The sequence below is a fragment of the Pituophis catenifer genome, unplaced genomic scaffold (assembly GCF_029215685.1).
Source record: "Pituophis catenifer annectens isolate HBS135680 unplaced genomic scaffold, rPitCat1.0.hap2 SCAF_4, whole genome shotgun sequence".
Lineage (NCBI taxonomy): Eukaryota > Metazoa > Chordata > Lepidosauria > Squamata > Colubridae > Pituophis > Pituophis catenifer.
In genome coordinates, this window is record NW_027256884.1 from 131661235 (window position 1) to 131798150 (window position 136916).

A 136916-nucleotide genomic window follows, 5' to 3' on the forward strand; every position below is an offset into this window, starting at 1 on the left:
TCTTGCAGGTGTTTCATGACATCATCAGTACTGACGTCATCCTCACTCGCACTGATGATGTTACCTAGTTTGGGTCATGAAAGTTTGTCTGCAAGGAAATAAGGCACCTGGGACAATCTCACAGCAGCCACACCAGAAGGTTAGCTTCACGTCCATCCCATTGAGACTCTATGGTGCTATATTATGATGATTTCATTATGGTTTTATCTTAATTTGATATTTTATTTTATCTTATATATTGTATTAACTAAATAAACAAATAATTCAGAATCTGACTCCTGGGCTGGGTCATGACAGAAGGCTCACAAGTTGGCAATTTCCACAACCTGGCAAGGTTGCCATCATCTTGTTCTGTCTGAAGAGTTTGTCCCGCATGCCAGCCTACATGCAGTGGCCACTTTGCCTTCTGGACTTCATGGCCATAAGCCTTTCCTCCCATTTTCAGCTGGTCTCCTTCCTTGGTCTGCTGGTTTTAATCAACTAGGAGTGGGGAGAACTAGTTCTAGTCCACTCCTAGGTACAGGAGCCAGCTTCATGATCTCCACCCTAATCAGAGTTGGAAGGACCTTGGAGGCCTTCTATTCCAACCCCCTGCTCAAGCAGGAGACCCTAAATGGTTGTCCAAGCAGTGCCAGGATTGCAACAAGCGGGCTGAGAAAAACCCTCATCATGATCTAAATCAGGAGTCTCCAAACTTGGCAACTTTAAGACTTGTGGACTTGTGGCCATGCTGGCTGGGGAATTCTGGGAATTGAAGTCCACAAGCCTTAATGTTGCCAAGAAACCCCTGGCTTAAATCTCTTTTGTGAGAACTGAACAGGGCCAGGACGGAAGCAAACAGATCCTGCAATGAAGCAGAACACAATGTGAACATGGGGGAAATACCCAAACGAGGGGGCACTTTCTTTGTTACCCTCCGGGATCCTCTTCTCTGTCACTTCCCCAAATGAGCCTCAGGAGCGTCTGGGGTGGTTGTCCTTCAAGGCCCTGAGGGCAGAGGGTGCTTTGAAAGGCCATCTGGGAGACCCCAGGCACCGCTGTCATTTCAGGACTGTGATGTCACGGCCATGATGCCACAGTGGATTTGGGGGAGCAGGGTGAACATTCCTGGGGGAAAGAAGAGAGCTGTGGACTGGGTTGGGAGCGAGGCCAGGGGAAGGCATGCCTGCTGAAGGGGCTCGGGGCTCTCGGAAGGCAGGGCAAAGCATCTGGGAGCCTCCCCAGGACCCCCTGGCCTTGCCTGCCCTTTTGCTAGGAATGGACCGGTGGTGGCACCCCAGCCATGAGCAATGACCCCAGTGCCAGCCCTGTGGAGAGCACCAGTGAACCCAAACTCATAAGGGTGACTTTGAAAAGCTCAGGGGAAACACAGGACTGCCTGGTAGATGAGAAGAGAACCATTGCGGAGCTCAAGAATGAAGCCGGACGCCATTTCTTGGTCAGCAAGGAGCAGATGCTTCTGATATTTGCGGGGAAAATATTGAAAGACCAGGAAACTTTTCTTCAGCATGGCATCCAAAATGGGGACACAGTGCATGTGGTGGTGAAAAGGCCAGAACTCAGACCCAACCATGCCCTGCAAACAGACTCCGTAGCCCCAAGCTGTAGTGCTCCTGACCCAGCTGCTGGTGCCTCCGAGTCTTCTGGAGGGATTAACTTGCGACCATTGCTGAGAAGCCTCAGGAGAGACCTGCTGACCCTGCTAGACATTTTTAGTGAGCTGCCTCAGCACTTCCAGCATCATCCAGAACTCATGTTCCAGGTGGTGCAAAGCGCCACCGTTCAGAGTCTGCTCTCCAAGGAGTGCAACCCTCTAACAGCCGCCTTCGTCCTGGGAGTCTCCAGCCTGGTCAGTCTGAGAGTGATGCAATCAAGAGACGAGAAAGAGGAGGAGTTTAGTGACAGGGTGGTCGCTGAGGTTCTGGAGAAACCTTTTGTTCAGAACATCCTCGCCAACACAAAGGAGATGGCCCAGTTCTTGTCAGAGAACCCAGATCTGAAAACATTTGCTCAAGAGACTCCACAGTTTGGCAGACTGTTGAGCCTCAGTGGCTTAACTAAGATGATGGTCACCTATAAGAAGCTTCCACGACTGGCGGGCACCATCACCCTAGACATCAGCCTTGATGCGGACATGCTGGATGATCTGCAGTCCTTCCACCAGTTGTTTGTGGACATCCGCCAGGTCCTCTCCAGTCCGGAGGTCCAGGATGAACTCGAGGAAAGAATGCTGAGGCACACTATCGAAACTAGCCCTTCCTTAATCCAACTTGCTAAAGAAAATGCCAGCATTGGCCAGCTGCTGAGCAATCCAAAGATCGTGGGAGAAATAATCAGGTACATCCGGAAGCCAGAAGTCAAGCAGGAAATGGACAGACATTGTGACCGGATCCTGAGGAACATTGAAAGTTTCCCAGGAGGCTATAACATCTTGCAACGCATGTATAAGGAGATTGAGGAGCCCATCTGGAGTGCAATAGAAGAACAGCATGAAAATCCTTTTGCCACACAGGGTCCAACTTCAAATCAGGCCGTTCTTCCCCCCAGAATAGAGAACAGAACGCCTCTGCCGGACCCCTGGGTCCCTCGGCAGCTGCAGACCAGGCCTCAGGAGATGGGCAAGGTCAACCGCCAGGGAGGTGCTGTGGAAGAGGGAAACGTTCTCCGTCTAGAGAAGGTATCAAAGGGGACCCAAGTGGATTTTAGTTTAGAAAGCAGCCAGACTGAGGGCTTACCTGAAGCGCCAAATGCCAGCCCAGAGAGGCCCATCTCTTTCTTGCAAGATGAAGAACCCCCAGAGTCTCCAGTTTCACAGGCGCCAATAGCTCACCCTCAGGATCTGCAGGTGCTACCTGGCCAGCCTAATGCAAACCTAAAGGAAGGACTGAGTTCTCAGGAGCTGGTGGAGACAGAAGACAACCTTGAAACATCCACGGAGACTCCACCTGGCTCCCCTAGTCTTCCCTAGTTCCACCCTCTTTCTGAGATTTCTACTCAGCTCAGGTAAAGACAGAAGCCTTTCAGGCCACCAAGTCATTGCCTACCTCTTTTCAAGACTGGGGACAATAAAGAATGCTCTTTGTGGACCAGTGAAATGCAGTGGGCCTAGTATACTTGGATTTCAGTAAGGCATTGATAAAGTAGACCACAACTTACTTCTTGGTAAGCTAGAAAAATTTGGGATAGACAGCATCACCACCAGATGGATTTGTTTTGTTTTGTTTTTTGAATCATGTTTTATTGAATTTTTCCCCCACATTCACCCGCATCTTTTTTTTGAACAGAGTATTGGCCATATCTTATCTTATATAATTTTTCAATTTCAAATACATTTTACTCAATTACAATTTTGCCAAAATCTTCCCTTTTTCCCCTATTTTTTCTTTAATTCATATCTCAATATTTCTATGCTTATTTGTATAAACAACATCTTCATTCGCTCTCAAATTTTAATTTTCCTACTTGTCCACATTTATTCTCTTTTATTTATTAACAATTCCTTCTTTAGGGGTTCCAGGGGTTGCCTGGACACCATAGTGGAAAATATTAAATTGAAAATGTATACAGCAATAGAGAAAGATGAAAGAAGAAGTAGAGAGATGGAAGAGAAGGGGAAGGAGAGAGAGGGATAGAAGAGAGGGGAGGAAGGAAGAGAGGGGAAATTAGAGTAGGAGAGAGGATTAGTTAGGGAGGAAGAAAGGAAGAGGAGGAAAAAGGAAGGGGAAGTAGTAAGGAGTAGGAGAGGAGGGAGAAAGTAAGAAGGAAGGAAGAGAGGGAGATGGAAGAGACGGAGAAGAAAGATGCTGTATAATAAAAAAGAGGAAATGGAAGAAAGGCAACCACGAACATACATATAAATATTAAGACCACCAGATGGATTTGTAACTGGCTGACAAAACATACTCTATGAGTAGTCCTTAACGGTACTATGCCTACATGGAGGGAAGTAAGCAGTGGGGCACCCCAAGGCTCTGTCTTAGGCCTAGTACTCTTCAATATCTTCATAAACGACTTAGATGAGGGAATAGAAGGGGAATGCATCAAATTTTCAGATGATACTAAGCTGGCAGGAATAACCAACAGCCCAGAAGACAAGTTCAGGATCCAAAAAGATCTTGACAGACTTGAGCAATGGTTCCTATCCAATGAAATGAAATTCAATGTGGAGAAAAGCAAGATTTTACATTTAGGCAGAAGAAAATCAAGGTACAAATAGAGATTAGGCAAAAACCTGTCTCAAAAACAGTGTTGTGGCCTGCCAGCGGCCTGTGCAGCTGGCGCTTGAGTCGGACAGTGAGGAGGCTGGAGAAGATGTGGTGCCAGAGGCGGGGATTCAGCCAGGGCCTTCAGAACCTCCAGAAGCTCCTTTAAGTGAAGAGGACAAAGAAGAGGAGCCTCTTTTTGATGCACGGGTGTGCAGAGCTTCCAAAAGGCAGGAGTGGCTCCTCAGGAGGAGGTCTCCTCGAGAGTAAGGCTTGGGGCTAATTGGCCACTCCCCTAGCCTATTTAAGGAATGACAACAACTGAGGCAATTTGCAGGAAACAACTTCGTTCATATTCCTTCACGTATTGACTCCAGAAATGTCTGATTGGCTCTTGCTTCTCTCTTGTCATTTTTCCTGCAAATTGCTTCTGGGCATTCTGCCAACCACAGTAACCTTACAGTTATCTGAAAGACTGTGCCTCAGAATTGAGTTATTATTCCTTGGACTCTTGTCGGCTGTTAATGAAGTTAAATTAACAGCCTTTGTTCAGAAAAGATTGATTTAAACTGTACTTGTGTTTGAACAACTACTAAGAAAGCTCATTAGTAGTCCTTAATTAGTAAACTAAGGTTTGCACAGACTTTGTGTGTGCTGCGTTCTTCGTGGTCTGTAGCTGGGGCAGAACAAACAGTAACTGTGAGAGGGACCTTGGAGTCCTAGTGGATGATCACTTAAACATGAGCTAGTAGTTTGCAACTAAATGACTAGAACAGATAGAAGGTTATGGAAAAGGATCTGGTTTGAAAATAAACAAAGATGAAACAAAAATTTTGGTGAAGAATACAACAGAAAAACGAAATAGAGAGATAAAAGAAAATCTAGACATACAAGCGGTGAAAAAAGTGAAATACTTGAGAGTATACTTAACTTCAAAATGTGCAACAATAAAAGAAGAAAACTACTACAAGTTAAAGCAACAAATTGAAAAAGACTTGGAAAAATGGAAGAATCTTCAACTATCACTTATGGGTCGGATCGCATTGATAAAGATGAATATATTACCAAGACTATTATTCTTATTCCAAACTGTGCCAATAAATATTGAAAAGACTTACTTTCAATATCTTAATAAGGTCATGAGGAAATTTATATGGCAAAGGAAAAAAGTAAGAATAAGTTTAAGAATGTTGCAAGACACGAGATTACGAGGGGGATTTGGTTTACCAAATAGGGAATTATATTACCAAGCAGAAACATTGACATGGTTGAAAGAATGGATTGAATTAAGAAACACAAGGTTGTTAACACTGGAAGGGCCTAATTTACAACTGGGATGGCATGCCTTTTGATGGCATGGTAGAAGTAAGATACACACATACTTTCATAGTCATTATATAAGAAATGCATTGTTATTGGTCTGGGAGAAGGTTAGAGATAAATTTTATGTGAAAATACCAACATGGTTATCAATAACAGAAGCTTTGATATACCCAAATGTCTTTAATTCTGGAAATATTGTCAGATATAATGAGTTATTAACAGATAAGGGGGAACTGAAAGACAAACGAGAATTGGAACAACAGGGAATTGAGATAGATTGGTACATGTATATGCAAATAAGAGCAAGATATGAAAAAGATGCTAAACTATATGGTTTTTATATGGAGAAGACTGAACTGGATAAGATACTCATGGGAACAGAGGAAAACTTAATAAAAATTTTTAATAATTTTTTGTTGTATATTGAATTGGAGGAGGAGCAAGTAAACGAAACGATAATTGCCTGGGGTAGAAATTTTGGTTATTCAATTGAATTTGAAAAATGGCAACAACTATGGAAAAGGAACTATAAATTAACAATGTCCACAGCATATAAGGAAAATCAATATAAGATGTTTTATAGATGGCATATGCCACGGGAGAAATTAGCAAAAATGTTTAAAGATAAATCAGCTAAATGCTGGAAATGTCATCAAACACCAGGATCTTACTACCATATGTGATGGACTTGTCCCAAAGCAAAAAATTACTGGTACAAGATTAAAATCTGGCTGGAAGAAATGATACAACAATGTATTGAATTTAAACCAGAGTTGTTCCTACTGGGTATCTTTCCAGAAAAAAATAGTAAGGGAAATGTATATTTGATTATACATGTAATAACAGCTGCAAGAATTGTGTATGCTCAAAATTGGAAATCAGAGAAAATATCTTTGGAAGAAGAAGTAATAAAAAAATTTTTAGACTGTGCAGAAATGAATAGATCAACTTTGATGGAATTATTTTTATAGTTGGTTGGAAAAGAGATATAAATGATTGATACTATAATTATGTACAAATGATGGTTATAATATTGATTTAGAAATGAAATGTTAGAATGGTTTGGATGAATATGAAGATAGAAGAAACTTACCGAAGATGGAAAAGAAGCCTAGAAGATAACACTGAGGCATCACAAGGAAGGGAGGATTGATGTATTAAATGTTTGTCTGTCTTAAAAAATAAAAATATAAATTATTTTAAAAAAATATTTTACAAACAGATAATTGTAGCAGAAGGGCTGGCAGAACCTGGGGCAGAATCGTAAGAGGCATTAGCCCAGAATCCCTATGTAGCCACAAGCAAACTAAGCCCAACCTCCCTTGAGTTTCGTTGACCCCTTTCTAACTCCAAACAGGTCTCTGACCTGAGTTGAGAAGATTCCTGTGCATAGGCGTTTTAGCAATAAGCCAGTTTAATTGGACCTTCACATGTGGACCTGGTCTTTTATACAAGTCAATAATATAGGATCATAAATAGCTCTTTTGCAAAAGATGTTGCTTAATGCCATCAACCCAGGAAGATTGTCACATGAGCTCTTTTATGTCCTGATTTCTTTCACATCCTTCTTTCTCCCTTGCCCAGCTCTTTGGTGTCTTCCTATTTCCAATTCTCCTCCCACTGCCCCACCCTACCCATAAGCCCCCAGTTCTTTGACTCGGGGCTTCCTTACCTAATCCTGACCCTGCCTGGCCTGTGAGGAAGAGTCCACATAATTTACATTCTGCAGAATTGCCTTTGATCCCTTTTGCCTCGGAGTTCCAGAGTTCAGGAGGCCAACTTGACTAATTGTCCCTTCTGGACCACCGCAGGCCTCTCTTCAAGCTCACCTTCTGTCCTGGCATTCAAGGAGAGAGAGAGAGGCTACAACACAGCAGCCAGACCACGCTGAGTCTCCTCCCTGCTCCTCCCTCTTAGGTGGTCTTTGGTGAAAAGAGTTTGCCCAAAGCCTTGAGTATTTCTTTTGTTTTGATGCTGTAGATGATGGGGTTGAGTAGCGGAGGAACCAGGAGGTAGATGTGGGCCAGGAGGGAGCGCACCAGAGGGGACGCGTGGCGGCCAAATCTATACACCATGGAGAGACCAATCATTGGGGTGTAGTAAACCACCACTGCAGAGATGTGGGAGACGCAGGTGTTGAGGGCCTTCAGGCGACCTTCTCTCGAGCTGATGCGCAGGACCGTCTTAAGGATCAGGGCATAGGACAAGACGATAAAGAGGGAATCCAGGCCAAAACTGCACAGCAAGACAAAAAGACCATAAAGGCTGTTGAGGGTTGTGTCCACACACGGGAGCCGAATCAGGTTGGGGTGCAGGCAGTAGGGGTGAGCCAGCACGTTGGCTCCACAGAAGGGCAGCTTCCTCATGAGAAGAGGCAGTGGGACAAGCAAGACGATGCTTTTCACTGCAATGCCCGAGCCTATCAGGGCGATACGGTTGGCGGTCAGGAGGGTGGCATACTGCAGCGGGTTGTAGATGGCGATGAAGCGGTCAAGGGCCATGGCCCAGAGCACCCCCGAGTCCATGATGGAGAAGCAGTGGATGAAGAACATCTGGCTGAGGCAAGCGTCAAGGCCAATCTCCTGGACACTGAAGAGGAAGACGCCCAGCATGGTGGGGAGGGTGGAGAGGGACACCCCCAGCTCGCTCACCGCCAGCATGGAGAGGAAGAGGTACATGGGTTTGTGTAAGTTGTGGTTCTTCACAATCGCAAGGAGAACAGCACTGTTTCCCAAGAGGGCAATGGCATAGAGGAAGCAGAAAGGGAGGGAGATCCAGGGGCTTGTGGCCTCCAGTCCTCGGATGCCGACCAGGAAGAAGGTAGGAGAGGTGGCACTCTGGTTTCTGAGGGGGGCCATGAGTGTCTTTCTTCCCCCTCCAGCACCTGCGGGTACTTGAAAATTAACAATTAACATGGAGAGACCAGAAGCGTTGCGGCGATTCTGGCTGGGAAATAGCGAAGCTCCGATGAGCTACGTGAAAACCCAGCCAGACAAACCGCTGTCAGGGAGTCTTCGGACCGGAACCGTCTTGGAGGGACGGGGGAGAGAGAGAGGCATCTTGAGAGACCAAAGAGGAGCAGGCAAGTTCCTTGGAAGGTTGGAGACAGCTCTTTGACCCGGGGGTGGGGGGGGGGGGAAGGTGGCCATTATGACCGTTATAAACTGGGGCAACCGGATTAAGATATGAGCAGGAGTGGAGATTGAACAGAGTATTGTTACCGGGTTAGTAATTGGCCAACTCACAAGTAAGAAGAAAAAACTTTTAAAAGCTTAAAAGAAGTCCCAACGGCTAATTAGCAGGTAATTGGCACTCAGAAATTTAAGTGGAGGAAGAAAAAAAAAATGAGGAACTTTAAAACTAAAGCCCTGAAAGGAACCTTCCACCTGGGCTTAAAACTGGATTCGGAAGAAATTAAAACAAGACAAGAAAAAAGGAGACAGAGAACTATTCTTTAAACAACAAAAAGGATTTAATTTGGAGAAGAGGAAATAATCATTTTTGTGGATTTACAAATGGATACTTTGTGGCTGGAGGATTTGTGAATTGGAGAGAGACATCTGCTGGTGAAAAGAAAGTATCGTACTAAACTTATTTAAATCACCGTGAGAAAGTACTGTAGGAGTGTTTTGTTTAAACAACTGGAATGAGATTGCAAGAGGAGTGGAAAGAACAAAGACTGAAATTGGAATGGCTCAAGTGAACATCTGAATTGGGCACTATCTGGAAAGAAAAAAAGAAAGAAAAAAGAAAAAAGAGACACTACATGGACTTTGAATTTGAATTATGTGCAATTATATGCAAAGAAAAATAATAAATTTAAAAATCCTTGCTTTTTAAATAGATAACATGGAGAATTGGGAGGATGAGTATGAGATATTAAAGGGAGATGTTTCAAAAGATAAGAGAAGTCTTTAAGGAAGTCTTTAAGTGTTAAAGAAGTCTTTAAGTGTTAAAGAGCCTTGGTAGTACAGGGGTATAAGGCACCCTGTTATTAAGCTGGTTATTAAGACCAGCTGCCTGCAATTACTGCAGGGTTCGAGTCTCGCCAAGGCTCAAGGTTGACTCAGCCTTCCATCCTTTCTAAGGTAGGTAAATTGAGGACCCAGTTTGTGGGGGCAATAAGCTGACTTTGTATAAATATACAAAAGGATGAAGGCTATTGCTGAGCACATTGTAAGCCGCCCTGAGTCTTCGGAGAAGGGTGGCATATAAATCAAATTTAAAAAAAAAAGGGAAATAAAGAAGCAGAGGATTGGTTAGAATGCAAAAACAGGAAAGAGGAAATATGAATAAGAAGCAAGAGAAATAAGGAGACAATATTGAAACGGAAATAAATGAAAATGAAGATACAGATGATTACACTGGGATTAACAGTGACAGAATAAAAATGGATAAGGGGGAATACATCTCAAAAAGGAAGAGAAGAGAAATAAATGGGGAAATATTGAGAGGGAAAATTAAAAGAGTTAAAATTAAAGAAAAGAGGCAGAAAGGCAAATATAAGAAAAAGAAGAAGAAGGCAAGGGAATGGGAGAAAGGGAGGAAAGTGTCAAGAAATGGAATTGTGGAGAGATTAAAAGAAGCAATTTAGAAGGAAGATATAGATTATTGTAAAAGGGATATAAGTAAGGATAAAATGAAATGTGAGTAAGTAAAAAAGAAGAAATATGCTATTTAATGAAAAATAGATCAGTAGATGCAATGTGAAAGACAGAATGGATTATATGTTTTGTTGTCGGAGAATGTACAGATTCGAGAGAAATAATAGTAACAAAAGAATTAATTGAAATTAAGGTGGAAAATTGAAAGATAACATTGAATAAAATTGAAATGTTAGTAAATGATGTAAGTAAGAATAAAGCAATATACGCAAGAAGTAAAATAGAAGAAAGATATCATTAAAAGTAAAACAGATTAAGGGTTGGAAGGCTGTCCTAGCAAAGGATTAAGATAAAAATGGAATAAGTTGAAATACATTGTTAATAATTAAAAAGGGAAATTTTGAGAAATATATTTTTAAAAAAAGTCGGGGTTGCCTGGACACCATAGTGGAAAATAGTAAACTGAAAATGAATACAGCAATAGAGAGAGATGAAAGAGGAGTAGAGGGAGGGAAGGGAGGGAAAAGAAGAGAGAGGAATGGGAAGAAAGGAAAGAGGGGAGGAAGGAAGGGAGGGGAAATAAGAGTAGGAGAGAGGGTTAGATAGGGAGAAAGAGAGGAGGAGAGGGAGAAAGGAAGGGGAAGGAGGGAAGGAGGAGTAGAGGAGGGAAGAAGAAAGTAGGAAGGAAAGAAGGGAGGGAGATGGAAGAGATTGAGAAGAAAGATTGCTGTACAATAAAAAAGATGAAATGGAAGAAAGGCAACCCCGAACATGTGTAAATGCACTAGGATAAAGAATGAATTATTAAAAAATAAAAGAGAACAAATATGAGTAAAAACAGAGAAATTAGAATTTGAGGGCGAATAAAGATGTTGTTTATACAAATAAGCATAGAAATTTTAAGATATGATCAAAAAATGGAAAAAGAAGATTATGGCAAAAATTGTAACTGAGTAAAATGTATTTTAATAAGATAGATTGTATAAGTTTATAAGCGGGTGAATGTGGAGGGGGGGAATTAATAAAACTTGATTCAAAAAAAAATATATTAACAATTAACATGGAGTCTGTGTTGCTGGTGGTTTGGTCCTGCCTGCGAGGCAAGGCAAGATGACCTGCTACAATTATTGTTGATGGACCATCGCTTGAGCATCAGATGCAGGGTCCAATCTGAGTCAGTCACCGGAACCAAAAGTTTATTCTTCCAAGCTTTCGGGCTCATGCTGGAGTCCATCATCAGGGAACTTTGGTCTCTCCAGAATATGTGCAGTGGGCTATTCCAAGCATTATATTATATTTATACTCATTGGTAGCCTCCTATTGCAATGAACAAGGACATGCATTCAATTTTGCAGTTGCTAAGATTGTTGGCTGAGCAAGGACAAAAATAGCCAGGGAAATGATTGAAGCCTGGGAAATGGGCCCCTGTCAATCAACAGGAGTGCTGATGTACCAGCAGCCTATCCAGTACTTAGGAGTCGAGGGCACAATGGCACAAGGAAACAACAATCAACAATAGCCAGTCACCCAAACCCTAATTAAACACCTAAAAGGTACCCATAACCAGGAACCAATAAATGAAACACGTGGAACAGCTCAGGGCACCTATCCTGCAGAGACAGAACCTCCCTGAGGATGGGCTCCAGCATGAGCCCAAAAACTTGGAGGGGTAAACCTTTGGCCCCAGAGACCGACTCAGATTGGATCCTGAAACACTAACCTGGGACACATGTCTAGTTTTGACTAAACTTGTGAGTCCTTGAGAGGAAGGAGGGGCTAACATTCAACCTTCAGCCCTCCCCCCCACTAAACAAATGGTTCATTGGCAGCAGAAATCTTGGGCTCAATTAAGGCTGTAAGTCGAGGACTTCCTGTACCTCACTTTCATAAAATGCTTTTCTTGTATAGAATAAACAGCCTCCCTACCCCTTCTGGGGAGGTACAAAGGAAACCCCCAGCCCAGAGTCCAAGCCTTTGTGTCTCTCTTGAGTCTAGATCGGTCAAATCAGGTGGGCTTTAAAAGGAATCAGGGGCACCTGGCCAAGGGGCAGCCAATTCCTGGGGCATTCCTAAGCAGAGCAATCTCTGTAGGGTCCCACTTGCCTCTCCCCACCCCCGGCCACAAACAGAAGCTGGACTTCCCTGGGCTTGGAGGGAACCTCACGGTGCCTAGTTCAGCCCAGCTGGTGCAGCAGCAATATGGCAGCTCCTCCTCATTCCAGGCTCAACACCCCCCCCCCCTCCACAACCCCTAGAAATTCATGGTGTTGTTGCTGCATGAGACAGAGTGAAAAACAGCCCTGTTTTCCCATCAGGGGAAATTGAAACCAGCCCAAAGGAGAGGGGGAGAGATTTGCTCCAGGTTGAAACAAAAATTAAAAAAATGGCTCAGAATTTCTGCCACCACAGCACAGCAGTCACCGTTATTAACCAGCAGTCAGAAGACACAACAAAAATGCCTTAATTGCACGACATCCTAGTCCAAGCCAAGTCCAAAAGGGCTGGAGAATTCCTGCAGACCTGCCACTCAGACATACCAGCCATCAACAGACACATAGAGATAAATGCCATCTACGTACCAAAATCAAAAAGCCAAAAAGGAAACAAAAAGATCAAAGTGCCACTTAGCTAGCAATCAATACCCAGATAAGCAGAGATGAACACCAAGCGGCAAATTATACCCCATTTATAGAACTACCAATTGTAAATGACAGCCTAATCAAGGAACCACCAAGGAGAAAACAACATTCCCACCAATATTGACAGCACAAATCACTTGTATATAAACAGTCACACACACACACGCGCACACACACACACACACACACACACACCACTTCCCTACCACGATGGAGTTTTGAGGCTGTTTCTTCAGTGACCAACTCATCCCCATGCAAACTGGTTAGGAGAAGCCCTCAATCTCCTTCTTGGCCTTCCTGTCACAGGTATTTGAGACCGGCCAGGCTGACTGAGCCATGAATTCGGAGCCAGCCGAAGAAAAAGGAAGAACAGCTCCCTGAGTCCTGTGAAGAGAGTGACTCCTACGAGACCCATCTTCCATGCAACCTCACACTCATTCTTACCTCTCACATGTATTCTGCAGAGCTACTTCTGGCTGTCATCACCACTCCTCGTTCCCAGAAGGCTTCCCCCACCCAAACAGCCTTGCTCAGAGGCATAGCAGCCTGGATCCCTTTAGAGGACACAAACCTCCTCAGGGGAGGCCTCCCCCAGGCCAGGACCTGCCCCTGAGTTGCCCAGAGCCAACAGCTGGGACTGCTCGGTGCATCCTGACCTTTGGGAGCTGATGGCAGGAGATCACAAACTGTTTAATTGTTTAATTAATCAAAAACTCTTTAATTGTAGAAAATGTAGTTCCTAGTCCTTATTTCTAAATGAATGTTAATTCTGTACTTGCTTCTCTTTTTCTTCCTATTTGTTCTACAGTCTTCCTGTTACTAATAAGTTTACACCTATTTCAATCTTATAGAATAGAATAGAATAGAATAGAATTCTTTATTGGCCAAGTGTGATTGGATACACAAGGAATTTGTCTTGGTGCATACGCTCTCGGTGCACATAAAAGAAAAGATATATTCGTCAAGAATCATAAGGTACAACACTTAATGATAGTCATAGGGAAACAGTCAATATAAATATTAAGGATACCAGCAACAAGGTTACAGTCATACAGTCATAAGTGGGAGGAGATGGGTGGTGGGAACGATGAGAAGATTAATAGTAGTGCAGACTTAGTAACTAGTTTGACAGTGTTGAGGGAATTATTTGTTTAGCAGAGTGCTGGCGTTCGGGGAAAAACTGTCCTTGTGTCTAGTTGTTCTGGTGTGCAGTGCTCCATAGCATCGTTTTGAGGGTAGGAGTTGAAGCAGTTTATGTCCAGGATTTAAGATTAATTTTAAAAGAATTAAACAAGTTTTGGCCCAATATAAAATTTAAAACACCCCAACTAAAATCAATTACTGCAGGGTTCGAATCTCGCCAAGGCTCAAGGTTGACTCAGCCTTCCATCCTTTCTAAGGTAGGTGAAATGAGGACCCAGTTTGTGGGGGCAATAAGCTGACTTTGTATAAATATACAAAAGGATGAAGGCTATTGCTTAACGCACTGTAAGCCGCCCTGAGTCTTCGGAGAAGGGCGGCATATAAATCAAATTAAAAAAAAAAATTAATAATTAAAAGTATCTAAGGGGGGGGGGGTCAAGCCAGCCCAGCTTGATGAAATAAAAAAGTTTTAAGGGCACGGCGAAAAGCACGGAGATCTGGGATCCTACGTATCTCCGGGGCAGGTTGTTCCAAAGGACAGGTGCTGCCACAGATAAGGCCCTCCCGCTGGGGGTCACCAGCTGACATTGCCTGGCCGAGGGCACCCTGTGGAGTCCCTCTCTGTGGGAGAGGGACTCCTCTCTTTTTGTCCCTGATGGAATAGAAAATCTGCAAGGATGTTTTGTCTCCCTGTTCTGTGCGGGATAACGAACTTGTTGGGTTGTAATGATAGGCACCACCAGAGAATTTGAGGATCCTTGTCTGTCGTCCGCATTGTCCAGACCGATGCCTGATGATCTATCTAACTGGGAATTCCCAGCCACAGCCATATACTGTGAGGGCATCGAGGGCCCATTTCAAGGCTTCCTATTCAGAGTTGCTTGGCTTCTGCTGGTCGTGGCTCCTTGGCTAAATACCCCACTGGATGGTCTCCCTTCTCCTAACTCTGGATTAAATCAAGCGCTTCCTTCTTTGCTTTGGGAGCCTTGACTTTTTCCAGAGCCAATATTTTCTTTCTACCAAATTTCACCTCTCCGTTCCCTATCAGAATACCTAAACATTTCATTTCTTTATAGCTCTCAGCCCTTCCAGGCAAGCCAGAAAGGAACCACGGCTGGATGAGTTAAAATCTACATCCTTCTAAGGCTACATGAACAGAATCTTGCACGTTGTTGCTATTGCTGCATTGTTGTTTGGGAGCCCCCTCCCCCAGGGTTGAGTTGCATCTAATAAATAAACAAAAGGCTTCTGAAATGCAAGACTGCTGTACCTGGGTCCAGCCATGGGGAGACCTCTGGACACCCCCCCCCCCATGAGGGCTTGAGAAGGGAGTTGGTGGGCTTTGAGCAGTGCCCCTGTCTGGAACGGCAACCTGCCTGCTCCGTTCCTCGCTGGACTTGGGGCAGGGCAGGTTGGCTAACAAGCATGATCTCCCCCCCGCCCCTCCCCCCAGCCTCTCCATTAGCTCTCGTGCCAGCATATTCAGAGCTTTTCCTGAAGGTCACCCAGCACGCATGAGCTACATTTGGTGAATATTGGGAGGTGGGGGGGGGGAAATGAGAATTTAGCAAGTTGTGTCAATGTATTGTGCGCTCCCCCCCCCCCTTTGCAAAAGTTAATTCAGGGACCCAGTTAGGTTTCTGTGTGAAAGCTGATTGGCTTCTGAATAAGGCTTCCCCAACACCCCCCCCCCCCGTTTCTGGGCTGAAGAGAAGTCCTATTTCCTTACCAACAAAGCCTGAGATGGAAGAGGGTGGGGGCTCTAGAGACAGCCCCCCACCCCCAGCAAAGGAAGGATGGCTCCCTCAGCAACAGCAGAATGGTGAGAGACCCAAGAAACTTGGCCAATGGCAGGACTTGTTTTTCTGCAGCCCCGACTTCACCCCAAACAAATCCTATTCCTTTCCCTCCGTCCCTCTACTGTGCTTCATTGGGGTGACCCAAACCCCTCATTCTCCCTTCCAGGACCACAAAAACGTGCCACTCTGCTTGTTCTGAAGAGGACTTTTATTGCATCATCGGTGGGTGAGGAGGGGCTCCAGATGTGGCAAGGGGGCGCAGGCAGCTGCTATGCCCACTGGGAGGCCTAGTGGTACCGGCGGCTCAAGGCATGGGCCACCACATTGGTCAGCTTCTGAAAGGCAGCGTGGCAGCAGGGGGTGAACTCTTTCCCATGGTGGCCGGCCAGGACAATAATGAGGATGTTGCCCAGAAGCTAGAAGAGAAAAAAAAAGGGGGGGGGATACTGAAGGCTGCTGCAAGAGGAGCCTTTTCTGACATCTCTGCCCACCCCCGCCCCCCCGCCCCCCCGCCCTGACACCACCACCCCCATCCCCAAGTGGAGCAGACTGGAAAGGAGTTTCCCCACCAAGCACAGAAAGAAGAAAGGAGACGCTGAGATGTTCCCTCTTTCCCTCCTGGGCTGCCCCAAAAGGCCAGGGAGGAGGGTCAATTGTCCTGTGTCTGGACACCTGTCCCTCTCCTAGGAAGCAAGGAGACTTTTGCTGATTCCTGCTCAAAAACAGGACTCATTGCCATCATTTCAGAGCTCTCAGGCAGGACCCGGCTGGAAAAGGCTGCCCAGCCAGTCTTGAGGTGCCCAGCAGGGGCCCTTGCCCAGCCAGGGAGGGAGGGAGGGAGGGGGGGGGTCCACCTCACCCTGAAGTTCTCGGGGTCCACGTGCAGCTTGTCGCAGTGCAGCTCGCTCAGCTTGGCGAAGGTCTCCTTGACGTTGTCCAGGTGCTTGATGGCCTCTCCGAAGGAGGTCAGCACCTTCTTCCCGTGGGCCTTGACCTGGGGGTTGGCGCAGATGGCGCTGGGGCCAGAGAGGTTCCCGAAGTGGGCGAAGAACCGCTGGGTCCAGGGGTACACCACCAGCAGTCTGCCAGGAGAGAGGGAGAGGAAGGGAAGAAGGAGGAGGAGGAGGAGGAGATGGGGACGGGGTCCCCGCCCCAGCCCCCCCCCGGCCCTGCCAGTCTTGAGGAGCTCTTACTTCCCGAGGGTGGCACCGCCGACTTCGGGCACGTCCACCTTGGCCCAAAGGGAGGTGATCAGCTGCTTCTCTTCGGCCGACCAGTGCACCATGCTGGCTGCTGGAGGAGGGAGCGCTCGAGAGGCTGTTCGCGAGAAGGACGGAGGGAGCTGAGCCTCGACCGCGGGCACGACTTTTATAGCCTGCGCCCGGCAGCCCCGCCTACCCGGATCGGGCCTCGCCCGGGCCCGCCGCCTCTCCTGCCCGCAGCTCCTTATCTCCCTCCGGCTCGCTCTGCTGGGGAGGGGGCGCTCCCATACCCTGGACGGGCACCTCGCACCGCGGGCGCAGTTCAGCGGGTTGGCTTGTGTCCGATGCTGCTGCGCTTTTCCCGGGCCGGCTCCGAGTCCGGCTCTAAGCCCAGTTGCCGGCAGGCCCGCCGCCCCGACCCGTTCAACTGGCTGAGGCACGAGCTGCCGCTTCGCCCGCCCGCCGGCCGCCCAGCTCCGCTCCTGGGAGAGCGTCCGGGGAGGCTGCTGGCCTGGCGGGAGGGGTGGGGGGGGCACCCCGGCCGAGGCCGCAGCCTGGAACAGCCCCGCCGCCAGAGAGAGGCCGGCGCTTTCCGGACCGGGACCGGGAGGTTGGGGGGCGATGTCCTTCCCTCAGCCGGGGCTACAAAGGGCGATGAGTTGAAGTCCGCAGCCCTCCAAGGTGCCAAGTTTGAAGACCCTCCCGCCACTTTTAGCGGGGAGGGCCTGAAGCCCAAACTTCACTTCTGTCCCATCATAATCGGGGGGGGGGGGGCTGGGGGGACACAGGGAGCCTTCTTAGCTGCCCCACCAAACGTTTCTATAGCGGGTTGTTCAACATTTGCCAGAGCTGGGGAAGGGGGAGAGGGGGGGCGAAGAAGCCCGAGGAGTTTAGCGTCAGGCATCGATGGAACTCTCCGCCACTATAGGACACTGACTTGCCTGCCATTTAGGGGGCTGACTGGGAGGGCATCTAGGATGAGTGAGACCCGAGGGGCAAATTCCCCCCCCCCACACCGCTTGGGTTCGTCAAGGAGCTTCGGTGACCCCTTTTCGGGCTGCGCAGCCTCCCCCCCCCCCCCCGCTTCTCGGGAGTTCTTTGGGCCCTGCGGGGAAGCGGCGGCGCCTCTGGCTTCCTTCTGACACGCGGGGAGCCCGCAGCTACCCTTGGGGGAGGTTGGGGGGGCAGGCAGCCGCGAGCAGGTACCTCCCCACCCCGGTCAGCAGCAGAGAAACCCTTCCCCAATTCCCCTTTTGAGAAATGGGAGAGGGTGAAGCTGGAGAAGGGTTTGCAGAGATGGGCAGCAAACAGTTTCGTCTGAACGGATCTACAGGTAGTCCTCGAATTACAACAGGTTGCTTAGTGAGCTCTTACGCCACTGAAAAAGTGACACAATCGTTTTTCACACTTACGACCATTGCAGCATCCCCAGGGTCATGCTTGGCAACTGACACATATTTATGACGGTCGCAGTGTGTCCCAGAGTCATGTGATGCGCTTTTGCGACCTTCCGACACGCAAAGTCCATGGGGAAGCCAGATTCACTTAACAACTGTGGCAAGAAAAGTCGTAAAATGGGGCAAAACTGACTTAACAATTGTCTTGCTTAGCGACATATTCGTTGGGCTCAATTGTGGTTGTAAGTGGGTGACCACCTGTCAATATTTGTGAGGAATATTATGATGAGGCCGGGGCTTCTGCCCTCCCCAGACAGAGGAGTCCAAATGTCAGAGCCATCAGCTCAAGGGAGCAGCAAAGCCAGTCTGGGGCAGTCCCTGCAGCTCCCCCAGAGGGAGGGCAAGGGACTAGCCTACTCCACAGGTTGGTGGTTGTGGGTAGGATGTGCATTGCGCATCCTGTTGAACTCTTGGAGGAAGAGGAGATGGGGAGCAGGGAGTGTGGGAGGCCATCATCTCACAGCCCTGCGTTAGTTTGGAGCCTCCAGAAAGGGCCTTGAGGGGCTTCCCCGCCTATTCTGTGGGTCCTAGTCAGAACTCAGGCCTTAGAAGAGGGATTCCTGTCTCTAAGCAGTGAGGAATTTGGGGCAGGGGCAGGAGGACCCTCTGAGGGATTGATTCCACCAAGGATTTCAGAGTTTACCTCACTGGCTGACTGCAAGCCAGCCCCCACCCCTAATTCTGCCTCTGCTCCCCACCCCTGAATCTGGGTTCAATCTGCCTCAGGTCCCTTCCCTGTCCTGCTAGCCATCAACCTCTCCTCGGCTTCGGAGGTGGGGCAGAGCTATCTCTCCCACCAGCAGGCCTTGGGTGTGCCGGGGGGGGGGGGAGGGGGGGCGGGGCAGCCTGAGCACTGCTGTGTTTGGCCTGGTCTATCTCTCCGGACCAGCTCTGCTTCAGCCAGCCGGGCCTGGACATAGTCAGCCAGTCCCCTGATAGCTCCCCCCACCCTCGCTGGGGAAGGTGATAAGAGCAGCTCCTATTGAGGAGAGGGGCCTCTGAAGTCAGGCTGAAGGAACCAGAATCAGAACAGAGCTGGAAGGGACCTTCTAGTCCAACCCCCCTGCTCGAGCAGGAGACCCTACCCCATTTCAGACAGGTGGCTGTCCAGTCTTAAAAACCTCCAGTGATGAAGCATCCACAACTTCTGGAGGGAAACTGTTCCACTGTTTATTGTCAGGAAGTTTCTCCTAATTCCAAGTTGCTTCTCTCCTTGATTAGTTTCCACCCGTGATTTCTTGTCCTGCCTTCTGGTGCTTTGGAAAATAGGTGGACCTCCACTCTTCTTTGGGGCAGCCCCTCAAATACTGGAATACTGCTATCACATCAGTCCTGGTCCTACTTTTCTCGAGAGTAGCCATACCCAAATCCTGCAACTGTTCTTCATATGTTTTAGTCTCCAGGCCTTTAATCGTCTTAGTTGCCCTCCTCTGCCTTTTTCCAAAGTCTCAACATGTTTTTGTAATGTGGTGACCAAAACTGCATGCAGGATTCCAGGTGTGGCCTTACGAAGGCTTTATAAAGCAGCATTAATACGTCACGTGATTCTGATTCTATGTAGGGGCCCATTTTGAAAATAGGCATTTTGAATCAGCAGGGGTCCCCAGGGGCTCCAAGGAGGCAGCCAGGCCAGGCCAGGCCCCCCTCTCCCAGTCTGTTTCCACTCTCTGAGCCCTCCAAGCTGGGGGCACCAAGGCCCCTTGGCAAAGGGGTGCAAGGCATCTTCCAAGGCCCTTCTCTTCCTTGGGCATCAACTCATTGGCATGCGCCTGTCCAGAGGGCACCTGGAGAGGCACTGCCTTGCTGTGTCTGCTCGAAATTGAAGAGAATTTGGTGTGGTACTGGAAGAAAACTCCTGCCCTGTGTCAATGGGGAAGATGGAAAGATTCCCCTTGTTGCGATTGTGATGCTGATATGCCAACTATTAAACACATTGTGCAAGGTTGCCCACAGTTTGCGTTCCCTGGTTTCCTGGAAGATCTGCACGAAGCAATGCCAGAGGCCTGGAGAGCTGAATTGAACATCGAAGAAGGAGGCCACTGCCCTACACCCAGAGCAGTTTCTTATGTAATTACGTGGATTGTATGTATATCTTTATTTCCCTTCTGTTATGTGCTCGCCATACGCTAAACAAACAATAATTAATAATGGCCCCAGGAGAATCCAGGACAATTTGCAAAAGCATGGGTCACCTCTGGGGTTGCCTGGGCTCTGCAGGGCCCCGAGGATGGGTTGGGTGGAGGCAGGTAGGTAGGTGCCTCCTGGGAAGCTGAGAAGCAGAACCACGCTGGTCCTCCAGCAACTGGCTGGGATTCCTTTTGTTTTTTTTTTAATTTTTTAAATTTTCTTTTAATACAAACATTCCATCTTACGTTAAACAGTGTGACGTCTGAGTATAAAATTCTTTGTGTCTTAACAACCAAACTTACCACCATATTCATTTCTTACATTCATTCTTATAAATAATAATAATACTGATAAAATAACATAAACCTAACATTTCTTTACTTACCTATTTTTACAATACATTATAAAATTTTTCATAATTATTCTCTAACCATTGATAAAATAACTCCCATATAACCTGATTCTTCCTTTTCTTGAATTGCAAGTGTTTATCTGTTCATTTCTGCACATTCTAATATTTTCTTGATCACTTTTTCATCTATAGGGATTTCTTCGCTTTTCCAATTTTGTACAAATACAATTCTAGGTGTGGTTATTACATGAATAATCAAATATACAGTTTCTTTACTATAAATTCCCGGTAAAATCCCCAACAGGAACAATTCCAGTTTTAAATCAATGTTGAGTCATCTTCTCCAGCCACATACAAATTTTTGCCCAGTATCTTTTTGCTTCCACACATGTGAAGAAACTGGCTGGGATTCCATGGGGAACAAACTCCATCACGATAAAGAGGCCTGGGAGCCAGGGGTTCTCCAGCCCCTTTTGAAAATAAAGCCCCATGGACCTTTGGGGTAGTGGTATGACAGTGGCCAGCTTCTTCTGGGAAGTCTTGCCCAACCCACAGCCTGGAATCTCCAAGGTGTCTCTTTTCCATCACTAACCAGGCCTGGACTCCCTTAGCTTTCCAGCAACCGCCAGAGTTAGTCACCCCTTCAAGGAGGCTGGCCTCTCTCCCTTTGGAGCCTTGGGGCTGGTGGCCCTCGGGGTTTTCACAGTTGGTGTCCTACAGAGGAGGAAGCCCTCAGGATTGTCGACTGGGGAGTCATATAAAAGGTGAGGAATTGCTCAATTAAAATTTTCTCCTGGAAATGTCTCCCTCTGAACTTCCAAGGTTAGACTCAGTTCCAGATGAACGAGATGGCCCTTTTCATACCAGGGAACCCTTCTCCCCACCCAAACCCCTCTGGTAGTGACTTCCAGAGAAGGTCAGTTGGAGCCACCTCGCCACGTCTGCTTTGAAAAGCCTCTCCACCGTGGGGGGAGTTTGCTGCTCTGTCCAGTCCTCCTGGGGACCAGCCCCTCCAGGCCCAGGGCCACAAGAGAGGGCTCAAAGCATAAGCAGGCTTCTTGGAGAGGGCTCCTTCTGATGAACCCTGCCAAGCCCACCCAGAGGGACCTCCTGTAACAGTCTGGGGGAAAGACCTCAGATAAAAGGCAGCTAAGCCCACAGCAAGAATTTGGGATGGGCAAAGCAACTAAGAAGGGACCCTCCCTAGTTTCTTCCACTGTAAAGGGGTTGGGGAGAGTCTGGTCTACCTCACAAGGCTGGCACTTCCCCCCCCTTTCCCTCCTCTGGAATCTTCTTTGGGGTCTTATGCAAGCATCCTCTCCCCACTGGGGATCCTCTGGAAAGGCTGGACTAGCCATCAGCACCCCCATTTTCAGCCAGGGATCCTTCCCTGGGAACTCTGGCTAGGAGAGGGAGCAAAGGGGGTGGGGGGAGACCCTTGGCCAATGGTGCAAGGGTGGAGGAAGGGTGGCCCAACTTCGCCATCCTTTGGGGGACGAGCAGCAGCCAGCAGCTCTCCTCCTTGCTCCAACGGATGGGCAGGAGGAGTGACCGGCTCCCCAGTGTTCCCTGGGCAGAGGGCAGGCAGAGGGTTGCGTTTGTGTGTCTGGCGGATGGGCCCTTTGGGGAAGCCAAGGATTCACCTCCTCGCAAAGGCTGGTTCAGCTCAGAGCGGCAGGGAGGGGGGATGACTCAGCAGAAGTGCCCAGGCTCCTCTTCTGCTGAGTCACAGCTGAGTCAGGCCTGCTGCCTCCGATAGGCCTGGGCAGAAGAGCTCCTTGGTGGCGATAAAGGGGGCAGCTGGCAGGCTGGGCAGAGAGGCTGCCAATGACAGACCCTGTTGCCAAGGGCCCACGCAGTCAAGCATCCCTTTCCCATGGGGCAGTGAGGGAGGGGAAGGGGGGGCGAGACTGGCTATCCATGGAAAAGAGTGCATGGAGCTGATTTGTTGTTGGGATGGCACGCTTTTGTATGGTACAAGGGAACAAAAACACAGGGGTATTTTAGACGACATTTTATACATGAGGCTTTGCTACTAAACTGGGAGAAGATCAGAAGACAATATTATTTAAAAATTCCAGTCTGGTTATCAACTATTGAAGCATTCTCATATTCAATAACGTTTAGAAAGGAACAAATTGTTAGATATAGTGAATTATTGAGTGAAAAGGGTGAACTTAAATCTATGCAAGAATTAGAAGAACAAGATATAAAGATGAACTGGTTTTCCTATTTGCAAATACAGTCTAGATATGATAAAGACTAAGACAGAAGGTTTTTATAATAATTTGACTAATTTAGATAAAATTTTAACAGGTACTGATGAAAACATAATTAAAAAACTATATGGACATTTATTAGAGGTAAAGCTAGAATTATTATTTATTTATTTATCAAATTTCTATACCGCCCTACTCCCGGAGGACTCAGGGTGGTGAACAGCCAAGATAAAATACAGATAATACAAACATTAAAAGTCCATTAAAATTATTAAATATTTTGGCCGAAAACAAATTTAAAACACCCAATTTGTAAAACAGATTAAATGATTTAAAAATTTAAAAGGGAGAGTTAGGCCAGGCCAGAAGAAGAACAAGTTAAAGAAACAATGATTGCTTGGGGAAAAACTTTGGACATGGAATTGACATAGAGAAATGGCAAAAATTATGGTCGAAAAATTATAAAATGACAATGTCAACTATATACAAAGAAAATTTGTATAAAATGTTTTACAGGTGGCATCTACCCCTGACGAGGATAGCCAGAATGTTCAAGAATAAATCTGAAAAATGTTGGAAATGCCAGCAGATACCAGATTCATATTACCATATGTGGCGGACGTGTGTAGGAGCTAAAAGATACTGGACTAGAATCCACACATGGTTGGAAAAAATGACAAAAAAACACATAGATTTTAAACCAGAGATTTTTTTATTGGGGATTGTACCTGAAATATATAATAGATATTTGATTGTTAATGTATTAACAACGGCTAGAATTGTGTTTGCTAAAAATTGGAAAAATGAAAAAATACCAACGCAGGATGAAGATATTAAGAAAATAATGGAATGTGCTGAAATGAGTAAATTGACATTTGAAATTAGAGAACAAGAAGATAAACAATTCTATAAGATATGGGACCTATTTTATCAATGGTTAGATAAAAAAATATGGAAATGAAATATGGTAGAGATCTTCACAAGAATTGTAGAATTATGTGAAATAAAATATAAAGATGTATTAGTAGACAGATTTAGGAGGATGAAATGAATGTTATAATAAAAATTAACTCAAATTTAAGAATATTTTGAATAATAATGAGGGAAGAAATAGTCATAATCAAATACATGATTGAGGGTAATAATATATAGATATATATTAGGTCGATGATATGAGAATTTAGGGAAACTGTAAATTGTAAGCTATGAATTTGGTGAAGAGGCACAAAAGACTTGTAACCAACCGACACACTGTTTGCAATTGAAGATGGTTTTATTTATGTATGTTTGTATATACTGTAAAAAAAAAAAAAAAAGAATACATGGAGCTCAGGGTTGAACTGTGAGGTCCTTGAGGCTCTCTGACCTTGGCTGTTTTCTTACAGGCATTTCATGACCCAACTAGGGAACATCCTCCCTGCTAGAAGGGAACTGGGTTTGCAGGGGGGAGGGGGGAGGAGGAGTGTGGTGTCCTGGGTGCTCTCTGAGCTGGGTGGTTTTCTTGCAGATTTTTCATGACCCAATTAGGTCATCACTGGCTATGTTGGGTTCATGTTGGAGTGAAGTATCTTGGTTTGGTTTTATGGCTTACAATCTTGGGTGGATGTAGCCTGTTTGAGCTGAACCTGTTGATGTGTTGGCTGAGCCTAGGAAATGGGTCCATGCAGAGGCCCTGCCCCCCCCCCTTTCTGGGGGCCTCTGGCAGTGCAAGAAGGGATGAGGAGTGAGGGTTAGGGTTGGGGGGGAAACTTTATTCCATCTTTGGTTGTATTATCCTGAAAATGAAAGTCCTGCATTCTGCCCTTCTTTGCTGCTTCAAAAATGACATGGGGGTGTGTGTTTGCTTAAGAAGTCGTACAGCAGAATCTGAGGCACCACTTGTTTTCTGAATCCTGTTCACCAGCTGAAGCATATTCATGTTCCATATTCCACGTAAAATCGTGAACGTGGAATTAACCCTAGGGATTTTTTAGTCCAATCCTTCTTAGTGCAGAATCCACTGCATTGGGGCTTCCAAAACCTGAGTAACTTACCACACACAAACTCACAACCAATCAGAAGAGAGATATTTAAAGAACTTGGAGCATTTTATGTTTCTTGAGTAAAAAGGACTTTCTGATTAAAAAAAAAAACTTTTTAAAGAAACGTATAAGTTTCTGATGGAAACTTTTGAAGGAGAACACCAATTAGCATTAAGGAGAAATTTCCTGACAGAAGAATTAACCTGTGGAAGGGCTTCTCTCCAGAAGTTGCTAATGCTCCATCACTGGAGGTTTTTAGGAAGAGTTACTTATCTGGAATGGTCAAGGGCAGGGATGGCTAACCTTTTCCAGACCACGTGCCCAAAGTGTGCATGTGCGCGAATGAATGTGTGGACACCCAAACCCTCCCCCCGCATGCACGTGCACCCCCCACATGTACCCCCCTGCATGCACCCCACCCCAGCACATGCACGGCAGAGACCCGAAGACCAGGTAGCCGGTGGGAGGCACGAGCACATGCGCAGCAGAGCTGAACTGGGGTGAAGGCTCGCATGCCATCAGAGAGGGCACTGCGTGTCACCTCTGGCATGTGTGCCATAGGTTCGCCATCACGGATCTAGGGTCTCCTGCTTGAGCAGGGGGTTGGACTAGAAGACCTTCAAGGTTCCTTCAGACTCTGTGATTCTGTTATAAGTGATTTGGTCAATGAAGTTTGGGATGCCCCACACTAGAACATCTCACCGATGACCATGCAGGACCTGCTGGGAAACTCCCAACTCATCGCATTGTGCGGCTGCTCAGACCGCAGGCTGACAGCTTCTCCAGTCAGGAAGTTTCTTTTTATATCCCACCTTTATTATTTTTATAACTAAGTCTAGGCAGCAAATACACACAATACTCCTCCTTCCCTCCTATTTTCCCATAACAACAACCCTGTGAGGTGGGCTGGGCTGAGAGAGCAAGATTGGGCCAAAGTGACTCCTGATCCCCAGCCCAAATCTCCTTCCCTGCCTTTCTCGCCCACTGGTTCTGCCCCTGCCTTCTGGGCCCCCTCCGCCTTCTGTGGGGGTCTCCAAAGCCTTTTGAAGGCTGCTGTCCCCTCCCCCCACCTCCTCTGCCTTCCAAACAGGCCGGATCCCTTCAGCATCTTCCCGTGGATGGTTTCCAGGCTCTGCTCCATCTTCTGAACTCGCTCCCAGGGGCCGATCACTGTCTTGGATGATCAGGGTGGGTGGGGGGCAATTCCTCCACGTTTATACTCCCCCCCAGAACATAGGATCATGGGACGGTGGAGTGGAAATGACCACAAGGGTCATCTAGTCCAGCCCTCTGCAAACTGCAACCCAACCAACGAAATCTCCCAGTTTCCTCTCAAAAGCCTCCAGAGGAACCGGCCCATTGTGGTTCAGCTCTTCCCTTGGACCGGCTTTTCCCTAAATATCCAATCAAGTGCAACTGACCCCCAGCCGGCCTGTCCAGGAAGAGGAGCCCGAGCCCCCCACCCCGCAGCTGGGGGAAAGTGTCCCTGTTCAGATTCCCTTCCCGGAAACTCTCCCTTTCCAGCGGCCCCACTGAGCCCCTCTCGCTCAGAAGGGAAGCAGCCGGCAGCCTCGGGGTCGGGAAGGGCCCCCTCCCCAACTCAGCTCAGGCAGCGGGCCGGGCAGGGAGAGGCGCAGCCGCTGCACCGAGGGCGGGAGGGGGCCACGAGGGCAGGAAGAGAAGCCGGACGCTGCATCCGAGCGTCGCTGCGGCGGGTCTTCCCTGCTCCACCCTTCCCCGACGGCTTCGTGTGAGGCAGGGGCTCGGCAGCCTCAGTTACTTAGAAAGAGAGAAGGGGGTGGAATGAAACCTCTAGCGACCCCTCCTCCGGTCGCTTCCATTCCGAGGACGACCCGCTCCCACCGGCTTTTCCTTCTCAGGCCCTCCTCGCGCCGCCCCAGCAAACGGGAGATCCCGGCCGCTTCTCGCCCCCCCTACCGCCGCCCCTCGGCTATTGCGCCCACCCACCCCCGCCCCAAAGCCACGGACGGAGTCAGTTCAATCTGCAAACGGTGACTTTTATTGTCTGAGCAGGTCGGGGGTCTGGAGTGGCCCCGTCGGAGGGGACGAAGGGCGGGCGCAGCCGCTGCGGAGGAGGCCTAGTGGTACCGGTGGGCCAAGGCGTGGGCCACCACCGACACCAGCTTCTGGTAAGCGGCCTGGACGTGCGGGGTGAATTCCTTCCCGAAGTGGGTCGCCAGCACTGTGATCAGGATTTGGCCCAGCAGCTGCAAGAGAAAGAGGCGCCCATGTTATACCTGGGCTGGTTGGCGGGGGGGGGGGCTCTGGGCCCGGCCAGACGCAGTGCCCCCCCAGCAAAAAGAGCTCGAGGAAGGAATGAAGGGGGAGGTGGTGCGGAAGAAAGCCGCCTTTGCCCGCTGGGTATCCGAAGTCTCCTCCTGCGCCGAGGAGCCCCTTTCCTCGGCCGCGACCTCCGTCTTTGCATCCGGCCACGAATCCCCGGGGCCCCCTGGAAAGGCTGGGGAGGGGGCTTGGGGGCCTCTGAGCTGGGCGCTTTTCCTGCAGACGCTTCGTGCCCCAACTAGGGACCCTCGGCAGCGCTAGGAGGGAGCGGCCCTGTACCCCTCCCGCCCCCCGGGGAAGCCGTGCCGGGAGGGGCCGCCCCACCTTGAAGTTGATGGGGTCCACGTGCAGCTTGTCGCAGTGCAGCTCGCTCAGCTTGGCGAAGGTCTCCTTGACGCCCTCGGGGTTCTTGACGGCGTCCCCGAAGGCGGTGAAGACCTTCTTGCCGTGGGCCTTGACCTGCGCATTGCTCTGGATGGCCGCCGCGTTGCTTAAGTTGCCGAAGTTGGTGAAGAAGCGCTGGGTCCAGGGGTAGACGATCAGCAGCCTGGAGCGGGCGAGGGGACGGTCAGCGCCCGACAGGCAGAAGGGCAGCGCCCGCCGCCCTCCCGCCCCTTCCCTCGCCCGCTCCCCTCCGCGGGGCTCACCTGCTGAGGGACTCGGCGCCGATGACGGGCACGTCCACCTTGCTCCAGATGGAGGTGATGGCGCTCTTCTCCTCGGCGCTCCAGTGCACCATGACGGGCGGCTGTGGGTGCTGTTCTCGGGACAGAAGGAAGGGAAGCGCCCAACGCTGCGGAACCGGCTCCGGGGCGGCCTTTTATACCCTGCCTGCCGGGAAAGGAGCCCGGGGGGCGGGGGAGCCTGCCGGGTGTGGCCCTGCCGGGCCAGCCGGAGCCCAAGATAGCTGCCGGGGGCATGGCGGCGCGGGCCCTCCTCTTTTGGCCAGGCTCCGCGGGGACGTTGGGAGTCCCCAGCAGACCCGGGGGCGGTTTCCAGAAAACTCACCTGCAACTTGGCTGTTGGTGGGCTCTGCAGGGCTCGTGGGAAAGCCGCCCTCCCCTTCCCCACCGCAGAGAGGGTTCCTGCTCCTTCCTCCTGTGCTTCCCTGGCCCAAGAGGGGTGTTGGAGCCAGGGTGGGGTGAGGTGAAGGTTCAGGGTCCATGCCAGGGAGCCACTGGGGTGGGGAGGTCCTGTTCAGGGTGGCCCTTAGGGTGCCCCTCTCAACCCAGCCTTCTGCCTGAAAGGGGGTTTATGGTGGGTGAAATAGTATTTTAGGCCCAAATAGGAAAAACACCATTGAAGAAAAAGATTTTGCATCAGTAAGGGAAACTGAGGGAAGGGGAGCTCCTATCAGAGGCAGTATAGTAGCCAGCCAGTGAAAGGAGGGTCTTCATCTCCAGGGTCCTCCTGACCACCTCAGCCTTTGGCTCCACTGGCTTCAGATGTGCTTCAGCTGCCCAGCCCATTTCTGGGCATCATCGACCACTTGATGAGTCAGGAAGCAAAAGCCATGAAACCCACTTCTGGGGGGGGGGGGAGGGGGCAAGTAGGGAGGCATAACAGAATAACAAGGGGCCTCGGAGGTCTTCTAGTCCAACCCCCAGCTCACGCAGGAGACCTTAGACCATTTCTGACAAGTGCCTGTCCAGTCTCGTCTTGAAAACCTCCAGTGATGGAGCCCCCACAACTTCAGGAGGTTCCTCTGCTTGATTGTTCTCACTGTCAGGAAATTCCTCCTTAGTTCTCGTTTTCTTGCCCTTTAAGAATAGCTCAATCCCTTCTTCATTGCATCTTGGACAAGGTCTAGGATTGTCTAGGCAGCCGCTGCCACAAAGCACTAGACCTGAAGGGGGATGAGGGGGAGGCCTGAGTTTTGCTCAGTGCTGGGGATTCTTAGAGTGGAATAGCAAGGATGCCTGATGAGGGGGAGGGGCTGGAGGGCACAAAGACCCTCTTGCCATGCCCCACGAGGCATGATATTTTGCAAATGCTATGGGAGGGGATGTTCCAGCCTATCTTCATAATTTTGAAAGTCTTTTTTTTTAAAACAAATTGGTTGAAGTCCTTGAAATGCAGATCCTTCCATTGTCATACAAATATTCTCGTGTCGAGATATTGTGATAGCATCTTCACAAATAAAATGGGGGCAGAGACTCCATTTGTTTCAAGATCACATGAGCATTAGTGCTGTTTTATTCTGCAATGATGAGCCCAAACCTAGAATTCCCCATCCAACTTTTGGTGGCCACAATACAAAGACATTGACCTCTCGAAAAAGTGCAGAGAAGAGCCCTCTGGAGATGATAAAAGGCCTGGAGGCTAAATTTTCAGATGAATGGTAAGGGAACTAGTCTAATGAAGAGAAGGACCAGGGCGATAATGATAGCAGTCATCCAATATTTGAGGGGCTGCTACAAAGAGAGGGTCAATATGTCCTCCAAAGCCCCAAAGGCAGGACAAGAAACAACGGATGGAAACCAACCACGGAGAGAAGCAACCTGGAACTAAGGAGAGCCTTCCTGACAGTGAGAACAATAAATAAATGGAACGCCTTGTCCCCAAGAGTTGCGGGTGCTCCATCACTGCAGGTATTCAAGAAGAGATTAGACAACCATTTGTCTGATATGGTAGAGGGTCTCCTGACTGAGCAGGCTGGACTAGAAGACCTCCAAGGTCCCTTCTAACTCTGATTGTGTTATTCTGCTAAGAATTATGGACTATAATCTATAAAATTTACACGAAACCTAACAAAAGGGGTACAAAATACTCTATAGAGAGTATGCAATTCCATCAATAATAAATGAGATAAATTATAAAGTAATAAATGTTGGAAATGCCATGGAAGATTATTTTTATTGATTGGAAATCACCTTCTTTTGTCTTTTTTCACATTTCTATTTTCATCCTTAACTTAAATTCATTTTGTTTGTGGTAAATTTTGCCCAATGTTGAAAGACACAATTTAGAAAATATGTGACTGGGAAGTTAATTTGGAGAACATGCAGGAATGACAACAGAACTTTAACCAAATTTAAGCAAGAATGGTTGACTTCTAAGGGGTACAAATGTTTATAAAAACTGAATGAGTAAAAAACACAAAAAGGAAGTAAATCAGAAACTGCATAGGTTTTTTTTCTTTTTCCTCCTTTTTTCATCTATTGATACTTTAATTGCAGTCAAATTTGCTTTAACTTCTCTTTTCTTTTTCAATATGCTCTGGAGATTTTAATACCGGGTAATCAGTTTAAGACTGACAGCTTTATTGTGCTGTATAACAAATACTTTAGTGAAATCTGCAGCAGTTATTTAGTAGAGGTAGTCCTCGAGTTATGACCATAATTGAGCCCAAAATTTATGTTGTTAAGTGAGACATTTGTTATGTGAATTTTGCCCCATTTTATGACTTTTCTTGCCACCTTTGTTAAATGAACCATTGCGTTTTTTAAGTTAGTAACATGGTTGTTAAGTGAATCTGGATTCCCCATTGATTTTGCTTGTCAGGTCGCAAAAACAGATCACATGATCCCAGGACACAGCAACCATTATTAAGTAAGAATCAGGTGCCAAGCATCTCAATTTTGATCATGTGACTGTCATAAGTGTGAAGAATTGTCATAAGTCACTTCCTTCAGTGCCTTTCTAACTTCCAACAGTCACTAAATGAACTATTGAAAGTTGTATTGCATTCTATTTTGGCTGAAAAAACTAAATAATCCTACTTTTATTAACTAAGATGGATAATCCTTTTTTTGTATCCTGCATGGTTCAAACTATTAAGAGTGCTAACAGTCTTTCCTCAACACGTATGGATACCAATGGATCACAACAATATAATGTGTTATGTCCCTTTTACACCACTACAGTATAAAAAATGTTGCAATAATGATGATGATGGTAGTGGTGGTGACCCCGTGGATCATTTGCTAGCCCTGACGCCTACACTTTCCTTGAGCTGAGCCATCCGGAAGCCCCTTCGGACTTAACTAAGGAGCCACGGATTCTAGGTCACATTCTAGTGAATTGTGCAAAGCCGGAAAGAGCAGTTAATCGAGCGAGCGTCTTAAAAGGGCGAAGCCACTTGCTGGAGCAGCCTCCAGACGGTCTCGGTCATTATATCAATGTCATTATTCCCGTTTATGTCCCTTCGTCGTCGTTCACTTTGTTGTTCTAATATTCTACTTCTCTTCTGCTTACACAACTTTCCATTGTTCTTCCTTTTTACTAGTCCTTGACCACAAGGACCAATTACGACCATGATTGAGCCCAAAATTTCTCTTGCTATGTGAAACATAGCAAAGTGAGTAACACGGTTGTTAAGTGAATCTGGCTTCCTCCATTGACTTCGCTTGTCAGAAGGATGCACATTTCACACTTATGACCATTGCAATATCCCTATGGTCACATAGTCAAAATTCGGATGCTCGGCAAGCTTGGCATATTTATGATGGCCACAGTGGCCACGTGATCACTTTTTGCAACAACCTGGCCAGCAAACTCAATGTGGACTATTGGCTAACTTAACCACATACTGAGTCAGTGTGACAAGAAGTCATTCAATGGAGCAAAACTCATTTTAGAATCAGAATAGAGCTGGAAGGGACCTTGGAGGTCTTCTAGTCCAGCCCCCTGCTCAAGCAGGAGAGCCTATACCATTTCAGACAAATGCCTGTCCAGTCTCTTCTTAAAAACCTCCAGTGATGAAGAACCTACAACTTCTGGTGGCAAGCTGTTCCACTGGTTAATTGTCCTCACTTGTTAGGAAGTTTCTCTTCAATTCCAGGTTGCTTCTCTGCTTGGTTACAATTTTCACCCGTTGCCTCTTGTCCTGCCTTCAGGTGTGTTGGAGAATAATTTGACCCCCCCCCCCCTCTTCTTTGTGGCAGCTCTAGGGTCTCTAGACAAATGTTTCACTTAGCAATATAATGTTAGGGCTCAATTGTGGTGGTAACTTGAGGACCCCCTCTGTTCTGAGATGGTTATGGTTACTGGGCAAGGGGACTTAGAACGCCTCAAGGGATGCAAAGCTGTGTTGGACAAGATCGGAGGGGACGAGGAGGCAAGAGGCTGCCAGGCTCTGATAAGGGTAGCCGGTCCCTGGCATCGCCCACTTCAGCACCAGGCCCAGCTCTGCAAGCGCCTGACAAGCTCCAGAGAAGGCAAGGCCCCGGCGGGGTGGGTGGGGGGATGTCCAAGCCCAGGGAGCCCTTCCCTCCAGAGAGCCTTGCCCCAAGAGCGGCAGGGATGGGAAGCCGGGGGGCAGAGGGCCCACCCGGGGGTTCTGCCGCTCTGCCCAGACGGGGGGGGAGGGGGGGAAAGTGGGGCAGCCCTCCCTGCTCTGCCTGGAGCCAGCATGCCAGGCTGCCCTCTCGGGGGCTTGGGGGGGCAGGGGAGCCGATTCGCAGCTGTCCCAGCAGAGCGGCTTGAACTCGGGGGCCCCGGGCGGGACTAGAAGACCTCCAGGGTCCCTTCCGGCCCCCTCCCCTCCCCCCCCCAGCCCCGCCGCTCTGCTGGCTCCTTGGCGGCAAGCCCGGGGAAGAGCCGGGGCCGATGCAGCCCGCCAGAGCCCCGCTTGGCCGGAGGAGGAGGAGGAGGAGGGCGGGGGCGATCTCGGCGTGGCCGCCTTTCCTCGCCGGGGGCGCCTGAGCGCGAGCGCAGCCCAGGCAGAGACCCTGGAAGAAGCCCCGCCCCCAGCCCCCGTGGGGCGTGCAAAACACCGCTGGGCGGGGCGAGGGGCGGGGCCTTCGCGGCAGGAGGAGGAGGAGGCTCTCGGCCACGCCCCTCTCGCGCGCGGGGCTAGGCCGGGAGCGGCGGAGCGCGCCTCCTCCTGATTGGCCGGGCGGGGCGCGCGCCAAGTTTGAACCGCCGCCCTCACCTTCCCTCCCTCCCTCCGGCTCCGCTCCCGCCATGGCGCACGGCAAGAAGCGGCCGACGGCCCGGGGCGCCCCGAAGGCCTCGGCGCTGAACAAGCGGGTGGACGCCTTCCTGAAGGACTTCGACCGCGAGGGTGAGGCGGAGGTGGGGAGGGAGGCGAGGGGAGGGGAGGGAGGGGCGGGGAGGGGGTCCGGGGCCGGCCTTTGACCGGAGCGCCTCTTGCAGTGCGAGCGCGGCTGGCGCAGGTGCGGGCGGCGGGCGAGAGCCTGAAGAAGGACGTGGAGAACCTGAGCAACATGGAGGTGCTGCGGCTGCCGCTGGCGCTGCGCAAGATGAACTGGGTCGCCTTCCTGGGTAGGTCTCGACAACCCCCCCCCCGCCCGCCTCGCGCCCCCCCCACCCCCACCCCCCAGCTAATCCCCCCTCCTCTCCTCCCCCTTGCAGCCCTCGGAGGCAGCGACAAGGCCCTGGAGCAGGTGGCCTCGGTCAGTGAGTAGCCCGGGGGTCGAGGGGAGGGAGGAGGAGGAGGAGGAGGAGGAGGAGGGCTGGGCTGGGGGGGGCGAGTGGGGCCGCCTCCCCCCCTTCTGAGATCTGCCCGGCCTCCTTGCCTCCCCTGCAGAGCGAGGTGGACATCGCGGAGATCACCCTGCTGGCCTCCAGGGCCATCCGGACGCCCTTCCGGACCGCCAAGAAAGGTCAGAGGGGGGGCCGGGGAAGAGAGCCCGCCTGATGCTCTCACGGCGCCCAGCTGTGGAATCGAGCGCGGGACCCCGAAGCCAGGCTCACCTGCAATGTTGACTCAGTCGGAGGGGAGGGAGGGGCTCTCCCAGACCAAACATGCACTGACATCTATACATTTCAGGAGAGGGGGAGAGGTTGGTGCAGCCATGCCTCCTCCTCCTCCTCCTCATCATCCCAGCCACTGTCTGTCCACGGGAGGAGGAAGGCCCCTCCTGCATGGTCCTGGGCTTCCCTTGTCGTTGGGCCAGCAATACTTGCTGATGTCCATCTTGTTTTAGGCCTCTCTTATCAAGCGGGATCCATTCTATGACTGCCTTGGTCCACCTGCCCTCAGGTCTTCTGATGCGTATATGTATGTATGTATGTATGTATGTGCCTGTGTATACATACACATGCATGTCTTCTGATACAGTCATACATTTGCATAGGTAATAGGTGATATAAGCATCAATAGTCATAATTAACAAGCTTCAAGTTACTTCCCCATCCTTCAAGAAAAAGTTACAGGTAGTCCTCGACTTACGATCACAACAGCCCAAAATTTGTGTTGCCGAGACAGCTGTTAAGTGAACTTTGTCCCACTTTATGGCTTTTCTTGGCACAGTTGTTAAGGGAATCACTGCAGTTGTTCAATTGGCAGTATAGACCACCTTGGTTTCGATGGCCAGAAGGTTCCAAAAAGGGGATCACGTGGCCCCAGGACACTGACCGTCATAAATATGAACCGGTTGCCAATCACCCAAATTTGGATTATGTGACCGTAGGGATACTGCAACGGTCATAAGTGAGAAAAGCGGCCATAAGTCCCTTTTTTCAGTGCTGTCGAACTTCAAATGGTCACTAAATGAATGGCTGTAAGTCAAGGACTACTTGCATTGCCTTAATAAAGAGAAATGTTACGTCGCCAAGGCAGCTGTGATGCTGCTGCTGGGAACCGAGCATTTCAAGGTTGCCTCCCTGCATCTCTTGCTCCCCTTCCTTCCTCCAAGAATCCGTCTTCCTCCCACAGCCAAGCAGGCCATCGAGACCATCGATGAAGAGATGGAGACGTCTCTGCTGCCCGCAGGCAAGAAATCCAGGCAGGAGAACCAGGCGGCTGTGGATCCAGAGGTGGCACCCCAGAAGCCGGGGAAGGTAAGGCTCTCTGTCCTTCCGGGGACCTCCACCTTGGGCAAAAGGCCCTGTGGTGACTCCCCTCTAGATCCCTGCCGCTTGAGTGCTGTTTCTGCCTTAACAAAGCAGGCAGCTGGGGGGAGGGGGGGCTTGAAAGATTCTGCCTGAGAATGGATCTTTCTCTACTCAGTCCCCTGCACTCCCAGGAACGAACGTTAATAGGTATTAAAATTGTAAAATGAATGGCTGCAGATTTGGGTATGGCTAATCTAGAGAAAAGAAGGATTAGGGGTGGCATGATACCACCCTTCCAGTATTTGAGGGGATGCCACAAAGAAGAGGGAGTCAACCTATTCTCCAAAGCACCAGATGGCAGGACAAGAAAGTGGGAAACAAGCAGGAAATCAGTCAAGGAGAGAAAAAAACTGGAGTTAAGGGGGAAGTTCCTAACAATGAGGACAATTAACCAGTGGAACACCTTGCCACTAGAAGTTGTGGGTGCTCCAGCCCTGGAGGTTTTTAAGAAGAGACTGGACAACTATTTGTCTGAAATGGTATAGGGTCTCCGACTTGATCAGGGGGTTGGACTACAAGACCTCCAAGGTCCCTTCCAACTCTATTCTGAATGAAATGGATGGATGAGTGAGCTACGACCTTGAAAGAGGTTGGGGCCTACAAGCTCTTGGTGAATCCCCTGGTCACACAGCAAGGGGAAGGCAGAGTCATACCTCTCTCCTGTGTTCCAGGTTCAGACCTCAACCAAAAGGCCTCCAAATTCCAAGAGGACACGGCCCCCTTCATCCCGAGCCAAGAATTTCCGAAAAAGGTAATGGGCGGGAAGCCGTGAACAACCCAGCTCAGAGACCAGCAAGGACTCCACATTTCAACCCTGAGCTACAATTATTCTCTCCTATCAGTGACTGAAACGGAGTTGAACTAAGCCCTGGGAATGGAGGTGAAGGACGCCCAATGGGTTGTCCTTCAGAGAGACCTCTTGAGGCTCTCTTGAAGCCCCTTAAAAGATGCCAGGCAGAAGAAGGTGCTTGCCAGGAAGGTCTGGGGGTCTCGGAAGGCCACAGAGGCGCCCAAAAAGCCAGCGCACTCCCTGGGCTGCATGAGTGGGAGGAATGGGGTGAAGATGACGGGAAGGGCTAGCGCTGCTTTAGGTCAGACTCCCCACAATACGAAAAGGGCTGAGGAACTGGAGAGAGTACAGAGCAGAACAAGGAAGCTGGTGGTGGGTTTGGAGGCGAAACCCCTCGCAAAGGAATGTTTAGCTTAAAGAAGAGGAGGTTAAAGCAAAAAAAGGGGGGGAGGTCGATTCTCTCAGCCGGCAGAAAGAAGCTTTACAAGCTTGGCCACTTGAAGACCTGTGGACTTCAACTCCCAGAATTCCCCAGTCAGTTATGTGTCCTCTGCAGGCCTTCCAGTGGCCACGCTTGGACGCCCTGGCAGTCGAGCTTTCCAGCAAAAGATCCAAGCTGGAGTTAGAGAGGAATTTCTCGACTGGAGCTTTTGAGCAAGGCAAGAGCCAGTTGTGGCTCCTTCATCCCTGGAGGTTGGGCAGGAATTCCTCTGGGATGGGCAGAGCAGAATCGGGATAGAAGACCCCCGAGGTGCCTCCCAGCGCTAAGACGCTGTAATTTCTTCCAAAGGGCAGGACAAAATTTGCAACTTAAGTTATAGAAGCCCCCCATTAAATGAGACGGGTGATCTAGTGAAGGGGAGGGCTTGTCTTGTCTCTTGAGGGGCCATAATTGGAATAAGTGTGTTGAGCAAGGGGGTGGACTTGATGCCCTCAAGGTCCTTTCAAGCCAAGAATTCCAGTCTAGAGCTCTGGCAGCACTGACCCGGCTGCTGCTGCTGTGTTTTAGCAGGCTCAGCAAAGTGAACCCCATCACTCCGGCCAGCCAAGGGAACCCCACAAAAGCTGCCACTCCTCTGTTCACACCTGCTGGCAAGTTTGACTCCAGGTGAGCCCCTCTGCCAGGCAGGTCTCTAGGGCTGCCTCTGGTGCGGGGCTGGGTGCTAGAAGCTCTGGGGAGGGCTGGCCGCCTGATCTTGCCTGCCTCTGCCCCCAGCGTCTTCAGGACACCCGGCCTGCGGGCCCCTGCCGCCCACGAGCGGGTCTTCAGCATCTCGGTGAACGGCAGCCCCCTGGCAGACAGGAGCGAAGTCTTCCTCACGGTGCCCCTGGGCGGAGGAGAGGTGAGGGCCTTCGGGCGTGGGGGTGGGGAGTATGGAAGCCACCTTTGCCCAAAGGGGCAGCCTTCTCTCCTCCCCGGGGGGGGGGGGCGGCTTCTGTTTCTCAGCACAGGCGTGCCTGCTCCACCTTGGTGTGGGCCGGGGGTCTGTGTGGTTCCTGCATGAATTGGGGGAGATTGGTGGGGTTAGGAGGGCTTGTTCCACCTATCCAGAAAAGCTGCTCCAGGGTAAAGTCCTTTTGTTCTCTGCCCAGAACGTCCGGATCAGGGCCAGCGAGCTCTCGGAGAGGGACCTGACGGGCCTAAGCGCACAAGCCCTGGGCAGCGTGAAGAAGTTGTCGGTAGGCTTGGCTGTTTTTCCCCCTTAGTCCTGGGGGCCCAGCGGCCTCCCCCTTTCCGGGTTCCTTGGAGCCTTGTCCGGGGTTGACCAGCCTTCCCCAACGCCTGGGGTCTCCCTGGAGGGAGGGTTGGCCTCTTGATTCCCAGGGACCCCTTTATGGGGATTCACTCCCTGGCCTCAGACAGCCACCCCTCTTGCATAAGCTGCTCTGGGGGTGAACAGAGGCAAAAACACCAGTGAAGTCGTAAAATAACAGCAGGAATAAAACACAGAAGCCCAGGCCGCCAGCGCAGGCAGTCCCTTGAGCTCTCAGGAGGGCTGGGGGCACCGGAGAAGCTGGGAAGAAATCTGTTGCGGTGCAGAGGCTGGGCCTTGAGTGCCAGCAAAGGCGGTTGTGGCTCTGTGGACTCTGCAGGTTGGCAGATCGGGGGCAGCTTTGCTGGGTGGAGGAAGAATTTGGGGGGGGGATTGCTGATATGCCTCCTCCTGAGTGGGCCGAGGCGGCCTCCCCATTCCCCACCCTGTGCGGCTTTCCATCTTGAGCAGGATGGGCCCTTCTCCATCCCGGCTCCTTCCGGATGGAGGGTTGGGATGGCAACTTTCAGCCGGGCAGCTGGCCAGGGAAGGCCGCCTGGGGACCCATGCGGGGCATTTCCTGCAAGGAAGACCCTCTGACCCCCTGCCTCGGCTCCTCTCCTTCCAGAGTCAACTTGTGCACCTCTGTAACAGACTGGGCAGCCATAAGTAAAGAGGCTTCCGGTCAGCTGGTCGTCACTTCAGTCCTGGCCTGGGGAAGGGAAGACTTGGCTCAAAGACGTCCTCCAAAGGCTGCAGGTGGCAGGAGCCAGACCTCGGGGGGTCTCCGCCTACTCTGTGTGTCCTGCAGAAGCCCCCTCGTCTCGCTCTCTCTGGGGAGGCCCTCTGCTTAAAAGGGCTTCCGTTTTGTCTGAGGCAGGGAGGGCCCCAGGGCGCTTCCTGCTTCTCTCGGTGGCCCCTCTGTGCAGGGGGGAGAGGCTGGCAGGCGTCAGAGCAGGACCTGGGCCCTTCACAGCCCAGGGGTTGGTTGGGTGGGAGGGACAGAACACCCACCCATCCCGGATGAATGCCGGCTGCTTTCTCTCTTCCTTTCCAAGCCCTCGTGTGGCTTTCTATTTATCTTCCATGGGGTGCAAGGACACCGTTTCCTTATTATTTTTGCAATATTTTACAATAAAGTTCGTTGTCGTCTTCGAGGTCTGTGTGGCTTCTTGGGACCATTCTGAGCCTGTGGGAGCCCCTCCCACCCCTCCCCTGGTCCCACCCCCTGCTGCCGGTTGTCCTCTTCCAAAAATGGAGGTTTGGTTGGCTCCAGACAATGTTCAGAGACCCTCCACGTGGGAGTCCGGAAGAGGCCCCGGTGCTGCCTGAGAAGAGACGGCTGCAGGGAACCACAGTGGCTGGCTGGACAGAGGTCAGCTGCCCCCCTGGTAATAGCCCGCAGAGTGAGGCACCTGAAAGGAGGGAACTGCAGAGTTAGGACATCCTATTGGTGGACTTGGGGCTTCCTGATCAGGGCCTGATTCTGCTTTGCTCCGGCCCTTTCTGGCTCCTGGTGCTGGAAGGCAGACGTGGAGACCCCAGAGCAGGTTCAGTGAAGCTCTTCTCAGGATGGCAAGGCAGCTAGGGGCGCTCTCTGCAGAGACTGAGCAGGTGAGGGGGTTGCGATGGTTTTCTCACAAGTGCAAGAAGTCACACAAAAGAGCAAAGTATGTTCTCTGGTATTCAACGGTGGCTTGAAGCCAATTTTGCTGCTGATGCACTTGGGGCCAATCCCCAGGAGACGGGCAGGGAGTTCTATTTAGGCCTGGAAGCTGGCTGGGTGAGCGTCTCTCCTCCCAACCACCTCACAGGGTTGTGGGAAAAAGAGGAAGAAATATTAAATGTTTTACTGCCTCAAATAGTCTATAAAAAAATAAAAGTGGGCTATAAATTAAAATGTTAAGAAATGAATGTTACAAAGCACACATGACGAGCACAGAAACACAGGCTTCTGCAGTTGCATCGGAGGACATGAGTGCGGCTGCCTATTCGCACCCTTTGCACAGAAAGAGTCCCTGCATGTGTCTCGCGTGTATGGAGCCCTCATTGTCCAGAGTTGCTTTTAGTGAGATGGGCAACTATATACAATTTAATCACAAGTAAAGTGATCATCCAGACCAATTGTGCACAACAATCTTTGACGCTGGATTCCACTTCTTAGGCTCAGCAAAAGAGGACAATTGGCGTTCCGGGTCTGAGGCCACCTGATTGTTCAAGCCAAGCAAGCAGATTCCCTGGGGAGCTGAGTTTTCTTTTTTCTTTTGGCCCAGCCCAAGACGGACCCCTTCCATGGTTGCCTGTCCGATCCACAAGTGATTTAGAAGAAGTCTGGTGGCCACAGGCTGAGAAGTCTGGTTTGGCAGGTTGAGGCAAAGAGGCAGTCCCGGAACCAGCGAAATCTGGGGGCTGGGCAGGGGACAGAATGTATCTGCCCTCAGTGTGGAAGGGATTGATAGCCACTCTCCAACTGGCCTTTTTAGTCACACTAGATGCTGTTTTAGGACCTCTTTCCAGAGCACGATACCATTGTCTCTTGAGACTGAAGGATGCCAATGTTAATGGTGGCCACAGAGCATTTTCTCCCCGAGGTCACCCAGTTGAAACACCAAGTCCTCTCCCCAGCAGAGTCCGTCCTCAAGACACTCTTGAGGGGACGGAGGGGCAGCCAGTGTGTGTGTGTGTGTGTGTGGGGATATTTCCCCCATAGGAAGCAACTGCCCTCTTAGAACCCTTCCTATGGAGCCATTCAAGTATCAGAGGATACTGGCCACCGGGGACTCTTCTTTCCTTGGAAAAAACAACAGCAGATGTGAAGTTGAAAACAGCCACCTGGGAATTGAGGTGTGCTCAGTTTCTCCATCTGGGGCAGAGGGAGCTTGTCCTCTCACCAATTTCTGCCTGAAGATGAGAAAAGTGGGTCCTTGGAGTCCCCATGAAAGCTGGATAAATCATCTTCTTCCTTGCATGGTTGAGTCCTTTCTCCTCACCTGAAGAAGCTCCTCAACTCCATTCAAGAGCTGCCTCCATCTCCCTCTGCTGGTGAGTCCCTTCTAGCCAGCCTATTGCCCACTTCGGGCACCAGCCTAAGGACCGATTCTGTAAACCAGGAGTGTCCAACCTTGGCAACTTTAAGACTTGTGGATTTCCAAACTCCCAGAAATCCCCAACCAGCATAGCCTTTGCCAAGTTTGGAGATCCCTGCTGTAAACCAAAGGCTGATTTTCTTTGGGACTGCCAAACGCACAAAAAGAGGTGATAACATGGAAATGATTGTTTATCGGACATAGCAATAAAAGAATGTTTTGCAAGGATTGGGGCAATCAACCATGGCTGGAATTTGGGACATCACTTTTCTTTGAGGTATCATTTTCTACCTGGAATCTAGATAAGAGAATCTTACTGTGTGAAATAATCCGTAGGCATGTCTGATACGGGAAAATGTCTGTGTTTTTATGGCCTCACCAAGTTTAGTCATGGAAATAATCTTAATTATTTATTAAATAAAGTTATCATTATGCAAAATAAATTATATGCTATTATACTATACTTAACAGCATAATTTAGTCAAAGTAGACTATACTGAATTGATAATGGCAAAAAGTTGCTTTTCATAAAAAAATTGGAAGGCCTGTTAAGCATTATTTATTTATTAGTTTGTCAAACATGTACAAGATAGCAGATATGAATATGAACATGAACGAGGGAAATGAGTACAGATAAATGGGTACGGTAGGACAGGGAGGGTAGACATGCTGGTGCGCTTATGCACGCCCCCTTTACGGACCTCTTAGGAATGGGGTGAGGTCCACGGTAGACAGTTTAAGGTTGAAGCTGTGGGGGTTTGAGGCTGCAACAACAGAGTCGGGTAGAGCATCCCAGGTGTTGACCACTCTGTTGCTGAAGTCGTATTTTCTGCAATTGAGTTTGGAGTGGTTTACCTTGAGTTTGTATTGATTGTTTGCCCGTGTATTATTGAGGTTGAAGCTGAAGAAGTCATTGACAGGTAAGACGTTGTAGCAGACAATTTTGTGTACTATGCTTAGATCAGACCGCAGGCGGCACAGTTCCAGATTGTCCAAGCCCAAAATTTCAAGCCTGGTAGCATAAGGGATTCTATTGTGAATAGGGGAGTGGAATACTCTTCTCATGAAATACCTCTGGACTCACTCAATTGTATTAATGTCTGATATACAGTGTGGATTCCAGGCAGACGAGCTGTATTCGAGAATTGGTTTGGCAAAGATTTTGTATGCCCTAGTTAGCAATACAATGTTACCGGAGAAGAAGCTTTGCAAAATTAGGTTAACAACTCTTAATGCCTTTTTGGCAATGCTGTTACAGTGAGCTCTGGGGCTTAGATCGTTTGAGATGAGTCCTTGACAGAATACTAGGTCGTTTCCACCCAACTTGGTGTTCTGATTTTTATTGCCAATGTGTAAGACAAAGCATTTGTTAGTTGAGATTTGGAGTTGCCAAATGCGCGACCATTCTGACACATGGTCAAGGTCGCTTTGTAGGGCAGCAGCATTGTTAAGTAATTTTTAAGGGCAGCAACAGTGTTAAATAATTTTACGTCATCAGCGAAGAAGACACAGCTGCTTTTAATATGATCGCATAGGTCGTTGAGGTAAAGCAGAAAAGATGTGGGTCCTAGAACACTGCCTTGAGGGACACCGCTGTTAACTGGTGCCGGGTTTGATAGGGCCCTCCCTATTTTGACTACTTGTTGCCTGTTTGACAGGAACACGGCTATCCATTTGTGAAGGGATCCGGAAATGCTGTAAGAACTTAGTTTTAATAGTAGTTTGTCGTGCACCACTGATTCAACGGCTTTGCAGAAGTCTATGTAAATTGAGTCTATTGCTTTACCCTGGTCAAGATGTGTGGTCCAAATGTTTCTGCAGTGTAGGAGTTGCAGATTACAGGACAATTTTTTCCTCAAACCAAACTGGCTTGTTAGAAAGCAGGTTATTTGTCTCTAAGTGGAGAGTGATGCCAAGAGGTTGGTCATAATTGTATGACCTTGGTCATATGAACAAACTAACTGCACTACTAACGTGGGCAGCTTCCTGCCCTCATCCCCTTATCTTTCTTGGTGACCTCAATTTGCCTCTTATTAATTGGACCCTAAACAAACATACAACTGAACCTATACATGCAACTCTGTACAATGTTGTTACAACTCTGGGGCTGGAACAGTTGGTAACAAACAACACTAGGCTCAACCACTGCTTAGATCTCATCTTCTGCAATAGTCTAAACTGAATTTATGGCCTACAAGTTAAAAGAACCTTTTTCCAACAGTGATCACAGCATGATTGATTTTTGTTTCAATTTATCTCCTTGCAAAGAGGGTCATAATGATGGGACTCCAAATTATAACTTTAAAAAAGGCAACTATGATCTCATAGCTTTTCACAGGTTGTAATACTGCAGGAGACCACTATAACACTTTTTTGATCGAAATCAGTAGAGTCATTAACCTATACGTACCAATAATAACCCCTAAAGCCAAAACAAAAAACCAAATTCCCATAACAATAAGAAAGCTATAATCCAAGAAAAAAAATCTCTTTGGAGAGAAAACAAAACTGGCTATGTAGCTAACTTTAAAAACTGCTATAAAGCCTTATGCTGCCAGATAAAGGCAGAATGTACCAGTCACCATTGCAAACAGGAGGAAGAGCTGTTACACTCAAAACCCACCCGAGCCTTCTATAATTTCATAAATGCCAAACTTAAAGACTCGAAAACTATCCCACCCCTAGAAGGGCCTAACGGGGAAGACTGTAACAATGAAGCTGCTAAGGCCTACTATCTCTTCAATACATTCAGTAGATAATGTTGAAACAGCACTACGTAACCTAAAGCCATCTCTATCTCTTGGCCCTGATGGATTATGTGCTTGCTTCTTAAAAAAGCTCGCCACTGCCACAGCTGAGCCTCTGTGCACAATCCATGAGGCATCTTTCAGAACCAGCTCCTTGCCTGACCTATGGTCATTAGCCGCAGTCATACCTAGCTTTAAAAGGGGGAGGCCATGTAGTTTTCTAGTAGAAAGTTACAGACCAATCTCATTGTGTTGCATCACCTGTAAAGTCATGGAATCAATTATAATCCAATCCACCCAACCAAGAGGTTGGCTGTGTTTTCCTCCTGAACTCTCAGAATAACAGAATCTCAGGGTTGGAAGGGACCTTGGAGGTCTTCTAGTCCAACCCCCCAAGCTCAAGCAGGAGACTCAATACCATTCCAGAGAAATGATTGTCCAGCCTCTTCTTGAAAACCTCCAGTGATGGAGCACCCACAATTCCTGGAGGCAACTTCTGTTCCATTGGTTAATTGTCCTCACTGTTAGGAAGTTTCTCCTTAATTCCAGGTTGCTTCTCTCCTTGCTTAGTTTCCATCCGTGGCTTCTTGTCCTGCCTTTTTGTGCTTTAGAGGATACGTTGACTCCCTTTTCTCTGTGGCAGTTCTAGGTAGGGTTTTCCAAAGTCAGCTAGCAGGCAATTTCTCCTCTTTGGTCAGTATTTGCAAACAAGAGTTTCCAGGGGGAAGAAAAGAATCCAATAAACTGTATTGGATTTCTTTCTGGTCGAAATTCTTAGAATAGAGTACAGCTGGAAAGGTCCTTGGAGGTCTTCTAGTCCAACCCCCTGCTCAGTCAGGAGACCCTACAATTTGAGGCAAGGGGCTGTTGTTCCACTGGTTAATGGAACACTCACGGTCAGGAAGTTTCTCCTTAATTCTAGTTGCTTCTCTCCTAGATTAGTTTCCATCCATTGTTTCTTGTCCTCTTTCCTCATTAAGAATGTTTCATTAATGTTTCTTCATTAGCTTCTTTGAAGTACTTCTCAAACTATTGCCTCGTCACTCATTACAGCATCATATCTTAGAAATTCTAGCAACGTAATTTTTACTAATGAAGTGGCTGCTTCCCTCTGAATGAAAGCTATGGCCCCTGCGGGTGTAACCACACCAATTGTAACCTCTCCACCTTCTTTCTCCCTCCTTCGGTAGAGTCCTCCACCAGAGGATTGGACCCTGGGCTTGGGTGCGATGAGTCAACATGCTTCAGGAACCCCAACAGCCCAGCAACCAGAGCAACCTCCCTCCGGCTTCCTTCATCCTGGTCGGCATCCCTGGCCTGGAGGAATACCACAGCTGGATGGCGGTGGCCTTCTGCCTGATGTACCTCTTTGCGCTTCTGGGAAACCTCTCCCTGCTCTTCCTCATCTGGATGGAGCACAGCCTCCACGAGCCCATGTACCTCTTCTTGGCCATGCTGGCAGTGGCTGACATAACCTTGTCATCCTCCACCGTGCCCAAAACCTTGAGCGTGCTCTGGTCCTACTCCAAGGAAATCTCCTTTGACGGCTGCCTTGCCCAGATGTTCTTCACCCACATCAGCTTCATCGCAGAGTCCACCATCCTGCTGGCCATGGCTTTTGATCGCTATGTTGCCATCTGCTGGCCACTGCAATACACCTCCATCCTGTCTCCCTCCGTGGTGGCCAAGACCGGCTTGGTGGCTCTGGTCAGGAGTTTCTGCGTGATGTTCCCGACCATCTTCCTCCTCAAGAGGCTGCCTTATTGTGGGAAAAGGGTGATGCCCCACTCCTACTGCGAGCACATGGGCATTGCCCGCATGGCCTGTGCCAATATCGCTGTCAACATTTGGTATGGCTTTGTGACAACTCTTCTGTCTCCCGGCTTAGACATTTTCCTCATTGCTGCTTCTTACCTCCTGATCCTCAGGGCCGTCTTCAGGTTTCCTTCCAAAGACACCCGCCTGAAGGCCCTGGGGACCTGCGGCTCTCACTTCTGCGTCATCCTGATGTTTTACACCCCAGCCTTCTTCTCCTTCTTTGCCCACCGGTTTGGCCATGGCATCCCCCAGTCTGTCCTCATCCTCCTGGCCAACCTCTACCAGCTGCTGCCACCAATGCTCAACCCCGTGGTCTATGCTGTAAAAACCCAGCTGATCTGGAAGAGGCTCAAGGGGGCCTTCGGCAAGTGAGGCAGGGGTCCCCACTGCACCCACAAATGAGGTGGGGGTGGAAGAGCCAACTCCACCGACCCTCATTTCTGTTGCTGGGATGGACTTTTGCACTGTGAGAAAACAGTTGGACTCCACTCCATCCTATCAAAAGCATTTTTATTGTCCTCCTCCTAAAGTTTGTTTTGCTCTGAGTTAAGGGTTGATAAACTGTGCTACTTTTCTGCCGAACAGGTGACATTTTTTGCTTCCTCTTAAAATGAGGAGGTTTTTTTTTCCTTTACTTTCTTTTCAATATTCAGAGTACCATATTCCAAAATGTTTTCAATTTTCACTTTGAAAATGAAGCTTTGGAGGTATCTATAAATGCTCTTTTGAGGATTGATGCAGGCTTTCAGAGATTAAACTGCTTTTGCAATCATTGCTCAGGTCAAAAAGAATTGGTCACAAATATGCCCCACTCACCTCCCGAAGCCCATGTTGGAGAAGACAGAAAGCCCAGAAGCCAAAGGATGTCTCTCTTTTACCTCGGATTCAAGATTTGGTTCCCTTGTTCTAATCTACATTATCAGCCAGTATCAGCCCTACCAGGTAAACCAGACAGGAGACGCAACTAGATGAGCTAATTCTATTTTATGGCATAATGACACTAACAGACTCTTGCAAAGTGTGTTGTACCTTCAGAAAGGTACAGATTTCCCATCTCCATTTAACCATTCGATCAATTAGGGAAGGTTCTTTCTCCAACTATTAAGCCCCAGGGGCTTCCTTCCTCTCTGGTTTGATTATATCCTAGGCAGCCTCTCTTCCCATCCCTCAAGGTCATCCCCTCCATTCCCATCCCTTCTCCCTCTCTCCCCTCCACTATTTATTTATTTATTTATTTACTTATTTACTTATTTATTTATTTATTTATTTATTTATTTATTTATTTGTTCGGTTTATATATGCCGCCCTTCTCGGCTTACAATGCATTAAGCAATAGCCTTCATACTTTTGTATAGTACCTGCTTAGTAGGGCTTTTTGGCCTCCCCCAAGTGGTGTTCTATTTTATATAAAGTCAGCTTATTGCCCCCACAACCCGGGTCCTCATTTTACCTACCTCGAAAGGATGGAAGATTGAGTCAACCTTGAGCCTGGTGAGAATTGAACTCGCAGTAATTGCAGGCAGCTGGCAGCTAAGTACTACTTTAACAGCAGTAGTTTAGTCCACTAAGGCTCTTTCTCTCTCTCTCTCCTGGTGGAGATGCTAAAAAAAGTTAAGGCTCAGAATGAAATAGGACTCGCAACAAATGTTTGTTTGTTCAACATGTAAAAAAGAAGAAAAAAGTGAAGGAAACAATTGGTCCACTAATGGGAGGAAATGGCAAGAAGGTGACAAGCAGCAGGGAGAAAGCAGAACTGCTTAATTCATAATTTGCATTTGTCGTTACACAAAATGAAAAAAATAATTCAACTTATCAAAAGCGGTATCGTAAAAGATTAGGAATACAACTCAAACTAGGCAACAAATGGTAAGAGGACATCGTTCCACCCTAGATGAGTTCGAATCATCGGGACCTGACAGATGACATCCCAGAGTTCTGAAGGAGCTGGCAGAGGGGGTTTCAGACCCACTGACCCATATCTTTCAGAGATCCTGGAGACCTGGGGAACTATCTGAGGAGCGGAAAAGAGCTGATGTGGTTCCCATCTTCAAAAAAGGAGGGAAAAAAACAGATCTTGAAAACTACAGACCTATCAGCCTTACATCAATACTTGAGAAGATTCTGGAAAAGATAATCAAGCAACAGATCTGTGAAGCAAAGCTATTACTGGAAGCCAACATGGGTTTGTCAAAAATAAATCACGTCACACAAACATCATTGGATTCTTTGACAAAGTCACTAAATTAGTGGACTAGCTAAATGCAGTGGACATTGTATACTTGGATTTCAGTAAGCATTTGACAACAACCTACTTCTTGGTAGGTCAGAAAAATGTGGGTTAAACAGCATCACCCCCAAATGGATTCGTAGCTGGCTGACCAGCTGCCCCCAACCTATAGTCCTTAATGGAACTGCATCTACTTGGAAGGAAGCATGCAGTCAGTGGGGTAGCCTTGGGGTATCCCAAGGCTCTGTCTGAGGCCCAGGACTCTTTAATGTTTTCTTAAACTATTGAGATGAGGGGACAGAAGGGAAATTCATCACTTTTTCAGGTGACATTTACTGGGGGAAAGAGCCAACACCCCAGAAGATAGGCTCAAGATCCAGAAGGATCTTGACAGACTTGAACACTGACCCCTATTTAACAAAATACAATCCATTGGTGAGAAAAGGAAGGAATTACACTTAGCAAGAAAAATCAAATGCACAGGTATAAAATAGGTGGTACTCAGCTCAGCAGCACTAACTGTGAAAGGGATCTAGGCAACCAGTTATGGTTATGAGCCAGCCATGTGCGGCAGCTGCCAAAAAAGCCAATACTAGGCTTCATCAACAGAGGGAAGGAATCAAGATGACGTGAAGGGTTAATACCACTTTATACAGTACTTCACTAGTAAGATCAACTCTTGGAATAGGGCATCCAGTTTTGGTCACCACAATACAAAAAGAGGCTGAGATTCTGGAAAGAGTGCAGAGAAGAGCAACAAAGAGGATTAGGGGATTGGAGGCTAAAACATACAAAGAACGGTTGCTGGAATTGGGTATGGCTAGTTTAATTTATTTATTTATTTATTTATTTATTTAATTTGTATACCGCCCTTCTCCCAGAAGGGACTCAGGGCGGTGAACAGCCAAAATTAAAAAACATACAAATGCAAAAGTTAAGATAATTAAAAGAATTAAATCATTGGCTACCCAAATTTAAAACCCCAAATCCATAAAATTTAAAATCCCAATTAAAAAACCATTTAGGCTAGGCCGGCTTGATGAAATAAAAACGTCTTCAGGGCTTTACGGAAGGTCCGGAGGTCCAGGATCAATCGTATTCCAGGAGGCAGCTCATTCCACAGGGCGGGTGCCCCCACAGAGAAGGCTCGCCCCCTGGGGGCCGCCAGCCGACATTGCCTGACCGACGGCACCCCGAGGAGGCCCTCTCTGTGAGAGCGTATTGGCCGGTGGGAGGTTATCGGTAGCAGCAGGCGGTCTCGCAAATACCCTGGCCCTAAGCCATGGAGCGCTTTAAAGATGAGAACCAACACCTTAAAGCGCACCCGGAAGACCACCGGGAGCCAATGCAGCTCGCGCAGGAGAGGTGTTACGTGGGAGCGCCACGTCGCTCCCATAATCACCCGCGCGGCCACATTCTGCACCAGCTGGAGCCTCCGGGTGCTCCTCAGGGGGAGCCCCATGTAGAGAGCGTTACAGTAGTCCAGGCGTGACGTAACCAAGGCATGAGTGACTGTGCACAAGGAGTCCCGATCCAGAAAGGGGCGCAACTGGCGTATCAGGCGAACCTGATAAAAAGCCCCCCTGGCCACGGCCGTCATATGCTCTTCTAAAGACAGCTGTGTGTCCAGGAGGACGCCCAAGTTGCGAGCCCCCTCTGTGGGGGTCAATGACTCGCCCCCAATAGCCAGAGATGGCACCAGCTGGCTATACCGGGACGCCGGCATCCACAGCCACTCGGTCTTGGAAGGGTTAAGCCAAAGCCTGTTCCTCCCCATCCAGACCCGCACGGCCTCCAGACACTGGGACATCACTTCGAGGGCATCACTTGGGATGAAGAGAAAGAGTAGAGGTGACATGATATTTGAGGAGCCATCACAAATTGTGTTATTTTCCTTGGGTTCCTTTCTTTTTTCAATTTATATGCTAGCCATCTGCCTGGTTTATTAGCATCTTCAAAATATTTCTGTTTAGCATTCCTGATTTTTTGTGCTAGCTCTTCTTTCTCTAATAATCCCATTTTATGTTTAATCGTGTCCATTTTCATTTTAATGTCTTTTTTTTGTGGGAACTTGCACAGAAGCATTTTGATGACCTCGGGGTCAGTGGGCGGAGCCTCCCGCTGGTTTTACTACCAGTTCTATTGAATTGGTGCGAACCGGGGGCAACCCACCACTGGGACCTACCCAAGTAAGAGACATGCAGGGCTCACTGGCAGACCAGAAGGCCCAAACAGGCAGAAGAGTGCATCTTTGTTTGTTTGTTATTCATTTATTTAATAAAATTTATTGGCTGCCCATCTTACCAAAGGGTAACTCTTATATCTCCTTGTATTTCATGCCTCATTTCCATCCAAAAAACAGCAGAGGACTTGGCCGGGCCTTCTGAACAATTCCGAGAATAAAGCTCTCTTTTATAAATAATAACAATGCCAAGCACGTAAGCCATTTTTTTTATTTGAGGTTTAGAATCCTTCCTCAACACTGAAGGAGCTGGAAATCAGATTCATTTCTAGGGGGCTACTTGGAGGACCAGTACAGACCCTCTGAAAAGTATTCTTTTCTTAGGAGGAGGAACAGGGACCAACCTTTCTCTACTGTTCTGAAATGCCAGGCCAGGATTGCATAGACAAACCTATTTGGATTTCCAATGTTTGCTCTTTCTACTGCAGATCAGAGCCTTCGTTAAAAATAACCGCATTCTTTCTGACACAATAAAGGAGTTTCTGATACCCCTTAAACCTTAAAACAAACTGGCTGAGTCTGTTCTGGGAATTTTAAATTGGGGGTTTTAAACTGAGTTTTAATTGTTAATTTAAATCATATTTATTATTGTTGTTTTTATTGTGATTTTATTGCTGTGAGCCGCCCCGAGTCCCTCGGGAGAAGGGCAGCATATAAATTTTAATAAACTTAAACTTAAATGTGGAATTGCAACATTGCTCTGAATCACAGCAATGCGTGAAGAAAGTCCATGGCGGATATAAGATCGTAGATCACAACGTTTGCAGTCCAGACTCCCACCGAGTTCAGGCTCTCACTGTTCTCTCTCCCTCTGAAACTTCTTCAGGATCCGAATGCGGATTTGTTTGGTCTTCACACTGTACACAACAGGGTTGGTCATGGGGGGCAATAACAGAAAAGCGTTGGCGATGAGGATGAAGGCGATGGGGTGCACCTGCCTCCCAAACCGATGGATCATGCTGAGCCCAAGCATGGGGACATAGAAGCTGCAGACCGCACAGAGGTGGGAGACGCAGGTGCTGAGCGCCCGGAAGCCTTCCTCCTTGGAGGCAACTCCCAGGACGGTCTTGAGGATCCAGAAGTAGGAGAGGACTAGCAGGACTGAATCCACTCCTGTGGATGAGAGCATAACTATCAGGCCGTAGATGCTGCTGTTCCTCCTATCTGAATGAACTAACTTCAGGAGATCCGGGTGCAAACACACGGAGTAGGAAAGCACATTTATGCCTCCAAATTCCTGAAGACTCATAAGGATGGGGCCTGGCAGGACAAGGCAAACGGACCGGATGGCGCCAACCACCCCAATCTTAATCACCATCCCATTGGTCAAAACACTTGTGTATCTCAGAGGGTTCCGGATGGCCACCAAGCGATCAAAGGCCATGGCCAAGAGAATGCCAGATTCCATAATGGAGCAAGCATAGATGAAGGTCATCTGGACCAAGCAGGCCTCAAAGTGGATCTCGCGGTGGTTGAACCACAGCACGCTCAGCGTGGTGGGTAAAGTGGCAAAGGATAAACCCAGATCCGAGAGGGCCAGCATGGAAAGGAAATAGTACATGGGGGAGTGGAGAGTTTGGTCCGTCCTGATGACGAAGAGGATGACGCAGTTCCCCGTGATGGCCACCAAGTACATGCAGCAGATGGGGAGGGAAATCCAGAAATGGAGTTTTTCTAGGCCAGGAAAGCCTGTCAGGAGGAAAATTGGGGGGCTGCAGTCTGAGTGGTTGATCAACATGGGGATATTTCTGGATTGTTTTCTTCCCTGGAAAGGAAGAGCACAAAAAGTCATTCAGAGAGCCTCAGCATATCTGAAACAGCACATCCAACCAGTTTTCATTTTCATAGCTGCTGGTCCTGTAAAAATTGGGGTCCTGCTTCCAGGTGTGCTGAATTTATCATAAATTGCACCCACTTGGGAGGGGGAGCTCTGGGTACAGCTCCAATGTGCTTGCAGGTCATCAACAGGTTGGAGAGGCTGACATATATTCTTCTCTACTGACCTCCTTGTCTACCCTCATTACGGCTTATACCACACACACACACACACACACACACACACACACAGAGAGAGAGAGAGAGAGAGAGAGAGAGAGAGAGAGAGAGAGAGAGAGAGAGAGTCTTTGCTGCTCTTTCTCTTACATCTAGTGGTGAAACCATTCCTAAACCACCACCTTCTCACCTTCCTGGAGACCTTCAGCTCAAGCCCAGATACACCGGTTTAGCTCATATTCTTTAAATAAGAGCGATAGCAGCAGAAAACTCCTGTTGGCCCCTGGAAGAAACTGGCTCCTTCGTCTCTGTGGCTTCCCCAGTGGAGGGAGAGCTCTGGCTGTTGGCTTCCTCCTCAGGTTTATCCTAACTCTGCTGCTGCTCTATTTTTTTATTATTTCATGGGCGGGGATGATGAAAATGGTGGTGGCGGCTGCTGCTGCTGCTGGTTCTCACAGTCCAGGAGAAGAAACAAATCCGATCTGCCATGCCGTGCCATGCCATGCCATGCCAAGCCTTCCTGGTTGTCCACAATATTTATGGCTGACTCTTCCTTCTGTCCTTCCCCGGAGAAGGCTGGCTCAGCTGCTGCTCAGTGGGGCTTCTGGCTCCGGGCTGCCCTTGGCTGCCCCAGAGGATTCTCCCAGGCTGGATTGCTTGGGCGGAAGAGCAGGGACCCAGCCGAGCAGCTCCTGCTGGAGAACCTTGAATGTTCCTGGCAAGGGGTTTCTTCCTGGCATCTGCTCCACTTGTGACCTTCCCCTGCAAAACCCACCCACTTCTCCATCCAGCCTCTGTGTAGCCACTCCAGTTGGCTGTGCTTCACCAACGCTTGGAATGGACCTTGAGTCAGGAAGGTGCCCTGGGGCTCCTTTGGCGGTCTCGGGAAGGGTGGCAAGTGGGCAGGGCCAAGGAAGGGGAGGGGCACTCTGAGACGCCCGGTGCTGATGGGCCTCCTCCTCCTCCTCTTTGTCCCGTGGGCACTTTTTCTCACCAGCTGGCCAGTGAACCCACACACACCTCTGACTAGCCAAGGGCTGCATGTGCAGTAGAGCCAGGGATCTTGCCCAGTGGTGAAATCTAAAATTTGTTACTACCGGTTCTGTGGGCGTGGCTTGGTGGGGGAGTGTTAATGTGACTTGGTGGGCGTGGCCATTTTTTTTTTTTTTACTTTTAAAACCATTTTTTCTAACACCTCTTTGACGAAGAGGTTGTAAAAAATGCTTTCAAAAGGCTGTGACGATCCCAGCTGAGTTGCCTCATCGTCAGAGGGATTTTTAAAAAGCCTCTGCCGATCAGGCAACTCAGCTCGGATCGTCAGAGGCATTTAAAAGAAAAAAAAAGCCTCTGATGATCACACGGCTCAGCTGGGCATGGAGGGGGGCAGGGATTTTTGTTACCAGTTCTCCGAACCACCCGCCTCCATCGCTTCCGGATCGGGTGATTCGGTCTGAACCGGGAGCATTTGACCCCTGATCTTGCCTTCTTGTCTTGATCCCTCACCCACAGATCCCTTTCGATGGATCTGTGCATCAGTAGGTTGCATCCACGGAGTTTGATAGTTTCAAGATCATGTGAAGTAGTAATACTGCTTTATGCTGCCTTTATGCCTGTATCCAATTCCGGTCACTGTGATACAAAAAGGAAGTTGAGACCCAAGAAAAAGAGGGCAGAAAAAGAGCCAGAAAGGGCATCATTCCATGCTCAGATTGGCAGAGTGCCAGCCAGAGGTGCTCCGTCCTCCCAGTTAATATGGCACCTCTTGAAGTATACATCATTGATTATTTAGGGAGCCTCTAGAATTCATAACTTAAATTACAGGTAGTCCTTGACCTATGACCAGATTTGAGCCCAAAATTTCTCTTGCCGAGCAAGACAGTTGTTAAGTGAGTTTTGCCCCATTTTATAACCTTTCTCGCCACATTTGTTAAATGAATCACTGCAGTTGTGAAGTTAGTAGTGCAGCTGTGAAGTCAATCTGGCTTCCTCATTGACTTTGCTTGTCCAACGGCCACAAAAAGTGATCACGTGATCCCGGGACACCGCAACCATCATAAATATGAATCAGCTGCCAAGTGTCTAAATGTCGATCATGTGATCGTGGGGATGCTGCAAAGTCGTAACTGTGAAAAATGGTCTTAAGTAACTTTGAACAGTCCGTGAATGAACTGTTGTAAGTCGAGGACTATGTATATGAGTCAATCTTGCCATTGCGGGAATGTTTTCTGAATCTCCTCACCTGACCTTGTCCAGAATAACAGAACAAGTTGGAAGGGAGCTTGGAGGAAGGGCCCCTGGCTCTCTGCCAGGGCTCCCCCACCCCTTTCGATGAACCCTTCAGGCTCTTTTCTTTGGCTGCTTTCACAGGCATTTTATATTCTGTGAACCAAGCTGCTTCAGGGGGCAGAAAGCCTGACAACCCCTGGGAGGAACTCTGGCTCTTCTGTGACGGGGAAGCAGCCAAGAAGGCGGTAGGCCAGAGAAGCCCACAGTGGGGCCAATGGGCCCACGGCAATTGAGACGCTGCCAGGCAGAGAGTGAGGGCCAAGCAGCTGCGTCCTCCCTTTGGTTTTGCCAGCCAAGCAGATGGAGAGGCTTCCTTGGGATGCTGGAACCGCCCCCGCCCCCACCCCGGCAGAACCCCCGGGACAGCTCTACGCCAGGAGGATCGTCCCCACCTGCCTCCTGGGCTCAGCACTGGGGAGATTGATCTTCTGCCTTTGGAAGCAACCTAGAGGGAGGAAGCAAAGGAGGGACCATCAATCCTAGAAAGAAACTTTGGTGCCACAGGGAGTGCCAGCATTTCCCTGAAGATCGAGGCCTTTCCAGGTGATCCTGAAAGAGCTGCCAAGCTGCCAAGCTGCAGGTTCCCCTGGTAAGGGCAGCACGATGGGCGGCTCAGTTGCCCTGAGAGATCTGTGAGCTGGACTGGGAGACTTGTGGCCAACACTCCTTGGCAGAAAACAAGAGAAGTCTCTGAAGTTGGCCATCGAGCCATCTCCCTTGCTTGCCCAGAGGTCCTCCTTCTTTCCAAAGACATCCACACCAACTCCACAAATGGATGGGTGAAAGCATCACCACAAAAGACAAGGTCTCTTCCACGCCCTTCTGTGCAGAGCCCTGGGAGACGGGAAGCTGTGGCACGCAGAAGATCATACATTGCTAGAGAAACACAGATTAAACCAGGTAAGGAATGATCAAATGAATTCAGGGGTCCTGGGTCGGGGGGGCTTCCCCCCACACACAAACCGTTCGAGAACTGGCAGGGCCATTGATTGAAATCTTTAAGAAATCCCCCAGTACTGGGCAAAGAAAATCAAAACAGTGCAATTAACAAAGCCAGCACGATTTGTTTTAAAAAGGTCGTGCCAGACAATTTTCACTGCTTTTTTTGACAGTGTGATTAAATTAGTGGACCAAGGGAATGCTGTGGATGGGACTTCATAAGGCATGTGACCAAGTAGACCACAGCCTCCTTCTTGATGAACCAGAACATGGTGGACACATGATCTCATTGGCAGATGGAATCGCAGTTGGCTGAACAACCCAAGAGCCTTGGTAGTACAGGGGTTTAAGGCACCCTGTTATTAAACTGGTTATTAAGACCAGCTGCCTGCAATTACTGCAGGGTTCGAATCTCGCCAAGGCTCAAGGTTGACTCAGCCTTCCATCCTTTCTAAGGTAGGTGAAATGAGGACCCAGTTTGTGGGGGCAATAAGCTGACTTTGTATAAAAATATACAAAAGGATGAAGGCTATTGCTGAGCACATTGTAAGCTGCCCTGAGTCTCCGGAGAAGGGCGGCATATAAATCAAATTAAAAAAAAAAAACCCTATTCAGAATAACAAAACAATATAATAAGTTGAGTTGGAAGGGAGCTTGGAGGTCTTCTAGTCCAACCCTCTGCTCAAGCAGGAGGCCCAAGACCATTTCAGGCAAAATCTCTTCTGAAAAACCTCCAGTGACGAAGAACCTGCAACTCCTGGAGGCCAGCTGTTTCCCTGGTTAATTGTTCTCACCATTAGGAAATTTCTCCTTAGTTCTTGGTTGCTTCTCTCCTCGATTAGTTTCCACCTGTTGCTTCTTTTCCTGCCTCCAGGAGCTTTGGAGAGCAGGTTGACCTCCTCTTCTTTCGGGCAGCCCCTCAAATACTGGGAGACATGTCCCCCCCGGTCCTTCTTTTCTCTAGGCTAGACATACCCAATTCCTGCAACTGTTCTTTGTATGCTTCAGCCTCCAGTCCCCTAATCGTCTTTGTTGCTCTCCTCTGCACTCTTTTCTAGAGTCTCAACATCTTTTTTCACAGTGTGGCCACCAGAACTGGATGCAATATTCCAAGTGTGGCCTTACTGACGTAGGCACAGTCACTCGTAAAGCCCTGAAGACGTTTTTATTTCATCAAGCCGGCCTAGCCTAAATGGTTTTTTAATTGGGATTTTAAATTTTATGGATTTGGGGCTTTAAACTGGGTAGCCAATGATTTAATTCTTTTAATTATCTTAACTTTTGCATTTGTATGTTTTTTAATTTTGGCTGTTCACCGCCCTGAGTCCCTTCTGGGAGAAGGGCGGTATACAAATTAAATTAATAAATAAATAAAATAAATAGTATAAAGCAATAATAACACTTCACGTGTTCTTGATTCTATCCCTCTGTTAATGCAGCCTAGGATTGTGTTGGCTTTTTTGGCAGCTGCAGCACATGGCTGGCTCCTATTTAAGTGACGGTCCACCAGGACTCCAAGATCCCTCTCACAGTTACTACTGTTGAGCCAGGTACCACCTCTTCTATACGGGTGCTTTTTTTCCCCTTGCCGAAATGTTCCTAAACATTCCGAAGGAAACTGGTGTTTTTCCTTCCACCTAATGCCGAACCATCTTTAACCTTCGGTCTACCAAGATCAGACCAATTCCCAAATCCTTCGCATAAGGACTACTGCTCAGTGTCAACCCTGAAGCTGACGCTAAGCCAGGCAACACCCATCCTGTAGCTCTGCTCCTGGTTTTTCCTGCTGAAGTGCAGCAAGTCACATTTCTGATCACTGAACAGCACTGAACAGTATGTTCAAGTCCATCAAAATCTTTGTGAGCCTTGAGCCTGTATCTTGGGGTGCCAGCAATCTCCACAAAAAACTTTGTGTCATCGGCTAATTTTGTACACATCCCTTCCATTCCCTCATGTAAGAAAATGTTGAAAACTCAGGTACCCACTGCAGAGCTCCCTCCCTGTGGACAGTAAGGACCTTCCATTGACTATGCGTCTCCAGCCTACTGGGATTCCGTCTTGTAGGGGAGAGCTGGTTCCTCATGCTGGAAAGCCTTGCTAAGAGGGAGGGAAGGAAGGGAGAGGTTAGAGCTTCACAAGCCAGGGGCAGCTTATCTGCCCACATTGAGAGTGGAAGGTTGTAGAACAAGCCTCAGGCAGCTACTGCCAGACCTGTTTCCCTCCTGGGTGGGCATTTGACTTTGAGAGGTCCTTCGAGTTCTTCCTTTGGACCTACGAGGCTCCAAGGAGTCTGATCTCCAAGGGATCAGGGAAGATACACTTCTGTGTGTGCTCTGCATCTGTGGGTCTTCCTGTCAGGCTTGTCCCAACTTTGGCGCTTAGGAAAGAAAGACCCTCGACTCCATTGTTGAAGTGAAAGGTTCATTTGTACTAAGTTCAAGCAGTTACAGCATAAGCCAAGCTGGATATGAATATTCCCATGCAAAATCTGCATTTTCCCCACATCCCTGGGTTCCTCCCCCCCTTGACCAGCCCATCAGTGTCCAATAGTATTCATTTTAGATGGGAATGGTTTTGAGGTTTGGTGCCTCTTTGGTGGAGTTTCACATTCTGATCTCACGGTCCTTGATCAGCTGGTTCATTCCTGATTGACATCTCTGGTTCCTGTCACCCTGTCATTCCCTCCCTTCCTTCCCCTGCCAATTCCCTACTTTCCCATCCTCCTCCCTCCTCCCCTGCATTTTGCGGCAGGATGCTGAAGATGGCAGGCCTGGCACTTCCCTTGTTTCAGGAGCAGCAGGGAAGAATGGGAAGAGCATTTGAGAAAGCCATGCGTCCTTTGGTCCGGGCAAGGATTGTTAGGATACAAGAACTGACAGATGGGTGAGGGAGGCAGATTTCAGCCACAGAGGTAGGGTGGGTGGGTCCCAGGTGGTTCCTCAGGAAGCCCAGAACTTTGCAACCATCAGAGGTCTCTTGTCTTTTCCATGCCTTCAGCCCAGAGGCAGCTTGGAGCATGCAGGGTGGGACACCTGCCATGGTGGACAATGGAACAGAAGACCTGGGTCAGATCTCCTTCATAATGGTGGGCATTCCTGGCCTGGAAGCTTTTCACTTCTGGATCGGCATCCCGCTCTGCCTCGTCTACATGGTGACTTTGGTGGGGAACATCATCGTGGTCTTGGTCATCAAGATGGAGCCTGATCTCCACAAGCCCATGTTCCTCTTCCTCAGCATGCTGGCCATGAATGACCTGCTCCTCAGCACCACCATTCTGCCCAAGATGCTGGGCATCATGTGGACGGGCTCAAGGGAGATTGGCTTCAGCGCCTGCCTGCTTCAGATGTACTTGGTCCACACCCTCTCCATGGTGGACTCTGCCATCTTGTTGGCCATGGCCTTCGACCGCTATGTGGCCATCTGCCGCCCACTGCACTACGCAACCATCCTCAGCAACACGGCAGTTGCCAAGATGGGATTGGCAGCTGCTGCCCGAGGGGCGATATTGGTCATCCCCTGCCCTGTACTTCTCAAGAGGTTGCCCTATTGCTTCCACAAGGTCATCCCACACGCCTACTGTGAACACATGGCCGTGGTCAAGCTGTTCACATGTGCCAATACATTTATCAACCGGACCTACGGCATTTCTGGGGCACTCTTGGTGGTGGGGCTGGACCTGGGGCTCATTGCCACATCCTACGCTATGATCCTGCAGGCCGTCTTCCAGCTGTCATCACGAGAGGCCCGGGCCAAAGCCCTGGGCACCTGTGCTGCTCACACCTGCATCATCTTGGCATTTTATGTGCCTGGCCTCTTCACCTTCCTCACCCACCGGATTGGCAAACACGTCCCTGCTTGCCTCCACATCATCCTGGCCATCCTGTACATCCTGCTGCCCCCCATGCTGAACCCGCTGGTGTACGGGATGAAGACTCAGCAGATCCGCCAGCGGGTACTCAGCCTTTTCCACCAGGGAAGAAAGGCAAATTTGTAGCCTGGGAAACAAGAAGGAGGACCTGGTGGGTCATCCCCAGAGCTGTAGGCCCCGTAGCAGCTCCTCATCAGATCCAGTGGGATATCTGGACCGGTTCCAGTCTGGCTTTAGGCCAGGGGGCAGACAGCATTCACCACACTTGCTGATGACCTTTGGCAGAGCCAGGACTGGGCGATGCCCCATCCTTATGTTTATTTATTTATTTATTTATTATTAAATTTATATCTCGCCCTTCTCCCTGAAGGGACTCAGGGCAGTGAACAGCCGAGAATTAAAATACCATACAATATAAAAGTTAAAATAATTAAAAATAAATTAAATTAAATGGCCGCCCCAATTTAAAACCCCTAGCGATACAATTAAAAAACTAACCCATAAAACCTATTCAGGCCAGGCCAGCTTGCTGAAATAAAAACGTCTTCAGGGCCTTACAGGAAGTGCGGAGATCCGGAATCAGCCGTATTCCAGGAGGTAGCTCGTTCCAGAGGGCGGGTGCTCCCACAGAGAAGGCTCTCCCCCTGGGGGCCGCCGGCCGACATTGCTTGACCGACGGCACCCTGAGGAGTCCCTCTCTGTGAGAGCGTATTGGCCGGTGGGTGGTTATCGGTAGCAGAAGGCGGTCTCGTAAATACCCTGGCCCTAAGCCATGGAGCACTTTAAAGGTGAGAACCAACACCTTGAAGCGCACCCGGAAGACCCCCGGGAGCCAGTGCAGCTCGCGCAGGAGAGGTGTTATATGGGAGTGCCATGTCGCTCCCGTAATCACCCGCGCGGACGCATTCTGGACCAGTTGGAGCCTCCGGGTGCTCCTCAAGGGGAGCCCCATGTAGAGAGCGTTAGCGTAGTCCAGGCGAGAAGTGATGAGAGCACTTCTCGCCTGGATCATGTTCCTTGATCTTTCAGCGGCTTTCAATACATCAGCCACAATGTCCTTCTGGACTGGCTGATGGTGGTTAGGACTGGGAGCCCCATTGGTTCACCTCCTTCCTCAGCAGTCAGCTCCAGTCAGTGTTGATGGGAAGAAGAGGCACTCTACACCCCCAGTCCCTCACGTGTAGGGTGCCTAAGGACTCTCTGCTTAGGTAAAGAACAGTGACCCAATGGGTCAATGGTTGTCCAGTTACCTTACATAGCCCTTTGTGGCATAGTGGGGTTTGGAGGAGGAAGAGGAGGAGGGTGGGTGGGTGGAGGAGGAGGAAAAGGACTGTGAGTCCCTTAGTGCTCTCTGAGCTTGGTTGTTTTCTTGCAGATGTTTCATGACCCAACTTGGTAACATCATCAGTGCTAGAATGGAGTGGGCTTTGCACAATCCTCGCTCCCTTCTAGCACTGATGCTGTTCCCTAGTTGGGTCATGAAATGTCCACAAGGAAACCACCTAGCTCAGAGAGCACCAAGGACCGCCTATTTCAACCCTGAGTTACAGATATTCTCTCCTGCTGGCAGATGGAAGACACCTGTCATGCTGCTCGGGGGAAGACCACCTTAGGACCCTACCAGGGCAGCCTTCTGGTCAGCCACAGGAAGCAGAATTAGGGAAGTTTGTATTTGCTTAGATAGGGTTGAGCAGCATCACAGGCACAGCAGAGCAACCTGACAGGGCCTGCGCATAGCACAGTAGAGATAAGAAAGTGCTTGGTGCATGTTTATCTAAAATGGCATTTGCCTGCTTATCTTCATGCTTGACACCTGCCTTGTAAGCCGTGGCCTGCTGGTAATCTGCACCTCTCTTCCTCTGGAGTAGATAGAGCCTGTCTCTTGCAATGGGCGGGGTCTTTCATTGTGAACAGGTCCTCCAGGCTCCTCTGACCTCACTAGGAGACCAACTAGAGGCTGAATGTTGGGCTCCTGGCCATGACTGAGTCGATGAATGGACCGTGATCAATTCCATTCCAAAGCCAGTTGAGAGGGGCTGGGGGTCTGTTATCTCCAGCTTTTCCTGCTTCTTCTCCCATAGAGAGCCTAAGCTGGGAGGGAGAGAAAGGCTCCCTCGAGCACAAACTCAGCATGCTGGCTGGGGAATTCTGGGAGTTGAAGTTCAGATGTCAGGCACAAGGAAGCAGGATAGAATTCAAAAGCACCACAAGTTTATTCCATGCAACCTATACACAAGAATCTGATCTACTAACGGTCAAGGTACCAGATAAGACTCAACAGACTTCAAGAGGGGCTGGACTTGGGTCTCTTTTGTGGATGTTGGGACTCCAGGCTGATAATGCATTTGACCTCATCCTCAGCCTGGTCATCTCCGACATCAGCATCTTAAAGGTGCTGAGAATGAGAAATGTCTATGGAGATGCTCTATCATCCAGGTCATGATTGTGCCAAAGAGGCTTTTCCAAAAGGCAACTGGTTTTTTTCTTTGAAAATGTTTTGCTCCTCACCCATGAAGCTTTTTCAGTTCTCAATTCGGTCCAGTTCTTCAGAACTAAAGAAGCTTCTTGGATAAGAAGTGAAATGTTTTCAAGAAAAAAAAAACCCAAGAAACTCCAGTTGCCTTTTGAAAAAGCCCCTTTGGGGCAAAGATGAGAAAGAGGGCCCTGGGAGAAAGAGGGAGCTGGGACTGAGTGGCCGAGAGGAGAACGCCGGAGAAGAGCTGTAAGGCAGCAGGGGATCCCCACCCTGGCAGACACCCGGAGAACCTACCGGAAGCCAAGAAGAGATCTTTGAGGAAGAGAAGAGCCATCGTGAAGGAGATCAGGTGCATAAACTGATCTCCTGAGTCCTTTGGGAGAGGGGCGGCATATAAGTATAATAAAATAAATATAAATAAATAAATAAGCAAGATCAGACCTGGAGGATCAGCCATTAGATGCCCCCGGCTGCTTCTCGTGATCCTCAGTGACTATGCCTGATTCAAAGGAGAAGCCAGTTGGATTTTATTTTGGCTTTTTTTTTCTTTGCTTTTTTTCTTTTCTTTTTGTCTTTCACTGTGAGTTGTATTGTGTTGGGGAGGGGGGGTTGCACGAAGGGAGGCTCAGCCAATCTCATCGTACACATGTTGTACTCTGACAATAAAGGTTTGAATTGAATTGAATTGAATTTTTGGCTACTCAGTCACTTACTGTTTTCCAACTAGAACTTCACTCCTCATTCCTGTCCTCTCTCTATGGCCAACCTCCTCAATGGACCCTTTAGCACTGATCAAACAAACCCCTTTGTCCTTCCCCACCCATCCATTCCCAACCTTCTCTCTTCTGGCTTTCTGGACCCGTCTTCAACCCATGGGCAGTGCCAGCCCTCTCAGGAGACATCCCGGAAGTCCTCCTCGTTGAGAAAGGCTAAAATAACCAGACCTTAGAAAGCCTGGCCAGATTTCTCATCCGGTCCCTCATTTACTCGAAGCAGAGCCTTCCTGGGCTTCTTCCTCAATCCCTCCGGTCATCTGAGCTCAGTGGATGGTTTTCTAATGGCTGCCGCAAGTTTCCTTCCAGCTTCTCTCCATGTGTCTCCAGGGAACAGTGGTGGGAAGACTGAACCACAACATAGGGACTCTTCCTAGGATCTGGAGCCCAAAAGGCCTTCATAGGAGTGCAGCTCCCTTCACAAAGCCTTCATAAGGCCACACTTAGAATCCTGCACGCCGTATGATAAAAAAGATGTGCAGAGAAGAGGCACAAAGATGATTAGGGGACTGGAGGATGAAACATACGATGAACAGTTGCAGGAATTGGGTTTACGCAGTTTAGTGAAAAGGACGACCAGGGGTGGCGTGATAGCTGTCTTCCAATATTTGAGGGGCTGCCACAAAGAAGAGGGAGTCAACCTATTCTCCCAAACTCTGTTATTCTATCATTCTGTTGAGCGATGGTCACAAAGGGGGCTGTGTAGGGGTATTTGAGCGGGGGTGTCTTCTTCAGCCTCATCGGCCTCATTGGGGGAGGGATTTCTAATGGGGTTCCTTCACACATTTGCAACACAAGGGTTCAGGACCCCTGTAGTAAGGACATTTTCAAGGAAATACACAGCACAAAGAGACTCTATGATCATCTAGAAAGCTAGAAAGCTTTATTGATTACAACAGTTGAAGCATTTCCCTCTCTCTTGTGCTCATACTCACTATAAGGATGGCCAGGTAGGTGCACAGCTTGTGGACAACACCACCCCTGGGCATCAGGACTGATAGGTCTGGCTCACCCTGAGCGGCTGTCCCCAACTCATAGTCTGCCCGTGGAAGGGAGAGCTGCAGCCATTCTTCCCCTTGCATCAGTTTGTGCCTTTCTCCAGGAGGGAGGGGAGGTGGGCTATGTATTACATGGACCCCTGGGCTTCAGGACCAACAGGCACCTTCATCTCGAGATGGGTTGCAAGGGAAGAGTTCTATGTAAGAGATGTTGGCTTTGGATTCAGTTCTGACTCAGGGAAGACCATCCAGAGGGGACATTTCTCCACCCAGGTCCTTGGTGTTGAAAAAAAGGAGAGGGCTTTTTATGGAAGCTACCTGTTCTGTTACTGCTTAAAGTGCTTATTCATTGTGGCCTCACTGATTGGTTAGGATCTTGGAGGACTTCAAGATGACAACCTTCAAAACTGCTGGGTCATAGATCTTCTCTGAGAAGTGATATCTTTAGCCCATCACTACAACAGTGCTTGGGAAAGTCATGAGACATCATGAAGAAAAGAGTCCCAACACCCTGTCCCGGATCTTCTTGGTCCGTAGGCCGTAGATGATGGGGTTCAGCGCAGGTGGAACTATGAGGTAGATGTTGGCAATGAGGATGTGGACAGAATGGGGGACGTTGTGGCCAAAGCGGAGGGTGAGGAAGGAGAAGAAGGCCGTAGTGTAGAAGATGAGTATGACGCAGATGTGGGAGCTGCAGGTGCCCAGGGCCTTGAAACCGGCTTCTTTGGAGGGCAAGTGGCAGACTGTGTGCAGAATCAGACCATAGGAGAGGCTGATGAAGCAGACATCGAAGCCCCCGATCAGGAAAGCCAAGGTGAGGCTGTAGCCCCCACTGGCCGCTGTATCTGCACAAGCCAGCTTCAGCAGAGCCATGAACTCGCAGTAGCTGTGGACAATGACCCTGGACTTGCAGAAGGGCAGCCGCCCCACCAAGAATGGGTGTGGGAGGAACAGCACCAGCCCCCTAACCACCACGGCCAGCCCCACCTTGGCCAGGAGGGCATTGGTGAGGACAGCCGCATGGTGCAGGGGGTTACAAATGGCCATGTAGCGGTCATAGGCCATGGCCAAGAAGAAGCCAGACTCCATGGCAGTGAAGGAGTGGATGAAGAACATCTGGGCCAGACAGGCGTGGAAGCTGATGTCCTTCTTGCCAAACCAGAGGATGGCGAGCAGCTTGGGCAGGGTGGAGGAGGAGAGCACCAGGTCCGTGAGGGAGAGCATGCCCAGGAAGAGGTACATGGGCTTGTGTAGGCTGGGCTCCATCTTGATCACCAGCAGGAGGCCAACGTTGCCCAGCAGAGCCACCAGGTACATGGAGCAGAAAGGGATGGAGAGCCAGCTGTGCAGGGACTCCAGCCCTGGGATGCCCAGGAGGGTGAAGGCATCATGGAGCGTGGCCGTGGCATTCACAGGGGCACCAGAAATGATGTGCTGCATGGTGCACCTTCATCTGCAGAGCCTCGTCAGTCAAAGTGACCCTTGGGCAGAAGGAAAGAAGATTACAATGGGGGAGGGGAACATAGGGGATAGCCATGACTGTGGGCATAGCAACCTCTCTGTGACTTTGTAGCCAATCTGTGGGATTAAAAATAGGTTAGAGATGGAGATGGAAATATGAAGATGGAGAGATGGAGACAGAGAGATGGACATGAAGATGAACATGAAGAGATGGAGATGGTGTTGGAGAGATGGAGATGGAGATGATGGAGAGACAGAGAAAAAGACAAACTATGATAGAAAGTGAGAGAGATAATTGAAAATAGAGCCATCCTATCTCCCAAGATCTGAGCCATTCAGCCCAGAGACTGACCTGGCTGTCCACCAGACACGCTGCTCGCTGGTGCTTTTCCTGCAAGGAGAGTGCAGGAGTCAACAGCCAGGCAGGTTATGGCCGGTCCTTCCCCACCACTTCAGTGGCCTTGGGGGAGTTTCTGTCCCTCCTGCAGATCCCTGGACCCTTTGCACAAGCAGCCCCAGAGAGCCAAAGGGATTGCCTTCCCCCTCCCCTGCCTCCCTCTGAACCCAGGTACCAAGCCAATTCAGGTGCTCTGGATATTTCTGGCTGGTGGGACCTTTTGCTCTACCCCACAGGTGCCTGGGCTTTTATTCCCTGGTTTTCTCATGAGTGCTCATTAAGAGAAAGACTACGGGATAATCCTTGATCATCTTGCTGAACATTGTCTTGATGCCCCTACATCATTCATCTGAGTCAGGGGTCTCCAAACATGGCAATTTTAAGACTTGTGGACTTCAACTTCCAGAAGCTGAGGAATTTTGGGAGTTGGTCCACAAGTCTTAAAGTTGCCAAGTTTGACACGCCTGATCCAGATGAATGTTCCCAGAAAGTCCGATGATTCCATTTCATAATTCTCTCTAGTATGATATGCCTAAGCAGAAGAGGAGCCTGCTTCATGGACAAATTCATGACAGATGCTTCCAAAATGAGGGGCAATACTTTCAGTTCCTGCAGGCACCAATGTAGTGATCACCAATGGTTGTCAGAACATCCTCAATGGTTGAACAGGGAAGCTAAAGAGGCCTCCCTCTGGGGCCTCCTATACTGACATCATCGGGTTCATTGCCTGCATCTCACCAGGGTTAAAGGGATGGGGAAACACACCCAGGCCAAGCCCCCTTTGGGTCAGAAGCTAGAACAAGGTTCAAAGTGAGATCATCCGTGACTTCGGGGTGGATTTCCATCAGTACGCTGATGATACTCAGCTGTACATTTCCACCCCGGGCCACCCCAATGATGCCCTTGATGTGATGTCCTGGTGCCTGGAGGCCATACGGATCTGGATGGGGAGAAACAAGCTCAGACTCAACCCCTCCAAGACCGAGTGGCTGTGGTTTCCGGTGTCCCGTCATAGTCAGTTGGTTCCATCACTGACTTTAGGGGGTGAGATCTTGGCCCCCTCAGAGAGGGTTCGCAACTTGGGTGTCCTCCTGGACCCAGCTGTCTTTAGAAGACCATCTGACGGCTGTGGCCATGGGGGCTTTTTATCAGGTTCGCCTGATCCACCAGTTGCGTCCCTTTCTGGACCGGGATGCCTTGCGCACAGTCACTCATGCCCTCATCACTTCCCGTCTGGACTACTGTAACGCTCTCTACATGGGGCTCCCCTTGAAGAGCACCCGGAGGCTCCAGTTGGTCCAGAATGCGGCCGTGCGGGTGATTATGGGGGTGACTCAATGCTCCCATGTAACACTGTTCCTGCGCGAGCTGCACTGGCTCCCGGTGGTCTTCCGGGTGCGATTCAAGGTGTTGGTCGCCACCTTTAAAGCGCTCCATGGCATAGGACCTGGGTACTTACGAGACCGCCTTCTGCCTCCAATAGCCTCCCATTGACCAGTACGCTCCCACAGAGAGTGTCTCCTCAGGGTGCCGTCAGTTAGACAGTGTTGACTGGCGACCCCCAGGGGGAGAGCCTTCTCCGTGGGGGCACCTGCCCTCTGGAATGAGCTGCCCCCGGAGATTCGTCGGATTCCCGACCTTCGTACCTTTCGCTGCGCCCTTAAAACATTATTATTCCATCAAGCAGGGCTGGCCTAAAATATTATTTTAATGGGTTATTTTATTTTAGATTATTGGCCAAACTATTTAATAATTTTAAATTGTTTTTAACTTTTATATTGTTGGTTTTTTATCTTGGCTGTACACCGCCCTGAGTCCTACAGGAGAAGGGCAGTATAAACATTCAATAATAAATAAATAAATAAATAAATAAATAAATAAATAACCCCCATACTTGGTCTGAGGGAAAAGCAGCTTCCTGAATTCCCCTCTTCAGGATGATGGGAGAGAGAAAATGTAAAGGTGTTTTTTTAAGAATATAACCTGGACTGTTTTGCAGATTAGTTGATACTAGAGGAGAAGGCAGCCTCTCGAATAGATCTCGCTTTGTCTACAAAATTCAGATTTCTTCAAAGCAGTTGCCTTTCAAAAAATATCAGTTACCTGGTGAGTTTACCTCCATTCTTCAACAAAATAAAAATTAAACATAGGTTTAGGAATTTAAAGAATTAGAAGTAAATGGCAGATTTTGATCTAAGAAAATTATAAACAAATTAAGGATCCAGACAAATTTGAAATAACTGTAAAAATAAATAGCTTCTTGTGAGCTATCTTGGCTCGCAACAAAAATAAGTGATTTTATTATTTTAGAAACTGAACATCAGTGGGGACTAAATATTTTAAGGAGTGGTGGTGGGGAATATAGTCCTGTATTGATATCAGTTAATTAGACCTTACAAGTGACACAAAATATTGGAAATAATAAAGGAGATCTTTGAAGAATGGAGTCAGAAATTCAGAACAGAACAAAATAACAGAGTTGGAAGGGACCTTGGAGGTCTTCTAGTCCAACCCATACTTAATCAGGAGACTCTATTCCATTCTGCACAAATGACTGTCCAATCTTTTCTTCAAAGCCTCCAGCAATGGAGCATCCACACCTTCTAAATACAAGCCATTACATCAATTAATTGTTCTCACTGTCAACAAATTTCTTCTTGGTTCTAGGTTGGTTCTCTCTTTGATTAGTTTCAATCTATTGTTTCTTGTCCTGCCTTCAGGTGTTTTGGAGAATAGATTGACACACACACACACACACACACACACACTTCTTCGGGGCAGCCCCTCAAATATTGAAAGACTGCTATCATGTCTCCCCTGGTCCTTCTTTTCATTAAACTAGACATACCCAGTTCCTGCAACCGTTCTTTGTATGTTTCAGCCTTCAGCCCCCTAATCATCTTGCTTGCTCTTCTCTGCAATTTTTCCAAAGTCTCAACATGTTTTTTGTATTGTGGTGACCATAACTGGATGCAATATTCCAGATTAGTAGCTACAATATTAACAGTGTCATTAATAATGTCTAAGTCTTGGAGAGACTATGTCCAAAAGATGTTAATGAAGGAATGACAGATGTGGAGAAAATCTTGTCGGATAAGGCAAAGTACAAATAACAGGCCAAGAGAATGATTTGGAAAAGGACACTTTATTGGATATACAAAAGAAACTGGCTGAAGTTTTAAAACTTAAAAGAGAAATACAAATGATAAACCAAGAGAACTACCCAGAGAAATGTTTTCTTATTAGATCTAAAAAGAATCTTGTAAGACCCTTGAAGAATTCTGTGCGATGGAATAATGGAAGAGGAATCAAATTCTACGATAATATTAAGTCTGTTAAAAATACAAAGAAGGAATATAAAGTTGGTGTATTTGATCAAGATTAAACCAAAGATATTTTATTTGTAAAGTTCTGGCCACTTTGGCAGATTGGGCAGCAGGCTACTACAAAGGTATACAATATGCCCAGGTATACAAGTGGCACTTCACTTCTGTTCAGGCATAAGCTTCCAATATATATATATAGGTTGCATTCATTCTGATGGCTTTGCCATGCCAGTTGGCATCCTTCATGGGCTGCCAGCGGAGGCCACTCACTGCCAGCACAGTTTTGGCCTTGCAACACTTACCAACCAGGATTTGGAGGGTCCTGGGAAATATTTTCAGGAGTTGTTCCAGTTCCTCTTCCTACTCAAGTGACCACACCCAGGCAAAGCTGAGGGACAAGGGGCAGAATCAGCAGAGTGGGACCCACTGCTTCTCACAACCCTCTTACTTTGTCTCTGAACTCCTGACCATAAAACCTGTCCAAAGATAGCCTGGCTTCTTAGGGAGTGGGCCTAGAAGGAAGAGAGAGATCCTCTCTCCTGCTTCCCCCCCCCAATCCAATCTATGCCCCCCAAGCTACCACAGAGCTGATTTGGGACACAGGTTCATTGGGGATTTCTTTTGCAGTAGATCCAGGTCCAGTAGTGGCCTGAGTAACAGGTCACCAGTGCAGGTCCAAAGGTGTTTTTTTCCAAAAGGCAACTGGACTTTCTTGGTTTTAGTTCCCTAGAACCGAAGAAGCTTTTGGGATGAGAAGCGAAACGTTTTCAAAGGAAAAAGCAAGAAAGTCCAGCAAAAAAGCACCTTTGGGATAACCGTGATCAGAATGATTGGAAAGCTCCATAGACACTTCATATATTTATACATTTATGTATTTTATGTTTTATTGGGTTTGTTTTTATTTGTTGTGAGCTGCCCTGAGTCCTACGGAGATAGGGCAGCATACAAATTATATTAAATAAATAAATAAATAAATAAATAAATATCAGTGACTGTCATTGATGCCCCCTGCCCCTGCCTCTCCTCCCTTGAAGAAGAGAAGTAGGAAAGGACAGAGAACTATGGGAATAAATTCATCAATCAGGGTCTAAAACGCTGTGGGGGCCAGACCACCCAAGCCACATAACTGAGTTGGGCTGGAATTTGCGCATTGAGCAGCAAAAATGTTGCTGGCTGACTCAGCTGCCAACTTGAGGCCTGGAGGAAAGCAACTCAAGTGGTCAAGGAACACCCTGGGTCTTGCCCTTGCTCACGAGAAGAGCGGTGCTCTGTTCCCCTCATTAGCTTGGCTGCCCATTCTGGCACCTTTTTTGCCTCCACTGTGTTCTTCTGAAGTGTGATGCCATCTCAGGTATGTATTCCAGGGGCCACCACAGCACGGCAGCCCCACCTGCAGTCCCTTTCTTGATTATTCCTTCCAGGGGATTAACTGCCCCTTTTAGGCATTTTTCCATCCTTCCTAGTTTGGTTGTACCAGCAGGAATGAAGGGGCATTTGGGAGGGGGCTCTAATGAAGTAGGGGATAGCCCACTTCCTCCCTGTGTTCACTTTGCTCCCTCCCTCCCTCCATCTACATCCTGGTCAATTTTATTTTAACTGAATTTTATATTTCCCTATTTTTTGTTTTCATATTTTATTGAGCATTTTAATTTAATGTTTGCAAGCTGCCTAAAGCTGCTTCAGCTAGATGGGCAGCATATAAATTTGGGAAAGAGAGAGGAGGGAGGGAGGGAGAGAGACACAGAGAGAGACAGAGGGAGGGAGATACAGGGAGGGAGGGAGGGAGAGACAGAGACAGAGAGAGAGACAGGGAGAGAGGGAGAGACAGAGACAGGGAGGGAGGGGGAGAGAGACAGAGAGGGAGGGAGGGAGGGGGAGAGAGAGGGAGGGAGAGGCAGAGATAGGGAGGGAGGGAGGGAGAGGGAGACAGAGAGGGAGAGAGGGAGAGAGAGAAAGAGAGATAGAGAGGGAGGGAGGGAGGGAGAGAGAGACAAAGAGGGAGGAGGGAGAGAGACAGAGAGGGAAGGAGAGAGAGGGAGAGGGAGGGAGGGGGAGAGACAGAGAGGGAGGGAAGGAGAGAGAGACAGGGAGGGAGGAAGAGACAGAGAGGGGGAGGGGGAGGGAGAGCAAGACAGGGAGGGAGAAAAGGAGATAGAGACAGAGACAGAAAGACAGGGAGGGGGAGAGAGACAGAGAGGGGGAGGTGGGAGGGAGAAGGAGACAGGGAGGGAGAGACAGAGACACAGAGGGAGGGAGGGAGGGAGGGGGGAGAGAGAGATAACTTTGCACTGGTTTCAAGTCAACATCATTCTATTCATTTCAGCTCCTTTCTTCAGCCCATCAAGTGCATTTCAAGAATTCTTTCTGTCTTCTAGGTGATTTGCTGTTGCCTAAAACTTGATGTTCTGTGCAAGAGTGATGGGCACCTTTCCCTGGCTACCTGTTGAAAGTGCCCTTCTTGGGACTTCCAGTTGACGTCGCAGCAAGACAGTCGGGGAAATAGCAGGCTCTCATGAGTCCCACGAAAACCCCGGCTGCCGAACCGCCGCCGATGGGTCTGTGGACCAAACCTGTCCTGTAGGGACGGGGGAAGAAGAGGGGCACCTCGGAAGACCGAGAGGAACAGGGAAGTTCCTCGGAGGTCAGAGGGAACCCTCTGTGAGTTGACGGTGGAGGGCGGCAGCCATGGCGGCTGCCATGAAGCTGTGACAACTGGGCAAGAAAAGTGCTGGAGGAAAGCGAAGTAAAACGGAGCCTTTTGAAGCCGGGTGAGTGACAACAGCCCAGGCTTGCAACAACGTTTGGAGCTCCATTAGTAACCAGAAGACCCCTAGCCTAAAACAGCGGCTAAGTAACAAAGGGGCTTTGGATTTTTTTTTAAAACTGTAACTTTAAAGAACAAAGACCCGAGAAACAACTAATTTTGGAACAAGAACTAAGAGACTTAATTTAGAGCTATGGTAAAAGGACTAAACGCTTTAAAAATCTGAATTGGACTAAGGAAAAAAAAAGAAGATTTGATACTTTTTTAACTAAAAGAAGAAAATAAAGTGGATGGTTATATAATAAGAAATAAAATGGAGTCTTGCATGACTAATGGGAAATGTGGATTATAGAGAGACACCATCTGGCGTAAAGAGGAACTTTGTAACCTCCCTTTGTTATGAGAACTTTACAAAAAAAAAAAATTGCTGAACTGTGGAGGAGGATTTTTCTTTCCTGACTGCAAACAGCTGGACTTTGATGAAGAAAAGGAATTTACAATGGAACTCCTACAGTTGAACAAATAATAATTTGAATGTTGCCGCAGGAATAGAGGAAGGATTAAGCACAGCCTTAAAAGAAAGAGATTTGATACATTATATCCGGAATAAAATATGAAAAGAGATTTAATTGGACTTATGGAGAATAAAATTAAAAACTTGGGAAATGGAAGAAAATTTATGTTTGTAGACGAGGAAATGAAGATAATGTGATTAAAAATAAAATAAAGTAAAGATCATTGTAATAAATTAAAGGGAGGCTTCTATAGAAATTAAAAATGTTAAATGAAACTAATTAATACATGTAAAGATATGTTTAATGCAAGGACTATGTTTTAATGGTAACATGTTAAGGTAAAGAATAAGGGTGAATATGATTAATTGAAAATGTTAAGAGGAATTTAAAAATATACTTAAAAATATGTTTTAAGCAAGAACCATATCTCAAGGTTAAAATGTTATGAATGCTATGAAAAAGGATAAAGAAAAATATGATTAAATGAAAAGCAATGCATAGATGGAGGGAAACGACAAAGAAAGGTTTAAGTAGAGACTATGAACATGCTGTATTTCACAGCCAAAAAGCTATAATATGCTATATTGAACAGTCAAACAAATGGTCATGCTGGGTATCAGCCAAAACGAAACTTAATATGCAACTTAATAAACAAAAATAGAAATGCTGTGTTTAACAGCCAAACAAAAGGCATGCTGGGCAATGGCCAAAAAATAAAAATATGCTACATTCAACAGCCAAAACAAAGGGTTACTCTGTGATTAACAGTCAAGAAATAGAAATGAGTGGTTTAACATCAAAGATAATAAAAAGAGGTGGGATAACTAAAATGAGGAGGTGTATGTTGAGAGTGATAGTTAAGATAAACCGTATAAGTTAGGTTTAATAATAATTAAATAGTTTATTTATTTATTTATTTATTAATCAAATTTCTATACCGCCCTACTCCCGAAGGACTCAGGGTGGTGAACAGCCAAGATAAAATACAGATAATACAAATATTAAAAAATCCCTTAAAATTATTAAATATTTCGGCCGAAACACAGATTAAAACACCCAATTTGTAAAATCACGAATTAAAAAATTTAAAAATTTAAAAGATGGGAGTTAGGCCAGGCCAGCTTGCTGAAATAGAAAAGTTTTGAGAGCACGGCGAAACGTGCGCAGGTCCGGGATCTTCCGTATCTCTGAGGGGAGCTCGTTCCAGATGGTAGGTGCCCCCACAGAGAAGGCTCTTCCCCTGGGGGCCGCCAGTCGACACTGTTTGGCCGACAGCACCCTGAGGAGCCCCTCTCTATGGGAGTGTACTGGTCGGTGAGAGGCTATTGGTAGCAGAAGGTGGTCTCGTAGATACCCCGGTCCGATGTCATGGAGCGCTCTAAAGGTGGTAACCAAAACCTTGAAGCGCACCCGGAAGACCACCGGGAGCCAGTGCAGCTCGCGCAGGAGGGGGGTCACATGGGAGCGCCACGTCGCTCCCATAACCACCCGCGCGGCCGCATTCTGGACCAGCTGGAGCCTCCGGGTGCTCCTCAAGGGGAGCCCCATGTAGAGAGCATTGCAGTAGTCCAAGCGGGAAGTAACAAGAGCATGAGTGACCGTATTTAACGAGTCCCGATCCAGAAAGGGACGCAACTGGCGAATCAGGCGGACCTGATAAAAAGTCCCCCTGGCCACGAATGTTTAATTTGTCTAATATAATTGTAAGACTTATGTTGTTAAAATATCCATCTAAGCAAATGAAAGAGAAAAATGAATTGATAACTGGTTAGGATTTAAGATTTAAGTAACGGGTTTTGGGGGATAATGGCATAGTTATATAGATAGATATGAGGGAAATATTTGTTTAAAATATTGAGTTGTGTTAATTGAAAATAAGATTTGTTAATGATTTGTTTTAATTTGTGACCGGAGCAAAAGCTTCATTTTGAAAAGATGTGTTTTTTTTTTTGTTTTTTTTTTTGCTTTAAAAAAAATTTTTTTTTAAATTATCCAAAAAAAGAAAAAAAAGAAAGCGCCCTTCTTTCCTTTCCTTTCCTTTCCTTTCCTTTCCTTTCCTTTCCCTGCCTTGCCTTGCCTTGCCTTGCCCTGTCTTTGCCTTTGCCTTTGCCTTTGCCTTTGCCTTTGCCTTTGCCTTTGCCTTTGCCTTTGCCACACACACACACTCTGTGGCTTTTGTGTCCAGGAGGGCAACTTCTGAAGCTGTCAGAGAACCAGAGCTACGGAGGCAGGAAATGAATTGTGGAGTTTATTGTCCTTCAGTTAAACTCTGGCCAGCAGCATCACCACCGCTGGTCTGGAGAAACCCTTGGGGGAAGCAGTGGTCCCATCGGACCAGTCTGGGCCATTTCAGGCTCCGTCTTTGAATCCGACCACGGGTGTCCTCTCTGCCAGGAGCGCCTCCAAGGGCCCGTCGCCTGCCCTCCCTCAGGGACCCAACCGGCCCAGCTGGGCTGCTCGGCTGCCAGGGCTGCATCCAAAGCCCTCACTGATAAAAGGCTCCTTGGCAGCAGAGGAGCTACACAGCGGCTCCTCAGCCAACGCAGGGATGGCCATGTGCGCTCTGCGGACTGCCCTGCACTGCTGGGCCCACGACGTCTCAGCACCCGTGCGATCGGGAGGGCTGCCTGGGAGAGGCCATCGTTGGGGCCGGCCATAGCTGTGCGGTTGCCTTTGGCCACGGCTGCACCACCAGGTGAGCAGGGGCATCCTGTGGAATTAGGACGCAAGGCAGGCTGAGAGAAGGATCTGGGTCGTTCAGCTCCACTGCCACCCTCGGGAAGACTGGCAGAGGACTTGGGCTGGGAGAAATTTCTGTTCCTGGGTGGCATCAGTCCTGGGACATGTCTTCCCATGACTGAACATCATGGAATCCTGGAGACAGAAGGGGCCTCAGGTGCCCCTCCCCACCCAGGGCGGGGATCCAAAATCCTGAGGGTGGGATGGCTTCCATCTGTGGGGGGGGAGCTCAGGGAGGGGGGGCTGGTCCACTCTTGAATTGAACAGAAAGCTTATAACAGAAGAACAGAGTTGGAAGGGACCTTGGAGGTCTTCTAGTCCAGCCCCCTGCTCAGGCAGGAGACCCTAGACCATTTCAGACCAATGGTTGTCCAGTCTCTTCTTAAAAGCCTCCAGTGATGGAACACTCACAACTTTCTTGTAGCAAGCCCTTCCACCGGTTAATTGTTCTTGCAGTCAGGAAATCCCTCTGTAGTTCCAGCTTGCTTCTCTCCTTGGTTAGTTTCCATCCGTTGCTTCTTGTCCTGCCTTCAGGGGCTTTGGAGAACAGGTGGACCCCCCCTCTTCTTTGGGGCAGCCCCTCAAATATTGAAACACTGCTATCATGTCACCCCCTGGTCCTTCTTTTCCTTAAACTAGACATTCCCAATTCCTACAATTATTCTTCATAAATTTTAGCCTCCATCCCCCCTAATCCTCTTTGTTGCTCTTCTCTGCCCTCTTTCCAGAGTCTCAACGTCTTGCAGTGTTTTGGGTTGATAAAGACCCGCAAGATCCCTTTCGGACACACACTGGAGAAGCCAGCCCCCCTCACAGGAGCTTTTTCCCCTTCATTTTGCCCCCTGGATGCAAGATTGGACACTGTCCCCAAGTGTTGGGTTCCTCTGTTTTGGCCTGAGTTCCAGGCTGGAACTGGGGAGCTGCGGGTGGGCAGATGGTGGGCCAGCCTGACCTTCCTGAAACAGTTGTGAGGATATTGAAGGAAAGGGGGGGGAGGTTTCCTGAAGGAAAGTCAGAATTAATCAATTTGTTGGATGTTGGATCCTGACCATACAGCTGTATCTCATGTCTTCCTTCACCCTTAATCTTCCGTTTAATTAACAATTGTTAACAATTAACCAGGGGAACAGCTTCTCTCCAGAAGTTGTGGGGGCTCCACCACTGGAAGCTTTTAAGAAGAGAATGGACAGCCAAATTTGTCCAAAATGGTCTGAGGTTTCCTGCCTGAGCAGGGGGTTGGGCTAGAAGACCTCCAAGGTTCCTTCCAATTCTGTTATTTTGTCATTCTTATTTGCAGCTCCTCGTAATCCTGACCACCAGCCCATTGGTTCCTCCAAGGAAGGCCAAACTGCCAGGCTGGGCATGGAGTCCCCTCCCGCTAACCGTTCCACCTTCAGTCCCACTGCTTCCTCCTCCTTCGTCCTCCTGGGCATCCCTGGGCTGGAAACCCTGCATGCCTGGCTGGCACTGCCCTTCGGCTCCTTGTACTTGGTGGCCCTGCTGGGCAACTGCACCATTCTTCTGCTCATCAAGACAGACCCGAGGCTCCACCACCCCATGTACCTCTTTCTCTGCATGCTGTCCCTCACTGACCTGGTGCTGTCCACTTCAGCACTGCCCAAGATGCTGGCCATCTTCTGGCTTGATGCCAGAAGCATTGGCTTTAGCAGCTGCCTGGTCCAGATGTTTGTCATTCATTCCTTCACAGCCATGGAATCTGGCTTCTTCCTGGCTATGGCCTACGACCGCTACGTGGCCATTTGCAAACCCCTGAGGCACTCCACCATCCTCTCAGGTCCCCGCATTGCCTCCATCGGCAGTGCAGTCCTGGCCAGGGGGCTGGTGCTCTTCTCTCCACACCCCTTCCTGGTGGGGAAGCTGCCCTTCTGCGGGTCCAGGGTCATCACCCACAGCTACTGCGAGTTCATGGCAGTGGTGAAGCTGGCTTGTGCAGACCCTGCAGTCACAAAGGCCTACAGCCTGATGGTGGCATCTCTGATTGGAGCCGTTGATGTCCTCTTCATTGGGCTGTCCTATGGTCTGATCCTGCGCACAGTCTGCCAGCTGCCCTCCAAAGAGGCTGGCCTCAAGGCCTTGGGCACCTGTGGGTCCCACGTCTGCGTCATCCTGGTTTTCTACAGCACGGCCGTTTTCACCTTCCTCACCCATCGCTTCAGCCACGGGAGCATCCCACCTCAGGTGCACATCCTTTTTTTTTTTTTTTTATTGAAAAGTTTTACAAAAAGTTTACATATTCCCCCCCCCCTTCCCTACCTCAACCTCCCCCCTCCCCCCCTCCCCTTCCCAGAACAAATTACAGGATATAAACTTCAACAATCATAATCAATCCTAATCTAAACAATTATGACATTTCACATCTCTTGTTTCTTCAATTCCCTAATTACCCGCCTAGCTTTATTACTTAAAAACACACTAAATATCTATATAATCATTCATAACCTATCTGCAATTTCTTATTCCGATATTTGTTTTGAATATAATCTATCCACCTTCTCCAATCTCTTAAATATCTTTCATTTGAATGATTCTTCAGGTACGCCGAGATTTTTGCCATTTCCGCTAGATTTATAACTTTCATTGTCCACTCTTGGATTGTAGGTAAATCTTGCTTCTTCCAATATTGTGCCACCAACAGTCTTGCTGCAGTTATTAAATTCAAAATCAATTTAGTCTCTATAACTGTACAGTCCGTAACTATACCCAAAAGAAACAGCTGTGGTGTAAATTTCAACCTCTTTTTAAGAATATTTTGTAAAATCCACCAGATTTTAATCCAAAACGCTTTAACCTTTTTACATGTCCACCAAATGTGAAAATAAGTAGCATCCTCACAATTACATCTCCAACATTTTGGTTGTACATTCGGATACATACGAGATAACTTTTTTGGATCTAGATGCCATCTATAAAACATTTTATAAAAGTTCTCCCTTAAATTTTGCGCTTTGGTAAATTTCACATTTGTTACCCATATTTTCTCCCACGTTTCCATCATTATTGGCTGTTCAAAATTCTGCGCCCATTTTATCATACAGTCCTTAACTAGCTCTGTTTCCGAGTCCATCTCTATCAGTATATTATACAATCTTTTTATATGCATTGGGCTTTGATCTCTAATTTGTTTAATTAAATTTTCATCACTTTGTATAACACCAGTTTTCTGGTCTTTTCTCCATCTGGCTTGTAATTGTACATATTGAAACCATGTTTGAATTATTTTCTCCTCTTTCAACGCATTCACAGATTTTAATTTTAATATACCTCCCTCCATAATGAGAATATCTTTATACGTAATTACATCCTGTCTACATTCTATACTTGTATTCTCTATTGCGTGCCTGGGTGCTGTCCATATAGGTATTTTTTCATTTAACTTATATTGATATTTCTTCCAGACACGCAATAAAGCATTTCTCAGTATATGACTCTTAAATGCTCTGTCCACCCTTTTTTCATACACTAAATAAGCATGCCAACCATAGACCAGATCATACCCTTCAATATTCAATATCCTTCCATTTGTTAAATTAATCCAATCACTAATTGCTGATAAAACAGCTGCTTCATAGTACAATTTTAAATTTGGCATTTTCAGTCCTCCTCTTTCTCGTATGTCCTGCATTATTTTCAATTTTATCCTTGGTTTCTTACCTTGCCATACGAACTTATTAATACCTTTCTGCCACTCTTCCAGGTTGGCATCCTTTTTTAGTATTGGTATCATTTGAAAGAGGAACAAAAACCTAGGCAACACATTCATTTTTATAACTGCTATTCTACCCAACAAGGACAATTGTAGTTTTTTCCAATTATCCATTTCAACTTGTATTTTATGCCATATCAATTCATAATTATACTTATACAATTTACCATTAGAAGATGCAATATAAACTCCTAAATACTTGACTTTTTTAACTATTTCACATCCCGTTACCCTTTGTAACTCCTCTTTTTGATTAGCTGTCATATTTTTAACTATCATCTTTGTTTTTCCAATGTTTATCTTAAACCCAGATACTTGACCATACTGTTTTATTATATCAATCAAAACCTTTGCTGATTCCACTGGATGAGTTAAGGTCATAACCAAATCATCTGCAAATGCCCGTATCTTATATTCATAATCTCTAACTTTGATTCCCTTTATCCCATCTGCATTACGTATTTTATTTAACAGCAACTCCAAAGTTAATATAAATAATAATGGCGATAAGGGACATCCCTGCCTCGTGCCTTTTTCAATTTTAAAAGTTTCTGTCAAACTGCCATTAATAATTATCTGAGCTGTCTGTTCCTGATATATTGCTTTTATAGACTGCATAAAGCAATTCCCAAATTGCATCCTATTGACCACTCTCAATAAAAATTGCCAATCTAATCGATCAAAAGCTTTTTCCGCATCCAGAAATATAAGCACCGCAGGGATTTGGTTATTCCTTTCCAAATGTTCCAATATGTCAACAATTTGTCTTACATTATTTTTCATTTGTCTACCTTGTATAAAACCGGTTTGGTCAGCATGAATCGTCTTCTGCATTACTAACATTAACCTATTTGCCAATATCTTAGCAAATATTTTATAATCTGTGTTCAATAAGGATATAGGTCTATAATTTTTGGGTTGTGTCAAATCTTGATCTTCTTTTGGAATTAACGAAATAAAAGCTGTTTTCCATGAAGGTGGTACCCCTTCACCCAGCTGAATTCTATTGAATAATTCTTTAAGAGGTAAAACCATCTCCAATTGTAAATATTTATAGTACACAGCTGTTAATCCATCCGTACCAGGAGCCTTACCAGTTTTTAACTGTTTAATTGTTGAGAGGATCTCCTCCTCTGTTATTAATTGGTTTAACCGTTCTCTTTGTTCCTCTGTAACTATTGGAATATTCTACTACGTGGCCATTTGCAAACCCCTGAGGCACTCCACCATCCTCTCAGGTCCCCGCATTGCCTCCATCGGCAGTGCAGTCCTGGCCAGGGGGCTGGTGCTCTTCTCTCCACACCCCTTCCTGGTGGGGAAGCTGCCCTTCTGCGGGTCCAGGGTCATCACCCACAGCTACTGCGAGTTCATGGCAGTGGTGAAGCTGGCTTGTGCAGACCCTGCAGTCACAAAGGCCTACAGCCTGATGGTGGCATCTCTGATTGGAGCCGTTGATGTCCTCTTCATTGGGCTGTCCTATGGTCTGATCCTGCGCACAGTCTGCCAGCTGCCCTCCAAAGAGGCTGGCCTCAAGGCCTTGGGCACCTGTGGGTCCCACGTCTGCGTCATCCTGGTTTTCTACAGCACGGCCGTTTTCACCTTCCTCACCCATCGCTTCAGCCACGGGAGCATCCCACCTCAGGTGCACATCCTTGTGGCCAACGTTTACCTGCTGATACCACCAACCCTGAACCCCATTATCTACGGGGTGAGAACGAAGCAGATCCGTGAGCGAGTGCTGAGGAGGCTCCGTGGGAAGAGGGACTCATAAGGCCTCTGTGGGCTCTCCTTGTCACCCCCCCAGATGACCCACCTTGTGTTATACTAAGGGAATATTTTATCTATTGCAGTTCTAGGGAGGGTTTACAAAAAACTCGGAAGCTTTGAGACATGCTTGGAACAAAGTCCAGTGGCAATGCGGAAGACCATTGTTTTTTCGAGGAGTTTAGGGACAAATTTTGATTTCTCCTTCATATTGAGAAAAGTCTAGAAGTTTAGAGCTCTCCTGAGCTAGCTTGCTTGAGTTGTTTGGCTCTTGTTTACTGAAGAAAGGAGAAAAGGGAAGGAAATCTTCACGTAGCTTCCAAGACTTTCGATTCCCATCCTGGAATCATGGGCTAAGCAGCCAAGGTCAGGTCTTGTAGTCTCCTGACCATTGCAGGACCATGAAGTCCTGGTGCCAGGTTTTGATAACAGCCATGGTTGGCGTTGTTGGGAGCTTCTGCATGGAGCCCAGCGCTAAGTACTGTGGGACCTGCCCCCTCACCGGGGTATCTCTGCTATCGTTGTGAGGGAGCTCCTGGCAGCTCAGTTTGGGTGTCAACTCGCTTGATTTGCATACTTTTTATGTTATGCTTGCCTGAGCTAATAATAAAGCTTAAAATCCCTTTATTTACTGGTGTACTTATTGTCTCTAGATCCAAAGGAACCAATTGCCTGGCCACCTGATCACTGCACTGACACTTGGCAAACACACAACTGTATATACAAATGTCTCATGGAGCCATCCTAAGTCTCGACTACCCAAACATCCATGGTTGCCCCAAAGGTGCTTTTTCAAAAGGCAACTGGCCTTCCTTTGTTTTTCCTTGAATACGTTTCACTTCTCATTCAAGAAGCTTCTTCCGAACTAAAGAAGCTTCTTGGATGAGAAGCAAAACGTTTTCAAGGGAAAAAAACCAGGAAAGTCCAGCCACCTTTTAAAAAAGCACCTTTGGGACAACCGTGACCCGGATGACTGAGAATCCCCATAGACATAAAGGAGAAGAGCACTTAAATTTGCCTTGGTATTACAGAATGAATCAAAATACTTCTGAAGGACGATGCCCGCAGAGGGAAGATGGTATGATGGGTTACAGTGAAAGTTCTAAAGAATTGGTCCAATGGTGAAATCCAATTTTTTTTTACTACCAGTTCTGTGGGCGTGGCTTGGTGGGCGTGGCAGGGGAAGGATACTGCAAAATCCCCATTCCCTCCACACTCCTGGGGGAAGGATATTGCAAAATCCCCATTCCCACCCCACTCTGGGGCCAGCCAGAGGTGGTATTTGCCAGTTCTCCAAACTGCTCAAAATTTCCACTACCGGTTCTCCAGAACCTGTCAGAACCTGCTGGATTTCACCCCTGGTTTAGTCTGTCTATTGTGTGTAAAGAAATAAAGAGCTAAATTTTCACTGGATTGTTTCATTGTTCCTGGGCTGGCCCTGACAATACTGCAACACTGGATGTATTAAAGGATATTTGGGAACAAGGAACCCAGAAGTTAGTTTTAAGAGTATCTGCCATTATAGATACATGGTGCTTGGAAAATATTATGGGAGAGGAGCATGTTTCATTGGATAGGATTTGAAAATGGAAAATAGAATAGAATAGAATAGAATAGAATAGAATAGAATAGAATAGAATAGAATAGAATAGAATAGAATTTTTTATTGGCAAAGTGTGATTGGACACACAAGGAATTTGTCTTGGTGCATATGCTCTCGGTGTACATAAAAGAAAAGATATGTTCATCAAGAATCATAAGGTACAACACTTAATGATAGTCATAGGGTACAAATAAACAATCAAATCATACTAGGAAACAGTCAATATAAATCTTAAGGATACCAGTAACAAAGTTACAGTCATACAGTCATAAGTGGGAGGAGATGGATGATGGGAACGATGAGTGATTAATAGTAATTGTAATGCAGACTTAGTGAATAGCTTGACAGTGTTGAGGGAATTATTTGTTTAGCAGAGTGATGGCATTTGGGAAAAAACTGTCCTTGTGTCTAGTTGTTCTGGTGTGCAGTGGTCCATAGTGTCATTTTCAGGGTAGGAGTTGAAATAGTTTATGTCCAGGATGAGAGGGGTCTGTAAATATTTTCACAGCCCTCTTTTTTGACTCGTGTAGTATACAGGTCCTCAATGGAAGGCAGGTTGGTAGCAATTGTTATTATTATTATTATTATTATTATTATTATTATTATTATTATTATTATTATTATTATTATTTCTACTACTACAACAACTACTACTAGTAGTAGTAGTAGTACTATAAATTATTGGAAGGAGAGGCTGTACTGGATGCACAAACGATGTCTCAACAAAATAAAAGAGTGACCTGGATAAATTTCTCATATTGGATTTACAAAAGACATTTGTTGAAGGTTTGAAGAATTTCTGAGTCCGGGCAAAGAAAAAATGAAAATAAACCAAAATCTAGGACATTATTTGAGGGAATTAAAAATCAAGATTATTAAATGTAAAGTGAAGGAATATAAAGTTGATTTATTTATGTTGTTATTATGTTGTTATCACTTGTAATCTTTAATGGACTTCTGCAGATCAGGACTGAATGATCAGATTTTAAGGATTTGTTTATAGATAAGAGATGTGATATAGAAAGAAGAAATCATTTGTTGGATTTTAAGGGAAGGTGATAACTTCTCTTAAAGTTACTAAAATTGAATTCAGAAAAATGACATTTTCAGCCTCAGAGATGATAAAATAATTAGAAGTTACCATTACATTAAAAAAACCAGAAAGCATATAAATTAATTTAATAATCAATAAGTATTTACTATGAATTAATCAATTTTGCCCCCTTGGACCCTAGGAAACTTTCTCTTAACATCTTCATCATTCTCACTCTGTTCCCACTCAGAGTAAGGAGGGCTGTGAAAGAAAGCGAGGCACAAGGAAAGAAAAGCAGTGTGTCCGGGGGGTGGGGGGGGAGCCAAAGCTTGTTCACTAAGCCCCTCCCTCCCTCCCTTCTCGTCCTGGCACACCAGCCTCCCTGCTTCAGGTTTTGCCTTCGGCCCTTCGTGATAACAGGAACAACCTCAGCAGGGACAGCAACAGCAACACTTTCCTCCCAGCATTCACACAGGTTGTGAGTATCAGCTGGAAACCCTCCTTGCTCCGCGATTGAAGGCAGATCGGTACTGTGGGAGATTGGATGCTGCAGCTGGGAGGTGGACCCTCCAAAGACACACACATCCCCGAGTTCACTTAGAGAACAAAACCTGAATTGGGGGTCTTGCGTAGCCCAGGAGCTTATTCCTGAGGGTGAGGGGATCAGGATTTGCGGCAGAGCTTTGGCCATAGAGGCTAAAGCCCCTTCCCCTCCTTAATTCTGCAAGCACCTGGAGTGCCTGCTGGGTATGAAGTGTCCAGGGAGCCCGGCCACCTCCTTCTGGCTCTCGAGGGACAGAAGAGTCTGGGCTGCTACTGCAGGAAACCTGCAGGGATCTCCTGGCTCTCCTTAAAGGAGCAACGTGGCTCTGGGAGCCTGCAGAGAATGGACCTTGCAGGCGGAGGCAGATGAGAGCTGCTGGCCAGGTGAGGAAAGGGAGGACCTGAAGGCAGGAATGGGCAGTTCTTCCGCATGGTTAGGATAGGCGGTCACTAGGTCTCCAAGCAGATGGGGAGACCGGCAGGTGGGCTCCCATGGCTGCCTGTTTTGTGGGGTGTGGGTGCTCTTTGGCCTGGGAAGCCCTCTGGCTTTCTCTCCCGGCTGTTCTATGTGCAGAGGTGGAGCTGCACCTGGGCTCTCCTGCTGGGACTGAAGGCAGGCTGGCCCCCTCACATTGACTGACCACCTTCTATTGTCATTTCAGCCCAATCAAGACTCAAGGGAACCTTCTGTCCATCATGACCCGGCCCAATCACACAGACATGGACATCCCTCCCTCCTTCTTCTTGGTGGGGATCCCAGGACTAGAGACTGCTTACTTCTTGCTGGCCTTTCCCTTTTGCCTGACCTATCTGCTGGCTCTCGCAGGGAATGGAACCATATTCCTTATCATCCAAATGGAGAACAGTCTCCATCAGCCCATGTATATGCTCCTAGCCATGCTGTCCATAGTGGACATGGGCCTGTCGAGCTCCACCATCCCCAAGATGCTCACCATCTTCTGGCTAGGTGCCCATGACATTGCCTTCAATGCTTGCTTGACCCAGATGTTCTTCATCCATGCCTTCACCGCCCTGGAGTCTGGTCTTCTAGTGGCCATGGCCTTGGATCGTTACGTGGCTGTGTGTTGCCCCCTGCGATACACGGCTATCCTCACTGGCTTCACCATTGCTAAACTGGGCTTGGCCATCGCTGCTCGGGCAGTGGTGCTCCTTGTCCCCTTAGTTCTAATGGTGATGCATCTGCACTTTTGCCAAACACGGGTCATTGTCCACTCATATTGTGAGCATATGGCCGTGGTCAAGTTGGCCTGTGGGGACACCAAAATCAACAGTGCCTATGGCTTGGTGGTGGTTGCCATAGTCATTGGGTTTGACATAATGTTTGTTTCTTTCTCTTATTTCCTTATTCTTGGGACAGTCTTCCGGCTCCCATCAAAGGATGCCCGTTGGAAGACCCTCGGGACCTGCAGTTCCCACGTTTGTGTGATCCTGTTGTTCTATACCCCAGCTATCTTCTCCTTCCTCACCCACCGCTTTGGCCACGGAGTGGCTCCTTATATCCATGTCCTGGTAGCCAGCCTCTACCTCTTAATCCCTCCAGTGCTGAATCCCATTGTGTATGCCTGGAGGACAAAGCCCATCAGAGAAAAAATCCTCAGGATCCTTCAGCTTTGCAAGACATGAGGGAAGAGCAGCAGAAGCCACTGATTATGGAATGTGACCACTGGAAGGGCCCAGAGTTCTCATAACCCCCATGAAATGAGTGAGTTCTTTCCCTACCTTTTCTTTTCTTCAGAGTGAGTGTCCCTCATCTCTGGGTAGCACAATTTGTCAGAAAGCAACTTGGATTGTAGGCAAGCCAAGGCTATAAGTGGATTAGGGTTTAGCTGTCCAGCAAGAGAAGTTCTCTTTAGCTCCTGATGTCCATCACATCTCAGACGGCTTGAAGCTGGTAACACTTATTTTTTTTTAAATTTGATTTATATGCCGCCCTTCTCCTGAGACTCAGGGCGGCTTACAGTGCGTTAAGCAATAGCCTTCATCCTTTTGCATATTTATACAAAGTCAGCTTATTGCCCCCACAAACTGGGTCCTCAATTTACCTACCTTAGAAAGGATGGAAGGCTGAGTCGACCTTGAGCCTGGTGAGATTCAATCTTATTTTAATTGCAGACAGCTGGTGTTAAATTACAGTGCTTAGTCTATTGAGCTATCCAGGCTCCCTGACAGCTTACACTGACACTGGCGGTCAGTGTAAGCTCCTGGGCTACGCAAGACCCCCAATTCAGGTTTTGTTCTCTAAGTGAACTCGGGGATGTGTGTGTCTTTGGAGGGTCCCCCTCCCAGCTGCAGCATCCAATCTCCCACAGTACCGATCTGCCTTCAATCGCGGGGTTTCCAGCTGATACTCACAACCTGTGTGAATGCTGGGAGGAAAGTGTTGCTGTTGCTGTCCCTGCTGAGGTTGTTCCTGTTATCACGAAGGGCCGAAGGCAAAACCTGAAGCAGGGAGGCTGGTGTGCCAGGAGGAGAAGGGAGGGAGGGAGGGGCTTAGTGAACAAGCTTTGGCTCCCCCCCCCCCGGACACACTGCTTTTCTTTCCTCGTGCCCCGCTTTCTTTCACAGCCCTCCTTACTCTGAGTGGGAACAGAGTGAGAATGATGAAGATGTTAAGAGAAAGTTTCCTAGAGTCCACAGGGGCAAAATTGGGACCTCCAATAGCTGATTCCCTTCAGTTTCTAAACTTTGCGTGTCAAATTGATTAATTCATAATAAATACTTATTAATTATTAAATTAATTAATATGTTTTCTGGTTTTTTTTTAATGTAATGGTAACTTCTAATTATTTTGTCATCTCTGAGGCTGAAGATTCCAAATTCCAAATTCAGACAATTTTAGTAACTTTTTTTTAAAGTTTTTTATTTTTTAGACAAACAAACATTTAATACACAGTTTTCTCTTCCCTGTGACATCTCGGTGTTATCATCCAAAGTTCTTTCTTCTTCTGTATAGTTGTCATTACTTCTCTCTTGATCCTTATCCAGTCTACAATACCAATTCATCACTAACATAATATTCAACTCATTACATATTTTTACATACTTATATAATTAATCATTTATATCTCTTCTCCAACCAATAATAAAAATAAAAATATGATCCAATATGAGAAATTTATTCAGGACATTCTTATTTGTTGGGACATCAATTGTACATTTCCTTCCAATAATTTCCATTTTTAAATCCACTTTCAAATCCTATCCAGTAAAACGTGCTCCTCTCCCATAATGTTTTCCAAACACCATGTATCTATAATGGCAGATACTCTTAAAATTAACTTCTGGTTCCCTTGTCCCCAAATATCCTTCAATACATCCAGTGTTGCAGTATTGTCAATGATACAATCCAGCCAAAGTGGATTTGCTTTACAACAGTCATATACACTCAATTGCTGCTGCAAAACTGTAAAATCAGGCACATCCACTTGAAGACTCACTTATCCATCAAACTGCAGGCTCCGTTGAGGTTGTCAGTTGAGGACTCCCTGCAGTCCACTTGTATCTTTCCAAAATCAGAATTCTAATCAGCTTTTTACTCTTTATTCCCCTAAGAGAATTGGGTATTTCCCCAAGAGACACGGAGCCTGGCCACCCAATAGTTTTCCTCCCTTATATCTGGTTGCCGTGAGAGGGTGATCGATGTTCACATCTGAGTTCAAAATGGCTCTTTCTACCGCTGATATGAGAGTTCAGCAGGACTAAAATGACTTGTACCTCTAATTGATACTCTCTCCACAGGACCCTGGATAACTAGGACATGCCTACCAGCTATAGACTATCTAGCTACAAAATGTACTCATTGGGAGAACTCCTCAAACTGCGAGATGCCCCCCTCTCGCAGGTCTGGCCCTCTTCTTTATCGAGGGCCTATCTCGATGACGGACTTTGGAGTCCGGAGAGATGGCATACAGCAAAAAGAGGGTTATGGGGTTTTTTAGGGAAATTTCTTAATAAGATTTTAAGGGATTCTGGGAGGGGGGTAGATTACGTGGGTTCGGGGGAAGACCCGCGGGGGAGGGTATCTGGGCCAGCTGTAGGGCATGGCATGGGAGGTGTGAACTCTGGGGTCAAGGAGATGATTAGATCTTACGATACAGATGCCCATAACATGGCAGGAGCAGGGGGCCACATCATCCTACGGGAGTGCGTCCTCGCTGTTTACAAGCGGTGGCGCGCTCCGACCCTCAAAGCTCTTCTCGTTCCCCAGGTTGTACGGAACCTCGGGCCCCAGGCCTTCGGCTGATGCTGTGCAACGCCAGGTCCATGGTAAATAAAGCCCCCCTCATTTGTGATCTTATTCAGGAGGGGGGTGCGGACCTGGCGGGTATTACGGAGACCTGGTTGGGCCAGGAAGGGGGAGCCCCCCTTGTTGATATGTGCCCACCAGGTTTCCGTGCTTTCCATCAGCCAAGGTCTCAGGGGAGGGGCGGAGGGGTGGCGGTTATTATTAACGAGGGTCTTGGACCAAGGGAGGCCACTGTTCCTCAGATGGCTGGATGTGAGTCCCTTCTTGTGAAGTGGGGTCATAGGGTGCAGTTGGGCTTGCTAGTCACATACCTGGCTCCCTGCCATGTGGCAGCAGCCCTGCCTGAGCTGCTTGATGTTATAGCCGCGGTGGCTGTTGACACCCCCAGGCTTATGGTCATGGGGGATTTTAACCTGTCATCAGTTGGCGAGACATCTGAGGTGGCTCGGGAGTTCATGGCTTCCATGACGGCTATGGACCTGACCCAGTTAATTTATGGCTCTACTCACATGGGGGGACACACACTGGACCTTGTTTTTTTTTTTTTTTTTTTTTTTAATTTGATTTATATGCCGCCCTTCTCCGGAGACTCAGGGCGGCTTACAGTGCGTTAAGCAATAGCCTTCATCCTTTTGTATATTTATACAAAGTCAGCTTATTGCCCCCACAAACTGGGTCCTCATTTAACCTACCTTAGAAAGGATGGAAGGCTGAGTCAACCTTGAGCCTTGGAGAGATTCGAACCAGCAGTAAATTGCAGGCAGCTGTGTTAATAACAGGGTGCTTTAAACCACTGTAGTACCAAGGCTCGTTTTTGACTCTGGACAGTGGTTGAGTGATCTCGAGATAGGGGATATAGCGATTGAACCCTTGTCATGGTCAGATCACTCCCTCCTTCGCCTGGACCTTCGAACTGCCACACCCCGCCGCAGGGAGGCGGAACCGACCAGGTGGTTCTGCCCCAGGCGCCTGATGGATCCTGAGAGATTCCAGATGGAGCTTGGGCCATTTCCTGAGGTTCTAGCACATGACTCGGCTGAGGACTTAGTGGCCGCCTGGGATAGGGCGGCGGCTGATGCTTTAGACCGAGTCGTGCCTTTGCGGCCTCTGACCCGGCGCCGGTCTCACCTGGCTCCTTGGTATACTGAGGAGCTGAGGGAGATGAAGCGCTGGAAAAGACGCCTAGAGAGCAGTTGGAGGGCTAGTCGTTCTGAATCCGACCGAACACTGGTAAGATCTCATATTAAGAATTACCTAGTGGCGATAAGAGTAGAGAAGAGTAACTACTTTTCTACTCTTATTGCGTCATCAGATAATCGCCCAGCCGCCCTGTTTAGGGTGACCCGCTCTCTGCTCCATCAAGAGACGCAGGAAGACCCCTTGGAGGGTAGAGCTGAGGATTTTGTACAATATCTATATGACAAAATTGCTCAGATTCGTGAACAGCTAGACTCTGACTGGATTGATCCAGAGGAGATGACAGGGGCAGGTCCTGAGAATATTATTTGGGAAGAGTTTGATCCTGTGACTCCCGAAAGCGTGGACAGGATACTGAACAGACTAAAGGCGACCACATGTTTATTGGACCCGTGTCCATCCTGGTTGGTACTGGCCTCCCGGGAGGTGACACGAGGCTGGCTCCAGGAGATTATAAATGCTTCTTTGAGTGAGGGTGTCTTTCCCACCGTCTTGAAAGAGGCGGTGGTGAGGCCCCTCCTCAAGAAGCCCTCCCTGGATCCAGCTGTATTAGCAAATTATCGTCCTGTCTCCAACCTTCGCTTTGTTGCAAAGGTTATTGAGAGTGTGGTTGCACGACAACTGCCTCAGTACCTGGATGAATCGAATTATCTAGATCCGTTCCAGTCGGGATTCAGGCCCGGGTACAGCACAGAGACAGCATTGGTCGCATTGGTTGATGATCTCTGGAGGGCTCGAGACAGGGGTTGCTCCTCAGTCCTTGTCCTATTAGACCTCTCAGCGGCTTTTGATACCATCGATCATGATATCATGCTGCACCAGTTGGAAGGGTTGGGGGTGGGGGGCACTGTTCTACAGTGGTTCTCCTCCTTTCTCTCTGACCGGTCGCAGTCTGTGTTGACAGGGGGGCAGAGGTCGACCCCGAGGCCCCGAGGGTGCCACAAGGATCGGTCCTCTCGCCCCTTCTATTCAACATTTATGTGAAGCCGCTGGGTGAGATCATCTGTGGTTTTGGGGTGAAGTACCATCAGTACGCTGATGACACCCAGCTGGGGTTCGCAACTTGGGCATCCTCCTGGACTCACGGCTGTCTTTTGAAGAGCATATGACGGCCGTAGCCAGTAGGACTTTTTATCAGGTTCGCCTGATTCGCCAGTTGCATCCCTTTCTGGATCGGGACTCGTTACGCACGGTCACTCACGCCCTTGTCACCTCACGCCTGGATTATTGTAATGCTCTCTACATGGGGCTCCCCTTGAGAAGCACCCGAAGGCTCCAACTGGTCCAGAATGCGGCCGCGCGGGTGGTAATGGGAGCAATGTGGCGCTCTCATGTAACCCCCCTCCTGCACGAGCTGCACTGGCTCCCAGTGGTCTTCCGGGTGCGCTTCAAGGTTTTGGTTACTATCTTTAGAGCGCTCCATGGCTCAGGACCAGGGTACTTACGAGACCGCCTCCTGCCACCAATAGCCTCTCACCGACCAGTTCGCTCCCATAGAGAGGGACTCCTCAGGGTGCCGTCGGCCAAACAATGTCGACTGACGGCCCCCAGGGGGACAGCCTTTTCTGTGGGGACACCTACCATCTGGAATGGGCTTCCCCCAGAGTTACGAAACATCCAAGACTTACGCATATTCCGCCGAGCCCTGAAAACATTTCTATTCCAACAAGCTGGTCTGGCCTAACTCTCCCTTTTTAATTGGCTTTTAAACTGTCTTTTAAATTGGGTTTTAAACCTCTTTAGATAAATTTGGATGTTTTTTAATCTTTGAGCCTAAATTACTTAATCTGTTTCTTAATAGTTTTTAACTTCTATATGTATTTGTATTTATTATGGCTGTTCACCGCCCTGAGTCCTTCGGGAGTAGGGCGGTATACAAATATGAAAAATAAATAAAATAAATAAAATAAAATAGCAGTTGCTGAGGCTTTCTCATACCCCCCACCCCACCAGCTGCTGGAATCTGCCTTCCTAAATGCCTCATTTGAACAGTTCCAGGAATGCTTTGTAATCCTGCAAGAATGTGGCAGGAGAGCCAGTTGCACTCACCACCCAGTGTGGCCAAAAGCAGGCCTTTCTCGCAAATCAGCATTTCCTTGACCTGGCAAGGTCTCCTCAGACCCTCTGCATCAGGGCTGACCAGGCAGAGCATTGGCCTGCAGAACTGGCAGCCAATCAGGAGACAGCAGGAGGCTCATAAGAAGCTAAGCAGGTGGGACCAGATGAGGGCCAGGTTTTGGCAGGGCACCCAGCCCAAGGTCACGGGGGCAGCTATGAAGACCTGAGCAAAGGCCCTTCTGCTTGAAAGGAAATAAGAATAGAGATGGAAGGGACCTTGGGGGCCTTCTAGTCCAACCCCCTGCTCTAGTTTAGTTTTTAGTTTAGTTTAGTTTAGTTTAGTTTAGTTTAGTTTAGTTTAGTTTAGTTTAGTTTAGTTTAGTTTAGTTTAGTTTAGTTTAGTTTAGTTTAGTTTAGTGTTGCACCTCGTACAACGAAATTAAATACCATCTTCCGTGTACATTATAACTATAAAAATAAAACAAAAAGGCATCCTTCACATTCTATACAATTGAACTGAAAACCTGATATTGCACTAATATTGGATTATACAGTAGAATTCAATATAGTTACTGCCCTGGGACAGAAGCTGTTTTTCAGCCTATTTGTCCTTGTTTTTATTATCCTGTACCGTCTGCCAGATGGTAATAGTTCAAAAAAAGGGCGCCCAGGCTGAGATGGGCACCTTTAAGAATGTTTTGAACTTTCTTAAGGCAGCGGGAGCTATCAAGCTCTTCCCAAGAGGGGCGAGGGCAACCAATGACCAATGGCGTTGACCCTCTGGAGCGCTGTCCTATCTGCCCCTGTGCAATTGGCAAACCAGACACAGGTGCAGGAAGTTAAAATACTCTCTATGGTGCAGCGGTAGAAGGTCACCAGCAGTTTTCCATTCAGTTGTTGTTTCCTGAGAAGTCTCAGGTAGTATCATCTCTGCTGGGCCCTTTTGACCAGTGCTGCAATGTGAGTGCTCCAGGTCAGCTCCTCTTTTAGGATAACACCCAGAAACTTAAAAGTGGCCACTTGCTCCACTCGGTCTCCATTGATAAGCAAGGGCTGGATGTCTGATCTGTTCCTTCTATAGTCACTGTAAGTTCCTCGGTCTTATTGGTGTTAAGGAACAAGTTATTCTTTCCACACCACAAAAGCAACTAGTCCACCTCATCTCAATAGGAAGACTCTTTCCCTCCCCAGGATGAGTCCCACCACTGTTGTATCATCTGCAAATTTAGTAATAGTATTACTAGCGTGAGTGGGAATGCAGTCATGCACTCTCTAGCAGGAGACCTTATAGAATTTCAGACAAATGGCTGTCCAATCTCTTCTTAAAAACCTCCAGTAATAAAGCACCTACAACTTCTGAAGGCAAGCCTTGTTCTAATTGTCAGGAATTTTCTCCTCAATTCCAGGTTGCTTCTCTCCTTGATTACTTTCCATCCACTGTTTCTTGACCTGCCTTCTGGTGCTTTGGAGAATGTTTTATGTTTTATGTTTTATTAAATTAAAGAATAGCTTGACCCCCTTCTTTGGGGCAGCCCCTCAATCAGGGGTGGGCTGCTGGGGGTTTACAGCGGTTCGGGAGAACCTCTAGCTAAGATTCTGTGCAGTTCAGAGAACCCCCAAATCCCACTCTTGGCTCACCCCACCCCGACCCTCCCAGGAGTCCCCACGCGGCCCGTTTTGGATGCAGGTAAGTGCAGGGCACATGCGGAGGCTCGGGGAGGGCAAACACCGGACCTACCAGAAGTTCGGTAAACCCAGAAACGGGCCCGTTTCTGGCCTCCAGAGGGCCTCCAGAGCCTGGGGAGGCCATTTTCGCCCTCCCAGAGGCTCAAGGAAAGCCTCTGGAGCCAGGGGAGCGAAAACACCACCACCACCCCGTTGCCATGGTGCAGGAGGCTGACTAGGCCACGCCCACCATGGCCGCACCCACCCAGCAACCAGGCAGAGAACCCCTTGCTAAAATTTTTGAAGCCCACCCCTGCTCTCAATGTCATGAGAAATGTCAATGAGAGAGCAGCAATGTCCTTAACGAAGCCATGCCACCCCTGGGGCTATAAAAGAACAACCTCCTTGACCTTCTATGGAAGCAACTCTCTGATGATGGGCATGTATGATTTTTGGATCTTTTTATTTATTTATTTATTTATTTATTTAATATAATTTGTATGCTGCCCTATCTCCGTAGGACTCAGGGCAGCTCACAACAAATAAAAACAAACCCAATAAAACATAAAATACATAAATATGCATACATAAAATACATAAATGTATAAATACATTTTTGCTCCTGGTCCTATTTCTAGATGCCTGGCTTGAGAAGGCAGATCAAACTTCTGCCATCCCCTCACTTCATAGGGTGGAGCTTCCAAGTTCTCCACCATCTTGGACACTCTTCCCGGTTCCTTGGCGTCCTTCTTGTCAGCAGGAATCCACCTCTGCAGCCACAGCACTGGATTTGTTGGTTAGACTTGTGAAGACTGTTTCCATGATGGGAAATCCCTCAGGCAAGGAAGAAGGGCTGCTTGTGCAAAGGACGTTGGGATCCACAAGAGAGGCAGAAGCTCCCCAAGGCCACCCAAGTGACGAGGAAGGACCACTCATAAATTGCCTGGCTGTTGACTCCTGGATCCTCTTTGCAGGAAAAGCATCAGCCAGCAGCATGTCTGAGGGGGACGGTGGATTGATCTCCCCACCCAAGGTCAGTCTCCTGGCGGAACGGCTCAGATCTTGCTAAGTGGGAGAGAAACAGAAGGGGGGAGCAGCAGTGGCTATGAGTAGGGCATGGGTCTGGGGTCCTCACACACAAGTCCTTCTTCAATGAAAGGGCTCCGTTGTTTTTTGGTGTGGTAGTTTGAAAGTGTAAATATTTCTCGGCCATTCATTTATCCCTAGTTTTCCAGGCCACAGACTCAAAATCAACAAGGGGAAGGAAATACAATAAAAAGAGATTGACAGAACAAAACAAAGACCTCTCCCCACAGTTCTCAGGCTCTAGTAGATGCTGAGTCCGAAGCCGTGTTGGACCAGCCTGGCTCTGTCTGGGGCTATTCCCTAATGCGAGGGACCTGCTGCTCAGAAGGTCCCCTGCTGTCCATGGCTCCATGTAAAGTGGAGCTCAGGAAGCATCTCCTTGACAGATCCTCATATCTGTGAAAGAAAAAACTGTTCTGCCCAAATATCAACGTTTTTCTACAATTCCAAAACCCACCAGGGTGAGGCAGGGACATCCTTGGGCACACAACTGGGCCCCAGTATTTCATGTGAGCTTCCTTCTCCTTCCCAGCCCGCCGTCTGCAAGCTGGGACCCTCCTTAGAAGCACAGAATTTAGAGGCACCAGGTCAGTCCACAGTGAGGTCACCCCTGTTGTTATGAGAGCTAGGCTTCCTGTCGTGAAGGTCATGCTATCGTTTGCCTTTCAAAAGCTTATGTACCGTTTCAGGGGATCTATAGCCCATAACCTTGTAGGCTTTGGGGCTCTTCAGCGTTCCTTTGGTGAGGAGCCCAAATCACTGTGAGTTCCTTACTTGAGTGGGCATTTTCCGTACTACCCACAGGATCAAAATGACAAATCCAGCTCAAACTCTATTGTCTTTGGTTCCTGGCGATTAGATGGGCACTTCCAAGTACTGTTTTTTGCGAAATATGATGGATATTGTTTGCCATAGCCTTCTTCTGGGGTTTTGTAGATAAAGAATTCTCAAGGCAGCCTTATAGGTGCAGAAATTCTCACCCAACAGATATGAGAGCCAACCCACCAGACTCCACTAATATCTCTGTGTGTCTCTCTACCTATCCATATCTTTTTCTTTCTTTTTCTTCCTTTCTCTTTCTTTCTTTCTCTTTCTTTCTTTCCTTCCTTCCTTCCTTCCTTTTTTCTATATCTATCATGTCTATCTATTGATCTATTTATATTTATCTTTCTTTCTATTAGCTATTCATCTAACTATGTCTATGTCTATCATTATCTATCTTTCAACCTCTGCTATGTCACAGAGAGGTTGCTATGTCCACAGTCATGGCCATCCTCTGTGTTCACCTCCCCCAATGTCATCTCCTTTCCTTCTGCCCAAGGGTCACTTTGACTGACGAGGCTCTGCAGATGAAGGTGTGCCATGCAGCACATGATTTCTGGTGCCCCCATGAATGCCACGGCCACGCTCCATGATGCCTTCACCCTCCTGGGCATCCCAGGGCTGGAGTCCCTGCACAGCTGGCTCTCCATCCCTTTCTGCTCCATGTACCTGGTGGCTCTGCTGGGCAACGTTGGCCTCCTGCTGGTGATCAAGATGGAGCCCAGCCTACACGAGCCCATGTACCTCTTCCTGGGCATGCTCTCCCTCACGGACCTGGTGCTCTCCTCCTCCACCCTGCCCAAGCTGCTCGCCATCCTCTGGTTTGGCAAGAAGGACATCAGCTTCCACGCCTGTCTGGCCCAGATGTTCTTCATCCACTCCTTCACTGCCATGGAGTCTGGCTTCTTCTTGGCCATGGCCTATGACCGCTACATGGCCATTTGTAATCCCCTGCACCATGCGGCTGTCCTCACCAATGCCCTCCTGGCCAAGGTGGGGCTGGCTGTGGTGGTTAGGGGGCTGGTGCTGTTCCTCCCACACCCATTCTTGGTGGGGCGGCTGCCCTTCTGCAAGTCCAGGGTCATTGTCCACAGCTACTGCGAGTTCATGGCTCTGCTGAAGCTGGCTTGTGCAGATACAGCGGCCAGTGGGGGCTACAGCCTCACCTTGGCTTTCCTGATCGGGGGCTTCGATGTCTGCTTCATCAGCCTCTCCTATGGTCTGATTCTGCACACAGTCTGCCACTTGCCCTCCAAAGAAGCTGGTTTCAAGGCCCTGGGCACCTGCAGCTCCCACATCTGCGTCATACTCATCTTCTACACTACGGCCTTCTTCTCCTTCCTCACCCTCCGCTTTGGCCACAACGTCCCCCATTCTGTCCACATCCTCATTGCCAACATCTACCTCATAGTTCCACCTGCGCTGAACCCCATCATCTACGGCCTACGGACCAAGAAGATCCGGGACAGGGTGCTGGGACTCTTTTCTTCATGATGTCTCATGACCTTCCCAAGCACTGTTGCAGCGATGTGTCTCTTACCAGAGAAGATCTGCACACGTTGCAATGTCCAACCGAAGGAGAGGAAGGAGACTTTGCAGTTTAGGGTCGGTTTGGAGGAAGAAATATCTGCCTAGCCTCTGTTGGGTCTTTCTGGTGTCTCCCAAGGGAAGCCACACAGTCTGGCAATATTCTGTTAGGATATTTAAATTTAGTAGCTGGAACAGGGAAATGTGCAATGGGCCAGAACAGGTGGCCATAGTTGATTGGCTGCGGAGTGCCACCTCCTGCGTGAGGCAATCTGTGCTATGACTGGTTGCTGTAGGTGTCGTTTCCCTTTCTGTGTGTGCTCTGTGTGCTGTCAGTGATTTTCCTCATGATGCTCCTGTTTGCCTGACCATCTTGTCTGCTGTACATGCAAATGTGAAATAAATGTACTTGTATAGCATTAGACGGTTCGTGTCGATAACCTGGCCTCCTGCTGCATAATTTCTTGACGTTCTTATAATATAGGTGATCAACCATAAATATCTCCTTTGGCCAGGAGTTCGCAAGTGGTCCTGCCAAACAATCTGAGTTTTGTAGGTTCTCGTCTTCAGGTCCACCAGATATTCTAACCAACCAGTGAGGCCACAACTAACAAGCAGCTCACAACTCTTCCCTTGCAATCCATCTCCAGATGAAGGTGCCTGTCAGTCCTGAAGGCCAGGGGTCCATATAAGATGGAGCCCATCTCCCTCTTTTCTTCCCCCTCCTGGAGAAAGCCATAAAAGGGGAAGAATGGCTGCAGCTCTCCACAGCTGGCACCCTTTGTTGTCACCTGCTGCATTTGTGGCCCTTCCACGGGCAGCCTATCAGTTGGGGATAGAGCAGCTCAGGGTGATCTAGACCAGCAGCCCCCAACCTTTTGGGTGCCAGGGACCAATGGTGGTTGTTCTATGGATCAGGGAGCTGCGTGGTTTTGGGCACTGCCTGGATCCTGTGCATGCACAGATGGAGCTTATCTTGCTTGTGTGGCCAGTTCCTGGTGGGTCACAGGCCAGGGATTGGGGGTCCCATCACTGGGGAGACACTCTTTGCCCACCGAGCAGAGAGGCCTGTCCTGGATTGGTCAGTAAAAGATGCCCTTCCATCATCGAACCCCCCCTCACACTATTCATTGTTACCTGAGCATAAAAAAAAAAAAAAAGAACTACTAAGCCAAATAAATTAAAAGCAGAATGGAATTTACACAAAGACCCTTCACTGTAATTCTCCCTCCCCTTCTGCTTTTATTTGATTCCATCCCCTCAGTTTTTTAATTGAATTTGGTTTTAATTGGGTTGTTTTTAATATCTTGGGCCGAAATTATTTAATTGTTTTTTAAATTGTTTTTAAATTTTATATGCAATGTTTTATCTTGGCTGTACACCGCCCTGAGTCCCGCAGGAGAAGGGCGGTATAGAAATAAAATAAAATAAAATAAAATAAATAAAATAAATAAATAAATATTTGTCCCATGACCAGTTTTATTTTTACCTTCCAGCCCTTTGTGTCTTTTCTTCTTTCAATTTCTCACTTCTCTCTCTCTCTCTCTCCTTCTGTCTTTCATCTCATTAATTCCAGGCAACCAAGGTTTCCTGGTTTACCCCTTCCTCTTGACCCCCTCCCTCATCCTCCCATTTGTATTTTGATCCTCTCACCCTTTCACCTCTGTATGACTAAACCTTTTTTTTTACCTTGTCACTTGCATTTGTCTTCAGTCCAAAATCATTTACCACCAGCCATTCTGGCCCTGCCTCTCCTTTTAAGCCAATTGCACAACAGTCTCTGAAGGAGGGGATGGACAACCACCTCTTTCAAAGCAGATGGAACCAGCTCCTCCCACAGAGAAGCATTCGCCACCTGCCATGTGTTCCAAAGGTGGAAAAATGAATAGAGAAAGTATTATTAGATATGCAAATAACAGCAAATATAGCAGTGCAAAGAATGAATAGTTGTGAGGGGTCACTAGCTCTGATGAGGTTCCCTAGTTTGGGTCATGAAACAAGTAAGCTCAGAGAGCACCAAGGACCCCTCGCGTCAAATATTCTCTTTTATGAATAGTTGTGGAAAGAAGCAAGAATAGCTCCATATAAATGCCACGGAAGAGCTTTTTGATAGGATAGAATCGAATAACAGAGTTGGAAGGGACCTTGGAGGTCTTCAAGTTCAACTTCCTGCACCATTTCAGACCAATGGGTGTCCAATCTCTTCTTTAAAACTTCCAGTGTTGGAGCCTTCACAACTTCTGGAGTCAAGTCGTTCCACTGATTAATTGTTCTCAATGTCAGGAAATTCCCCCTTAATTCCAGGTTGCTTCTCTCCTGGATTAGTTTCCATTCATTGCTCCTTATTCTGCCTTCAGGTGCTTTGGAGACTAGGTTGACCCCCCTCTTCTCTGTGACGGCCCCTCAAATATTGAAAGACAGCTGTCATGTCACCCCGGTCCTTCTTTTCATTAAACTAAACATACCCAATTCCAGCAACTGTTCTTTATATGTTTTATTCTCCAGTCCCCTCATCCTCTTTGTTGCTCTTCTCTGCACTCTTTCTAGAGTCTCAACTTCTTTTTATAATATGGTGACCAAAACTGGATGCAGTATTCTAACTGAATGTGGAAAGAATTACGATGTCAATTTAATGAGGAAAGAATGAGGATACGATTGTTTGCAACTGCTGTAAAGAAGATTGGAAATCACTTCTTTTCTTTTTTGACTATTTGTTTTTATATTCTCTTATTCAGTCATGGGGAGAGGGCAGGATCTCTCTCTCTCTCTTTCTCTCTCTCTCTCTCTCTCTCTCTCTCTCTCCTGTTGTCTCCCTATGACCCAGCCTCCTCAATGAACTTCTTCAGTGTCGATCAACCCCCTCTATATCCCTTTGTATATATAGGCCTGTGTGGGTGTAGGCAGAGGAAGAGAAGCCCAAGAAACTCCTGATTGGCTGGAGTTTAAAGAAACAGGTGGGAAAGCAATGCTGCACTACAAAAGAGCCTTGATAGTACAGTGGTTTAGTGCACCCTGTTATTAACACAGCTGCCTGCAATTTCTGCTGGTTCGAATCTCTCCAAGGCTCAAGGTTGACTCAGCCTTCCATCCTTTCTAAGGTAGGTGAAATGAGGACCCAGTTTGTGGGGGCAATAAGCTGACTTTGTATAAAATATACAAAAGAATGAAGGCTATTGCTTAACGCCTTGTAAGCCCCCCTGAGTCTCCGGAGAAGGGCGGCATATAAATCAAATAAATCAAATCAAATCAAATTAAATCAAAAGCTGGAAGGAATGAGTTTTTGCTTTAATTATATTTCCTCCTTCTCTGCTGCCTTTCATTCTTGGCTTAGTCTTTGTTCTTTTTTTTTTTTTTTAATTTGATTTATATGCCTTTCCTTTCTGCACCACATACCTTGCCCTGAAAGGTAGTTACAGTAACAATAACAGTAACAGAATAAGCAAAGTGGACAAGACCTTGGAGAGCTTCTAGTCCAACCCCTGCTGAAGGAGAAGGCCTTCTACTATTCTGGGCAAACGGCTGTCCAAACCTGTCTTGAAACTTTCCAGTGGTGGAGCAGCCACACTTTCTGGAGAGAGGCCATTCCACTGATGAATTGTCCTCATCATCAAGAAATTCCTCCTTAGTTCCAGGCTGGATCTCCCTTGTGCTACTCCTTGCCCTGCCCTCGGGTGCTTTGGGGAATCGCTTGATGCCATCCTGTCTGCCACAGCTCCTCAAATATTAGGAGCCTGCTCTCGAGCCGGCCTTACGCCTCCTTCACTAGGCCAGGCATTTTCAGTTCCTGCAACTGAATAGGATGGTGGATTTTTTTCCCCTCTTGCATACGTGAATGCCTGTATGGAGGTCGAGTCATGGCAACCGGATGCCTTTTCTCGCCTGACAGTGTCCAGACATTAATTCACACCCATCCTAAGTTTTCCCTTTGGCCTCTGTATGGTGGCCATGATTCTCCGGTCCTGGAGGGAAGGCCCAAGGCCTCGGGGGACTTGAGTGCCAAGTGGCCTTGTGCAATCCTCTGTGCTCCTCTTCAGCAGCCCTGAGATCCCCGAGGGGAACTCCAGGGGGCGCCAGGCCATAAAAGCTGCTCCTTGTGCAGCCAGGTGGTGCAGCCAGGAGGGAGCAGCCTTCCTGGTCTCCCTGGATGCAGCTGCGGGCAGACGCTCCCCTCTGGCAGGCCAGCTTCCCCTTCCCACGGCTGAGCCCACCTGGCAGGGACTCTTTCCAGGTGAGTGGGAGGGCGAGGGCTGGAGAGGCCAGGAGGGGTCCTGGCAAGGGCAGGGTCAGCTGCTGCAGGATAGGGGGACAAGTTTATTTGTTTATTTTTAAACTTATATGCTGCCCTCTCACCAGAGGTGACTCTCGTTGGCTAACGTTCAATTAAAATGCAATATTAAGCATCAAAACAATAAATAGGGATCTTAATTTTAATTTTAAAATTCAGTTAAAGTTGCTGCTGATCACTTGGTTTGATCTTGAGCTCCCAGAGCAAACAAAAGATATATAAGTGATAAAAACCGAACAATATCTGCACTGTGAGAGCCACTTTGGTGCCATGGTTAATGGTGCCATTCCTGAAGGCAGGAGACTATGACTCCCCTCGCTCCCTTAGGCACATCTGTATCTTAAGGGCCAGGCTGAGGCAGTTGCTGAGTGATGGAAGTGCTGTCCTTAGATTGTTCTGCTTTACGTCCACCTGGCACCTGGTCCAAAAATAAACAGGGAAGTTGTAAACTAAACTGGAAGGGGGAGGAAGATGGACCCAGATTCCTTGTGTATCGGGGATGTGGCTACACATGAGAATGGTGTGGGCAGGAAATGGTGCTCAGAAATTCTCAACATTACAAAGATGGTTAGGGGCTGGAGGCTGAAACATATTTTGTTTGTTTGTTTGTTTTGTCAAGCATGTAATAGGTAACAGGTATAAGTATAAACATAATTATGAATACATGAAATGGATACATATAAAAGGGAACATTAGGACAGGGATGATAGGCACACTGGTGCGCTTATGCATGCCCCTTAGAGACCTCTTAGGAATGGGTTGAGGTCGACAGTAGACGGTCTACGGTTAAAGTTATGGGGGTTAGGGGAAGAAACCACAGAGGAGCAGGGACTGGGCATGGCTAGATGAATGAAAAGAATGACTAAGGGGAACATAATAGCCCTCTTCCAGTATTTGAGGGGCTGCCACAAAGAAGACGGGGTCAAATTATTCTCCAAAGCCCCTGAAGGCAGGACAAGAAGCAACAGATGGAAATTAATCAAGGAGAGAAGCAACCTGGAACTAAGACGAAATTTCCTGGCAGGGTAACAATTAACCAGTGGAACGGAAGTTGCCTTCAGAGGTTGTGGCTGCTCCAACACTGGAGGTTTTCAAGAAGAGACTGGACACCCATTTGTCTAAAATGGCATAGGGTCTCCTGCTTGAGCAGGGGGCTGGACTAGAAGACCTCCAAGGTCCCTTCCAAGGTCCCTTTTGTTACTCTGTAAGCCATGATAGTATGGATATCAGTAAATGATGAGATGCCTGATCTCCAGAACACACTGAGTATGGTTAGCAAACAGAAAGCACTAGAAATCCTGATTTGGGAACATAAATATGTCCATTCAGGTGTCAAATAATCCTGGTGAGTTGAGAACACATAACTGAAAGGACAGTTGAAAGAAGCCCACCTAACAAAAAAGTGGCTTGTTGGTGAAGAAGTCCTGGGCCCCCAAGAAGGTCAAGGTCTTAAATTTGGAAGCCCTCCTGTTGAAAGCCTCTGGGTCAGAGTAGAAGGAGGGGGAATCCAGGAGATGCCCAGGCAGAGGATTTGGAATTGAAGGAATTGGGTATGTCTGGTCTAGTGAAAAGAAGGATTAGGGGTGATATGACAGCAGTCTTCCAATATCTAAGGGGCAGCCACAAAGAAGAGGGGGTCAACCTATTCTCCAAAGCACCTGAAGGCAGGACAAAAAACAATGGATGGAAACCAATCAAGGAGAGAAGCAACTTAGAACTAAGGAGAACTTTCCTAACAGTCAGGACAATTAACCACCCTCCCAAAATGTAGGTCTCCACTTTTTGAGGAGAGGCACGAGCTTCCCTCCTGGGCCTCCTGAGGTGCACATTCTCTGTCTTCTGCCTTTCCCTAATTGTTATTTCCTGTGGCTTCCAGGGCCCTTTTCACACCGGGCTGGTAGCTGCTGCTTTCCATAGCTGCCGCTCGTCCCCATCGGGGCCTAAAGTCCAGGGCTGGAACATGCTGGCCTCTTCCTTATCGGCAAACACAAGGTGCTTTTCCCTGGGATGATGCCCGCCTCTAATGCCTCCCACTTCTATTCTCCCTCCTGCACCTTGCTTGGCGTGCCAGGACTGGAAGCTCTGCACCCCTGGCTCTCCATCCCTCTGTGTGTTGGGTATGCGATCGCTCTTCTGGGGAACTTCACCATCCTCTCCGTTGTGAAGACCGAGGCCATCCTCCACCAGCCCATGTTCTACTTCCTCTGCCTGCTCTCCTTCGTCGACCTGGGCCTCTCCACCTCCACCCTGCCCAAGATGCTGGCCATCTTCTGGTTTGGCCTGGGGGAGATCACGTTTGACGCCTGCCTGGCCCAGATGTTCTTCATCCACACCTTCACGGGGATGGAATCCGTGGTGCTCCTGGCCATGGCCTTCGACCGATTTGTGGCCATCTGTGACCCTCTGAGGTACACCGTCATCCTGACCAAGGAGCGGGTGGCCTGGATGTGTGCTGGGGTGGTGTTGCGACCAACCCTTCTTGTGATTCCCATCACGCTGATGACTCTGCGCCTGCCCTTCTGCACGCCCCACCTCACCATCGCCCACACGTACTGCGAGCACATGGGCATCGCCAAGCTGGCCTGCACAGACATCCGGGTGAACAGCATCTACGGCTTGTTCACCATCGCCTTCCTTATGCTGGACTTAGTCCTGATCTTTGGGTCCTACGTGCTGATCCTGAGGGCCGTTTTCCACCTGCCTTCCAGGGAGGCCCGGCTCAAATCCTTGGGCACCTGCAGCTCCCATGTCGCCGTGATTTTTGTCTTCTATACACCAGCCTTCTTCTCCTTCCTCACCCACCGCTTTGGACACAACATCCCCCTCTTCAGCCACATCCTCATTGCCAACCTCTACGTCATTCTGCCCTCGATGCTCAACCCGGTCATCTACGGCGTGAGGACCAGGGAGATCCGGAAAAGAATCCTGCGCTTGTTCAGCTCCGGAAGGGGACTCTGGACTCACACTTCCTGATGGTTGGGGTGCACATGAAAAACACAGATATATAAAAATATAAAGAGAGGGTAAAACCACACACATATATATAATATATATATGGCTTTAATATCTCTTTATGTTTTTAACTGTATATATAAAACCATAAGCTGCCCAGAGTTACCTTATGGTAAGATGGGCAGCCAATACATTTTATAAATTATGTATATAATGTAATATGTACGTACGTACATAGTGTGTGTGTGTGTGTATTTATTTAGATAGTACCTATAGATACATATGTATGTGTATATATACATACATATATACATACACAGACACACGCACACATATGAAACATATGGTGAGCACATGAGAGGAGAGAAGCAAACACATGCAACGCACGTAATGATATATGAAACATCTCAAGGGGGACGGCAGTGGCTCCATAACTGGATGTCCAGTCCAGCTGCCCAGGTGATGACCTCTGGCATTGCTTCATGCAGCTCTTCTAGGGAACCACCCCATGCATGTTGTGGGCAGTCTTCCACAATATGCTTAATGGTTTGCATATCAGCACCACAGTGATAACAAGGGGAATCAGCCCAACACACACGCACACACCCCTACCTACCTACTTTATGTCAGAGTTTGCTGAACACCAGTTGCCTACAGCCTTAACCCATAGCAGTGGAGCATTAATAGCAAGAGCACCTAGACTTAAGATACCGCTTCACAGCCCTCTCTGAGCGGTTCACGGAGTCAGCCTGTTGTCCCCAACAACCTGGGTCCTCATTTTACTGGCCTGGGAAGGATGGAAAGCTGAGTCAACCTTGAGCCAGTCAGGATCAAACTCCAGGCTGTGGGCAGAGTCAGCCTGCAATGTTGCACTCTAACCACTGGGCCACCAGGGCTCCTTATTAAAGTACATAAATTATAACATTTAATCAAAGATCTTGTCTTTATTGAAGAAGAAAAGGTTCATCAACTAATTCAAATGATGAAAGCTGGATTTCATAGTAGCATTTCATAAAGCAATTTTTTTTTAAAAAAATTATTTCTCATAACACATTTACATGTACAGTCATTTCCATCATTTTTCATTCATCTACTTTCATTTTTCATTTTTCGGGACTGCTCTTTTACCCTTTACCTTTACTCCAATCTTTCCTCTTCTCCTCCTGTCTCTTCCTTCCTCTTTCTCCTCCTACTTCCTTCGTTCTTCCTCTCTTTCTTTCCTACTTCCCTTTCTCTTCCCCAACTCCTCTCTTTTTCCCTCCTTCTAACCTTCTCCTTTGCTCCTCTTTCCCCTCCCTTTTCTTCCTCTCCTTTTCCCTTTCTTCCTTCTCTCTTCTTCTTCCCTCCTCTCTCTCTACTTCTTCCCCTCTCTCCTGCTGTTTCCCTTTTCAAAGTGGATTTTTAAGGGGCAGAGAAGCATAGATGTTAGAGTATCGCCAACAATATTTAAGAAAAAGGGGCCTCTCTTCACAGATTCCAAGAAGCCTTCCTGAGGGGTTTTTTTTTTATTTATTTATTATACAATTTATATGTTGCCCATCTCAGCATCCAGAGCAACTCCTAGGCCATTCCTTCTGTAGCCTTGACAGGAATATCTGGGAAGAATATTTCAATTAGCCTCATTTTGCACAGAAAATGTCTTTCTTATCGCTCACAAGCAGCAAGGGCATGTGGTTAAGGATTTTGTTTTAAACTGAATTTTATGTTTTTCTTTTTGCGATCCGATCCGTTGCTGCACCGTTTACTCTTTTCTGGCTCCATTCAAAGGCTTATGTCAAATCCAGATAGGTCGTGTCCCTCTCAGATCAGAACAGGAGGAAGGGCCAGTGAGAAGGGTCAACTGTAATTCGGCCCCACCAAAATATTTCCAGTCCAGTGAATAAATGGCAAACTGACATTCCCACAAACTGTGGGAGACATTACAGCTGAAAACAGCAGCTGGATGCTGGATCTGGACTGCCAAAATCTCTCTGGAGAAAGGAGATATCTTCAGATTGCCCATATAAACTCTGCACAACTGTTTCCTGTGAGAGGATGGCAGAAACCAACATTTTTTGCGGTGAGCTTGCAAACAGCTGGGATTGCAGGGTTCATAGCCCTCAATGTAGCCTTCTGGAAATCAAAATTTGCTCAAACCCCACTTCTTAATCATTTTAGATTTTACTTTTTTTCCTTTGCCTTTTTAAAAATTGAGAACCTTTAGAACCGCACATTGGATCATATTCACCTAAAGCGTTTTTTTTTCAAACCTTTGGGAAAGAAAGTTTAATTATGACTTTATTGTGTTGCAGAAAAATTGGAGGGAGTGGAATATACAGCCAAAGGGTGATTACGGTGCTGTTTTTAGAAAGTTTTAAGCTGATTAAGGGTCCAAATGAACCCTTCATTAAAAGAATCCTTCCCTGGGAATCTTTTTATGTTTACATCTGGAAAAAAGAATGTTATGAAGACTTTGAAGGTAGGTCACTAGAGGAAAAAAACTAAATTAATGGATCCGTTATGACTTTTGAACTCTGAAAATAATTTTAAAGATCTGCTATAATAGAATAACTAGATGATGCTATAGAAGAGAACAAGTTCCATTAAAAGAATCATCTGTTCAGAGTCCGGTATCTTTGTGATTCTCCTGAGCCTGGGTCAGTCTAATTGGGGAAAAGAAGTCATGACACCATGTATATGGTGTACGTATGTATGTACTTATATATTGCACAGTTCATGGAGTTTATAAGAAACAAAAACTACAAACTAAGCAGCCATTAAAAACACACTCCCCATTAACCCACAAACCCCAAATACAAAAATATGGCCAGCATAAAACCAATCAGAAAAACTGAAACGGGAAGGTAGCTTCACATTACCAGTCGTGCACCTGTGCTTCAGCCGGGAGGGGCTTGGAAGAGATAGACAAGGGAGAAGAATGCCTAGGCTGGCACCCCAGGCATCTACCCTGGCAGAAACCCATCCCACCACCTGGAGGCCCCTGGAAGCCCTCAGCTTGAGCGGCCACTCCGGCCTCCTCTTCTCCACTTAGGCTTGCAAGGCTGTGACTATCTGAGTTTGGTTCTTTTCTTGCAGACCTTTCATTAGCCAAACTAGGTAATATCCTCAGTGCTACCGGTAGTGATAATGTTCCCTAGTTGGGTCATGAAACGCCTGCAAGAAAACCACCAAGCTCAGAGAGCACCAAGGACTCCCTCATCTACAAAGATTCTCCTTGACGGGTAAGGGTGTGGCTGTCGGGGCAATCCAGTCTCCCATCTCCACCTTGCCAACTCTCCAGGCCCCAGAACCTGCCCATCCTAGGCCACCGACCTGCCACTGACTTCCTCGCCACTCCTCTCTTTGTGAAGCAGCCTTCCTGGCTCCCACGTGCTCCCTCTCTCCCAGGGGCTCTCACTTTCTGGGTGTGCAAGGCAAGACGACAGCAGGCTCATCTGCTGCTTTGACAGCCCTCTCTAAGCGCTTTACAGAGTCAGCCTCTTCTGGCCCCCAACAATCTGGGTCCTCACTTGACCCACCTCGGAAGGACGGAAGGCTGAGTCAACCTGGAGGCTTCTCCAGGCTGTGGGCCTGGAGGGTTTGCCTCCTTGACTTCTGACAGTCCTTGACTTACAACGGTTCATTTAATGACCGTTCGATGTTATAACGGCATTCACACTTACAACCATGATGGTATCCCCAAGGTCAGGTGATCAAAGCTCAGCCGCTTGGCAGCTGGTTCATATTTATGACTGTCCCAGTGTCCTGGGGGTCAATTGATCCCCTTTTGTGACCCTCTGACCAGCGAAGTCAATGGGGAAACCAGCCTTGCTTAAAAACTATATTATTAATTTAACACCTGCAGTGACTCACTTAACAACTGTGGCAAGGAAAATTATAAAATGCGGCAAAATACACCCTTAGCAACAGAGGTTTTGAGCTCAGTTGTGGTCATAAGTTGAAGACTATCTGTCCTGTAACCCCTTCCCCATCGGGGCTCTGGGGGAAGGATGCCCTGTGCAAGGTGGCCCAGGGGCTTTCAGTGAATGTCCCCCCCCCCCACAAGGAGGCTGCCTTGCCCTTAGCAAACAGGCACAAACCGAAGGGAAGGAAACACCCAGGAAGCAGCAGCAGCCTTCCCACACTTGCAGGGTCGGCAGAGATCTCCATCTGGGGGTTAAGGCCCGGCTGCTTGGGAGAGCTTCTGGGCAGGGGGCGATTCTTCCACGAGGGTGACTGGTGGGTGGTCTTTGATCACTGGATTACCTGGGGCTCTGAATGCTTTGGATGCTTGCAGGAGGCCCTGGGCAGATCATTTGACCCCGCTAAGCTCGGTCAGCCTTAACCTTGGCCACGCAATTGGCTGTTGGGGCCTAAGCCGCTCTCCCCATAGCCCCCCTTGTTTGGGTCAGGGCAGGTTGCCAGAACTCCCTGCCTTGTTTGCCTAGAAGGCAGGCTGCTGTTCCTGGATAGAAACCTCTCCAGACGATCAGGGACCATTTGGGGCAAAGGAGGCCAGGCCGTAATTAGTCTACGCCCCCTTGAGACCCTGGCCAGGATGGGACTTCTGGGCTCTTTCAGGAGGGGCCATAAATGCCACCCACTCTCGAAGGAAGACGCTCAGCCTCCCAGTGGCCTCTTGCCTCTCTTCCTGCACACCCCTCCCTAGTAATTCTGCCTGCATCTCTGCAGCAGTTCCCGGTGAAGATCTGGACTCCTTGACCACTCAAGACTTTCCTGGCCAGCAGTTCTCACAGCTGCCAGGACTCTTTGCTGATTGACTGGCGACTGTGCAGCTGTTGGAGGCAGAGACTGTGTGGCCGGTAGGAGGGAACCACACCTAACACCCCCCCCCCCATGAAAGGATGTGGCCCTCCAACAGCACCCATTTCTACTCTCCCATCTTTGTCCTGCTGGGTGTCCCAGGGCTGGAGGAGGCACATGGCTGGCTCTCCATCCCTTTTTGTGCTGGGTTCCTCATTGCTCTTCTGGGGAACTTCACCATCCTCTCCGTTGTGAAGACCGAGGCCAGCCTCCACCAGCCCATGTTCTACTTCCTCTGCCTGCTCTCCTTCGTCGACTTGGGCCTCTCCATCTCCACCCTGCCCAAGATGCTGGCCATCTTCTGGTTTGGCCTGGGGGAGATCACGTTTGACGCCTGCCTGGCCCAGATGTTCTTCATCCACACCTTCACGGGGATGGAATCTATGGTACTCCTGGCCATGGCCTTCGACAGGTACGTGGCCATTTGTGACCCACTGAGATACTCCACTATCCTCACACAAGCCACTGTGATTTGGATATGCCTGGGCATAACTCTAAAGCCAGCCTGTCTGATATTTCCGATGACTGTAATGTCGAAATGCCTGCCTTTCTGCAGTGCCCACATCAACATGCCCCATACCTACTGCGAGCACATGGGTATCGCCAAGCTGGCCTGCACAGACATCCGTGTCAATGTTTTCTATGGCCTTTGGGTTGCTTCCTTTCTTGTGCTGGAGTTGATCCTGATCGCCGCTTCCTACGCGAAGATCCTGCAGGCTGTTTTCCGGCTTTCCTCCAAGGAGGCCCTTGAGCACCTGCAGCTCCCACATTGCTGTGATTTTTGTCTTCTACACACCAGCTTTATTCTCCTTCCTCACCCACCGCTTTGGACACAACATTCCCCATTTTGCCCACATCCTCATTGCCAACCTCTACGTCATTCTGCCCCCGATGCTCAACCCGGTCATCTATGGAGTGAGGACCAGAGAGATACGGACACGGGTGCTCCGAATTCTTTCTCAAGGGCGTCCCGTTGGGAGACACTCCGTGAAATGACTTCTCCATCGTGTAGAAGAGTCGCCTTCGACTAGTGGAAGGGAGGGGAGGCAGAAGCTTCCCGTGGTCCCCTCCAGAGGAAGTGACCCCCACTGATCTGTTATGGCTTTGTCACAGACAGACACAGTCTTACATCCCTGTGTTCAATGTGAACACAGGGATGTAAGACTTTGACCCTGGCTGCTTAAGGAAACTCAGCTGCCCAAAGAGCCTACAAGGGCGAAATAGTAGCTTGTTGGATAGCAAGCCAATTCAAAACGGAAAATATTTGCAGTAAATATGTAGGAAAAGTAACTGTGGTGAACGATGCCTGCGAAGGGGGAGCCGGTGTGATGGACTACAGTGAAGCAGCAGTTTCCAAGGAAGCAAATGCCAAGGAGGGGTGGGGGGGGGGCAAACAAGAGGCAGAACAGCCCAGAGCTGGATTGGAGACATAGGAAGAGAATCAGAATAGCCACTACCTAGAATCTCCTAGGATATATCCAGTGATTTGAGATTAGCACGGGTTTAGTCTGGCAAGATTCCATTGATTGGGCATAAGCAAATAAAGAATTTAACTTTGGCTGGATTGTTTTATGTAGTTCTTGGGATGGGCTCCACAGCTCCTGCCCTAAGAGGAAGCCTACAGTTTTAGAGCTGGGAACGAGGGAGGTCCCGTTGAAAGGCGAGAGTGGAGCTCACCTAAAGCAAGAACAGGTCCTCCTCATGCAAGTTCCAGACACAGACTTTGCAATGGGGGCCGAAGGGTTCCTTCCAGCTGCAAGGAGCCCCCTCCCAGTCTTGACTTCTCCCTATTAGTAAGGATTCAGTTCAATGATTGTGCAAGAACTGTATCACAGGCATTATCCTCCAGTTAGCAAGCCGCTAAATCTCTTGCAAAAAGGGACTCTAACCAGGAATCTGACCAAGGTCTGCTTGTGTTGGTTTTGTGGCCATGGCTGATTGTTGCTGTGTTGCTCAACGTGGTATCTGTCTCATCAAACACTTAGTTTATCAACAGTGGGATACTGGTGTAGATACTTGGCGCTCTCTGAGCTGGGTGGTTTGCTTGCAGATATTTCATGACCCAATTAAGTAGGGCCAGAAGGGAATGGGGGTTGCCCTCTCTTATATACTAGTGACTTGCCCTGTCAGTGTTGCTGGGGTTTTTCTTGAGGGTTCCTTGAAGAGGCTGATGTTTACTGTTTGATTATTTGTCTGAATTGGTAGTTCCTTGATTCGAGTATTGTTTACTTTTTGCCTGTTGGTGGAATGTTAGTCTTGGTGTTACCCTCTGCTCCCCTGGGTACTGATTGCTGATGAGGTGTTTTAGTCTTTTTGCTTCCTTTTGGGCTTTTTTCATTGCTGTTTTTTAATGGTTTGTAAATTTTGTTATCTCTATGAGCCTGATTTGATCTGGTTGATTTGTTTGAGTGCCAGGATTCTCTAGCATTTAATCAAAACTGCCAATTCGGACAAATAAGCAAACAGCAAACAACAGCCTAAACCAGGAAGTACCAAGAACATTCCCACCAACACTAGCAGGGGAAGCCACTAGTACGTAAAAGAGAGCAAACTTTCTAGCACTGATGATGTTGCCTAGTTGGGTCAAGAAACATCTGCAAGAAAACCACCAAGCTCAGAGAGCATCAAGGACCTCTCAGTTCAACACTGAGCTACAAATATTCTCTTCTATCAGTATTGCTGTAGAAGGGGAGGGGACAAAGGGGGAGAGAAACAGAGAGACAGAGGGAGAGGGAGGGGGGAGAGAGAGAGGAGAAATAATATAATAGACCCAAATCAATCTTCAGGATGAAGGACTTATGGACTCTTGTCCCAGCTCAACACAGGGTCCATGCCCTTTACCCAAACTTGGACCCAGCAGAATTAAAGAACTTTTGTCCAGTCTCCAACTTACCTTTTGTGGGGAAAGTTGTAGAGAAAGTGGTGGCACTTCAGCTCCTACGGACATTGGATGAAACGGATTATCTGGACCCTCTTCAATCTGGCTTCAGATCTGGCTACAGCACAGAAACTGCTTTGGTCACACTGATGGACGATCTCTGGCAAGCCTGTGATGGGGGTCATTCCTCTATCGTGGTGCTACTTGACCTCTCAGCAGCTTTTGACACCATCGACCATGGTATCCTACTAGGCCGACTAAGGGAGTTGGGAGTGGGAGGCACTGTGTTACGGTGGTTCTCCTCTTATCTCTCCAATCCGTCTCAGTCGGTGTTGATAGGAGGACAGAAGTCGACCCCTAGGCCCTCATTTTGGGGTGCCTCAGGGCTCGGTCCTCTCTCCCCTTCTATTCAAACTGCTGGGGGAGATCATTCAACGATACGGGGTGAGGTATCAGCAATATGCGGATGATTCCCAGCTGTATATCTCTACCCCGCGTCAATTCAGTGATGCAGTGGATGTGATGTGCCAGTGCCTGGAGGCTGTGAGAGACTGGATGGGAGTCAACAGGCTCAGACTTAACCCAGACAAGACCGAGTGGCTGTGGATATTGCCTCCTAAAGACTATGTTGATTGTCCATCCTTGGTTCTGGGGGGGGGGGGAGAAATTGCCCCCCTCAGAACAGGCTCACAATTTGGGTGTCCTCCTAGACTCACAGCTAAGATTAGAGCAACATCTGACAGCTGTGGCGAGGGGGACCTTTGCACAGGTTCACCTGGTGCACCAATTGCGACCCTACTTGGATCGGGAGGCTCTTCTCAGAATCACTCATGCCCTTGTCACCTCACGGTTAGATTATTGCAACGCGCTTTACACGCGGCTACCCCGAAAAGTGTTTGGAGACTACAGCTGGTCCAGAATGCAGCCGCTCAAGCGATCGTGGGTGCACCTAGATACTCCCACATTATACCAATCCTCCGTGAGCTGCACTGGCTTCCTATCGGTCTCTCGTCACAATTCAAGGTGTTGGTTATTACCTTTAAAGCCCTATATGGCTTAGGGCCAGGCTATCTTCGAGACCGTCTTCTACCGCATAGCTCCCAGTGACCGATAAGATCCCAGAGAGTTGCCTCCTCCGGGTCCCGTCAGTTAAACAATGTCGGATGGCAGGTCCGCGGGGGAGGGCCTTCTCTGCGGCTACCCCGGCTCTCTGGAATCAGCTACCTCCTGAGGCCCGGACCGCTCCCACCCTACTGGCCTTCCGGAAAATGGTGAAAACGTGGCTTTTCCGGCAGGCTTGGGGCCTTTGATCTCGCCACTGCAATCTTGCGAGATCCGGCCATGAGCAGTGTGTATGGGTTTTTTTAACGTCTCTTATTGTATATTGTTCATATTGTCTTTGTTGTAAGCCACCCAGAGTCCTCAGAGAGTTGGGCGGCATAGAAATACGAATAATAAATAAATAAATAAACTGAACACACTAAGGTGATTGCAAAACAAGCTTTGTTCTGCAGAAGGAAGGATACAGAGAGCTCCCTCTCAAAGTCTGTGTGATCCCCTCCCCCATAATGTCCACAGGTGGGTTTTATGGAGCATTAACCAAAAGTTATAGCACGTTTAACGCCACAAGGTCACAAGTTGTTCTCCATCCTCCCTTTTTACAGTAATTTCTTTACCCTGTAAACTCTGCCGACTGCTAGCAGTTTGATCCTAACCAGCTGCAGGTTGACTCAGTCTTCCGTCCTTCCAAGGTCGGTTGAATGAAGACCCAGATTGTTGGGGGCAAAAGGCAAATATTGTAAACCTCTCAGAGGGTGATATAAAGCACTATGAGGTGGTATACAAATCTAAGTGCTATTGCTATTACAGGTAGTCCTTGACTTACAACCACAATTGAGCCCAACATTTCTGTTCTTAAGTGAGACGTTTGTTAAGTGAGTTTTGCCCCATTTTATGACCTTTCTTGCCACAATTGTTAAGTGAACTACTGCAGCTGTTAAGTTAACAACACAGGTATTAAGTCAATCTGGCTTTCCCATTGACTCTGCTTGTCCCAAAGTCACAAAAGGGGATTACATGATTCTGACACAGTGCGATCGTCATAAATATGAATCAGCTGCCAAGCATCTGAATTTTCATCATGTGACCACGGGGATGCTGCAACGGTCATAAGTCTGAAAAATGGTCATAAGTCCCTTTTTTCAGGGCCATTGTAACTTTGAATTGTCACTAAATGAACTGTTGTTGTAAGTCAAAGACTACCTGTACTACATTTATTCACTAGCCATCTCACTGACATGTGATTCAAAAAAAGCCCTGAGCATTATTTTAAAAAAGGAACAAAAACATTTTTCCCCATTTTAAATATGAGAATCCCAACATTCAGTGTTGAAAATAGGGCCCACATCCTGGGCTCCAGCTGAATTTAAAAAGGGAGGGGGGGGAGAAAAGTAGAGAAAATGAAGGTCTGCAGACAGAGCAGCAGATGGCGCTGTTTCACCATGAATGGAGAGTTCCTGTTAACAGAGGCCAGAAGATGAATCTCTCTCTCTTAGACACACAGCTGCTAATCCAAAACCAGTGGCGGGAAATCAACACAGAAAAGAAGCCCAAAACCTGAACCCAATCCTCGGCCAGAGGTTTTATCTTTTTCTACCAAAAGCTGTCTGAAAGGAGGATTTCTTTGCTTCACTTCCCTGCCCCATCCAGCTTCTTGGGGAGGCTCCTGTGCCAGCCGCAGGTGACACCAAAAGGCCCAATGTTGGCAGGGGAAGTTCCTGCATGCCCAAGCCTGGACAGCTCCAACATGTTGCCCTCCCCCATGGGAAGAACTTACAAATGTATATAACTGTTAGAAATATTGCATAGGAAATCAGGTTGACTAGCCCATGTCCCCCCAAAAATTACTGATTAACAGCCTCTGAAATCCTTTAAACTTACGGCAAACATAAGAATTAAACACTTACTTCAAATTGTGTACCCACACAAGCAAACAAAGCTCAGTTAACGCAATGTAAACATAATTATAATGCTCACAGTTCAGAGATCCAATCCACATCATTTGATTTAATCAATCTCTTCTCCAGATCAACACGTACACACCCCCACACCCCTCAAGCGTCACCCAAGAACCAGCGTGCACCCGTATCTATATCCCTCAAGACCCACACCAAGGACACACAGACACCCATCACACACAGCCCTTTAGCACATCGCTCTCTCTCTAGCTGCCCCCACACGGAAGCCTCTTTGCTTTGGGGAAGGAACAATGCCTCTTTCCTCACAGCAGTCTGGACCCCCAATTCTTCTTCTGAAAGCCCCATAAGACAGCACGGGGGGGGGTCTTTCCTCAGCCTCCCAGAGCACCAATCGCAACCCCAGCACGATGAGGGCCCTTGGCCAAAGAAAGGTTGCTGGATGGAACTCCATGGCCAGCAAATGATCCGGAGGGCTGGCTCTGATCTGGGACTTCTGGGTGGGCCTTGTTTCTAACTCACACTTCTGGCCAGCCCAAATTTTGCAGCAAAATGATGAAGGGACTCTTGCTTTGCAGCAGGGGTGAAATGCTCCCAGTTCGGACCGGATCACCCGATCCAGTAGCGATGGAGGTGGGTGGTTCAGAGAACCGGTAGCAAAAATCCCTGCCCCCCCCCCATGCCCATCTGAGCCGCACAATCATCAGAGGTTTTTTTCTTACTTTTAAAAGCATTTTTTCTACAACCTCTTTGGCTGAAAAAATGTTTTTAAAAGTTTTTTAAAAAGCCTCTGATGATCGTGCAGCTCAGCTTAGGTCGTCAGAGGCATTTAAAAGAAAAAAAATGCCTCTGACGATCCCAGCTGAGTTTTTTAAAAAGCCTCTGCCGATCAGGCAACTCAGCTGGGATCGTCAGAGCCTTTTGAAAGCATTTTTTTACAACCTCTTCACAGAAGAGGTTATAGAAAAAATGGTTTTAAAAGTTTTTTTTTAAAAAAATTGGCCACTCCCACCCAGTCACATTAGACCCCCCACCAAGCCATGCCCACAGAACCGGTAGTAACAAATTTTAGATTTCACCACTGCTTTGCAGGAAACCCCAAGATCCTGGGCCAAGTCCCCTCTGTCTCTGCTAAGCAGCACCCCAGGAGATGGTCAAGGGGGAAAGGAGAAGGCCTTCCCAAAAGTGCTTTTTCAAAAGGCAACTGGGCTTTCCTGTTTTTTTCTCTTGAAACAGTTTCACTCCTCATCCAAGAAGCTTCATCGGTTCTGAAGAAGCTTCTTGGATAAGAACTGAATCATTTTCAAGGAGAAAACAAAGAAAGCCCCGTTGCCTTTTGAAAAGGCTCCGTTGGGACAACCAGGACCTGGAGGATTGAGAAGCTCCATAGACAGGAGGTCCTCCCCATCCCTCGGAGTGGGGCTCATCCTGACACACACATACAGTCAGCACAAATGGGGGTCCTTATTCTGGAAACTAAGATACTTTTGCCAATGAAGCAACGTGCTCTAATGATATATACAAGCTTCACTCCTAAGTGAAGGTGACAACTGAGAATCGTGCACCAAAAAACCCAAGTTATACTTTCCTATCCCTTAATTGTCTCTCATTGCTCCCCTTGGAGTAACCAGTCAGGTTCGGGCAGGATGATTCCCTAAATGTCAGTCCAAGCGTGGTTTGGTATGCGGCCCCCTCCTTCTTGAGGCAGCATCTCCAGGTTCAGCACCTTCATTTCCCAAAGCATTCACCCCTTCATCCATCCCCCTCCCCACAGTTCATGGCAGATCTCATGCCAAGGACAGCAGAGCTAGGAGGAGATCTAGGAAAAGGCAAGTATGACATTCTGACTATGTGTCAGAATGGTCAAACGATTGGCAACTTCAAATCTCAACCAACAAATGCTCCATCTTACACATTGGCAACAAAAATCAGAATACTTAATGCAAACTGGGCGGATACGACCTCGTAGATGACCCTCACTCTGTCAAGGACCTAGGAGTACTCATTTCAAAAAATCTAAGCCCCAGAGCTCACTGTAACAGCATTGCCAAAAAGGCATTAGGAGTTGTTAACCTAATTTTGCAAAGCTTCTTCTCCAGTAACATTGTACTGCAAACCACAGCATACAAAAACTTTACCAGACCAATTCTTGAATGCAGCTCATCTGCCTGGAATCCACACTATATAACAGACATTAATACAATTGAGCGAGTCCAGAGGTATTTCACGAGAAAAGTATTCCACTCCTCTGCTCGCAATAGAATACCTTATGCCACCAGGCTTGAAATTTTGGACCTGGACAACCTAGAACTATGCCGCCTATGGTCTGACCTAAGCTTAGTACACAAAATTTTTTGCTACAACATCCTACCTGCCAATGACTACTTCAACTTCAACCTCAACGGACAAACAATAGATACAAACTCAAAGTTAACTGCTCCAAACTCGATTGCAGAAAATACAACTTATAGCAACAAAGTGGTCAATGTCTGGAACTCACTACTTGACTCGTTACATCCTCAAACCCCCAAAACTTTAACCTTAAACTGTCCACCATGGACCTCACTCCATTCCTAAGAGGACCATAAAGGGGGCGTGCATAAGTGCACCAGCGTGCCTACCATCCCTGTCCTACCCATTTATTTGTACTCATTTAATATGTATATACTTATACCTGTTCACACTTATACTTGCTTTCTCATACATACTTGACAAACTAACTAACTAACTAACTAACTAACTGACTAACTAACTAACTAACTAACTAACTAACTAACTAACTAACTAAATAAATAAATAAATAAATAAATAAATAAATAAATAAATAAATAAATAATAAGTAGCTGGCTCCAAAGAAGAGAGGCTGTTGGGCAGTCCATCAATGGACACGGAAGCGGCTTTGCCCAGAGCACCGAGTCTGCCTCGGTAGGAGTACCGGAAGCTCACTGTTGCTGTAACCCGGGGTCTTGCTGCATGACACCATTCACAGTTTTCTTTGTTTTTGGAGGAGACTGTCCTCAAAGCCATGGAGGCTTGCTTGCTTATTCATTCATTCATTCATTCATGAAATTTATTTTCCACTGATCTCTTATCCAACTATTCTGGGCAGCTTACAGCATAAAAACATAAAAACATTTCAAAAAACATGAAAGCTATCATTGAACACAACAGATAAAATCATAGAGTAATAAAAGTGTTAACACAAGATGGCAAAGGAAGGAGCTGGACATGCAGGAGGAGGGTGGGGGTGGGGATTAGGTAAACCTCCCCCATTAGGTCCCCAAGGCATCTGGCAGAGGCAGCTCTTAGGAAACGTCAGGAGGGGGGGGAGTCACGACAGACAAGGCTCATCTCCTGGATCCTGCCAGCCGAAATCCCTTAGCTGGCAGGATCCGCAATGGGTCCCCTCTGCCAACACTGGGGGGTGGGGGGATCCATAGGGCTCACCAGCAGCTTCTGTCAGCAGCCACATCTTCTGCCTCACTTGGCTGAAGGTCACAGCGGTGGGGTTTCTTTCCCAACGTCCTTGTCCGCTTACGTGGCCAACCTTCAGCTCTTCCCAGACTCCCAGACTATGGAGCAACTGGCAAGGCGGAATTGTGTCCATTCTGATAACCTCTCCCATCATCTTATCTGCCCTCTGATAACCAGACACTCAATGACAGTGGACTCCGCGTGATCCAAGACCTCCAGACTGTTGGCACGGTCTTGCCAAAAGATGTCGAGGATGGAGCAGAGCGTGTTCCTGTGAGATTTCTCCAGGCGTTTTAACACACCTTCAGTGCAGAATCCAGGAGTCCCATCACCTAGGAGAGAAAAAAGCTCTGCAGACTTTCAGATTTGTGGAAGTGCAGATGTTGTGTTGGAACAGTCTAATACACAGCTGCCCCTGCGCTTAGCTGGTCTGGATGATCCTGGAGTCAATTTCTGTGTCCCAAGAAGTCTCAAAGGAGACCCAGATCCTTCTTGCCAGCACTACTTTTTTTAATTACTATTTTTTTTTTGTAAATATTTTTTTTATTTTTTCCCAAACATAAACATAAAATATAACTTTCAAGAACAGAGTTTCAATCCGGTCATAGATGGTTAACATGCTTACATTCTTTTAACACGCTCTATTCCACTTTTCCATTACATCTTTAAAAAATTTAAAACAGCGGAAAAAAACAAAAAACAAATTTAAACATATAATTCTAACACTTTCATCTAGGCAAATCTAATATATCAATAAAATTTTAACTTCGAATTAAATTTTAGCTCATTATCTCTGTATCTATATCTCATCAATGTCCAAATAGTTATTAACAATATTCTAGTCTCTTATTTTAATTATATACCTTACAATTTTATCACCAAAATTATCAATTTCAATACAACTCCATTTTGTTGAAATTTATAAAACACAATTTTATCAACATCTTAATTATTTGACCCTTTTTATCAAATCAAAATATCTTGAACTTTCCAATTTAATATCCCACATATTACAGTTTTATCACAAGAACATATTGCTTATTCTTCTCCAAATTATCAACTCTTTTGAGATTATTCCCAATATTATTTCCTCCCAATCTCCCAACATTATTGGCTGATTTCCAGCATATTGTATTTGACTAGTTTCTAGCATAAGCTTCTCCCAGACTCCCTCCATTGCTTGGCTGACTTCCAGCATATTTTATTTGGCTAATTTCTAGCATAATCTCCTCCAGAACTCCTTCCATTTTTTGGCTGATTTCCAGCATATTTTTCTCCAACTCTCCTCCTATTGCTTGGCTGATTTCCAGGATTTTATTGGCTGATTTCCAGCATTTTCTGTTTGGCTGATTTCCAGCATAGTCTCCTCCAACTCTCCTGCCATTGTTTGGCTAATTTCCAGCATTTTATTTATTTTCCCACTTACTTCCTCTGAGTCTCTAACTCTTATCTAGTTAGTATCCTTCACCTCATTATTTTAGTTTTCCCTTACATCATAATTATCTATTTAATCTCTATATCTCAGCATATTCATCAAAATTAATTCTCATTATGTTTCATAATAATCATTTCCCATATTTGTTAAATTAGATCAGTTTATCTCTATCATCTGTGTATTTCATAGTTTCATTCAGTAATATATTAATCAATCATAGTCAACAGTCTAACTTTGTTTGCAGAATATAGTCAAGACATATTACATCAAATAATAAGTTTTCTTAAAATTATCTCACATTACTATACACTTCTCATAGTAATTTTTAACCACTTAATATATAAATCCCTATTTTAATTGCCATTTATTATTTTTTTCTTTATTATTCCAAAAACCTTCCTGTTTAATCCAAAAGAAAAAAAAAACCCTTTTATTCCTTTAGGCTTTTAAGCATTACATTACAATTTAGTTAGATTTAGTTAGATTTAAACTAAACTACATATAGTTTAGATTTAAATCTATTTTGTTTCTTCTTTTTCCTGTCTGTCCACATATTCCACTTCAAAGTTCATCTGTTCAAATTAAAAGTTCTATATATCACTTTGATGCTCTTATAAATATCTGCTCCAAGCATGATGTCTCCACTTCCTGTCTTTGTTCGTGCGCCACACCTTCTTTTTGTTAAGTCTGTAAGTTTCCATTATAGAAAAGGTCCAAGATCTTTCTTCTTAAAATCACCCAGAACAGGATAGAAATTTCCAAAGTCTATTAGTCTAATGTTAATTCCAAAGTAATCATAATAATCCAAAATAGAAAGCCATTTAGGATATTTCTTTTCCAAGCAGAAAGTAAAATCTCTTCAATCCACTTTCCTGCTTAGTCACCGCAAACTTCATGGCAATTTTGTAGCCATCTGTCTGTCAATCTTCATTAACTTCATTAACTTTCACAGGTTTAAATTCCCCAAAAAATACTTCTTCAATCCACTCCAAAGAGAACAGGAAAAAAAAGTCCAATTTTCCAAATTATTAGAAACAAATTCTTCTAAGCCAAATTAATTAATGCAAAGTTTGTCTTGGGTCTCCATTCTTTTCCCCCCTTTCTTTTAAGTCTTCAAGCCCCACAGATCAGTAGCCGCTGTTTAAAGGTTGGGGTCTTATTTAAAAAAAAATATTCCAAGTAATCCCTTTATTTGCCTGGGTTGGTGTCACTCACCCAGCTTTGAAACGCTCGTTCTTTCTTCTTCCTCCTGCACGATCTTGTGTCCCGGTCTGCCGCGGCTTTGTGGCAGCCGCCATGGCTGCCTACCCCCGCCGCCGACTTTGAGGATTCCCTCTGGCCTCCGAGGAACTTGCCTGTTCCTCTTGGCCCTCCGAGGCGCTCCTCTTCACACACCCCACATCCCTACAAGATGGGGATCGGTCCGAAGACCGGTCGGGCAGCGGTTTGTCAGTCCGGGTTTTTCATGGGCTCGTTAGAGCCTGCTAATTCCCCGACTGTGGCGCCGCGGCTCCAGACCGGAAGTCCCATTTTTTTAATTACTATTTTTAAAAAATAGTACTGGCACGAAGGATCTGGGTGTCTTGATAGACCATAGACTGGGCTGCATCAATGTGGTACCAAGCTCACAGGGAATGATAGCTCCACTCTATGCTGCACTGGCTCAGGCCACATCTGGACTACCGTGTCCAATTCTGCTCACCAGCATAGAAAATGGGTGCTGAGTATGCAGTACAGGAAGACGTGACAAAGATGGCAGAGGGCTTGGAGACTCAGTCCCAGAAGGAATGGTTAAAAGAATTGGGGGTGATGAACCGAAAGCAGGGATGTCCAACCTTGGCAACTTTAAGACTTGTGGACTTCAACTTCCAGAATTCCCCAGCCAGCAATGCTGAAGGAAAGAAAATGTACTCTGTAGGGCTCCCAAGGCTTGGATAGGAAGAATGGTTGAACGTCTTATGAAGAAAAATCCAAATTTGGAGTAAGGAAGGACATCCTGTGAGAGCTACCAAGCAGTGGGACCTCCTGCCTCCTGGAGTAACGAGGCTCCATCACTGAAGTTTTTCAAAGCAAGTTTTGACATGTGTCTGGGATGGTCTGAGCACCCCAAGTTTCAGGGATGCCACCTGCATTGTGTTCACACTCCTGAATTAGAAGGTCTAACTCTCCCCTTGTCTTGAGGCCCATGGAAAAACTCTCGAGTGGGGAGCCACCTCTTGGTTGCAGCATGCTGGCTGTCTCCACCTGCCCTCCTCCTACTTCTTCCTTCAGTCACTTCCTTGGCTCGAGGGCTGGGCCATGCTGGGCCATCCTCCCCCTTTGCCCCAGTTCCCGCATGGGTGGGGCAGGCTGGGGCTGGGCTAGGCTGGTGTCGGTGGGTATTACAACTGGCAGACTTGGCCTGCTGTGACAGGTGCGCAGGAGGGCTCTTTTCTGAGTTTGCCCCATCCTCCTGCTGCCCAAGGTTGCCAGTTAGGCTGAACGAGGGAAAGAGACACCCAGCAAAGCTGGAGGAGCCGTCGGCAGAAAGAGGCCCCCAGCCTCTTAGTAGCAGCACTGCTAGAGAAAGGCAGGAGGACTCTGGCAGGCAGCAGCCCATGTAACACAGCAATGGAGGAGGTAAAATGGTGCATCCCCCCCTTCCCAGAAATAAAAGACTAAATGAAGAGAAACCCCTCACTGCAGAGAAGTTGCAGGACCCCAGCCGTAACAGAATAAGAGATTTGGAAGGGACCTTGGAGGTCTTCTAGTTCAACCCTCTCCTCAAGCAGGAGACCCTATATCATTCTGGACAAATGGCTGTCCAGTCTTTTCTTGAAAACCTCCACAACGTCTACTGTAGAGGCAAGCCAAATGGTTTGCCTCCAGAAGTTATGGAGCTATGGTTGCATGGTGGCGCAGTGGTTAAAATGCAATATTGCAGGCTCTGCCCATTGCCAGAAGTTTGATCCTGAACAGCTCAAGGTTAACTCAACCTTCCATCTTTCCAAATGGAGTAAAATGAGGGCCTAGGTTGTTGGAGGCAGCAGGCTGCATTTGTAAACCACTCAAAGAGTGCTGTACTATGGAGCAGTACATAAGAGCCTATACCCATGATGGTGAACCTATGGCACACATGCCACAGGTGGCACACTGAACCGTATCTGCAGGTACACGAGCCGTTCCCCTAGCTCAGCTCCAGCACGCATGCATGTACTGGCCAGCTCATTTTCAGCTGCCCCTCCCCTCCCACGAGTCTCCATGCGGCCCATTTTGGATGCCAGGTAAGTACAGGGCTCGCGCAGAGGCTCTGGGAGGGCATTTTTGCCCTCCCCAGGCTCCAAGAAAGCCTCTGGAGCCTGGGGAGGGCAAAAAACGGGCCTTCCAGGCCCACTGGAAGTCAGGAAACTATTGAGCCAGGTACCACCTACTCTATATCTTTGCATTTGATTTTTCTTGCCTAGGTGTAAAACTTTACTATTTTCACCACTGAATTATACTTTGTTGGATAAAGCCCAGTGTTCCAAGTCTGTCAAGATCCTTCTGTATTTTGAGCCTGTCTTCTGGAATTTTGGCTATTCCTACCGGCTTGGTGTCATCTGCAAATTTGATAAATTCCCCTCCCATTCCCTCATCTAAATCATTTATGAAGATTTGAAGAGCACTGGGCCCAAAACAGACCCTTGAAGTGCCCCATTACTGACTTCCCTCCATGTAGATGTTGCTCCATTGAGGACTACACTCTGTTCATAAGTCAGTTATGAACCCATCTGGTGGTGGTGGTGTCTTCCCACATTTTCCTAAGTAAGTAAGAAGTCGTGGTCTACTTTGTCAAAGGCTTCACTGAAGTCTACGTTTGCTATGTCCACAGAATTCCACTAATTTAGTCACTTCATCAAAGAAGGCAATAAGGTTTGCATGAGCCATGAAGACTCAGACAGCTGTCGCTGCAGAAGCTGCCTTGAATGACCCGCCCAGCCAGCTCAGAACTAGGGGCCCTCAGGAGGACACACACACCCCGCTCTCTGAACACAGGTGTGGGGCAGGAGAGGCAGACCCAGACATACCCACTGCCAGCACTTCAATACACGAGGGAGCTTATTCTGCAGATTTATGTGCTTTTGCCAATAAAGCAAAGTGATCTAATGACATATACAAGTGAAAGTAATATTTACAAAATATTACAAAACCCAAAAACAGAAACACAAAAGAAAGAAGTTCCTTAATTTTGTCCCTCTCAACTCTCTTTCCCTCATTTTCAGCTTGGGCTTTATTCAGCTTCTTCTCTCCCTCCTTATCTCAGTTTCTGCCACTGGAACATCCAGGAAGATCTGGAACCGTTTAGAGCAAGCTACGTACGTGCTACCACCGAGGTGCTTTCCACCACTTCCCCTTCTTGCGTGGCTGATCACAGCCTCGTCCCTCTGCTGTGTCCTCAGTCTTCCATGGAAAAACTCAATGGCCCAGCACAGACCCAACCTCTTTCCTCCTCCAGGCAATGACCTGCCAGCGGTTTGGACATTAATCCCGTGCTTAAGGCCAATAGTGTTGATTGCTGGTAAGGAGGAGTTTTGGTCATATGGACAGACTGAACATAGCTTCCACTGGGAAACTGAGCATCCTAGACCAAGCCAAGTCCAGAAACACTAGAGAATTCCTCGAAGCTTGGCATTTAGACACATCAGCCATCAACAGGCACATAGAGATATACAACATCTACATGTCATTCAAAAGAGACAATCAAAAAAGCCAAAAAAAAGGAAGCAAAAAGACCACCGTCTTTTTAATACCAAGATTAGTACTAGACCAACAATCAATAAGCAAACAACACACCAATCAAGGAACTACTAACTCAGACAAACAAGCTAACAGTAAACAACAGTTTACTCAAGGAACCTCCAAGACCATTCCCACCCACACTTGTTTATAAAATGAGAGCAAATCCCTCTCTTCTAGCACTGATGAAGTTACCTAGTTGGGTTATAAAACATCTGCAAGGAAACAATCAAACTCAGAAACAACCAAGGACCCCACAGTCCTCTTCCTTCTCCTTCATTCTGCAAGCCTCCTCCCTTCTAGCATTGATGGTGTTCCCTAGTTGGGTCATGAAATGTCTGCAAGAAAACATCTAAGCTCAGAGAGGTGTAAGATGCCACCAAAGGCCGCTATCAGCTGCCACAGGATATGTGTGTGGCCTGGAGCCGAAAGAGATGCGGGAGAAGCCTAGCATTTGCTCCAGTTGAGGATGAACCAGGAGGGAGGGAGGGAGGGAGGGTTTGGCCATGGCAGATGGAAGAGGCGCCAGGTGAGGTTCCAGGAGCCCAACCCCACCAGAGATCAGCTGCTTTCCTGTCAACCTCTGCTCTAGCGGGCACTGACTCACTCTCTGGCGCCCAGCCCCACCCGTCCCTGTTGCGAAAGGGCCCCGACAGGCTTGGGCTGGTTCTCCTCCTTCTGTCAGCCAGGAGGGCAGGGCCATGGAACTGCTCTGGCCAGATGCATGGATGGCCTCACGTGACGGCAGCAGGAGGACACATGATCGCAGCAGGCAGCTCCCTGGACTAGCCATAAAAGACCAAGATCTGGGCTGCCCCCAGAGGCTCCTCAGTCGGATACCCACCCAGGCTGCCAGCTGCTTCCCCAAGAACTTGAGCACCATGAACGTTGGGGGACTTTCTCCTCCAGAACCAGCCACCCCTGAAATCCAAGGCATTGCTCAGCAGGTAGGTCATCCAGCCAATAACCCATCCCAAGGACTTTGTCAAGTTCCCTTCCCTGCTTTGCCAAGAGATGCCCCAGAAGTCCCCATCGTCTGGCCAGGCCAGCAAGGAGCTGTGTCCTGGCATCTCTCCCTCTTGCGGCCTCATTGCCTTGACCAGGTCCCTTCTGTCACCAGGTGAAGAACAAGCTGGAGGCGGCGGCGAACAAGAGGTTTGCCACCTACAAGGCCATTTTGTACTGTGCCCAGGTGGTCGCTGGCATGAATTACTTTATCAAGGTCAGTGGCTGAACCACAGGATGCACCCAATCCCAAGTGGGGGAGGGGGGAATCAGCCTCTTACCGGCCATCTGAGGTTCTTCTCTCCGCTTCACAGAGGCTGCCCTCCAAAGACCCCCCCCAGTTGCTGCTGTGGCGCCTGCATCTGCCCACCTTCCTTAGCTTCAATGCCTGCTTGTTTTCTTTAACCTCTTCTGCCAACCCACCCCACTGAGTCACTGGGGGGTTCAGTGCCAACTCAGCCACTCAGATCTTCCCTTGAGGGCCTCCTGGACCTGCTGGAGCCGATGACCTTCCTCCAAGCCATTCTCTCCCCCCCCCCCCCCCGCCACTCTTCGCAAAACCTTCTGGCTTGGAAGGGCTCTTTAATATTAGAAGAGGAAGGTCTTCTGCTTTGGGTTTTAGCCAAATCGGCTACTAGGTCCCTGACCCAGCTCTACCAGCTGGGCTAGGAAAGACCTGTCTGAACCTCGGGAGCCAGTGGGGTCTTCAGCCAGCACTGGAAAGGATTTGAGGGGTCTTCACTCTTTGGAGGCATCAGGCTGGAGAAGATGGCCTGATCTGTGGCTGCTTAGTCTGACCCAGAATTCGTTTCTGGAACCCTCCCAAGAAGTAGGTGTAGTCACCCCGTCACCCTGCCTTTGGGGATGTGGCTGTTGGGTCCTTGGCCCTTGTCCTGATGAAGCCCACCCAGACCGAAGGGGCCATGCGCCTGATGTCCATGTCCTGCTGCTCCCCCCCCCACAGATGCGATGTGGTGACAAAGAGAAGGATTACATCCATCTGAGGATCTTCCAGGCGCTGCCAGTTCAAGGCGGACTGGTTGAACTCTCCAGCTTCCAGCTGGACAAGACCAAAGATGACCCCATCACCTACTTCTAGGCGCAGCTGTCCGTCTCCGCTTGGAGGGAAGCCGTGGAAGAAGCGAGGCGTGCACTGAGCCATGGAAGCTTCTGAACGGAATAAACACATTTGTCCAAAAATGCTCATGGACTTTTGGTACAGACTGAGCTGGCTGGAATTAGAGTTCTCAGCTTACGACAGTTCATTAGCGACCATTCAAAGTTACAACGGCACTGAAAAAAGGGACTTAGGAGCATTTTTTCACACTTACAACTGTTGCAGGATCCCCACGGTCACATGACCAAAATTCAGATGCTTGGCAACTGACTCATATTTATGACGGTTGCAGTGTCCTTGAGTCACATGATCCCCTTTTGCCACCCCCTATCAAACAAAGTCAATGGGGAAGCCAGATTCACTTAACAATCGTGTTACTAACTTAACAGCTGCAGTGATTCACTTAACGACGGTGGCAGGGAAAGTCATAAAATGGGGCAAAATTTGCTTAACAACGGTCTCAACAATAGAAGTGTTGGGCTCAATTGTGGTCCTAAGTCGAAGACTATCTCTAGTTAGAAACTCTCTTCTGCTGATTCAGCACAGATTCTCCACACCCTGAAAACCCGGGGGGGGGGAGAGGCGGGGGGACTGGGTATGAGCAGGTCAGCAACCCAGAGACCCTCCCCCTGGCCTTTCCCTGAAGCAGAAGCTCCAGAGACCCAAGAGGGGGCAGAGCCTCTGCAGGAGGAAGGAAGGGAGCCTCAGGGCCCCAAAGACCTCCGTCTGCTACATCCAGATTTTAAAAGCTGTCTTTAGGCTTGCGGAACATCTAACCTCATTCTGTTGGGACAAGGCAGACAGAAGATGAAAGTTAGATAGTGGGAAGGGGGAAATTGTGGCTTACAAGTTACTTTCAGGAACCATGAATGCATCTTTGAAAGCGACCAGCTGCTGATTAAGAACTAAAAATTGCGAAGAGGGGCTAAAATAACCCTTTATAACAGGGGTGGGGAACTATGGCCCTTTCATGACCCATGGACTTCAACTCCCAGAATTCCTAAGCCAGCCATGCTGCCCACAGGTCAAAAAGCAGCCAGAGTCCTCCGCCCTTTCATCGGGTTCTAACTGGGCAATGGAACTCAACCCTCCGCCCGGTTCCTATAAAGGAGGGTCCGAGGGAAGCTTTGGGAGACAGAGCCCGCTCCTCGTCTACGCAGAATGACCTCTGCCTTCACTCTGGTGCGGTGGGGGGGGGGGGTCTTTGGGCTACTAAGAGTTTCTGAGACGGCCATCCCCATTGGCCTTCCCGGGGGGGGGAGAGGGGGAAGCAAGGACTGCGCGGGGCAGGCTGCAGACATGAGCTAGGAGGAGCGGGAGGGGGGCTGCACTGCGGTCAGCCGGAAAAGGCGGTTGGGGGGCGATGGCTTCGTCCCACATGGGAGAGATTCAACAGAGGGGATCCGCCTCTTTAGGGGGGCTCTGCTGATCCACAAATGACCCTCTGATCATGGGGGGAGCGGGGGTTCTCCCCGGAGCCGAGGGGCGACGCATGGCCACAATCACAACCCAGGAACCCGCTTGGCTTCTTTCCCAGCAAAGGCCCAGAAGCACGGGGGGCTTCCTGAAGTCCTGCCGCGGTCAGGCCTCGCCGGCCGCCTTGCTCCCCTTTGCAGACCCTCCGGCCTGACTCCCAAGAAGCGGCCGCCTCTCCTTCGGCGGCCCGCGGTCCGGAGCGCCGCCACGCGAGGAAGCCGAGGCGGGACTCGTGCGCCTACCCGCCCGGCGCCACAAATCTCCGGCCTCAGGGACCTAAGTCCGGCCGCCGCCTGCGCTGAGCCGGGGACGCCGAGCCGCCGCCGCGCAGTTGAGCCGGGCTCCGGACGGGGCGTTGCCCCCTCCGCCCCCCCAGCACCGAGCTCCGGCCTCCTGGCGATGGGGCAGCCCTGCCGCGGAGCTGGGCGCGCACCTGGCCGGCCGCTGGGCTCCTCCGCCGCCTTCCCGAAGACGCCGGGCTGAGCGGCTTCTCCCACCCGCCGGCTTCCCGAGCGCCGCCACGTGGTGCCAGCCGGGGGAGAAGCGCCCTGCCCGTCCGGCTGCCGGCGTGGGGCGGGGCGGGGCGCCGGGCATGCGAGAGGCTAGCAAGGCCGGGCTCCCGGTCGCTGCCGGGGGAGGGAAGGCCGCCCTCCCCAAGACTCCCGCAGGGCAGGAGGGGGTTACTGGCCCGCCGGGAGGCCGGTCCGCTCGGGGGCTGGGCGGATGAATCAGCATCCGCTGCCGCTCGCTCGGCGCGCCCGCTGCGGCCCCACCTGGCCGCCTCCCTGAGCCGCGCCGGGTCGGGGTCGGGGCTGCTTCCCCGGGGGTCGCGCGGAGCCCCGCCCGCTGCAGCCGCATGGAGCCCGCCGGGAGCCTCCTGCGGGGCAAGCCCTTCTATGGGCGCGAGTGGGCGCTGGGCCGGCTGGCGCTGAGCCTGGAGGGGGGCGGCGGGGTGCTTGTCACCGGCGGCCCCGGCAGCGGCAAGACGGCGCTGTGCACCGAGGCGCTGTGGCCCACCTCCGCGCCGGGCCTCCGGGTGGGGCTGGCCGACTCCGCCCTGGCGTGGCACTTCTGCCAGGCGCACGACGCCGACGCCACCTGCACCCCGCGCGGCTTCCTGCTGCGGTTGGTACGGCAGGTCGAGCGCTGCCCGCTGCTGCCCGGCTACCGCCAGCGCCTCCGTCGGGCCGGCGCCCCCCAGACGCTGGAGGCGGCCGCCTGCAAAGATCCGGACGAGGTCTTCCGCAGGTAAGCGGCCCCCGGCTCCCCTGCCCCAGCCCCGCAGCCCCTGCGCTGCCCTTCCCCGAGAGATGAGATGCCCGAGGAAGCGAGGTCCGGTTGCAGCCCGCTCCCCGCCGGGTCCTGGCCGGCCTTCTCGGGGACATTGGGGCGGAGGCTGGGGGTCCCATCTCCCCCCTCCCCCTCCCTCCGATCTGATGGGGTGCCTTGTAGAGCATCTGCGGCCCTGCAGAGAGTTTGGCTGCCTGGGATTCCAGACTCTTCCTCGGTTGCCCTACTTGCAGTCTGGGAATTGTGGGGATGGCTGGGGGGGGGGACAGTTTCAGGCAATGAGGTTCATCCTGACCCAGCGTGGCATAGCTTGGCTGAAAACTTTGGCTGAGTGGGGGGGGGGGGTTGTTGTGCTGCCAGTGTTGAAAGACCCCAGCCTGATCCATGCGGGTGCTGGGTTTCCTGGACGAGTGGAGACGATTGCAGGCCCACTTCCTGCGGCCGTTTCCACTCCATTCCTGGGCCGGATGCGCATTTCCTGTCTGCTTAGGTCGGCCTCTGCCAGGCACTCTGCCCACGTGTGGGAAACCCGTTGGTGAAAGGGGCCCCTGGGCCAGTGGCCAAAGCAGGGCCTTGGATGCTGGAAGAGGCAGTCTGGGTCTTCGTGGCCGTAGCACTGAAGGCTGCCCGCCCCTTTAAGGAAGCTGCCGGGGGCTGCAGAACTAGCCTCCCCTGGGGGCCCTGCTCCGGACCCCCAGTTCTACAGTGGGTCTGCTGGCAGGAGGGCTTTGTCAGAAGGCAGATTGAGGCATGTCAGTCGGTGCTCACAATAAATGATGGATGCTTTAACTTTTATCCAGTCGCTCTTTGCTTTAAATTGCCTTTTGATCCACATGTTGCTTTTAAGCTTCCTGTCTTTGTTGACTCTGACCAAATGCTGTTTCCTTTCATCAAAGATAGCTTTAAATTTATAGACAAAATATAATCTAACCTGCAGCTGTGAGGGGTTCCTGGCCTAGGCCTATTGGCCCCAGTTGCAGAACTCTGGGGGTTCCCCTTCCCTCCTTGTCAATGGTTTCCTTTCTCCCACAGAGCGGTGCTGCTGCCCCTGCTGGACCTGCCACCCCCCACAAAGCCTCTGCTGATCGTGGTGGATGCCTTGGATGCGGCCAAGAGAGACCGCCAGGAGGAGGAGGAGGAAAGGGACCCCACCCCGGGGCCCAGCAAGTCCATTGCCCAACTTCTGGGAAGCCATCTACGGCTGCTGCCCTCCTGGCTGCTCCTGGTCTGCAGCGCCCGCTCTCACAGCCAGGGAGTGCTGCGCCTCTTTCCTGGTGAGCAGGGTCCTTGGGGTGGGGGAGGGGAGAGGCTCTTGCCACAGAGCTGCTGCAGCTGTCCTGGGCCACCTTCCGGGTACCAGCTTCCAGCTTTCCATGGAAACAGTGGTGAAATCTACAAATTTTCACTACCAGTTCTGTGAGTGTGGCTTTTGGTGGGTGTATCTTGTGGTCATGTGACTAGGTAGGCATGGCCAACTTAACATCACTCACATCACTCACTGTGAGAGCCAGGAGTTGCACATTCTGCCCTTCAGAAGCCCCCAGCGCTTTGAGTTTCCCTCCGCCATCTGGCTTGACTGCCCAAGCGAACCTCAGAACCTCTTGCCCCGCTCTCCATCCCGGAGGGCCGCACATCCCCCCTGCCAATCCTCCATACAAACCGCCCACCCCATTTCTGCAAAGGTAGAGCCCCTCTCCCCAGGGCGATCCAAAGAGGGGAGGGGGATGCTGCAGAAAAGGCCGCCTTCCACCAGGGCCCGCGTGCCTCCCGTACCGGCTCCACGGGGCTTGGGGCTCGGAAGCAGTCCAATGGATTCCCACCCGGCCACCTACCTTCTCTCTTTGACGTCAGCGCCACTCCGAGAACTCGGCCCGCAGAGTCCAGTACTCCGGGGGAAGGAGGCTCAGCCATGGCGCCGCTTCCTGCTGGCAAAGAAGTGGGGCAAGAGAGGCAGAAGCTGCCCACCTGGCTGCAGTCCTCCACCTGGCCAAAGCCACCTCCTGAAGCAACCCCGCCGCTGTTCGCTTTCCTTTCGTGGCAGGAGAAGGAAGAAAGCAAACGGCAGCATTGCAGCATATGCGTGTCTGCATGTGCAGCAGCCCCGGGACATCCGCGGTCCATCTGCCCTCCCAAAGCACCGCCGTGCCACCACCGTTCACTTTCTTCCTTCTTCCGCCACAAAACAAAAGTGAACAGCGGCAGGGTTGCTTCGGCCAGGTGGACGTCTTGCAAACCAGCTATCTGTGACATGGGGGCAACCGCTCCCTTGAGAACAGGTGCCAGATGGGTGGCATCAATGGTGGGATTCAAATAATTTAACAACTGGTTCTCTGCCCTAATGATTTCTTCCAACAACCAGTTCACCAAACTGCTCAGAAAGTTAACAACCGGTTCTCCCGAAGTGATGCGAACTGGCTGAATCCCACCACTGGTTGGCATGTTGATGCTGGGCACTGTTTGTTGCTAGGGCCTGTGGCCCTCTGCCCCCATGAGAGGGAGCCAGTGTCGGGCAGGCCATTGTCTTATCCAGCTTCTTCCACTGCAGGATTCCGACAACTGTGCCTCGATGACCTCCAGAGGGAACCTGTCATCTGTGATGTGCAACATTACATTCTCGCCCGGATGGACCGGGAGGAGGCTCTCCAGCGGCGCTTCACCCAGGACATGATAGGAGCCCTGACCCAGCTTCACCTGAAGAGCAACGGCTGCCTGCTCTACCTGGAACAGGTATTAGACAGGGTGGTGGAAGAGTTGGTCCCCCTGCAAGAGGTCCGTCACATCCCAGGGACGCTGTCTGGACTGTACCTGTGGCTCTGCCAGCACCTCTTCCCACACAACCAGTTTGCCCTGATCCGCCCTGTGCTAGAGGCCCTTCTGGCAGCCCCTCGCCCACTGACGCCTCGTGAGCTTCATGCTGCCATCTGGACATGCCATCCGGTGGTTCAGGAGAGCTTTCAGGACCACCTGGCAACCTTGGCAGGGTTCCTTCAGAAGGGCCCAGGGGGTACCTGCATGTTCTTCCACGTCAGCTTTGCCGAGTGGCTTTGTGATATCAAGCATTGTACATGGAAGTACCACTGTTGCCCAGCCCGAGGGCACTTCCTGCTTGCCATGAGTGCCTCCTGCCGGGCACCAGAACTAAGCCCAGAGGAGGTGATTGATCTGGCCCGGCACTTGCTGGCTTCTGAGCTCGACCTTGAGGCCTGGCAGCTGGCACTGTGGCTGGTGTGGTGCCGGGTGCCTGTGGAGTGCTGCTTAGGGCCAGAACTGCTGGTGCCCTTGGAGCCAGCAGTGCTCGAGCTGCTGGTGCTGGCAGGCGCTCGCCTGGGGGAGCGAGGGCCAGCCCCCTCCCTGCACCATGCCTTGGAGCGGGAGGATTCTGTGCGGCTGCTACTAGAAAACGGCACCAGCGTTAACCAGCGGGATGTGGACGGGCGCACGTGGCTGGCTAGTGCCTCCCACAGCGGCAACCATGAAGTAGTGGGGCTGCTCTTGACTCACGGTGCGCAGCTAGAGGCCCCTGATCACCACGGACAGACCCCCATGACCTTGGCTGCTCGCCAAGGACACACAAAGGCCCTGCTTTGCCTGCTGGCCCACGGCGCCAAGGTCGATTGTGCGGATCACAAAGGTTGGACAGCGCTGCGTGCGGCTGCCTGGGGTGGTCACAGCGAGGCCGTTGGCATTCTGCTGCAAGCTGGCGCCAGTGTTGATTGCGCCGATACAGAGGGGAGAACGGCACTGAGGGCCGCTGCCTGGGGTGGCCATGAGGACATTGTGGCCACTCTGTTGGCGCATGGAGCAGATGTCAACCGGGCTGACTCTGAGGGGCGCACGCCACTGATTGCTGCTGCCTACATGGGGCACAGAGGGATTGTGGCTCTGTTGCTGAGCCATGGGGCTCATGTCGACCACGCTGATATGGATGGGCGGACGGCCCTTTCTGTGGCCGCTTTGTGCATTCCAGTGAGCCATGTCTGTGCCAAAGTCGTAGAGCTTCTCTTAGATCACGGTGCTTCTCCAGGACATGCCGACCGGGACAATGTGACTCCCTTGCTGGTAGCTGCCTACGAAGGCCACGTGGATGTCGTGGAGCTCTTGCTGGAAGCAGGGGCAGAAGTGGACCAGGCTGATTCCAGAGGCTGCACCCCACTCTTGGCTGCTTCCTCCATGGGCCATCGGGCGGCGGTAGAGACTTTGATGCTTTGGGGGGCAGCCATTGACATCCTAGACAGTGAAGGCCGGACTGCTTTGGGTGTTGCAGCTGGACAAGGCAGCGAAGCCGTTGTCCAGGCTCTGCTCAAGCGGGGCTTGGATGAAAACCACGCAGATGGGCTGGGCTGGGCCCCACTGCACTTGGCAGCTTGGCAGGGCCACCACAGGACATGTGCAGCTCTTTTGGAGGCTGGAGCCCGTGTAGGCGAGCCGAACCGGGACGGCCACGTCCCACTAATGCTGGCAGCACAGGAAGGACACATGGATGCTGTGCAGCTCCTGCTCGAGCACCGCTCCCCCATCGACCACCAGGGTTACGATGGGCTCTCGGCCTTGTCTCTGGCTATGCTAGCCGGACACCACAGCACCGCTGAGCTGCTTCTGCGCAAGGGGGCAGAGGTGAACTTGTCTGACTCTGAGGGTCGGCCCATGCTGTACCTGCTGATGCTGGAGGGCTGTGTGGAGATGGCCGAATTGTTACTGGAGCATGGGGCTAGGCTGGAGGGGCGGGATGCCCAGGGCCGCACTGCATTGCATGTCACCTGCTGGCAGGGGCAGGTTGAGGCCACCCAGCTGCTGCTGAGCTACGGAGCGGACGTGGATGCCCTCGACAAGGAATGCCGCTCGGCCTTGCACCTGGCTGCCTGGCAGGGCCACGGGAGCATCGCGCACCTGTTGCTGGAGAGGGGGGCACGGCCCAACCACAGTTGCAGCCAAGGGGCCACTGCTCTGGGCGTGGCTGCACAGGAAGGCTGGGCTGATGTGGTGAGGGTTTTGCTGGAGCACGGGGCCAGCCCTGATGTCCGGGACAAGGCAGGCCGCTCCCCGAGATGGCTGGCAGCCAAGCGGGGCCAGCAGGTTGTGCTGAGGCTGATGGAAGGTTACGGGGCCTGGCCAGGGCCGGCCTCTCCCCAGCTGGGCTCTCCCAGCAGCTCAGCCAGCAGCCTTGTCCCCCAAGGCAGGGGAGGCAAATCTCCTGCGGCCTGGCTGGGCTCCACCGATGATGCACAGGCCTCCCGTGGCTCTTCAGCCACAATGTCCATTTTTCACTCCCTTGCTGCCACCCCCCCAATAGTTCCATTGGACTCACTCTCTGGGGCACAACAGATGCCCCAGTACTCCCCACCCTATCGGCCCCAGCCAGGCCCCTTAGCCCTTCTGCCATATCCAGCTCAGGACAAGCCTAGCAAGGAACCCAGGGGGGGTCTGATCTTCACTGACACGCTGTCTCCCCACCTGCACCGGAAGGCAGCCATCAAGCTGCAGTTCGAGGGCCCCACTTGCGGCTATCACTACAAGCAGGAAACTCCCCTTTGATCTGGAGAGGGGGGCAAGGCCGGTGGGGCTGGTCGGCAAGAGGTGCAGTCCTCGGTGCAGAGGGCTTTGACATTCAAGGCTCGGAATGCTGCGGGGGGTCCACTTTAGGACCTCCGGTGCCCACCCCAAGACCTGCTCCAGCTCTGGAAAGGGGGGCCCCATCCAAGAAGGGGGGGCAGAAGTGCCACAGTGGTGTCAGAGGCATCCCCTGCTCCATGGCCATGTGGGGGTCATTTTCCTCTGGACAGCTGAGAGCCTCCTCCTGGGAAAAGGGGCCAGTGACCCCCAGCTGGCCCTGGCTGGCTTTCTGCACATAGAAATAGGCTAACCATAAAGCTGGCACACCACACAGTGCCTACGTGCGCACAACCTCTATGCACAAAAGAACCACCATTACGGGTTAAGATGCCCTTGTTCACACAGTGTGCTGGATCACACATCACCCAGGCCTTTTACACTGATCTGTGGCCTCGTGTGAATTCAGCTGCTGACTGTGGCACGGAGTGTCTTTGAACATCTGCTGGGAAGGAAGGAAGGAGAGGGAGGGAGGGATGGAGTAAGGAAGGCCCCTGATGCATTCCTTCTCCAGCAGGTGGAAAGCCAGCCAGCCAGAGACCTGCTGTGTCCCTGGGGTCTCTGACCACGAGGCCCTTAAACTTGACTACCTCCGGGGGGGGCGTGATCTGAAAGGGATGGGGGGGTGAAGCTCCTTCTGCTGATGCTTTCTGTCCAAGCAATCTCCAGATGTGGGGAAGCAGCTCCCATCACAGCCCAGTCGACCACTTGGAGCTCTGCTGGGTGGAAATTATGGGGTGCCCCAAGGGGAAGAAAATGCTGGGTGCCTAAACCTGCCTATGTCCATGCCCATGCCCGGTTCTGTGGCAGCAGCAGAGCCTTCGTGGTTGGCAGCTCATAAGACAACCAGGACGTCCCCACAGCATCTGCTGCTCTGGGGGGGGGCCGCCTGCCCCCTCCTTGGGCTGGGTGCTATTCGCACTTTGCCTTTTGGGAGAACAGCGCCTGAGTGTCTTCGGAAGAGCCTGGCACAGCACTGCCAGGGAGGACCCTGCCCTTGGGTGCTCTTGATCACCCCGCCTGCTGACCTGGCTGTGGGGGGGGGAGCAGCGGGGAAGGGGGCCATTTTACTACTCAGAGATGTGGAAGAGCAGACCTCAATAAAGGTTTCAGCCGACTGGTGTTCCTGTCGTGTTGTCTGTGGGGGGTCCTTGGGGGAAAGGAGAACCCGAATGGGGTGGGGAAGGTGGGCAGACACAGCATCCGCCCAACGCAAAGACCCGCCGAGCACCCAGGAGCCTTCGGAAGGTGCTGCAAAGGCCAGTGCATTCCAGGGGCTCAGTTAAGGGAGCCTGGGGAGCAGGTGCCCTGTCCCGTGCCAGGCCAGGCCAGGGTCCAGCCCGGGGCTGAAAGGCGCAAAGAAGCTGCTCCAGGCTAGGGGTCAGGCAGGCCAACCTGGTCAGACAATGCAACCGGCAGCTCCATGCAAGCTTTGCCTGGCTGCTTCCTTGCCAAAGGCCACTGGACTGAGGCCGGACGGTCCTCTGCCGGAAAGGCCACGATGGATCAAGCACTTGACTGGACACATGGGGTTAGGCCAGATGACCTCCAAGATCCCTTCCAGCTCTAGGATTGTAGAATTCTGTTTCCTGGCAGGCCCGTCTCCCACCGAATTGTCCATGCCCTGCCAGAACATCGAGTGCTGCCTTTGAAAGCTTCCTGGTGTCCTGTGCTTTAATTCTATCAGGGAGAAGTTTGGCCGCAAGGGAAGAGTAAGCCATGCTTTGCGCTGTTTTGTTACACAACAGTTGAGCAAACAACTTTGTGGGGTCTAGAAGCTCGGCTGCTGTTTACACAGTGGGACTGAGTCCGCCCAGGGGGACCCCTTTCCCCCACCCCACATTTGCCTTTTGCCTGGGACCCCCTAAACTGCTTCAGCCCCCCAGGATGCGTGCTTCAGTGGACGGGGGGCGATTTTGGTGATGTGGCCAGTTCTTAGCCTGCCTCGGTCCTTGCCGGCTCTCAGCAACCAAACGGGGATATCCCAAAGGTGCTTTTTCCAGAGGCAATTTTCTTTGTTTTTCACCTCTCGTCCAAGAAGCTGCTTCAGAAGAACTGAACGTGGATGAGAAGCGAAATGTCTTCCAGGAAAAACCAAGAAAATCACCTCTGGGAAAAGCACCTTCGGGCCAACCATGCATGATGGAGAATCTCCACAGGCGCCCAGGGATAACCATGCACCACAGGGGTGGGCAAAGCCAGCACAAAGGCCATCCTCAAGGGCCGAGTAAGGAACAGCCTTGCCAGGGTGGCGTCCAGGTCCCTCCCTCCTTCTGGGCCTTGGGCAGGAGGGGGGGGAGCCCTTCCTTCAGCCAAAGCCTCCCAGGATACTGTTACTGAGGCTCCGGGTGGGGGGGAGCCCAGGCCATCTGGGGGTAAGCAAGGGAGCCGTTTCCAGAGCCAGCCCTGTCAGCAGAGGGGCTCTGAGGCTGCCAACAGGCGCTTTGAAGGCTGCCAGTGGGTGCAACCAGAGAAGAGTGGCAGCAGCGTCCCTTATGCCACCCACGCAGCCTGCTGGAGGGCAGCCAGCTCTCAATGCAGCTGTGCCCAACTGCTCCTCTTCTGCAGCAGTGGGGCAGGCTGGCCTCCCACAAGCCCTACAGCAGCCGCGCCAGTTAATCCCGGCACGGCTGAATGCCAGAACCACAGAGCGGCCCCTGGTGTGCCAGGGAGGAAGGCGCAGGGGAGTGCCCCTGCCTGAGGAGAGGATAGGCAGCTCAGCTGGGCATGCACGGGCGCAATTCAACTGGTCAATCTGACCAGGGCAAACACACCAGTGCCTTCGTGTGGCCTAGACTAGCACTCTAGGTGGGGCTGCCCTTGAAGACCATTCTGGAGGGGCAGCTGGTCCAGATGGTAGCAGCTCACTTTCCGGAGGTGCCACTGGCAATTTATTTCTTATTTATTAGTTTGATTTATATATGCCACCCTTCTCCGGAGACTCAGGGCGGCTTACAATGCTTTTAAGCAATAGCCTTCATACTTTTGTATATATCTGCTTAGTAGGGCTTTTGGCCCCCCCCAAGCGGTGTTCTTTTTTATACAAAGTCACCTTATTGCCCCCACAATCCGGTCCTCATTTTACCTACCTTGGAAAGATGGAAGGCTGAGTCAACCTTGAGCCTGGTGAGATTTGAACTCGCAGTAATTGCAGGCAGCTGGCAGCTAAATATTATTTTAAC

The 136916-nt window shown here is 48.9% G+C and overlaps 15 protein-coding genes across 19 annotated transcripts; 10 read left to right on the forward strand and 5 right to left on the reverse strand.

The window, feature by feature from the left end:
• Positions 1-7438: 7438 nt before the first annotated feature.
• Positions 7439-8383, reverse strand: LOC139317185 (olfactory receptor 51I2-like). Its single transcript, XM_070944157.1, has one exon. The coding sequence runs from the start codon at positions 8381-8383 to the stop codon at positions 7439-7441; it is 945 nt and encodes a 314-aa protein (XP_070800258.1).
• A 7517-nt stretch (positions 8384-15900) lies between these two features.
• LOC139316376 (hemoglobin subunit beta-2) lies at positions 15901-17066 on the reverse strand. The gene is made up of 3 exons (XM_070943067.1): positions 16904-17066; positions 16570-16792; positions 15901-16126 (listed from the first exon to the last, which is right to left on the reverse strand). The coding sequence occupies exons 1-3, from the start codon at positions 16993-16995 to the stop codon at positions 15998-16000; spliced, it is 444 nt and encodes a 147-aa protein (XP_070799168.1). The 5' UTR covers positions 16996-17066; the 3' UTR covers positions 15901-15997.
• A 10019-nt stretch (positions 17067-27085) lies between these two features.
• Positions 27086-28197, reverse strand: LOC139316379 (hemoglobin subunit beta-1). The gene is made up of 3 exons (XM_070943073.1): positions 28040-28197; positions 27717-27939; positions 27086-27316 (listed from the first exon to the last, which is right to left on the reverse strand). Exons 1-3 carry the CDS (start codon positions 28129-28131, stop codon positions 27188-27190), a joined length of 444 nt encoding a protein of 147 aa, XP_070799174.1. The 5' UTR covers positions 28132-28197; the 3' UTR covers positions 27086-27187.
• Positions 28198-32905: 4708 nt separating this feature from the next.
• On the forward strand, positions 32906-38896 carry CDCA8 (cell division cycle associated 8). Of its 3 annotated transcripts, none has more exons than XM_070943069.1 (11): positions 32906-33399; positions 33492-33620; positions 33711-33755; positions 33886-33961; positions 34286-34359; positions 35017-35141; positions 35867-35946; positions 36998-37093; positions 37202-37328; positions 37579-37665; positions 38368-38896. In XM_070943069.1, the coding sequence occupies exons 1-11, from the start codon at positions 33300-33302 to the stop codon at positions 38410-38412; spliced, it is 984 nt and encodes a 327-aa protein (XP_070799170.1). In that variant the 5' UTR covers positions 32906-33299; the 3' UTR covers positions 38413-38896. The 3 variants fall into 3 exon arrangements, with proteins under 3 accessions (XP_070799170.1, XP_070799169.1, XP_070799173.1); XM_070943068.1 differs by having other exon boundaries at positions 32912-33399; positions 36995-37093; XM_070943072.1 differs by lacking the exon at positions 34286-34359 and having other exon boundaries at positions 32918-33399; positions 33711-33751; positions 36995-37093.
• A 5942-nt stretch (positions 38897-44838) lies between these two features.
• LOC139317186 (olfactory receptor 52B2-like) lies at positions 44839-45762 on the forward strand. The gene has a single exon (XM_070944158.1). The coding sequence runs from the start codon at positions 44911-44913 to the stop codon at positions 45760-45762; it is 852 nt and encodes a 283-aa protein (XP_070800259.1). The 5' UTR covers positions 44839-44910.
• A 4890-nt stretch (positions 45763-50652) lies between these two features.
• LOC139316856 (olfactory receptor 51G2-like) lies at positions 50653-51880 on the reverse strand. Its single transcript, XM_070943695.1, has 2 exons — positions 51863-51880; positions 50653-51624 (listed from the first exon to the last, which is right to left on the reverse strand). Exons 1-2 carry the CDS (start codon positions 51878-51880, stop codon positions 50653-50655), a joined length of 990 nt encoding a protein of 329 aa, XP_070799796.1.
• Positions 51881-58113: 6233 nt separating this feature from the next.
• On the forward strand, positions 58114-59070 carry LOC139316380 (olfactory receptor 52P1-like). Its single transcript, XM_070943074.1, has one exon. It carries the CDS (start codon positions 58114-58116, stop codon positions 59068-59070), a length of 957 nt encoding a protein of 318 aa, XP_070799175.1.
• Positions 59071-63677: 4607 nt separating this feature from the next.
• Positions 63678-69563, reverse strand: LOC139316381 (olfactory receptor 52P1-like). 3 transcript variants are annotated; one of them, XM_070943077.1, is made up of 2 exons: positions 69547-69563; positions 63678-64578 (listed from the first exon to the last, which is right to left on the reverse strand). In XM_070943077.1, the coding sequence occupies exon 2, from the start codon at positions 64506-64508 to the stop codon at positions 63678-63680; it is 831 nt and encodes a 276-aa protein (XP_070799178.1). In that variant the 5' UTR covers positions 64509-64578; positions 69547-69563. The 3 variants fall into 3 exon arrangements, with proteins under 3 accessions (XP_070799178.1, XP_070799179.1, XP_070799176.1); XM_070943078.1 differs by lacking the exon at positions 69547-69563 and adding an exon at positions 66035-66044 and having other exon boundaries at positions 63678-64576; XM_070943075.1 differs by lacking the exon at positions 69547-69563 and having other exon boundaries at positions 63678-64598.
• Positions 69564-75755: 6192 nt separating this feature from the next.
• LOC139317187 (olfactory receptor 52P1-like) lies at positions 75756-79888 on the forward strand. The gene is made up of 2 exons (XM_070944159.1): positions 75756-76188; positions 79356-79888. The coding sequence occupies exons 1-2, from the start codon at positions 75756-75758 to the stop codon at positions 79886-79888; spliced, it is 966 nt and encodes a 321-aa protein (XP_070800260.1).
• Positions 79889-83738: 3850 nt separating this feature from the next.
• LOC139317188 (olfactory receptor 52E4-like) lies at positions 83739-84704 on the forward strand. The gene has a single exon (XM_070944160.1). The coding sequence runs from the start codon at positions 83757-83759 to the stop codon at positions 84702-84704; it is 948 nt and encodes a 315-aa protein (XP_070800261.1). The 5' UTR covers positions 83739-83756.
• A 10018-nt stretch (positions 84705-94722) lies between these two features.
• On the forward strand, positions 94723-95649 carry LOC139316383 (olfactory receptor 52P1-like). Its single transcript, XM_070943083.1, has one exon. It carries the CDS (start codon positions 94723-94725, stop codon positions 95647-95649), a length of 927 nt encoding a protein of 308 aa, XP_070799184.1.
• A 6325-nt stretch (positions 95650-101974) lies between these two features.
• LOC139316857 (olfactory receptor 52E4-like) lies at positions 101975-102940 on the forward strand. The gene has a single exon (XM_070943696.1). It carries the CDS (start codon positions 101975-101977, stop codon positions 102938-102940), a length of 966 nt encoding a protein of 321 aa, XP_070799797.1.
• Positions 102941-107763: 4823 nt separating this feature from the next.
• Positions 107764-108718, forward strand: LOC139316858 (olfactory receptor 52E4-like). Its single transcript, XM_070943697.1, is given in 2 exon segments — positions 107764-108464; positions 108466-108718. Coding segments are annotated over 2 exon segments (954 nt in total).
• A 15249-nt stretch (positions 108719-123967) lies between these two features.
• LOC139317189 (leukocyte cysteine proteinase inhibitor 1-like) lies at positions 123968-125430 on the forward strand. The gene is made up of 3 exons (XM_070944161.1): positions 123968-124186; positions 124360-124461; positions 125209-125430. Exons 1-3 carry the CDS (start codon positions 123968-123970, stop codon positions 125341-125343), a joined length of 456 nt encoding a protein of 151 aa, XP_070800262.1. The 3' UTR covers positions 125344-125430.
• A 2263-nt stretch (positions 125431-127693) lies between these two features.
• On the forward strand, positions 127694-133659 carry LOC139316859 (ankyrin repeat domain-containing protein 50-like). Its single transcript, XM_070943698.1, has 3 exons — positions 127694-128085; positions 129160-129401; positions 130673-133659. The coding sequence occupies exons 1-3, from the start codon at positions 127694-127696 to the stop codon at positions 133657-133659; spliced, it is 3621 nt and encodes a 1206-aa protein (XP_070799799.1).
• Positions 133660-136916: the final 3257 nt, after the last annotated feature.

What these genes read in the sequence shown, in the direction of transcription:
- LOC139317185 (XM_070944157.1), bottom strand. Translation starts at nt 8,383, where the DNA reads ATGGCCCCCCTCAGAAACCAGAGTGCCACCTCTCCTACCTTCTTCCTG.
- LOC139316376 (XM_070943067.1), bottom strand. Translation starts at nt 16,995, where the DNA reads ATGGTGCACTGGTCGGCCGAAGAGAAGCAGCTGATCACCTCCCTTTGG. An exon ending in GGCGGTGCCACCCTCGGGAA is followed by an intron (nt 16,793 to 16,903) that starts GTAAGAGCTCCT and finishes CTCTCCTGGCAG; the next exon opens with ACTGCTGGTGGTGTACCCCT. An exon ending in TGGACCCCGAGAACTTCAGG is followed by an intron (nt 16,127 to 16,569) that starts GTGAGGTGGACC and finishes TTTCTCTTCTAG; the next exon opens with CTTCTGGGCAACATCCTCAT.
- LOC139316379 (XM_070943073.1), bottom strand. Translation starts at nt 28,131, where the DNA reads ATGGTGCACTGGAGCGCCGAGGAGAAGAGCGCCATCACCTCCATCTGG. An exon ending in GGCGCCGAGTCCCTCAGCAG is followed by an intron (nt 27,940 to 28,039) that starts GTGAGCCCCGCG and finishes CGCCCGCTCCAG; the next exon opens with GCTGCTGATCGTCTACCCCT. An exon ending in TGGACCCCATCAACTTCAAG is followed by an intron (nt 27,317 to 27,716) that starts GTGGGGCGGCCC and finishes TTTCTCTTGCAG; the next exon opens with CTGCTGGGCCAAATCCTGAT.
- CDCA8 (XM_070943068.1), top strand. Translation starts at nt 33,300, where the DNA reads ATGGCGCACGGCAAGAAGCGGCCGACGGCCCGGGGCGCCCCGAAGGCC. An exon ending in CTTCCGGACCGCCAAGAAAG is followed by an intron (nt 33,962 to 34,285) that starts GTCAGAGGGGGG and finishes ATCTTGTTTTAG; the next exon opens with GCCTCTCTTATCAAGCGGGA. An exon ending in TGCCCCTGGGCGGAGGAGAG is followed by an intron (nt 37,329 to 37,578) that starts GTGAGGGCCTTC and finishes TTCTCTGCCCAG; the next exon opens with AACGTCCGGATCAGGGCCAG.
- LOC139317186 (XM_070944158.1), top strand. Translation starts at nt 44,911, where the DNA reads ATGGCGGTGGCCTTCTGCCTGATGTACCTCTTTGCGCTTCTGGGAAAC.
- LOC139316380 (XM_070943074.1), top strand. Translation starts at nt 58,114, where the DNA reads ATGGTGGACAATGGAACAGAAGACCTGGGTCAGATCTCCTTCATAATG.
- LOC139316381 (XM_070943077.1), bottom strand. Translation starts at nt 64,508, where the DNA reads ATGTACCTGGTGGCTCTGCTGGGCAACGTTGGCCTCCTGCTGGTGATC.
- LOC139317187 (XM_070944159.1), top strand. Translation starts at nt 75,756, where the DNA reads ATGGAGTCCCCTCCCGCTAACCGTTCCACCTTCAGTCCCACTGCTTCC. An exon ending in GCACTCCACCATCCTCTCAG is followed by an intron (nt 76,189 to 79,355) that starts GTCCCCGCATTG and finishes CCATCCTCTCAG; the next exon opens with GTCCCCGCATTGCCTCCATC.
- LOC139317188 (XM_070944160.1), top strand. Translation starts at nt 83,757, where the DNA reads ATGACCCGGCCCAATCACACAGACATGGACATCCCTCCCTCCTTCTTC.
- LOC139316383 (XM_070943083.1), top strand. Translation starts at nt 94,723, where the DNA reads ATGAATGCCACGGCCACGCTCCATGATGCCTTCACCCTCCTGGGCATC.
- LOC139316857 (XM_070943696.1), top strand. Translation starts at nt 101,975, where the DNA reads ATGATGCCCGCCTCTAATGCCTCCCACTTCTATTCTCCCTCCTGCACC.
- LOC139317189 (XM_070944161.1), top strand. Translation starts at nt 123,968, where the DNA reads ATGGCCTCACGTGACGGCAGCAGGAGGACACATGATCGCAGCAGGCAG. An exon ending in TCCAAGGCATTGCTCAGCAG is followed by an intron (nt 124,187 to 124,359) that starts GTAGGTCATCCA and finishes TTCTGTCACCAG; the next exon opens with GTGAAGAACAAGCTGGAGGC. An exon ending in GCATGAATTACTTTATCAAG is followed by an intron (nt 124,462 to 125,208) that starts GTCAGTGGCTGA and finishes CCCCCCCCACAG; the next exon opens with ATGCGATGTGGTGACAAAGA.
- LOC139316859 (XM_070943698.1), top strand. Translation starts at nt 127,694, where the DNA reads ATGGAGCCCGCCGGGAGCCTCCTGCGGGGCAAGCCCTTCTATGGGCGC. An exon ending in CCGGACGAGGTCTTCCGCAG is followed by an intron (nt 128,086 to 129,159) that starts GTAAGCGGCCCC and finishes TTTCTCCCACAG; the next exon opens with AGCGGTGCTGCTGCCCCTGC. An exon ending in AGTGCTGCGCCTCTTTCCTG is followed by an intron (nt 129,402 to 130,672) that starts GTGAGCAGGGTC and finishes CTTCCACTGCAG; the next exon opens with GATTCCGACAACTGTGCCTC.